Source organism: Pomacea canaliculata, linkage group LG10 (genome assembly GCF_003073045.1).
Source record: "Pomacea canaliculata isolate SZHN2017 linkage group LG10, ASM307304v1, whole genome shotgun sequence".
NCBI classification, from domain to species: domain Eukaryota; kingdom Metazoa; phylum Mollusca; class Gastropoda; order Architaenioglossa; family Ampullariidae; genus Pomacea; species Pomacea canaliculata.
The window spans coordinates 12,398,095-12,517,585 of NC_037599.1; the positions used below are offsets into that span (position 1 = coordinate 12,398,095).

General features: G+C 41.5%; 1 protein-coding gene across 1 annotated transcript; it reads left to right on the plus strand.

Annotated features, from left to right (window-relative positions):
• The first annotated feature begins 29,234 nt into the window (after positions 1–29,234).
• On the plus strand, positions 29,235–113,507 carry LOC112574215 (orexin receptor type 2-like). The gene is made up of 6 exons (XM_025255114.1): positions 29,235–30,476; positions 31,443–31,954; positions 72,255–72,642; positions 87,279–87,420; positions 103,226–103,347; positions 113,211–113,507. The coding sequence occupies exons 2-6, from the start codon at positions 31,544–31,546 to the stop codon at positions 113,366–113,368; spliced, it is 1,221 nt and encodes a 406-aa protein (XP_025110899.1). The 5' UTR covers positions 29,235–30,476; positions 31,443–31,543; the 3' UTR covers positions 113,369–113,507.
• Positions 113,508–119,491: the final 5,984 nt, after the last annotated feature.

A 119,491-nucleotide genomic window follows, 5' to 3' on the forward strand; every position in this document is an offset into this window, starting at 1 on the left:
TTAAGAAAAAAAAAAAAAAAAACCCCACGTAGCTCGTTGCGGCGTCAGGGGCACGGAAAGGCACGTTCTAGCAACGCTCTCGCCGCTCGAGGAGTTTTGATGCAAATATTGTGATTTGATGGCCGGCCGCGAAGCCCCGCACACTGACCTTTACAGCCGCAGGGCCCTCGGCATCGGCACAGGGGCCGCGTGGGATGGCACGCTCTAGCGACTAGTCCCTTTTTGAGGGCGCGCGAGATGCGCCGCACTCTTTCTGTCAGCGATAAAACGCTCCAGTATTCCTACTCCATCCTCTCCCCGACTTCTCTATTCGTCCTTTTGCGCAGAGCCATGGCTCACGCAGCTAATGGTTTAAATGGTTTGCGCATTGCCAAATGGTTTTGCGCAACTTCATGTAGCTAACGCGAACTCTGTCGCTGCGCAGTGATTCAAGTTTTGCGAGGTGTGATGTGGTTCGCATCCTTCATGACAGCGCAGTGCCGAGAGTTTTGCGCAGCTTTGCGCACTTCCGTGACTCAGTGAATGAACGCAGCGCCGCCGCCCATAAAATTTTGCGCAACACCATGGTTCATGCACGCACCATCCCGCCCTGCGGCACAAATAAATTTGCGCTCATATCTTAATTTTGAATCTGAATTGAGCTCCTCGCCGCTGCATATACAGACACAAAAACCTTTGCAGATCACGATACTCCCGTTGCTTATTATGCTTTCGTAATTATTGTATTATCTAGGAAAAGTAATTAATCTAATGCTGAAAGTTTGTGACGAGTTTCCACAAGCCTTATATTTTAACAGGTTAGCGCAAGCTTTTTATTTTTAAGTCACGAAGCGTGTCAACTTTCTTATTCAAGCATGCAGGAGAGAAAGTCATCCATGCGTGTCGCCAGGTTGACGTTCAGTGATGGGGTGTGATGTCTGCAGGTCTGGTGTTTGACTCTTTGTCCTGTCTAGGCAGTGTGCACGACACAGCAGGGAATGGGAAACATAAGACACTCGGACAATCACACTTACAGCCGACTGAGTGGAGATGCTGTGCACATGGACAGGTGGACAAGTCACAAAACCCTCCGATTGTTCAGGTGAGTCCACGGTCATCACTTTTGTCATACGACAACGCTGACAAACACAGTTGTGATGCGACATAAAATATACACGTCTTGAACCAAACAAACAGATTGTTTACAGAAAATAAAAAAGAGCTAAAATTTAGGTCGATTGATAAATTTATCAACACCTTGTTTTTAGTAAATAGAGCTTGTTCCAGACGGATTGTAAGTGCTTCTCTCCCATTATTGTCACCAGAACATTTGTCTCGCACTATCACACAAAACCAGATATTCTCAAAGCAATGAAGAAGGAATTAAGCAATTTTGTTGATGGAAATAGCAGATAGTTTGAAGACACAAGAAAATGCAGAGTATACATCAAAGAAAATATATTTTAAGACAGGCTGTCGCAAGGAGTCTAGACAGTGACGACAGCTTAGTGTCTTGTTTATATCAGATCAGGTTTCTGTTATTTTGGGCAGAATTTCTCCAGCGACTCTGCTTGACTATAGAAAAACATTTATATTAGCCTTCCGTAATCGCTATACACATCAGCAACCACATTATACATTTAACTCATTGCACAATGGCCGTATATCGTCTTTCATTATTGATCTCCCAATTTATATATATGTCGACCACATTATCTGAAAATTATTGCTTATCTTAACAATTATTGCACAGATAAAATACTACTAAAATACTATTTTTATACAAACAAATAAAATATACTGAAAGTTTATTTGTGCGTTACACGCAATATGTCATTGATTTTCATCATGTTCAGTCGGTCTTAGTGTCTCTCCGTGCCAGTTAAGATAATTATTAAATAATTATATTTCACTAAATTCTGCTATCGTTACCCATGAATGTGATCACATGTACGCAGAAATAAAGCTCGAAATCAAACACAAAACCTATTAATTTAGTTGTTCACCCCTTTTGTTGCTTGCTGGCAATTATTTTTAGCTTTTGTCTGAAAATCCTCGAAACATTAATAAACAGGTTTTGAAATGATGGGGAAAATGTTCAATTCTAAACGCTTGTTCCAGAAATAACTATCACTCTAAGAAAATGATTGAGGAACAGAGGCTGGTGTGGTCAAAATTGTTGATAAAACACAGAACATAGAAAGGTTTTGTTATCCCATCTCCTGTTATTCCCAGTTGGGCGAGCTGCTGACCCAGAATGCTGTGAGTGGAATGGCGGCTTAGTTCGCTGAACCAGAAACTCAGAAAATGAGCGACACCGCCGAGTCCGCAGCTCATTAGGCGTGCATCGCACAAATTGCAAGATCTCATTTCGCGCGGATGCCGGCCTTGCACACCTCCTAGTTGAATATTTCCATGGAAATCGCAGAAGAGGCGATTCTATCGATACGTCGGCACCCAGGGGGACCAAATCTCGGGACCTCTCGCGCAAACTCTCGTATCGCGGAATCTCGCGTATGTCATCTGTCGACGAAGAGTGAGCAGCGGCGTGTTAATAATGGCGGTCCCTCCGTTCTCATGACCTGCGTCTAAAGAGCCTTGCGATGGAGAGTATGAGTATGGGGGCGAGGTTAATAGGGGTCTTTGTCGTCCTCGTTGTTGAACGATGCACCACAAAAAGCATCGATGAGCTGTCGGATTAAGACATCAAAGGCAGAGAAATATTTGGGTTCCGAGACATCTTGGATTATGAAACCTCTGCTCGACCTCCTTTTTAAAGTCGATTGCTGCCACAGATGAAGAATATGAGCAACAGGTGCCGGGTGCTACACAGGCGATGGGTAGATGGTTAATGCGTAGCAACAAGTTAAAATGCTTATAAATTAGCCAACCAGCCTCCCTGAAAAACATACTGAAGCTGCATACCATGCTGCCGGCCCCAGTAGGGCAACACTTCAATCGCCCGAAGGTGAATTAAACGGCTCATATTTTATTTTTATTTCTGGACTGCTTCGCATTAACCACCTCTCTAGCGCCTGCATGATGAGCACCACCCGGCATCAGGATTTCAGCTGTCATCTCACTGTACCACATGACAGGGTAGGTGTGAGTTGTCACCGATCCCAAACACGAGCTTTCAGTCCACAGAGTGAACACTAGTCCACGCGAAATCTTTGTTGTTCTCAATGAGGGTCTGTGAGGTCACCGGATGTTTTTCTAGTCTTACATCTTTCCTTTGAAGCTGATAAATCCGGGAAAAAAGAAATCCGCGATAGGCGTTGTACAAAACAATGTTTATTTTTTTGCCAGCGGTGTATGCACTTTATTAATTCACATCCTTTTTATGAAACACATATTTCCATATTGACATCAACACTTATAGGATGTAGAGGCTTTCACGACAATCAGGAAATTGAAGACAGTCACAAAGTGGGAACATAACATCTTTGTTGTTTGCACGAGCTTACCTGTTAAAAGAAGACATAACAATGCAAAGATACTTTGAGCAATCAAGTGTGCACACAAATGTAGCAACATGGGATGGGGGAGATGGAAATGAAAAGGCAACAAGGGATGCTATCCCTGTTCATTGCCATGCAATGATCGTTCACTGAGGAGCGGGGAGCCGGGGTTCATCGCCAAACAGCAGAGGGAGGGTGTCCAGATAGAACGCAGAATCAAATAAAAACGTTGAGGAAAGAAAATGCTTTTAAGAGTCGATATGACGAGCAGCAGTCCAGAATCTAGAAAGTTGATTTTATTTTCTTTATGTGATGTTGAATGTCTTTCGAAAGCGGCGGCTCTAGAATGATGATCCCTGTCTTAGGCCACGTTACACGCCCGTAGATTATCTCCCATGGCTGGCTTCCTGTTCCCAGCACCATTACGTCTCTGGCTCATGCAACGTCGTCAAATGCTCCTCAACTGTCTTCATCGATTTTTGCGATAATTATTACTGGGAAGGGGTTGACTAATTTTCAAGAACAGAGATGTAGATTGAGGCAGGAGAGGGAAAGACACATATAAAGATATGACATGACATGTTTAATGCCAATAACTTATGGTCATCATGACATGGCGGAGATACAAACATATTTACAAGACAAAACAGTATATTCAACAGCAATCTGTAGACAAATGTACATTTTCGTATAATTTGACTCTGATATGGTCATCAGGCATGTACTTTTTCTAAAGAGGCATGACTAATTATATTTATATATAGGTATTTAATTAGAATTCAATCCATCTTTATCACATACATCTATAAGTAGTTGAAACATTATATATGGAATAGCTTTGTATGTACAGCTGCATCTAAATATACACAAACAAGCCAAGGGATAGGATTCCTATAATCTTCTGATCCAATAAATCGATATGCAAAATTTCAATTCTTAAACATTCATATACATGATCATCTGATCGTATATAAAAACTATCTTTACAACGTGTCGCCAAAACAAGAAAGTATGGCCGCCGGTTGTTTACCTGTAGTTCAGCAAAGCAGTGGAATGCCCTGTCCTGCCCTTTTATATTCATTACTTACCTATCATTGAGTCTCTTAAACGTGTACTAAAACATGCTCCTGTATGAACATTACATAAATTGTAAAAAAAAAAAAAATAAACACCATCATCATCATCATCATCATCATCATCATCATCATCACCACCACCACACAAGATAAGTGGACTCTAAGGAGGTTTCAGCACGGCGTAGTTTGGAAAAGGTCGTGATGTCATTATCCACCACGCACGCACACAAACGCACTCACACACATACACGCACACACATATGTACACACACGTGTACTCACACTGTTGTAACAAAACAAATTATCCAAACAGTACTTTCGCCAGGAAGAATTCAGCAACCGCTGCCCCCACATTCCGTGGACCGTTTCTTTCTCTATTTCCTTTGTGCGTGAACTCCGGTCGACTAACGGGGAATCTGAAGCTGAGTACATTAACAACTGTCAGATGAAAGAATGCATGGTCTGTTTCTTTTCCCAGACCGGGGTCAGCAGGTCATGTGTTGAAAGACCGCTCAGTCTGGAGGCGTAGGGAGAGGGTTACAGATCGATTCCTTTAGTAATATCCATGTTTACCGATCCAGCTAGCGTGGCACCGCGCGACTGTAATATTTTCAAGCGAGTTATTTCCCTCGTCTGTCAACCCTGCTATTGCCGGAATAATTTATCTCCGAGGATGAGAAAAAGCTTTTCTTCTGTCTTTTTCCCTCAGCTCATCTATTTCCTGAATTTTTTCTAAACATTGTATTTTTTTAAAAGTATCAATGCTTCACTTTTTTCATTTTTTCGTGTCATTAATTTTTTTTTTTTTTTTTTTTTTTTTTAAAAAAAATCATCTTAACAGATCGGATAGAAATAGGAAGAAACTGCATTTTACAAAGTACTCATAGAGCATCCCTAGTTTTAAGAGACCGATCCAGTCTCAAAGAAATCGTCAGGATCAAGGAACTGATCGATTTATTTCTTCAGTTTCATTTGTCCTGACTTTTAAAGGCATAACTTTCAGGAAAGACATTTGTTTCTTTCACTAGTAGATAGTGTCTTCGAGTTTATTCCCAGAGACAGTCTGTGACTCTAAGAGAGAGCACACATGTCTATTTTGTCATAACATCATTAATCGGAAGAGAACAGAATTACATCTTTCTTTTTTCCTCCTACTTTCTTCCTGTGGTATAACCTTAGTTGCTGTCACAGAAAAAAATAAACGTGAACAACCAGCCTCCCTCTTTTCATTTTACCTAAAAAAAATCTGAAAATCATTAAAAAAAGTTCTGACAGTTACAACGACAAATCTGTTATTTTTCTCGGTCATGAAGAAGGGTCATTGCGACAGACGATGAAAGATACTTTAATGAAGACTGATTTACATACTGCAGTGTAATCGGCCTTTTCCATTAGGATATATACGTAGATACAAACTTTTCATTAAACTTTCGACTTCCTATCCCTCGGGTAAGACTTAAGAGTTCAGATAAAAAGGCTCTGAAATCACGTGATTGATTTTACGTCTCGTGTGATTGACATCTCGCGAGATTGTGTCAGCCCTACTTTCCTGCGCCTTCGTCCGACAGGTGACGCTGCCGCTTTGACCCCGTAACCCTCCGCTAAACACTCTTGTCTGTCTGTTTGGGGGGCAACAGGAAAAGACAAGGCCAGCAGAAAATTTTGGGAGCTGGACACCGAAATATTTAAAAGTTTTGGCTAATTTTTTAAAATCTTGTTTTGAGCTCCTGAAAGTACACCGAGTGACCCAACACTCCCGGTTCCGGGGATTTAAAAACAAAAGTGGTTTTATTTTAACTTAATATGCATGAGTGTTTCATTTTGTATTATTGCCATCAGGTATTTACCACCTGTTCATCCGCTGGTGGTTTCAGCTGTCTATAATTTGATGTACGGGAACAAGCCCACTAATGGTTCCCTTCACCACTTCATTACTATTATTTTTGTTCATGAGCAGTCTCCTTTTTTCTGTGTACGGTGGATATGGGGTCAGGTCACTGGTGGGAAAATGTCTTTTTAGATGATTGACAAGGTTTTAAGCTGTGGACCAAAGTCTGCCTCAAGTCTCATTTTCTCTCTTTCTCTCTCTCTCTCCCCCTCCTCTCTCTGTGCGTGCCTGCATGTGTGTAGTCTATGTGGATATTCGCATGACTTTAAAAATATTAACCTTTAATGTGTCTGACGACAAGTCTCGCAAACAGATGTCCTCGCGAGATCGCGTGGCTTCACACACCAACGAGATTTCATACAGAGTTAACCATCCACAGTTTTATCTTAATTGTATTTATCCATTTTGCACGAAGAACACTGCCATCAGACAATAAACAGTCGTTTTATTTGAACAGCACACTCTGCCCTCACCACCTTAACAAATCAAATATACTGAACAATTTGAAATCATCCGCTATTCTTGAGCAGACGACCAGGGCTGTGAATGCGCGTGAACACCAGCAGTGAACGGCAGCGAGGGAAGAAATCCGAGCAATCTTACATTGACTCTTACTCCTGTAGCTTGCCATTCTGTGCACGTGGGCCAACGTCTGAAGCAGACATATGCAAATGTGAACATCAGCAAGCGAATCCACCTCATTATGAGCAGCCGAAACTGATTCTGGAAAATTCTCCGAGTAAACTAGTTACAAGTGCGGCAATAAGCGTGTCAGGAAACAGCCCTGCATGAGGTCTCCCGCCTTCTCATTGCAAAAAAACAAAAAACAAAAACAAAAACAAAAAACCCAAACCAAACCCCAAAAAAAAACCAACAAAAAACCAAAAACAAACAAAAAAACCCCACAAACAAACAAACAAACAAAAAAACCCCACAAAAAACCAAAAACAAACAAAAAACAAGGCACACACAAACCCAAAAAACCAACAACAACAAAAATCCCAACAAAAAAACAACAACAAACGATAAGATGGATCTGGGATAAGAGGGAAGCTGTGACACTGTTGTTTAACTCATAGTTTAACCATATTGTCACCGAGTTTGTCAAAAGGCTTGTCACATGCCTAACAGGCGAGGGCAGATGATATTTTCGTGTCGCGAACCTCCCCTTGTTTTTTTTTCTTTTGTTTTATACAATACTTCTTAACAATAACTGTTGTGGAATTACAAAAACCTCTCAAATGTAAAACGGTTTCATCAAGCACCTCCTGAGTTTAAAGTGTGAGACAACAACCCTCATTCAAGCGGAGAACAATGTGTCAGACTGATGTCTTATTGATTGCTGGTCAGGAAAATCGGACAAAGGGTGAAACGTGTCAATTTAAAAAAAAACAGGATCGAATGACTTTTTGAAAAAATATTTGAGCAAATAACTGCATCGGCCTTCTCTTGAAACTGGATCTCGTTAGTTTATTGCCAATGATGATGATGATAATGATGATGTTGATGATGACTTTGTTTTGTTAGACATAAACTGATACTCTTCTAAAATAACCCATCAGGCCTGAAAATACGACTTAAGCTCGACACAAAATGGACGATTAACGAGACGATTATCTAAAACTGTCTAATAAGAAAGAAAAAGTGCCTTTGATTGGGTACTCAGAGACCTGATGGTTGCGGAGATAAGTAAGCTTTATGACGAGCACCGGGCTGTTAAAAGTAGTGGATGTCGCTCGTAAAGAAACTTAAAGAGGAGATATAGACGACAGAGAAATTCAATGATTGTCGATTTGATAGGAAAGTGGTTTCAAATATCACACCATGGAGGTGTGAGGTCACGAAAAAGTTGGAGAGCCACCACTTCAGTCCACCCCTATCTGATGACCAAGCTCATTATTGACGAGGTTTAGCCAAACCATTTTTTTAACATCTATCCCTCGTCTTAAAGAGAAAATAGTTTTGCTTAAATCCTAGACGACTACGATAAGAAAAATGCCATAAAAGGGTGAACAGGATATTAGCAAGGGATCAGCAAGAGAAAAACAAAAAGAGAAAAAAGGAAGAAAAAGAGAGGGATGGAGACAGAACGTGACCCCAAGATGAGATTTGGACCTCTGATGGAGAGAGGGGGTGGACTAAACGTGAGTAGATGATATCGTTGATATGGTCTAACATATCGATTGCGGCTTTCTGCTCCAAATTGTAATGGCCACGTAAGTGTTTCTGTGCAGATGGCCAGGAGAGTCAATCAGACGAATCGATCTGAGAGGTTAAGTTCCCCGAGGTTTTCCGAGGCCATAACGCGTGCGTCGCCGAGTGTTCAGTGGCATCGCAGGTTGTGTGGACGTCCATGGCAGGTTCCTGGTGTGGTATGACTACCAAGGCTTCTTTGGGCTCCGTGGGGCAGATGGAACAACTTCTCTGAACCTGTGACGAGACAAGTTTGTGTGGGAGGTGTGCCTCAGACTCGGCACGCAGGAATTGTGGGTACATGTGTCAATGTGGCAATATATTTTAATCAGCAAATCCCTTGGAAACTCTGTAGATGATGATGATGATGATGATGATGATGATGATGATGATGATGATAATATAATAATAATAATAATAATAATAATAATAATAATAATAATAGAATTTATATAGCGCTTCTTCCTACTTAGCAGAATGGTCAAGTCAATACGCTTTACAGGAGAAAGGCTAATGTACAAAGTAAGATGCAAAATGCACATCACACACAATGGACAGTTCAATATTTGTCAGCAAACAAACGGAAAGAGGCACAGCAAAAGACACAAACAAGACAGATAACCCAGCACAAACAGCATGTCCGACAAACATGGGTTCTCTGTTGTGTATAATGATGTGAGGTTTCCTATCGCGGTATCCCGGCCAGGCTCTCCGCGTGTGACAAACACAAAAACACAAGACAGACAAGCTGTTTGCAGCTCTGTGTGAAGTTAATGGGAATGCCAGGTCGTTGTTCTGCCGGATGACATTCATAGTCCATGATGTCTTTCAGTAGATCAGAAAGTCATTGGACAATGATGATGATGATGTCGATTTGTGATGCGCAGGTATCCATTCAGAAGAATGCTCATTGACTAGAGGGCAATACATTAATAATCAGAAACAAAGATCAATGGCCAAGACAAGGTCCACATGATCACAAAGCAGAAATTGCAGTAAACTGTTGAAGCACGTGACTGATGTCGTCTATTGCAGAGACGACTTGGACCAATGAAGAAACTGTCACCTAGAGGAGACTAACGGCGATGATAGAGTTGATGTCAAGAGATGAAAGACTGGCACAGGCAAATAAACAGTCCAGCACAATGCCATTGACGACATCAAAAAGTGCAGGTCGGTACAATAGCTACTACAACCACAACAAATTCCAGCAGAAAAAAAGAGAGATGGCCCCCTCACACGAGGGGACAATATCCACTCAATGTTCAGTCGGATCTCTACCTGCATCCGTCTCACCAACGCTGAATGTCTCAACTCTCTGATGCTGACTCTCAAACTCTGTTACTACCACAGCGACTGTTGGCACCTGTCCTTACAAGTCCCTTGACTTACAGACACCGCCATTCCTTAAAACACCTTTCTGTTTTTACCAGTATCCAAAGTCTCATTGGTCTGTCGACACTACCAGCAACGCCAGGTCACGTGGTGTTTGCGAACTCTAATAACTCATTCCCCATCCATCCGTTAGTCGATGTACTGACTGACCCCGGGTGTACGAGGCAAAGCGCAGTGAACACTAATGTGACTCAGGAATGAGATAACACTGTACAGATCGCGGTTATTTTGTGATATCTGTCTGAAAACGCGGCTAGACAGTGCCTCGCTGGCTTTTCATTGACATCAAATGAGAAAATAAAATTTCTGCAGGATTTATATTATGCTGTTTTATTTCTTCTTTCCTTTCTCGGACTGCTTGTAGAGATAATTGGACAAAAAAATTGGTATTATCAAGGGTAACGTGGATTAAAAAAAATTTCTAGCATTATTATATATTGGGTCACTGAGGACAGGACTTAAGATTACGGGACTTCATAATATATTCTCTAGAATTATTGCTACGTGTGCGTACGTGGGTGGATGTGGGAGCTTGTAAGCTTTGGAGGGAGTGAGAGAGAGAAAGAGAGAAACCAAGTCATTCAATCGTTCACTAAAGTCATTCCCTTTACATTATACAAACAATAAAACACGAAAACATCATTATAGTACTAATTAAACGAAAGAAAAAGAAAAAAAATGAAGCGGAACCTTTTCTAATGTTCTCGAAGATTCAGCTTATGTTCGAGGACGAGAAAAAATGCGATTCACCTTAAGATCTGACAGTAATAAACGAGTTGCTGCTTGTGACCTCTCAGCACTAGGGATTAGAAGCATCTTGTCTGGCTCCAGGATCAGTACAAACACTGCTTGGCTTCATGGGGCTGGCCGCTGGATGAACTAGAAATAGAGAGAGAGAGAAGGAGGAGGCGACGACAGTACGGAGGAGAAAATATCCTGAATACTATTGAAGAGGTTAACGCAGGTAAAATTTCTAAAAATTCTCCCATAACAAGCGACCGTTCAATCAATTTTGTTTCTAACCTCCTTGTCTTGTAAAGATAATCTAAAAGAGTATAGCTCCTATGCAATGACATTTTCTTGTTTGTCAGATGTTTCTCGCATGTCCAGCTTTTAATATTGCGTGTTAGAAAGTTTAAAAAGTCGATGATTTATTTTTCTTTACGTCCTCTGCAGTAAAGGTTGATGATTCTGGAGATTTGCAGAACCTGACATCACTGGGTTATTGTCTTGAGAGGTCAGCATGTCCGCTGCCCTGTGCTCAGGCGACATTTATATGGCGGACGTCCAGCAAGTCTGTACCACGTCCTGGATGTCGTCCCTGGAGGTTAGTGCTCCTGAAGTTTGCGGAAAACAACGGCTTTGAAGGTCGCGAACCCAAGGCCGTTCTCCATCCAAACGATGAAAGGTTCTGTCTAGTATGTCCTCTTGGTGTCGCCTTTTGCACCTGCGCAAGTCTAAGGGTCTGTCTTACTCTAGACATTGCTATGGTAACCACGGAAGAGAGCCAGACAGTTGAGAGTTTGAAATAATAATTCTTTTTGCAAAATAGACATACGTGCTGATAATACTAATAATATAGGTGAACAATAAAAAGGAAACAGACAACGTAAGGACAAACTTTATATCAAAATCTGTTGAATGTGGATGTCCAGGGTGCTTGGCTCATCCCCAGCAGCGCACTACCTTCGTAATCACGTGATAAGAAAAGAAAGTTTGTTGACTGCAACTAGAAGAGACCAGTTGATCAGAAGTGGATTGGTAGCTTGAAGCGATACTTTATGGACGGCAAAGTCGTTATTAATCTAAAATTTAATGGATTGACCCTGAGGGAACAGCCGCCATATTGGTTCTCGTCAGACATTTTGAATATCCTGTCACTTCATTTTCATCTGTTTGCTAAAGGTCACAATAATTTCTGTTTCCTTGAAGGGTTTGTGTCTTATGTTTTCAAAACTGAGTTTGTAAACATCAGCCTCATCATATACCCTTCTTTCTGACTGATGTTACGAGTGGCAAGATGGCTGGATGGTGAATTCAATAAATTCCGTTACAGTCGGCCTGTAGGGTGTATCCAGCAGTTTTAGATCAGCGGCGAAAGTTAAACCTATGAAAAACAATGCTTCCTGTCATTATAATAAATACATGAAAAATTATTTCTATGGTTAGATATTTCTTTTCTTTCTGGATGATGTTAAGTAAGTTTCGTGTTTTTGCCTTCTTGTGTTTTTCAACACATCTCCGCTAGGCTATCTTTAAAACTTCGAAAAATAGTTTCTCTTTGGTTCCTTTAACTGCATGCTGACCCTACCACAGAGCAGCCGAAGGGAATTTTTGTCATTGTACGACAAGACAATACTTTTGCCCACGAGTCAAAGCAGAAATATTTCGTCTGAGCCCTTGACATTTATTGGCGATAGAGTTCTGGTAGAGTTCTCAACTTTTATATTTTTGTCGATCAAAGGTCAATGATTTCATAACCTCCTGGTGGTTGGGGCAGTAAATCGTAAGTGGTTCACTCTGTTTACGAGAAAACATGTGGAAGATAAATCTCAATGCTCTCCCTTCGTTGACTTAACGCCCTTTGACATACCCATCTGTCGGATCAGTCTTAACTCCAGACAAACTACAAACTCCGGGTACACTACATTCCAGCCTTTGCTGCCTTTATTTTATATGTTAAGTCATTTTATCCTTAGTTTTACTTTAAGTCATTTTTTCCAATAACTGAAATAATTATCCCCGGGTTGTTGCTTTAAGATATTTTCCCAAGTTTTACCTTAGTGCATTTTTCCATAAGTCTTACTTTACGATATTGTTTACCCACTTCCCCAAGTCGTGTTTCAAGCATTTGGGTGTCCTGGTGTCCCAACTAAGACAAGTTGTGTTTATTTCTGAGATCAGCAGCTGCCTGACATCGGCTTGTCGTCAGTAGAGAACATAGCTATGGCGTCTTGGGAATGGCATCGTCTTCATGGCTGTCTGGGAAATGACGAGCAGACAAGCAGATGGTATTCACTCTCAGGCGGGGGTGCCTGTGATGGGGGTCAGGGGGCTTACAATGAGTACCAAGCGAAACCTGATGCTATAAGGCCAGCACAGCATTATGTCTAACCTCGCTGCAGTCACTTGACAAATGTACAGTCACGTGTTAGTCACGTGGTCGATGACTCATGCGACTGCGAGTCTCATAATGTGTTTTTGTTTGGCAGTCTCTAAAAATGGTTCTACGTGGTTTGGAGATTAAAGTCTTTGTGCTTCTCATGAATGTTCTTGACATGATTTGAAAAGCCCTTCCATTGTGTGGAGGCCGCCAGCCATCGTGTTTTCATTAATGAGCAAGACACGAGGACATCTAAAGTTGGTTGCTCCCCCTACTTCCCCCAAAAAATATCATGGGCGTGATGTAGAGCTGTCTTACAACTGTCTTTTAAAGCGTGCATTAAAGTGAACAGAATCTAGACATTTATCCCACATAAAGATTGATAATTTCAGCTCCCGCCATACTTCCAGTCCACACTTCCATCTCTCACTTATCCATGTGCTAGACCTTCCTCCATTGTCCACGGATGTAGACAGTCCGAGGCTTACACTTTCTACGGTTTGGCAGAGAGTTGGGCTGCATGAACATTAGCATATTTTTTTCTATATAATATATAAATGTGACCATAAGGTCTAAAAAGTAAACCTTGAGAACTGATGAGCACTTTCTGCTTAAAAATTTGATACAAATGTCCACACATTCCTGACCAGGACCACAGATGTATGCAACCCTTCCTCTGGCCTTTAATTTTCTCTCCGATCATCTGTTTTCAATGTAATTATATCTGCACATTTTTTTAGGAAGATTTAATTCCATCTGAGCTCATTCTGCAGACCGTGGCAAAATCAGAGGGAGGGTGACTACTTTGGGAAGTGATTAAATCTCATTTGCTTGGGTCTCTCAAAGCCCCATGAAACCTGCTATTAGGCCAACATTCATGTGCCACCATGTTTGCAAAGGATGGAGAAAAACGTGGATTTTTGTGTGGAGATGTCAAAACACATTGGTGGGCAATAAGACTCGCTTGTAATTTGGGGTTCGTTCCTCTCAGGCCCAAGCTGTGAAAATGTTTTCCCATGTGATAATTTTTGGAATTAAAATGTCTTCGATTGATCTCTACCAGGCTGACATCAATATCATTTAAAAAACCTTCTTTTGTATACTTTGGCAAATTTCCGTTAATCAGGTCTACACCTGAGGTACAAATTAAAGAACGGGGCTGGAGGATGATTTCAATCCTTTATACCAATTCTTACAGACACTGGCGTTTCTGAAGAGAAATGAAAATGTGTTATTATCATCCTAAACTTTTTCTTTTCTTTTTTGCCGGTTTGTGCTTCCTCCCTTCTTCTGATATCTTCTATGTTTAGGGTGATTATGGGGGTGTACTTGCACAAGAGCACATGTTTATAAGTCTGTTTCAATTGTCTCTAATGAGTCCTGTAATGAGTCCTGCAACTCTATATTTTGTGGACTAGTTTTTCTTTGTTATTAGACACAAGACGATTTTTTCTTTCACAAAATAATACTTTGACGATTGTGAAGAAAGAAACCTAAGCTTGGGTAATGTATTTCTTCATCCGCTTTTTAACGAGTTCGTACTTATTAAGCTTGATTGGGCAGCTGCGAACAACATCATGTTAGCCTTCCATTTTATTTTTTGTTTTTATTTCAATTTCTGCATGGTTTCCTCCAGTTTCAAAATGGCGGCCTTTTAACGGCGTTGTACCAGTAGTCAAAAACTTCAAACACACAGAAATTGCGAAAGGTTTAGAAGGGATGTCGGGGAATGGGGACAGAATGGCACTAAAGCAGTGGGAGGTGTTCCCTCGAGCGCAAAGGATTGTTCACGCTGTCACGTGCTCTGTAGGAGGCAGCCGCTCGGAAGCCGTTGACATGATGTGTTTGCTTTTTATCTGTTTGTCGAAACGGGTGACAGAAGACTGCCATGATAAGGGCTCTCGATGGTAAGCAGATATCCGGATGTCGGCATCTCGTCTTCAATCACGGGTAGTGAGGCGGGACAGACAAATGGCGGAGAAGCCTACTGGTGAGATCAGGATGATGTGTAGGAGATTCAGTGACAAGACCAGCATGGAATCCTCAGTAGATACTCTTAGAGATAGAGTGGGTACACAAACGGAATATGTGACCATCACAGGTAGACTGAAAGAGCCCCAAACACTCCCCTCCAAAAAAATATACATAAACAAAAAACAAAAAAGGGAAGAACAGAAAAAAGACAACAAATATCATAGACACTGGACTTAAAACATAGAGCACTACCTGCCCCTGTAGTGTAGCCACTGGTGTGAATGGAGTCCTCTGCATGAAATTGTAGGTAAAAAGTTCTGCCTGAAAATGTAGGAAAGTTTGTATGAAATTTGTCTGGAAGCTCAAACCCCAATTCTCTGGTGTTGCGGCCCAGCCTTGCAGACAAACATCCTGACATCCACACAACTCCCGTTAGAGCAAACGGTCATTGCAAGATCAGACTCCCGGACAAGCACAATGTCTGTCATATCAGATCCGTCCCCAAAACCCACATCGCAACATCAAAACTGTCGGAACAATGGCAGGAACAGGAATCGGAGTCAGAAAACAACATCGCTGTCATGTGATAACTAGTATAGGGCTATAGTGTTGGTGTCTCACTTCTGTCCCCTCCATGAAACAGGCGGACGCGCTGGTAAGCAGACTGTCAGAAGGTCGAACGGGTAATTGTAGGGTGTGTTGCGGTGGGGTATGTCGAGACGAGTAGCCGGCCTTTGGCGGCACTGGACCGTCGGGTGGACAAAGGGCAAGACGTCTCCCATGGTTTATCTCCCCTGGGATCAGTAAGCCGTGACCGCGGACCGCTTACATCACGACGGACACAAAGTCAGATTGGAATGCGGGATGGTAGTGTCGGTGTAGGGGATCTCTCAGAGGAAGGGAGAGCATTGTCAGCCTACGCCCGTTAATAATAGAAGTCTGCGGTACACCTGAAGCAGGACAATAGCGGTACCTGTATTGTCACCCGCTGGACACAGGTGGTGAATAGGAAGCCAGACTGGACGGCGCCGTAGTCGTAGATTGCGTTGCTAGTGAGAGGGGGTAAAGAGGGGGTGTAGTTTGGGGCTGGAATAAGCCAGAGTGACCACCTGTCTATCATGTGTTAGCTACGTATGATTGGTTGTAGCTAGGTAACAGAATGGTTGAAGGTAAGACTGAGAGTATGTTGACCAATCACGAGAGAGGATGGTCCTCGCAGATGAGGATTTAGTAGGGTGATCGGTCAAGCCTCGTGGTCTTTCGCACCAGCACTCGAGGAGGAAGGTTGTAGCCGAGATCTGTTCAAGGCTGTTCAGATTCTCTGCTGTGAGTTTGTCTGGGAATCGTGACATCTCCAGCACAACCGACTCAGAGGTGTGGAAGACCCGCTCTGTTGCAGAGTGTACGACGCTTCATCTCCAGCATCTGTTTGGTCGCAAACAGTAGAGGGAGGCTGGTAGATAAGCGTCGGTCCTTGTTAGGCGCTGTTAAGCTTGAGACAGCAGTCCGGCCTAAGGACGTGAGACAGACACGTGGTGGCACGTGGTGGTGCCAGAGTCTCAGCGCTCGCGAGGGAGTCAGCTACGACCGACGGAGCATCATCAACGGATTCTCGGACGTCAGCATCGGAGGGGCCCCTCAAGTGACTAGAGACTTGTGTGTAAAGATAAGTGGCGTGTGGTGTGTGCAGTGTGTAGTTTGATTAAGATTAGTCGTGGCTCATTAGATATCTGGACTAGAAGAACGGGACACCTTAGATAACGACCGTATGATTATATTTGAAATTGTATCATTTGATGTAATTTGTGTAATCTCTCGATGATTAATAACTTTCTTTTATAAACTAAATTGCCTTGAGTTGTTCATTGGGGTTATGCGTGCTGGGGGCTCGAGCTGAGTAAAAGTGTTAATTGATAAGCAATTTAGTGTGAGAGCACGCGGTGAATGTCGACGTGATTTGGTAGAGGTATCGAGAGTGTGATAGACCGAGGGACGGAATCACGACCTCTACCATCTCCACGGGCTCTTCCCCAGGAGTTTCGCGACAATCGCTGACGCACAGAACTAACATCTAAGCTACGACAAGATGGCGCAGACGTGGCAGAAGAAATAAAAATATCCAGAAAAATAAGAAAATGTCTCAGACAAATAAATCCATCCTGGAACATAGAAAACAGATTTATGGATCGATATTATGGACAGAATGTGACGATCATTAAAAGAAAAGACGAAAAGGAACGGAGTGCTGTCCTTCTGTGGCCAGTTAGGCGAAAGGACAGCACTCGGCATATCATCTTTTTAATGTCCATCAATAGATGATGATGATGATGATGATGATTGATTGATTGATTGATTGATTGATTGAGGATGAGGATGAGGATTGATGATTATAACGATTTCTTTAATCCAAAATCCATATAGCCTTTGTCGCTGAGAAGGAATTTACGGATCACTCAGTAAACCCACCCGGCTTAACTCAATCCGTCAGTCAATCCAATCCAGCCTGACCCAATCCAATCCAGTTGAATCCATTTCAGTCCAGGCTAAGCGAACCTCAATAAAACAACCACTTAAAACTTGGAATCATAAAATCTTTTCCTTGCATCCCCAAATCCATATGCTACACTGTTGTCTGCTCCTGCCATCTAAAGTAACCTCCCTTACATTTCTGACAAAGTGAGAGGCTGTCGGCCCTGTTTTTGTCTTCCATCGAGTTCACATGCTGTCTGCTTACGAATCTGTGTTTCAGTTGTGTTTAAGGATGTCAGATCACGAATCGGCATTTCTGTCGGACTGAGGAGCTGTCGTGACACGATTTAGTATTTTTGGCGGATTCCACGGCAATGGAGTCGCGATGACCAGCGTCCGTTTTGTGCGTTTCCGAGTCACGGAAGAAAATGATGAACAATGTGCCCCATAAGTCAATACGTTGTGAATGGAAGTCTCCTGTATCCGGCTTGTATCTCCCCTGGCGCCAGGAAGGCGTCAAACACAAGCATGCATGCACAATGGAGTGATGAGGCTAATGCGGAGTGTTAGCCAGACACAGCCAGATGGAGGACGCGCGATGAGGCAGGATCAAACAACGAGTGGAGGGTCTGGTTCATTTTGTCTGTCTGTCTGCTTGCCTATCTGTCTCCTTCCTGTCTGCCTGTTTGCCTGCCTTTAAGCATGCTAATTCCTGCTTGCAAGGCTTCGGTTTGCTGAAATGAGGCAGACGGTAATTGATGATATTGTCACCTGTGACCGTGGACGTGATGGGTGGGACGAAAAGGACCTCCTCTCCAGAGCCAATCGTGACGACAGGATCCTGTTTGAGATAAAGGACATGCCACCTGTGTGAATGTCGACTGCTTGTCGCTAGACTTGACCAGGGTGATGACGTAAGAACAAAGAGACCGACAAGAAGTTTTGTGACACCTTTAGATGGAGAATACCTCGACCGTGTCTCGTTTCTAGTTGATTCTCTGTGTCTGCCATCTTGTACTTGCATTTGACATACGCATGTCCAAGATATATCTTCAGACAACAGATCTACAATTTTCTGGCTCAATAAATTTTGTTCATCTTGAAAATTTTATCAGCAGCTTCCTGCAAATACAAAGATTGCCAAAAAAAAAAAAAAAATAAAAAAAATGCGGGGATCGTTTCCCTATCAGTCGCTTTGTTGATCGGTTTTGTAAGCCTGTCTCGATTTCTTTGCAGGCTTCCCGTGTCTCTCAGCCTAATGTCCCCTATTATCCAGGCTCTGTTTGTCTGTGTGCTCAAAAGATGGTCCGACTCATCGAAAGATCCATGTTCGTTTGGTATCAGGATCTTGTCTGAAATGTTACCACCCAATTCTCTCAGCCTCATACTAAAGATTTCAGGAGACATCGTCAGAAAAGGCGTGATGCCGAGACTATTACCAGTGGGCGAGGTCTGTGGATGGAAGGAGGGGTAGACACTTGCCCCTCCTTGAGTTCGCAGTTTTAATAACCACGCAGGCACCATTGCGTCATTGGAGATTGTTCCTTGCTCAGTACCTCGGCAATCATTAGAGACTGAGGAGATTCACAGACGAGATGGCTATGGATTTCGATTAATTTTTTTTCTCGAAGTCAGGGTTTAGAGGAAAAAGGTGTTGAAGAACTTTATTAAGACGAATGAGTGAGTGAATACATCTCACCATCCCAATCTATGTCAAACACGTTAGTGAAGATAATGTGGAGTCTGGAGATGAGACGATTGAAACTCGCGAAATGAACCTCCTGGACACAAGGCACTGCCCTCAAACATGCAAACAGGAAATGCACGATGTATACGGAGGTTTATCGAGTTTATCACGTGAACACACAAAGCTATGTGTACGCGGTTATCACGTGCAAATCATGACATACAGAGAGGCTTCCAATACGTATACACAAGCTTAGCACGTGCAAACAAATGCTTACTGCTCGCCAAAACACGATTATCACATAGTGAGAGAAAAACTCCTCAAAATAAGCAGAGCTGTGTTCACTCTCCACACACAACAGCTGCCAGACTACCAGTTCACCCTGTAGTAATTAAGTACAGTAATACAGCACATGCAAGCATCCCCAGCAGTCGGTCCACAGACCAGATACAAAGCTGTGGGCAACCGGTCCTGTCCATTTTTGTTGCCGGAGTCCCTGCCGGCTGCGGCGGTGTCCAATGTACAAGAAATTGCGGCCAGAGGTGATCTAAGAAGGGGAAAGTAATTTGTCGAACGGATAGAAAGAAAGAAGGAAACAGAGAAAAAAGGGGGAGGGGGAAAGATAGCAGGCTGTGGACTGAGATGAATTATTTGACCAACATTTATGATAAAACAAAGGCAGCAATTCCTTCCCTTCATGTATTGCACACACACACTCACACACGTGTACTCTATCATCCTCTCTTCTTACTATACCAACCTTCCTGACGTCTGTTGCTACCAGGAAAATCAGTTTGTTTATTCATTATTTTTAACTGCATATCGTTTGACACAAAAGTAGAAGTGGCAGAATTAAAAGTTAATTAAAAATACTACCCACTGATGAGCAGGCGAACGTGCACACCTGCGACTGTGCCAGACTTACACCTACAGCTATTTCAACCTTGTGTGTTTTTCAAAGTGATTGATAATTTTTGCAGGTAAAAATATAAGGTGGCATCATTTGAGAACTTTGGCTCGTGCTGGCAAAGTAGGAAACCTGACACGTGACGACGAGAACATTCCGCCATATGCTTCCAGTGCTCGTCTGCACTAATGAAAATAAAAATATTTGTTCAATCGATGATGCGAAGATATTCGCCATCTGGTTCGCATTTTCATTTCTCAGATGCTGTCTTAAAATTAGGTTTTGGAAAGATCTCACCGCTTGATCATGGTTTCATATCAGAGCTGACAAACATTTCATGTATTTTTCTTTTCATAAAAGGTGTTTTCTACACAAAATGCAAATGGCAGAAATTTGAAATGCACAATGGTCACAGAGAGAAAGAGAGAAAGTATGATTGATTGATACCACTACGTTTCATTTGCCGTATTAAAGGTAAATGCTGAATGTTTATTATACACGCAGGAACATTCCATGTGATTAAATAAAATTCCGATTTTTTATTCACGCATCACTTCTTCACTTTCACTTTTCATTTCCTTCCCTGAAAATGATGTTGTTGCTTTGCCAAAGCGTCATTAGATGTGAGCTGAGCTCATTCTTCAGACACAACACTTTCTTTGCAAGTCAAATTCGTTTGAATATAAAAGACCCTGGAGCCAGCATATTTCAGCTTGGAATATAACCCGAAATAGCAGTTCAAATAATAAGGGAAGAAGGTTAGCTTGCTAACCTAATCTACCGGTTGTATGGGGGGCCAGAACATTTGCATATTGGTGGGCAGCAGACGACGGAGAGCCGTTAGTCCCAGCGTGGAAGATAAGACCAGAGTTTTCACGGCAATCGCTGCATTCATGGACCGTTGAAAAGTTGATCATTGACGTATGCAAATTCAGTGTTTCGGCAGTAAACTCGCTTGGCCGGCTTCGGTCCTTTGTAGTTTAATCAAGATGTTTGTGTGGAGAGGAAAGATGCATTTGTTTGTGTGCGTGCGCGCGTGCGTGCGAGATCGGTGTCAATCATTCGGTCCTGAAAATTTAGGACAGAAGGTGAAGGTGCTTGCAGCGGTCTCCTGGACTTGAACTCTGTCAGAAAGTTTCACTCCAAGTGTTGCAGGCCAGAGTCTGTAGGTATGTGATGCCCCCTACCCACGTCCATGCCGGTAACCAGAGTAGAAACCTCTTCATCGATACTTGCACTGGATGTAATCTGCTTATATGGTGCGTGTTGTGATAGGTGACATGTCACGTGACGGGTGCGATCTTGGCCACCATGCGTGCCTGGGGAGCAAGTCTGTCAGAGATAATCATGGCGTCACTGACACTGAGCACTGAGGTATTACAGTGCCACAGCCGGTATAATCTCCGCAAACGGTTTTGAGCATCCATGCATGATGAACCGATTGTGATGTGGCTGATTATTTTTTTGTGAGTATTTTATTTGAAGCCTGTGAATGAACGTCTACACATTGGATGTCTTCCCCCAAACACACCCTAGTCGATCTCACTTGGTTACTTCGATTTCATGATTAGACAAAAGGCTGTTACAAACGACAGAAGAATAAAAATATCTCTTGGTTATCCTCCGCAAGTTTACATGTACTTTTGTCATAATATCTGCCAGAAATCTTTCTTTACAAAGACAAGAAGTGTCATTTACCTGATTTTGAGAAAGGGTATCATATTTGAAAGTAATCTGAAATTCTATATATTGTTGTCCAATATAGCTCAGCTGTTTTGCATTTCATTATTATTTTCAATAGCCAAGGCTGTTTTTTACTTTGAAGTTAAAACAAATTTGCTTCCGGCTCAGGAAAACATTTCCTTGCTGACACTGGGACAGCGCGTGCACAGTCCGCCATGCTAAGCTTCATTAACAATTCCTTTGATGAGCATCGCTACGTGGGAAGTAAAATTTGCACTGATGTGTTGTGTTTTGTAGGATACATCAAAGGCCGGACATTTTCTTTTTTACTTTTGATATGCTTAAAAGTCCTGGATTTTTTTTAAATGAAACATTTTTAGGTTTAACACATGTGGGTATGCATGGTCTGCTGATGGTGCGTGATGATTTAAGCTACAAAGATGAGAAGAAATGTGACCCACCAGTCGCACACAGCAGTTTCGGAGTAGAAGCCCAGAAAGGTGATTAGGGTCAACTTTGTACCGTCGGACTTTCACACTTAAAACCTTTTTTTTAAAAAACTCATTCAGCTTAGGACAAAACAAAACAAAACAAAACAAAACAAAACAGAACTAAACAAAACAAACCAAACCAAACAAACAAACAAACAAACAAACAAACAAACAAACAAACAAACAAACAAACAAACAAACAAAACAACTTGAGTATCAAAAGAAAGGTAAAAATCTGTACATTTTAAAAATGAACAATTTGCAATAATCGCAAATTTCCGGCTTAAGACTCATTCTGTAGTGGCGAATCACAAATTATGTAATTTCAGAGGGGATGAAAACAAAAATTCGACAGATGTGGTAAAAGGAGAGGGACTGTCTCCCATGAATAAAGATGGCAGGTAAAAAAAAATGAAAGGAAAAGGGCGAACGTTAAAGACGAAAAATAGGAGGGTTGGAGGAAAGATCACAGACTTGTAAATAATTATCCTGTTATCAATGAAAGAAACTTCAAGATAATGATAAACAAGCGTAGCTCCTGTCTTTTTCTCCTTTTTTTGTGCAAAAGTGCTGTAAATAGTTCCGATAATTTAACAAGTAGAGAGTAACAACTGGAGTGGAATTTCTGAATAACCACCTTCATGGCATAATCAGTAATTAAAAAATTAAAGGCGGGATGGAAGTTTTACCGTTGGAATACAGATTACAGACTCAAAATTGATGGTTCTAATACTTATCATTGCTATTCTTTCATCATGAATGGAAGATTAAACGTTTTTATTATTTAAATAGTTTTTTCATTCTATCATCAAGAATATTTCCCAGTTTTTTTAAAAATAAGGGTCTTGGTGATTTAAAAAAAATTGCAGGCGGAAAATCGATGTAATTGTAACAAATAATAATAAGAAAGAGTTCAGACGCAGTTTTCAATCGCTCCCGTCCTCACACATTACTCTGTCTTATCATCTCTGCCATACACCGCCATAATGTCAAAATAATGCAAAGCTTTTCAGGAAGTCCTATCCGTCATCCTTAGGTCTGCCTCTGTAGCCAAAGAGCCCCTTGAACCTGACGGGGGCTAGACTTTGTGATTAATGAGTCTTTGCACTAATGTGAGCCGACATGCACACACTGGTGTCACGTGACGTGAGTAAGCTGTCTTGTTGACATGGCGATCGGCCAGGATAAAGCACATCTGTAACACGGAGCCAGGAACTAAGACATCATTCTTCTTTTTTTTTTTTCTTCGTTAGGGTTTTTTTTTTTTTTGTTTTTAGTTTTCTTGTTCAGAAATTGTTGTCTCTCTTGGAAACACTCAAGGTATTTTAGAAATCCATAAACTTATCAAAAATCACTTTCTGCTCATAAAAAAATGGTGGTGTGGGCATTTTATGGGATTTTGCTTGGCGTATTTTTTTTTTTTGATATAGCTAGAAAAAGTTTATCATTTTTAGAGAAATCAAACCCTTAAAACCTTTATAGGATAATGCCATGCCTGCTTACATTTAGTTTTATTAAAAGAACAATTGCTTTCTTTTCACTTCATAACAATTATTGTAAGAAGCAAATTATTGGTTAAACAAGAAATGTGTTCGTCGTGTTGATTTCTGTACTCACTGTTTATTTTTTTATATTATTTCTAATTGTGATCGAGAAAATTTTATGTATGGATCCAAATAAAACAGGAAAAAGCAATTGAAACTGTCTGCATTTAAAAAGTAATTTTATTCCCGTCTGACGAATGAACTTTGTGTCAAATTTGTGAAATTGTCCAACTCTGTTGATCCCCGATATTGACTTTTGGCAAGGTAATGCAGTTTGTTTTCTTTACAATGTTGATAAATACCTGCTCGTGACCCTGTCTGTCACAACTCCTTGCCTCGTGACCTGACTGAAGGCGAGGCTTTCACCCCCAACAGACTCGACATTATACGATAATATGTGCATGTCACAGTCTTGTATGACAAGCTCTGACATCTACCATTAGCTTTTCAGCTGGTATGGAAGTTCACATACCAAGATGTATCAATATGTATAAGCTTATATGTGTTGTAACCAAGGTAACTAGAATGCGTTATAATCAACTTGTAAATCATAAGATTATTTGGGTGTTAAAGATAGATCATGATCACTTTGTACAATTTTGTTTGCTATTTTCATCCGGATGATTTTAGAAAACAAAAAGTCTGTGAGGTTAAATTATTTTTGGAAGAGCCTATAAGATTGTTACCAGACTGTTATCAGCAGGACAGAAGCATCAGCAGCAAACATTGTACAATCGAAGCAATTTTACTCCCTCACCCCTCACTCCCAAGCAGGCAAGTAGTAAAAGGCATGTAAAAATGACAAAAACAAAGCTACCAGCTACCGAGGATATTCCAGGAGAAATGGGTCTCCAAGCCAGATTTGCAGGCGCGAGAGCTGGTACTTGTGCCAAGTAATGGTGTCAAAACATTCCAGACACTTGGGACGGAGACAGAGAAATGATGGGTGGCCGAACTTATCCCGTCTGATACGTGGTGCATACAGGAAGTCTGCATGAGCAGACCGCGCTGATAAGATGTTAATAACGCAGACAGCTCTCCTGGGGCGGCCATAGACACACAGCAGAGTGAAGTCCCCTTGTACAAATGCGGACGCCGACAGGAGGCAGCACTGCTCGCAGCCAGTGAAGCTCGTGCTCAGAAAAGCTTCATCTCGATTTGGTAATTGATGTGTTTACTTTTAGAACACCTTATGAGAATAGTTTTGAAGTGTCCTTTCCGCGCGTCGAACCCTAGCTCTTGCTCTGCTGTCACATCCTGTTAGGGGCTTCTAACACGATAAATGCATTTGATGAGAATAGGCGGAAGTGGCTAGCCGAGTGGTTAAATCACTGAGGTCCAAACCAAAAAGAGCGCCAGTTCGTCATATGAGTGGCCTACAAAGTTTCCCCAGGTGAACCAAAAGTTAAGGTATGACTGCCTGACTATAGAGAGGTAGGGAAGGTCAGAAAATGGAGATGAGAGCCACCCTCGCGAAAAGCTGGCCCCGGGAACAGTGTGGTCTCTAACATCTCTCTCCTCAACCATCTCAAGAGGTTAGATAACTACCTTTACCTTAAAGCTGTGAACAACGGAGAAATGTTCAGGTTGTTCATGTCTTCCAGTGTTAGCCCTTGACAGCTTTTGATGTAAACTCGATGGTGAGGATGATAGAATGTTGCTGTCTGTATTGTAGGGGCCTGACAGCTCTTGACCTAGTGACCTAGAAGTGTGTAGCTTGGCCAAGAGAAGGTGAGAATGTTGTTGTCTGTGTGACACGGATCGTGTCTACCAAGTGTAACGGGACGCTTGAATGACTTCTGTTTGTGAATTGTTTGTTGTTACCTGCGTTACCTTTGTTAGCCCTTTGACCACAGCAGACCTCCATTGCTCTGTCTGCAGTGTCACATCCCCTCTGCTGGTATCTGCAGGATGACCGAGTGTCTATAAAATACCGAGAAGAAAAACAGTCTAGAAATAAGACGGATATAATTTTTTTAGTGAAGTGAATTTTACAGGAAAGTCATTGATTATCTTGTTTACTTAAGGTTTCTTTCTTTTTCTCTCTTCTTGTCTTCCCTCAGTGCTCCTTACTTCATTTCTTTCTTTTTCCAGTCCTTACATAATGTTTTAATTAATAATAAATAAATAAGGTTTTATATATCCCTAATATGTTTCTAATGTAAGATCTTTTCCAGACACGTTCAGAGGCAGGTCCATGTCTCAGATATTCCCATACCAGCTCAGAAAAGTCTGATGCATGACAGGCTCAATTCAAGACCATTTCTGCTTGCGAGGAATTTCTCCACGTTTCAAGGATAATTTTTTTGGTTTTCTCGCATCGCATTGAAAGATATCCTTTGGAATATATACAAACAGGCTGCCTACTGTTAGAAAAGTCAAATTTAATATACGATTTCTTTTTAACGAACTCTTGTCCTTGTGAAAACACTAGCAGTTTATTAGTTTAGACTTTAAAGGGCAACAATTTGTATTAATTAGTTCCACCGAAAAACATAATTAGTTTCTTCTACTCTGAGTGCAGAAATGCCCTAGTACAAAGTAAGGCCATACCCCAAGCGTTGAAAGAAAACCCAGAATAAAAGAACTGGTGATACGAGAGAAGAACAAAAATGTAAGCCGATTTAGTTACATGTCCTGTTGGTGAGAAAATAGGTGAAGATGCGGAAGCTGCTGCTGTGAACGCCGAGGGCTTTTCCTCCCCAAGATTAAGCAGACCGCTGCATCTGCGTCCTTTTCCTGTTTTTCATCCGGATACATCGTGTTAAAAGAATGCTCTTTCATCCTCCCCCAGCACACCGTTTATCATTGTTTGTTGGAGGTATTAAGAACATAAGGTGTGTGACGAGAGAGGATGTGAGGTGTAAGGGGGACAGTGGGTGGAGGGGATGGATGAGAGAGAGGACGATCAGAGGCAGATTCGTGACAGGCAGCGAGTAAACGATAAATAAGAATGACAGAAGAGGAAAATCTGGAAGGAAAGAACAAGAAAATAAAGCTGGAAGATGTGTGTGTTGGCGCCGAGTGAGACTATCGTTCTATCCTCTGCATCAGCTCCAAGCGGTTGTCTATCACCACGTGTCTATCACACGGCTATCTGTATGTTTTGCATTGCCATGCCAACCACGGCTATCCCTGGTGACATTTATCTTTGTTGTGAACTCAATGGACAAACTAACTCCCGTTTCATGAGCCACTGACTACATTAATTTAAATAAATGAATAATTTAAGTAAGATAATTAAAACAAATCCCCAACCACTTAACCCCAAACGACGACGATGAGAAACATGTTTAACTATGTTTTACATACGCTGTCAAACAAATTACACCGGGCGCCTCAAATAAAACTCATGATTACATTTGAAGACTTGTCATTCAGCACTTCCCAGAGATTTGTCGATAAAAACATATTTCAACCATCTTGTCTAATTCAGCTTTCAAGCTGTCAAGAGAAATGCATCAGACTTTCGAAGTAACAATTGTGATTACATTTAAAAGACTTCAGAGTATCCCAGAGATTAGTGGATAAAAAACTTTGAAAATCTTATCCCATTTTAAGACAAAATATCAAAAAAGTTTCATCAACGTTTAAATAACAATCACGATTACATTAATTAAAAGACTTCAGAAACATCCTAGAGATGTGAAGATTAAAAAATATTTTAACTATCGTATATCAGTCTCACGTAAGATGTCAAGAAAATTGCATCAGACGTTTGAAATAACAATCATGATTACTTTAAAAACCTCGGTTAATTCATCCATTAATAGATGAGACTGCGCTGTCACAGACAAAGCCAGTTAAAGACTTACTTGACATCGTCCACCATTCGAGCCTCATCCAGATCGATGCCAACAGCGATGACCCTCAAGAGGCGCGCGGCAGCAGTGCTCGGGCTCCATGCTTGATGTCTCGACAGCGAGATTTGGCGAAACATTAATAGGCCCCTAGTGGGACCACAAAATGTCTGCTCTGGACGTGGGAGAAGGTTAGCAACAAAAACAAATCTCTAGGTAAAGGGATGAAGGAGAAGATGGAGGCAAACAAGAAAGAAGCACTAGAGCTGTTTGGAGGCTTCTGTGCGAAACAGTGTTAAGGGAAGGGTAACTGTCTTGAGACAAGGTTGACTACAGTCTATTGAGATTGCAACAGACAAACTGTGTGATTGGTGGATCGTGCAATGCCAAAACTACATCGAATACCAAGTGTGACCATATTGAATCACGAATTTCAGACTCTAGAAAAATAGTTTTTTTTTTTGTTTTTTTTTTAAAAGCAAAGAAACGAAATTCCTTTCAGATTAAATTATTTATTTCTGACACTATTTTTTAAAGAGAAAAAAATCGAATATAAATTCTAGTGTCATGTGTCAGATTAAAAAAAAAATCCTGAATTTGGTTGACATTCATAAAGTCGCTTTTGACTCACAAGAACTTTGGGCAAAAACTCAAACAGTACAGAGATGTTTTGGTTACATCTCCAGTTACCAAACACATATTACAAATAACAGGAAAACTAGTCGTCAAAGAAGCTCTTAGAAACTGAAGCCACTTCTGAGGCATGGTCAGTCCAGCAACTCTCAATTTGCGGTCAGGTTTGTTTGTGTTTGCTGAATGAAGAACGATCTAAAAATAGAATAACGGAGAAGCTTTCTGTGATCAAAGGACTGTCTTGTTTTTATTGTGTATCGGGGGAGCGAAGCAACTGGCATTTTGTTTTTCGGTGGGGGGAGGGGAGATGATGGGAGAGAGGGGGGATAACTGTGCGAGTCGGGATCAATACACTCTACACTCAAGTCAAGGGGCGGTAAACGAGAAGTGTCTTTGTCATAAAGCGATTTCATGGTTCATGTACAACCTTTAAATCATGTGAGAATTATTTAAAACAAGGAAAAAAGTTAGTTTTCTTTTTCTTTTTTTGTCATTTCAATTACTTGTGTTGCAGTCGCCTTTATTCATTCTCGTGATTTCATGTATTTGTATATGCGCACTCGCACGCGTGTGAGTCTGTGTGAGTGTGTGCGTGTGAGAGCGAACAGTGATATAGAAAAGTAGCTAATACTTTTTGTCTTTCATGAAAGCCCTGTAATAGGTTAATTAGAACTGCAAGGGTCTATGTACAGCTAGTCATTGAATAATTAGATGTTTTCTCTTTACCGAGGTTTGACACAAGCGTCACCTTGCAGCTGTTGACACTTGACCCCAACAGCTGCTTCTCACAACTGTCACTGTTAATTTGTTTACATTCCTTAGCTAGAGTCGTGTCACGAATCATTTGTGTTAACAGGCGGAAGTGCGATATCCAATTACTCCCCATTACGGAAGTCCGTATCTAGGACACCTGCTGACCTGCTTGCCTTCACGTGACGTCACGGGCCGGTGAGCTGGAACCGTCGGCTGTCGTAACGCAGGGGAGATAAGCCTCCACTAGAGCTAAGCACCGAGTGTCAGTTATCTGTCTTGAGCCTAGATTAGTCCTCATTTTACACTAAACCGGATTCTTTTCCATCAGCTCATTTGTCCTTCATTTGGTTCATCCGCCTGTCTCTGTCTGTCTGTCTGTCTGTCTGTCTGTCTGTCTGTCTGTCTGTCTGTCTGTCTGTTTGTCTGTCTGTCCTCAACCCCAACTTCCATCTTTCTGTCTGCTGCTTTGCCTTTGACCCCGGCCTATCTGTCTAGTTTTTTTGCAAATCTCTTTCGTCTGACTATTCTAGTTACCTATCAGAAATATATTTTAATCTGTTCGACTTCACTAGGCATAAAACGCAAACTAATTTCGGAGCAGAGACCAGAGAAATAGAATGCTTAATTAGTGGATAATGGGAACACGAAATACAAGCAATAATTGATTACAGGTATGAATAGTTTAAATATTAATGTATTTTAATTAAAACTAAGGAATCAGCAACGTTCCGGGGTTATTATCAACTCATTCAATTTTCTCTAATATCATTTTTTTTTTTTTTGTCTTTAACATACATACACACCGTACTCGGATATATACAGTCTTCATTCACCACTTCAACACCCAGGGAGATATGTGTGGGTGTGAGTGAGAGAGAGGGAGAGCTGGTTGTGCTGCCATCGGTCCGGTCGGCGTGCCAGCGTGCAGCACGCGCAAAACGCATCGCGCGCGCCTCCTGCGCAACTTTGTCCACGAGAGAAGCTGAGGTCCAACGCCGTCGGCCACACAGTGTCGGCTGCTGCTGCTGCTGGTGTGTGCGGGGGTGGACCATACAACCACCAGCCAGTGGATGCACACCATCTCTACAACCTGCCCTCACCTTCCTCTCCACAAAGCTCCGGCACCTGTTGCGACAGAAAGTCAAACTTCTGACTGCAGCAGTGGATGAAAAAGTAGCAAAGGAAACTTTTTCTTCAGCAATCAAGATTTGATCTTTGTTGTCGCAGTATTTATGATGTTTATATCATCAACAATGAATACAATTCAAGGAGTGGAAAACCTGTAGATAAACTCTGACAAAACTAAAGTTGTATTCAGGTGTAAGAGGATTTGATCCACACTTGATGGGTTCAGTTGCCTGGAGTTGACACTGTGTTGTTGCTGTTTATCTGATGTGGATGACAACAGACTGTTTATGGTGGAGTCAGCAGACGAGAAAGGTAAACATACTGTTTACGCTGGTCAAAGTACAATGATGAAAGAATCAGGAAATCTCTTGATCTTGGACAAACTGTTCTGGTACTTGAATCGAGAAGTAATATCAGAGCATCCTAACATATTTTGGGATAGTTTGCATTGCTACATTTTAACAAAGTTAAAAAAGTTATTAATTATGCATAGACAGCGAATCCTCTATAGCAGCTCTTCTGCACATTATTACTTATTCATGTTTTTCCAGTAAAATGTGCAAAGCGTGACTAGATAGCATTCTCTTTCTCCATCTTTTTGACCTGACAAACATGAAAGAATGTTTGAACAAAACTGCATAAACAGTCTTTATATTAGAGAGCAATTATGGGATTGCTTTTTTTTGTTGTTGTTTATGATGCCGCTTGAACGATATCAGGTGATGACAGAGCAGGAATTTATTTCACACGATTTACTTGTTTACTAGAGATTATTTTGATGTGAACGGCGATAACATTACGCTTAGAACTAATACACTTCGATTCCTAAATTTTTGTCGTCCCTTCAAGAAACTCTTTATTTAATTTCTTATATTCAACCATGTACTTTTTAAAAATGGGATGGTTGTTAGTCTAAGAAGCGAATTCTATTACAAGACTACCGTCCGCACAAATCATAGTTTTATTTGGTTAGCTGGGGAAGGAATCCCTCCGGCATCATTTTTCTATATTTGCCTCCATCCCCGTATCTCTCCGTTTATTCTTCCTTCTGTCACCATGTATTAGCTGCATTTAGCTTCAGAGAAGGAAGCACGTTTCCTTCGTGTAATTTCGCTAGTCCCATCCACCATCTTTCAGACCCGAAGAAGGTAGGATACAATTTTGGCTCGAGGACAACCAAGGATATCAAGAAAAAGTTTCACGACTACAAACTGGTTTAGTTCCAGCTTTTGTATCACATTTTCCAGTTTATTTTGTTTATTTTTATTTTCTTTCCAGCAAAACTCTGATCACGCAGTGGCCATTACTGTTGATCTGACGTCATGATGGTGCCTCTGTGACGTGTAAAGGGAGGTAATAACGTGGTGACACAAATCCAGATGTCGCTGCCGACCAGCTGTACCGATGTGACGAACTGTTCTGAGGTGGAGGGCGACGTGTACGTGGACAACAACTCGCTGATATGCTGGGAGTTCTGTAATGTCAACGCCTGCACCCTGCAGGAGCTGAGCGAGTGCGTCTACGACTTCATCCGTCCCACGTGTCTGGAGTGGTTCTTTATCAGCCTGCACCTCGTCGTCTTTGTCGTCGGCGTGGTCGGCAACTTCCTCGTCTGCTTTGTGGTCCTGCGCAGCAGCCACATGCAGACCGTCACCAACCTCTTCATCGTCAACCTGGCGGTCGCTGACTTCGTCGTCCTCATCTTCGCGTCTCCCACGTCCGTGCTGCAGGCCGTGACGGAGACCTGGTTCCTCGGCGAGACCATGTGCAAGATCACCTATTTCATTCAGGTGAGAACCATCAACATCACCCATTATGTTTAGGTGCGAACAGGTGCAAGAGTCCCCGTTACTGTAATCAGGTGAGAACAGATTGCGTAGTATTACCTTGATTACCTGTGTACCAGCGCGTGCCTACGCTCGTAATTAATGTCATTGCCCATCACCAGACCAGGCTGCTGTCCTCGAGGTTATCTCATTATATCACGCGATGTGATCCATAACCAAACAGCACTCGGTTCTAGCCTTATTATCCGCTTCACAAATCTTTCATTTAGCGGTTGTTTACATCTATCACCTTATTAGTCTTTTGTTTATCGGCTTCATTATCGTCTGTCTGGAGGCAACCGCGCTGTGTACCAGCAAGGTGTCTGTTCTGATGGAAAGGTCTTCTTAGGATTTTTAAAAATAAAATTACAATTACGCTCTAATATAAGTAAATGGATGGCAATATTTCCTAGTCGTCTCCCACTGTGTTGCTAGACAATGTATTTATCTTTCCTCCATTTGTGTCTTGAATGTTTTTAGTTCATTTTGCAAATAGCTCTTAGACTGAGTGTCAACCAACTAACCTTAGGATTACACCTATGCATCGTGTGTGTGTATGTGTGACAAACAAAGAGTAATAAGAATATTGCTGTTGGTGACAGTATGCACACCACATTAATGCACGGTTTCCTCCCTCTTCTATTATTCCACTCAGTGCGAAATAACTAGATGGCAGTTCTAGCCGGCCGACCGACCGATCCACCCACAAATAAAGATTTGTGCACAGAATTGTGCGCACGTTTGAGGTTTAGTGTAAGTGTGGACAGATGTAGGTAAGCTGATTTTTAAGACACATGGGCTCAACTTACCCGTCATATAGTCGTGCGAATGTTCATATTTACGTATGGCCAAAGTTTATGTAGGTATGTCACTCATTGTTCTGGTTTGCAAGTGTCGACAACATACATTTTTTTTATCTTATGAGAAAAATTCATGTGTGTATTTCGCTGCTAGGAATTTATAAGAAAAAAACCGCGAACAATGAAAATAAAAAGAGTTATCAGGTTGATTGATCTCATAAACTATTTAACACTGACATGCTCACAAAAATCAATGTAAATTGTTGCCCTCACTTACCCTTTAAAAACCCGTGTACACCAGAATAGTCTGTCTGTCCTGTCTGTCTGTCCTGTCTGTCTGTCTCACTCTCACACACACACACACGCACACAGGCTGTCTAGTCAAGTCGTTCTCAGCAGAACTATAGACAATGGGATGAAGCTTCACTTTACTCCGCCAGTTGACAATCAGAGATGACTTGTTGTCAATAACGGTTACTAGGTACTTATATTCCAACGTTCAACTGTCATGTCTGGATATGTCAAGGTTTCATCATAAAATCAGTAATCGTGTCTTTATTTTTTCCCCAATTTTTATGCATTAGTAATTAAGTTTTCAGCAGTGACAAAGCCTCTGGACCTCTTGAAAGAGTTTTAAACACCCCTAAGATCAGTGTCGGAGTGTTGATTACTGTAACGTATTATGTAATACGTAACATTGGTGTGTATGTGCAGACACGTAACTGTGACGTTTAGGGGTTGACACAAGGTGGGATTGTGAGAATACTCAAGCGGTTTGTTTGTGTGTGATCTGGAATCGGCGAATATAAAGATAAGGAAAAGAAAGCGATGAAAGACAGCGAGATTTACTTTGAATTTTCTGCTGCAGCGCTGTCGTGAAAGCCCGGGTGTAATCACATAGAAAGCTTAGGCAGAACATTCTCAAGGGTTTTCTCCCCTCCCATCGGAGGAAAGCCGATTACACACCAGCTGTGTGTCATTTTCCCGGAAGGACAAACACGAAGACAAACAGAATCTCTCTAACTCATCAGGTCTGGCAGAGCTCATCATTCCGCATTAATTTAATTTCCGTTCATATGTAATCACTCTTTAACCTGGATTAAAATACAGAGAGTTGTTCCCCTTTACAAAAAGCCACGCCCACGCGTGCCAGTGAGCAGACTCAAATATTCACATACGCTTTGATGGTTGGGTTCTTTTCTTAAAGAAACTACAGCATTGGTCCTAAAAATACAATAGTTCAATCACGAAGATTGTAGTGAGCTCTCCTCAGCGTAGACATAGTTTGGGCGGGACAAAGTCTTCAAGAAGTTTTGGTGACACAGACACGTAGACAATGTCACACGACATGACACACACACGTGATCACAGCTACTCACTCTGTAGACAACTCACACAAGGTATTTAAGTGTAAATTCAATTCCCCAGTCTGGTCACGAAAACACTTACCCCGCGTTACTATATTGGAAAAACAATTTTCGCTTGAATTTTCTTGTTTGGTGGAGAGAGGTCTAGTTGATAAACACGCTGGTACCAGCGGCAGGAGGCTGTGATTGATTGTATATTAAAGGGCTACTGCTCTATAGAAGCGGCGCAAACGACAATGGTAATCCGATGTTGCATTCAGTAGTACGCAGACATGAAAAGTATCAATACAAGTCCTGTCTTTAAATACAATTGTAGAGTACATGGATTATTCTTATACTGTAGGCTTTATACGCTGACAGATTCAATGACAGATTTTTTTTACAATCGCTTTACTTAATGAATCCAATAAAAAACTCATTTTAAAAGTATTTGGATGAATATATGAAGTTTGTATTGATTAAATATAATAAATCACCAATGTATAAATTTAACAGCAGGGTTATGACAAGAAGAAAAGACTGCTCAAGTAAAGTCCTCCAAAAATGTTCCTACAAACAACTAAAATCAAAGGACATTGCAAAAGACAAGAATTCATTGTCATCGAGTATACAGTTTCCTAAAAAATAAACAAAACAAACAAACAAGTTTGTCTGAAGACGTGTTATATGACAGACAACCGCACAACAAATACTCCATTACAATGAAATTGTAATTAATCCAGCAAATTAAAGTGGAGCAAAGAAAAAAAAACAGTGACAACACCGGCAGGAACCCAACACATCGCCCAACACAACACACTAGCTGGATTAAAAAAATCAGTTTAATTAATTAATATTATAAAAAGTTTAGCTGACTGCTTTGAATAAACGATGAAACTATCCACAGCAACTGTATTCACGCCTGACTGGTAACGATAGGGTCAAGGGTCGGAAGTACACGCGTGTAAGCATTTTTTTTGCTATAAAATTCTAGCCTTTAATTTCCTGTCTGTTCTGTAGTAAGCTACTTGCTTACTCACTGATAAGATTATAAGAAAAGGGAGAGAGAGAAAAAAAAACAGTGGCCGAATCTGAACTGAAAGGCTAACTAAAAAAAAAAAAAAAGTTAATTAATCAGTCCAAGTACGGGTAAAGTATTCCACAGAAAAATAATGACTTCATACAGAGTTAGAAACACTATCCTTAGACAGTTCGGACTGTCCAAGCAGCAGCAGCAGCAAGAAAAAAAATGCTAACAGATAACTAGATTAATGTCAGCATCATCTGAGGTCTCTCAGTTAAACAAAAACTAACAGCTTAAGAACTCGCGATTCTGCACCCGCTCACACAATTATGTCTTTTTACAATCAGATGCTTTTCTTTCCCATGCAAACATTTCATTAGAGAACTAAGTCTGATTTGAAAGTAGCCAGGGATTTTTCCAGAGTAAGGAGCATGATTGCCAGGCAAACAGTTGTGTTAGCCCTCTGTCGGCGTCCATCCGCCTTTTGGGTAAGATTAAACCTAATTTCAAGGGACTTCAAATTATGTATGTTCTTGTGGCACCTAGCAATTTCAGGGGCTTCAAAAAACGTGTTTAATTTGAGCTATTTAAACTTTTAGCAGGGAACGTTCGAGAAATTTGGAATGGAGCTTTGTCACGAGCTGCCTATTTACTGTGACCAGTTTGGTTCTGTTCTTGACAGGATTATGACTCCTATCCGGCTTGAAAAACTAATCAAAAGCCGACACAGGAAAGAAATCAGGCCTTTTAATGATGAAGTGATTTTGGAACTTTTTTTTGGTTTTATAAGTAATGGAACAAAATGAGAGGTGTTCAGCTGAAGTTGAAAACTTTAGAGTACGATAGCAAGTCCTGTTCTGAAGCAAACTACTTTGGACCGAAACTGTAAGGATGAGGATGAATCGAAAGTGAGTATTTTCACGAAAGGGTCCTTTCTTTTGTTTGTTCACTATTAGCTGTGGGTCAAGGGTAAACTGATTCACTCTGAACAGCTAAAAGGTTGTGCAGTCCGTGGAGAGGGTTGGACGGTGTGAACCACTCACTCACCACGCGCGAATCTCTGCTGGCACGGCTACTCTTGTTAGCTGCTCTTCCAATTTTTTCTGTTTCGTTGCTGATGTTCTACTGATGCTGTTTCACTAGATCAGCTCTGCATTCTAAGCGCTCAGAAATATGCACCGACCTCACCTTAGATGCTCAGGCTCAGCTAAGAAATAAAAAAGATGACACTGCTATAACTCTAGAAAGAAAGAAGCAAAGAAACAAAGAAAGAAGCAAACAAACAAACAAAAAATCACAAAAAATTAAAAAATAAAATAAATAAAAAAGAAACAAAACTAAAAGAAAAAATAAAAAAAAATTTACCCCTCTCCAAACAAAACTCCACACAAAGAAAATGAAATATAAAAAAATGAACTAAAATTAAAAAAAAAATCTGACCAAATCAACAAGCCAGCAGCAAAATAAACACAAAAAACCCACAAAACTAACGGCTGGTACTATTTAGAAACTAACAAGGTTCCCACGCTGCGCGCACAACGTCCCGCTGATAGTGACGTCACTTGAAGGTAACGTCCCGCTGATCGTGACGTCATGTTGGCACACTGTGGCTCTCGGCACCCAGGCAACCGCGCTGGGTGTGTCCTCCGAGAAAAAAAGAATTCCCCACGAGCAGCAGCTGAGGTGATATTGAGAGACGGACCCTTGCAGATGCAGAGATCCGTACAACAAAAAAATTCCTACTTGCTGAGGTCACGTGGTGTTTTTTTCATAGTTTGTGTCAGGGGTCTGTTTAGAGCAAGATACTTGGGCTTCCTAGCACAGAATCACGAGAAATGGAAATACTTAGGGGAGGTTTTTGTAAGCATTATTTTGATTAAAGGAATTTTCTGCATGGGTCGCTAATGGCAAGTGACAAATTAGACACAATCTTGATGCCCCAGTTGGATAATTCCCTTTTGGAGAGGAAAAGCTGGGATACATCGGGTCATGCTCTAGGGAAAAATGTCCTCCACTTCGTATCTTTTGACATCAAACTGACTTATTTGCTAAAATAAAGGCGATTTTTTTGGTTGACAGAAGATAGTAAAGGATTATGCGATTAGAATCTTCTTCATACCTGGGAAAAAAACCATTAAAGTCCCTATTTTTATGTATTAATTAAAATTTGCTGAACTTTTTTCCTACGTCAGTGTTACGACCTGGACACGTCACCACTGTACCTCGTCTTTTTCAACCAGAGGAAAACTATCTCCCCCTACCTCCCACACCTCTCTGTCTGCATCAAGGGAGTGAAGCGAACGGTTTTGGGGGAACACAACCGGGTAGACAGAACACTGCTTCTCCATCCCAAGTTATTTCGTCTAGACGCCGCGAAGGATAGTCCTCCCCTCAGGATTGCAAGTCTGCTCGCAGCTCCCCCGCCGCCGTCTGGGACACGTGGCACTGCTTGTTACGACCATTACACCTACTTTAGTCGTAATTTTATATCACCGTTTCTCTGAAGCATTGGTGCCGGTTCCGTAACTGAACCTTTCTACTAGCATTTAAAATGGATGAACTTAAACAGGTCTTTATGTGATCCCATTTTGCATTCGAGAAACGGTCAGGCAATCGCTCTTTTATAACAGTGGAGTTCATGGCATGGTGAAGGCTTGAGTCCCATGTACTAGTTATAACAGCCTTAGGGTCACAGATAGTAATAGGCTGCATGTTGTATGCTTTCAGGGTTCAGTTCTTGGGTCCTTATTGTTTACTGCCTCTGTCCAGCCACTTGGCCATGCGATCTGCCACTTTGGCTTGCATGCCGATGATACTCTGTTCCCGGGATCTGGCCCAGCTTACCAACTCCACAGTCTGTTCACTTCACCAGGACTCAACAAACCATCGACTCTGTCAAACACTGGATGTTGGCGAACAAATTAAAGCTTAATGGGGAAAAAATTGTAGTCACCCAGATTAAAACATTTGCCTTCGTCTCCATCACTAACTTTCTCAGGATCCATCATCATTTTCTTACATTCTGTCAGAACTCTCGGAGTTCTCTTGGACACATCATTGTCCTTCGAGAACTGTGTCAACTCAGTTTGCAAATCCATCTTTCTCCAACTGCGCAGGATCAGCCTCATGAAGCATCTCTCTGTTGTCTGCACCAAGCTGCTTATGTCAACCTCATCAGAATCTCTCTGTTGCCTGCACCAAGCAGCTTATGTCGACATTTCTGTTGTCCAGGCTCGGCTACAGTAACTCTATGTTCATGGATCTTCCTAACCACCTGCATGACAAGCTCCAGAGGGCTCTGAACAGTTTTGCCTGCATTCTAATGTCCTACACTCTGGTTGTTCGTTTACTCTCGTAGGTCTTCCGGCTCCAGTCGCTCATTCTCCGAGGTGCGTGGTGTAAGACAAACCTACCCCGTGTGGGAGCTTGTCCCACAGGACTGTCCTCGTATTAACACCAGTTGCCCAGGGCGATGTTTCTCTGTACCTGTTCGATACGTTAAAGGGTATCTGTCATTTCTGGCATCCCAAGCAATAGTCCTCTGGGAGTTCTTGAGACAAGAAGTAATTTATTTTCGTAAGGAAAGTAATTTCCAGGACTGCTGGCGGGGTCTCGGTGCCATCGCTGACCAACCTAGGCATGTATGGAATTATATTTACCATAGCCCTATCATCAGGTTTCATCATGAAGTATTCAGTGTCATTTATAGAAAAGTATCAGACACAAAACCATTATCTGGCACTGCAGAATTGTAAAGAAAATTTTAACAAGGAAACTAAACCAATATATATATACACAATCATTTCAGACGGGACAGAGTATCATGCTGTCATGAAAAATAAACTTTCCGAACTAACTTGTTACAAACATTCTTCAGGTTTGTCTACAATACCTTCATGCTGTAGAAGACTAGTAAGACAGACTACCACCAAAGATAAAGAATTAATCACAATGATGTCACATTTATTCGTAGCTCATCAGCTAGGTTTTAGCGAGAGCTGGCTATAATCACATTAATTATTAACCCACTCTCACCTTGCAGTCCATTCTGTAACCTATCCTCGCCCTACCCAAGCATTTGTTTACACGAAATTAATAATCAGACGGTTCATTTCCGCGATTTTAAATGCAGATTGAAATATATATCTGTCTGCCGTGTGGATGCCCAGCTGGTAGCTACACCCAGCAAATGAATTGCTTATGAGAAAGAAGATGTGTACAGTATTTAATTACGAAGATCTGTGTCAACAATAGGGAACATGAAGACATGGAGACAATCATGAATGTATGACACGATACCTTCTGTTCACGAAATCCGTGACATCTTAGAAGAGATGACTAAATAATAAAAGTGAGCATCCTATCTACGAGAAAAATAAACGAAAATGTATTCCCGTGTTAATCAGCAAGCACTGATTACTTGCTTCATTCCATCATTCATTTGTCTTCGTCGTGGTTCGTATGAACAGTGAAAATTTCATGTCAGCCGCCTAGGCAGGTGAGTGGTGTAACGAAACTCTCTGACATCTCTTCTCCCGTCTTCCCCAATATGTATTAATCTTCTTAGTGTCGCTGGATGCTTTCAAGATGCAGAGCTGAAAATAAATTCTGCTTAAGTTTGAGTCGCCTCTGTGTGAAATGTGGGTGAGCCTTTATGCATCCTATCCAATGATAGAATCAGATAAAACTAAATGGGTTTGGGCAATACCCATATGCCAAGATTTAGTCTTGGATTCTTCTGTAGTAAAAGGTTATTGCATTGGCCGGAATCTCTCTCTCTCGAGCTTGGGCTTTGAGAAAAAGAAAGAAGGAACGACAGAAAAGACAAAGCGATGGATTCTGTGTGTGTGTTATTAATATTCATAATATTTTCTGTTTCTCGGCCTGATACTCACATTCCCGTGGGTTCGCACTAAAGAGCGATCGTAAAACATTTTTTTTCTGGCAGTGATTTGTCTTGCGCATGTCTTTACTTCAGGGCTGAGTGAGACTTGAACCCTTGCCTCTCATTTTTCCCTCACACAACAACCCCGATACATTTCCGAGGATCGACATTCCTTTGAGGAATTTGACAAATAATGTACAAGGACCCTAAGATGCGAAAACATTTTTTCCGACCGCCGGCGTCTGGGTTTGTTTTGCACCTCGAGGCCCAAGCCTCGTTCCTGTTTCATTGCTACCTTCCAGTAATTTCTCTTCGGTTGTGGAGTGAAGAACTAGCAGCATTTCCCGTTCCATTCGATGTTTTGATGCACGTGCATGAGGTAATGGTATTCATAAGCAGTTGTGTTTGCATTCAGCAGCGTCAGATGTGCGTGGAGAGCGGCGTCAGGTCAGATTAACACAGCGCCATGCTGACGCCCTTCATCATGCTGCGATGGCAAGACCAGGGTCCTCATGGCAGGTCTCCTCGCAGTGGGGATCAGGAAGTAAGTAGGGGAGGAGATGAGGGAGAACAAGTTGGAGGAGTCTGAACTTGTTTGCTGAGGAAGACGATGAGTAGTGTTCCGGGGCTCATGGAGATTGGTGATGACTGAGTGGAAACAGTGAAAGCTAAATGCGATTATTTTGGTAGCACAAGTGCTTACATCACTTTTAAAGACATGGTGAGTAGAAGAGAGTGAAAGAGAAAAGCAGTTCGAATGAAATGACAGTCCCAGCTGGATGTGTCTCGTCTCACCAGACCAGTCAGACTGGGTTTGGCGCAGCTTTTGTCAAATATCAAAACTAAGTAGTTTAAAGACTGTTCTGGGACCTGACGTGTTGAGAGAAAGACAAACATATTTCCCAACGGAAGATAAACATTCTTCCCCGACGATGGCGAGTCTCTCGCTCTCTCATGCGGCCTCTGTCATGTGAACTTCGACTTATTAATGAACAGTCATCGGCGTGACCCTGATGCCTCGGGGTCCTGTTAATCATGCTGAAAGCAAATACTTGAGCTGCTTGACTGTTTGAGTAGGTTTTTGTGGCGACTAAGGTTGTCTGGAATGAGTCTTAAGGTATTTAATTTTTACGACTGTTGGATGTTCACGGTTCTGATATGGACAGAGCGTCGGCGTGAAAATCCTAGAGGTCCCTCCCATTCTGCCCGACTGTATTCCGCATGCGATCGTATGTTAACTAAAAGCTTTTCTGTATTTATCCTGTCTCCATTCTGTCTGTACACATTTGAAGTCAGTAAACCTTAGAATTATGTGCTCCAGCTCATTTTCTTTTCTGTTATGTCTGTAGCATCCCACGCGCTTAATGGTTAGCTAGTTCAGTCATAAGCAGATTCTATTCAATAATAAAGTTCTCTAACTGAATAATTTCGAGGTTGATCTTGTATAAAGTACTGGACTGAACATTAGTAATGAGGACGAAAAATGTTCTCACAAAAATCAACACTTCGCATTAGAGGAGGTACACTACTCATCACTTTATGTACACTTTACATGGAATGGACAGGAAATGGATCCACCAAGACGCACTCAGATGTTCACCTTACGTTTGGTAGATAGGAAAACGATTCCATGAAGAACACTAAAAAGACACACAATGCTGTAACTTCTTCCAAATGCACGAGGATTTGTGGGATTAATTCTAATCTCAGCGGATCCAAGGTCCACCTCCCTTGGAGCTTCCTCAAGCACAGGCAAAGCCAAGCAGTGCGAAAGATCCATCTTAGAGACAGCGATGCTTCTGTGGTTCCAAGTCCAGTTATATCACTGTTACAAATGGACGGCAAGCACCACAGAAAAGGGAGATAGTTGAATTCATGGACTAAGAACCCAGCGGAACTGCTTCGAACTAAACGTGCCCCGATGGCCAGCTTTTCATGGTCGAAAGAAACCGGAAATAAAACTATCTACACTGACGTCTGGGACAAATCTTTCAAATTCATCACATTCGCTACAACATCTCGGCTTGTCAAGACAAGACAGCTTTTTAGTATTTATCGCTGACCTCACTTCACTGGTTCATAACAGCTGAGGTTGAGAAGTCCAACTTGGCCACCAAGAGTTAGGACAGTATGGCGGAACATGCTTGTAGACCTCTCAACAAGAATGAAAAAGATATTTCTTGAAAGAATCGAACGCTTTCTCAAAGTCAGCAGTAAGCAATAATCCAAAGATATTGTTAGCATGTGCAAAGTAAAGTACATCATAAGTCAATCTAATATTGTCCCCCACATATCTACCTTTCATAAATTTTCTCTGACATTCATCAACCACCAGCGGTAACACATGTAGTTATTCAGAATTCATTTTAAGGCAGTCTTAAAGGGTACACTCAACAGAGCGAATGGCTTCCAATTTTAAATAAACTATTTTGGTTTCTGGTCTTTAAGCACGCAAATAATTCTGCCTTGCCTTTGTGAGAAGGATAAAGGACATTTTTTTCAAAACCTTCATTACTTGATCGAACAAGAAAAGTTCCAATATTCCGAAAGAAGAATTAAAAAAAAACCAATGAAACCTTCTGGGCTACAGCTTTTATATTTTTCATATTCATTAGTGCTAAACCAGCGTCCTTCAGTGTGATAAGGTCGTCCAAAGATTCTGTGGTGAACACGGAACATCTCGAAGCAGGCTACTTAGTTTCACATTTTCTAAATTCATACAGTTTGTCATAAAAATGTTGATCTCTCTTAAAATTCTCCTTGTCCAAGTAACTCATGGATTTATTTACAAAATTTCTATTCTCCAAATTGCAGAAGTACTTGGTAGTTTTTTTTATTTCTAGAATCCATTTTACTGTAGATCACACAACCATTTTTTTATTTCTTTATTCTTGAATCTCTGTTCTTAAATTTTCAATTTCAGTTAAATTAAACTCCGAGGCATTATTTTCACATCTATTATTTAGCAGTTGTTGTTATCTTTTCATTTCTTCCTAAATGATGCATGTGAGAGTTTTTTGCCCCTAAACTCCATTAGTAGTGTCCCAAAGAAAAGCTGGTCAGAAATAATAAACTCAATTTCTTCCACAGATATTTCTCTTTTTTTCTCAAATTGTACACAGGGAGGGCACACTGTCTTTTTACCTCTGATATTACCTTTTTAATTAATTCAATAAATTTATTATCTTTTAAAAAAAGAGTAATGGAAATTTCCGTAAGGCTTATGCCGTTTGAAGTGTTTTTACAATGTAAATGTAACTAAGAAGTGATCTGTTCTATATCCTGGTTTTATGAACTTCCATTTGCCATGTTATAGAATTCGGCTGAATTAAGAAATAGCCTGGAAGACCTCGTTTCCAATGATTGAATTTTCCCCAAGCATTGTCAGCTTATCAGGATATATATTTTTTTCCATATATCTACAAGATCAAACTTTACCTTGGTCTCTACAATTGTCCCACGTGTATGATGCTGACTGTTAATGTTGGTATCGTTCGGAACATCTAGCTGTCTATTTATTGGGCAGTTGAAAGAGAGTTGAATTACTCAAGGTTTTATATAATCTTCAACAACAGAATATTGCACTAACTCGATGTGATATCGTTCCAATCTTCTGTCATCACTGTCAGTTCACTATCCTTTGGTCTCAGAAATTATCATTCCGCCGTTTGGAAAGAAGGCGAGGTTGCATTAATCACGAATAATATAAGGAGTTTCATTAGATAATCTGTTTGTTTGAGACATGAGAGATCGGAATTTTACTTTAACAAGAAATGTTCTTGCTTTAGTATAATATTTTGGGGAAAAAATGAAAAAATTATTTCTGGATAATGTGTTTCTGACAATTGTGTCGATCAAAACTAACAAGAGTGCATATTATTCCTTTAAAGATTTCCTCCTATTTTTGAACATTTCAATGTTCAAACTAAAAAAAAAGTATTCTTCGCACTTTAGGGGTTAATGTTAAAAAATATTAAACATCCATTAGTCTGTTAAGAAAGCTGCATCATGTCTTTGAAGGTGTCATGTCCACGTAAATCAGATTCAGAGATTCTCGCACCAATCAGTGTTGCCTCACGAACGGGTCCGTGAAGGTTTCCCCAGGGTACAGCTAATACCCTGCTGACGACATTGGCAGCAGCGGATTGGTCTCCAGGGTCAGATCCCGCTGCCCGCACTGCAGCTCTCGATTGTTTGGCGCTCCTTGTCCAACACAGTCACGTTGGCGATGGCAGATAAAAACATCTTCACAGGTTTTAACCGCTTCTGTGAGCTGTAGGCAAACAACGGCCTCAAAGCTGCTTCCCTCGGCGAGGCTGAAGTGAGGACGTGTCTTACTCCCACCATGCTTTGCGCTTGGCTTTTGGGAGCATTTGGGGCGAGAGGCTTTACCTTCTTTCTTAACCTTCTTTTAGCACTGAGAAACAATTCTTTGTCCTAAGGGATCTTTGGGGAATCTCAAATTCCAGATTGCTTTCGCGAAAAGATTTGAAAACTTGTGAAAAAGTGGGCAAAAAGTAGAAGATTTATTCAAACATTTGAAAGGAAGTATCTCGGGGTTTCCTGACTGGAATAGTTTTACTGTTTGGGGAAAAGCATCTGAGCTGTACTTGTTTATTTGTCTTTGTTGTGCAACGGTAATACAGTCTACAGCAATTTTCTTCGTTAATAAACTTAAATTAGGCAAAGTTTCGTTTATTTTAATTGTCATCATTAAATTTTATTTACAACCTTCGGAACATTTTGAGTTCCCTTAAATTATTGGTATCATCGAGTAAAAAAAAAAAAAAAAATAGAGACCAAGGAAACAAACATTAATTTTGGTATTTTTAGACAGACTGCTTTACTAATGACGACTATTGCCGACCACTCACTCCATACTTCCGAGTTCATTTCGCTCAGGGTACCGGTCCTGGAATAGATGTATACGAAGCAGGAGTTAATGGCGTGAAACTAGGGGAGAAGTTTTACCTAAGTGGATTTACAACCTAAGTGGCCTGATGGGATATATATTTTCACGGAGGTAGCTATTACATTTTCTGGGAGCTTACCTAACTTCTGTCTCGAAACGAAGGAAGGTGTAGGAGAAACAGAATGGATAGTAAGAGGGATGGAAATGGAAACGGCATCGAATTAAAGGACTAAACACTTTTTTTTTTATTTTAGTAGCAAATACACGTGGAAGTGGAAGACGAGATTTAGAAGAAAGGGAGCTACACAAAAATTTGTTTTGTTGATATTTTCTATCTTTGACGAGTTCCGACATCGGTAAAACGATCACAAATTTCCTTGTTATCATTTCATTGGCCGCTCTCAAATTGAAAGTCTTTGGTTGATGCCACAGGGATTAGGGCTTGATCAAACCCGGGGATTGTTCTGCCATTCAGAGCAGCGCATTTGTAGGAGTGGGTGAAGTAAACAACGCACAAAAATAACCTAGCCCCAACCCTCCCCCCAACACACATTTACACACACAGAGAAAATACATGAACAACACACACACACACACACACACACACATACATATGCAAAAGATTAATATTCTTCCTGGATAAAGTTTTCCGCAGTCTGCGGAGGAGATGGTGACAGGCACTGCGTGTCCCCAGGCGTTTCGGCCATGAAATCGGAGGAGCTGCGATATCTTTGATGTCCGAATGGCTGCCGACACTGATGTTCCCCACAGACGCCATCGTCAGCTCTCGTGTTGAGGCAAGAGACAGGGAGCGGCTGGCATCTAAGGTCAGCTTGTTCACATCAAGTTGATGTCTGCCCTGGAGACATGTTGTTGATGACGTCGTCACTGACTGAGGCAAATTATTGGCCTGTTTGTCCTCTATCTGAACACGTGACAAGACACTGCGTGGTTGTCTTTATCTGGACACGTCACAAGACACTGTGTGGTTGTACTTATGTATCTGGACACGTCACAAGACCCCTTAAACATCAGTGACCTACAGTCGTGGGGGAGGTTCAAGCATAATATTTACAATGTACAGCAGCACGCAAAACCAACCAACCAACCAACCAACTAACCAACCCCAACCCCAACCCCAAACCCAAACCCAACCAACCAACCAACCAACCAACCAACCCCAAACCCAAACCCAAACCAACCAACCAACCAACCAACCAACCAACCAACCAACCAACCAACCAACCAACCAACCAACCAACCAACCACAACAACAAACAACACAAACATATAGCTGGACAAATACACTGATATTTGTAAATATACTCACAGAACCATAAAGAATTGATAGAGGCGTACTGGGTGGTTTATACTGGCCATACTGGATGGATTCTGTGGTCAATGATGATTGGATACTTTGGTTAGTACTGATTACTGTGGTTAATATTGAGTGGATAATTGAGCTAGTACTGGTCATACTGGATAAACATTACGACAGATCAAGCCTTCAACAAAATGCTCGAATAAATAGAACATCATACATAATTGAACACAGGCCCATTTGGCTGGATTAATAAATTATTTACTTCCTTAAATTCCAGTTGAGTAATGGAACATGACACTCTCCACATCGGACAAAATAATTACATTGGAGAATTCAAAAATAATGACAAAGCGAAGAACATTAGCAATCTGGCAGTTTAGGGTGCAAACGGGGTTACCATGGTGAATTAAGTACACGAGGATGATTTGCATAAGCCAGCGTTAAGAGGTCATTTCTTGTGATGTTCTGTCCACTTCATCCTGGGCAGTACGGTGACTCAACGGTTAGCCCCTGTCACAGTGAGAGTTGGGTGTCCTGGGTTCAGCTCTCGTCTCAGGCACGCTGTTCTTTCTCTTCATGTCGCATCTGTTTACAGGGCCGTGATGTAGCCTTAGTTGCTGGCTCGACTTAAACACCAATTCCATCCGTACCCCACTTCACCCTCTTCCTATCCTATGAGGCCCTATGCTCTACTGGGGGTGAACAGGAAGAAGAAGAGAAGTATTGGCCATAATATCCACTCAACAATTACACCAATATCCATTAATGCTCTTTCACACACAGAGAAAAATCAAGTGGAAGTTTCTTATTTTCCAGATTTATAGGGGTGTCTCGACTGTTACTCTACCCCTTGGGCCTTAGTTACAAAGTTATTTCCACTTTAGTGAATCATTATTATCAAAAATATTTAGGTTTTAGCGGCGTCTCTATTAACCACAATGCCTCATAATTGTTGCAACCGACTTCCAGAGCAAGCAGTGACCTCTGGATGTACTGGATGCCATGATGTTCAAACATGATACACATTCGGTGAATGTCGTTTAGGACTGTTTTTGTTGCTGTTTACTTGCAAGAGATATTAATAAACCAATGCATTTATTAGGCATCAAGGAGTATAACCGTAATCTGAAACCTTTTATCGCAACTAGATAACAGAAGAGTGCACGCACTTCCTTCAAACCGGCAGATGCTTCGTTGTATGAGGGAGAAAAAAATCGGATATTATAGGGTTTTCAGACATAACATCATCACATCAACGTTTGTAGTCTCCCGACCTCCTTGTAACTCAAGGTAATGTTAAGAGTTTTGTTTAGGTTTCAATTTCTCTCGAAATGTAGAGACACCGGGGGTCTGTACCCCGATCACCCGGAATATGTACGATCCTGGTTGTTATTGGAAAAGGCAGACGACCACTTCCGAAGGGTGACACGGTGCTTGTCCTGGAGCTGCATGCTGAATTCAGGATCCACGATGACAAATTCTTTCTTTCTTTCCTTCATTTATTATTTTTTTTCTGTTTTTGGTTTTTGTTTTTCGTTCTTTCTTTCTTTCTTTCTTGGTTTATTTTCTTCTGCTCTAATTTCTCATCCTCCAACTACTCTTCAAAAATGTGTGTTGCTCTTATCGACACGTTTGCACGTGCGAGTCAGGACTAGCGGGGATTACGAGAAAGTGAAAGGAAATGAGTGGTAATGAACGAGAAAGGACTGGGTCGGGGCACTCGGTGAGAAACCTGCATTTCGGAGGAACGTATTAAGTTAACAGCCTTGAACCGTTCCGCCACGACGAGGCCAGGGTACATCACCCCTACCATCCTGACCCCCCGTCACCCAGGTCTGACAGTACGCGCATGCGCAAAGAGCACGGGTTTGTTTCTCATGGAGGGTGAGCTGTAACTCACTGGGTATCAACCTTACTTTCCAAGAAAAGTGGTATTCAGACCACATACCTCATTTGAAAAGCTGCTGAGTACACTGACCTACCTCTCCTGGCACCCTGACATTCACACGACATACCCCTAATAAAGTTCTTGCACCCGAACCAAACAGGAAAGGAAACCACATGATCAAATTTAAAGCCAAGAAGACCGGGTAGTCAGATCCCATTCTTCAGGCACAACAGCTCACCACCCGAATCATTCTGCACCGAATGGCACATCGAACCCCGATATCCACCGAACTCATCTTTTATTTGTGTTGAAAAAAAAAAGAGGACAGACCGTCTAAGTGTGTTTGCCAAAAAATTAATCCCCGGAAATCTGAAGGAGAAAACCCTGGAGACCATGGGGTGATGGAGGCAAGAAGATGCATTGCCATGGTTAATGGAAGGCACAGGTGGCTCCACCTTGACAGAGTATCGCATTCAATATTTCACGACGTTCAACAGTATGACAGGAAGGAGACAGGACTGCTGGACGGACCGGTATGCTTGAAGTCCGCTTCATTTTTTTTCGAACAGTTGACGGTGGTTTGCAGGGCTCGACTGGCGATTTCATTGGGATTCGAAGCCTTTTTCCACATCCGGAGTTGGAAAGGAGCGTTCATCCCGAGTAATTTTTCTGCTATTTTTACAGGTGGAAGGAAGATATTGGTTCTAGTATAACGAGGGCAAGTGGGAAAATCGTGAGGATGAGAAAGATTATTTCTGTATCCGTTAAGTCCCGGTTCTGTCAAAAGGTGGCACTGACTAGATTCCCCATGACGTGCGTCTGCAACCCTGTGCTGCCCTCAACCGCTCTCTAGTTCTCATTTGTCGCAGTCAGGCCGCAACACGTTGCAATTACCGAGCAACGCCTGGCCTTGACGCCCGACAGGCAACTGGAGGTCTCCAACGACATCCATCATCTGGCTGGGTGAGCTCCCTTCGCAGCTGCTGGGCGATGACATCCGGATGTGTCGTTGCAAGCGAACTGAGCAGTCTGTCACTAAAGCTTTGCACACGGATCTACGTGTGTGGATGGCTGTCCTCCCATTCCTGTTTCTCGCCCTCTCAAAGATGTAATCAGAAGTCTCGAGCAGATTAATTGCTTGTCGCGAGCGGACGGGCACGACCGTTTGGGGTATGCGCATGTACAATAGCCAATCTGCCAGACGCAAATCGAATTTTAAGATTCAACAGACATGTTGCTTTCAACAGAAATTTATTTTAAAAACTATTTCCTGGAATATTTCCTGTGTTCATTTACAGTTATAATTCGATGAACGTTGGGAAGAGCATCCATAGCGCACGTGTAAACCAAGACGGACGTGCTCTGTCTCTCGGGTCAGCGATGCTGCTTCGTCGATCACGTGACAGGAGTCAGCAGTCCATTAACAACAAACATTAACATTTTTCACTCTTTCTGCTCTAAAAAAATGTTGATGCATGCGCGTCCATTCCTAAGAAGTTATGAGCATGAAATCGGTGGGGTGCAAGTGTTCTAACTTCTAAAAGTTTTATTTATTTATTGACTTGATTTTTTTAAAACTTTTTCTTTGCATTTAAAATTTATCGCATTAGTGTCAGTAATTTGTTTTATTTTATTTAGGAAACGTGTAACTTTTAAAAACAAATCAGTTGAGCGCTGTTATGTATTCTAAAACAATTTTACTGCTCAGGGGCCGTAATCATATATTCTAAAACAAATCAGTTGATCAGGGGCCGTAATTATGTATTCTAAAGGAGATAAACTAATCATGGGCTGTGGAATGAAGCAGAGGTACAGTTAACTCAGGGTTAGCTGTAGGCTGAAGACATCGTTGTCAAGGATGTAGACTGCAGACAAAGGTTTGAGAGGTTTGCCAATAGTTGAAAGGTCGTGTGTTTGACACATCTGTAGACACATCTGTAGATACACAGAGCTTACAAGGCCTGCAAAAATTGAACAGAAGCGAAGAATATGCTACAACTATGAGCCTTACTCCAAGAATACGAATTTCTTAAGACAGAATACTTTTTTACTCAGCATTTTTGTATCAAGCATCTCACAAAAGATGGCAAAACACGATATTGTTGCTAAAGCACAATCTCTAATGTATATCTGACAGAAAAATGGCGAAGACAGGACCAGCAGTGCAGTTTTAAAGACATTCCATGTAGAATTTGATATTTTGTATGTTTCCAACATTCGAGGGATATTTTCTCTCTGTCCAGTTGAAGATCCAATAGCGAGGGCCTTTTTGTAAGGTTGTTGTTTCTGCTATTTTGCTATATCGCCCATAAATTGTGTAACTTTGGATTGTCTTGAATGAAGGGTATTAGAAAGTCTGATTTATCTTTAGCGATCTGGAAGTAGCTGCACAACCTTTCTAAATATAAAAACAGTTTTCAAGAAAGTTTTTACAATCACTTCCATGCCTTTTAGATGTGGTGCACAAGCGCAAACAAAAAATTATGCCGACGGAAACCCATTTCTCGTTAAATCAGTTTAAAAAAAAACTTTATTATAAATGCTGTTGCACACTGTTTCTATAAATTTATTGTCTAAATGGATTTACGGCTTAAACGTGTTTACAATTAGAAATGAGTTGTGCAGCTAGCCCCTGACCTCGCGTTACGTTACTAGCGTATTTCAACGAGATTTCAGATTTTTTCTTGGCTTTGTCTTTTTTCTCGAAAACTCATTTCAGAAATTAACTTAAGACTGAGATTTTCTGAAGGACAACCGCAGAATCTTGTTTTCTTCTGTAGATTTTATAGAATCTTCTTGTGATCCTGTTTAGCTCTTTATGTCGGATTTTTACAATTGTCTCCCTGACGTTTTATTGGAGTATATTTGCGATATTCGAAAATGTCTTCGATTAAGAGTTTTGTAGATAGTAGAAAGTCGATCTTTCATGCCAAACTCTGCAATAAAATTAATTTTAAGGGTATTGGTGTTTTTATTTATAGCTAATCATGACTTCAATGTTCAAATGATGGAGAGTTAGTAAGGTATGGTTCAAAGGTCAAAGTCCGATAGTCCTTACATCTCGTTGAAGTCTCGACACATGTGAGCTGTATGTCCACTGTGTTGTGTAGGATAGAAAGATTTCAAAAATAGAGCTATCGGAACGGACTGGTAATGAAAGCTCAGTGATACAAACTTATTAAAAATGTCAGGACACGTTGTTTTCTAATAAAAGAAACGCGGAAGCAGACAAATAAAAGACGAAACATCCTACAGAAGGCACCAGCAAAGGTTTGCTGTACAACAAGAGTCAAAGGGAATTGATGCCAATACTAAAGTCTTCATGTGGGAAAGAAACGAAAGCAATCGACAGGGACGAGGGGGTCCACATTCTAAAGGCACGATGGCAGGCACAGCAAACTCACCCCCAGCAACAAATGCAGACACGACAACAATACTACACAGCGCATCCCCTTCCAATCAATTAGGCGAAGGGACAAACCTTTTTATCCACTGGCATCAAATACCACGGAATAAAATTGAAGAATTATTCCAAAATATTTAATAATAACAAAGTATAACAGAACCATGAATGGGATTCGTAACAGTCATCTTTTCTGCGGCCTTCTTTGTAAAGGTCAAGATTTCGAGAAAAATATTGTCTTTCTGCAGATGAAAGTCTTAACAAGTTGCACTCACCCACGCACCACGAGAGTGCGATCCACCTTGGTCGTGATGCTGTGCACTGTTCCCCTTATTACTATTATTATTATTATCATCCTCCTCCAGAGAGGGAGGGCAATGGGCGAGAAATTGCTAAGGGAGGCAAGAGCAACAACTGAAAGTTTCTGTCGGGATTCAGAAGCGGAGGAGGGCTGAAGAAGTTCGATAGTCTGCCCGCTGCTGACAGCTTGAAAACCTCGGCACGTCTCTCATTGCTCGTGGGCAGGCAATGGCACAGTGAGAAGCAGACTATGCCCCTCACTGCAGGTCCTCGCAGCTGCTGACCACAAAAACACGCAGGAGTCACTGCCACCAGCTCCTAATACACTTTGTGCCACCACTTTGGGAAACATTTCCCTCCGAAATACAAAGATAGCGCTTCACATTCAAAGCAGAAGTATTTTGCTTCTGAGGAGAATCGGATTTGAAAAAAAAAAAAATTGAAACGAATGACTAGACTGGAACAAGCACAGAAATAGAAGAAAGTTAAATGAATTTTCTGTGAACTCGTCCAATTTTTTTTTCTGTTGCGCTTGTTACAAATTTAGCTCTATAGCTGTTTATGTTTAAAGTTGTATTTAAAATCATTACTGGAAACATTTAGGCGATGGTATAGGTTTCACAACAGCCGGAAGTGACCAAATGACTCGGAAGTAATGGTGCCACGTGACTCAGAGAGCAGGGTAGCGGGAAAAGTTTTAATGAGTTTTTAAGTAACTGCAATTAGAGCGAGAGTTGAAACTACGAAACTACGATAAACTTCAGAGAGACATCATATATTTATATACATCCGTGATATATATATATATCATAGATACACATCGATATTAAATACAGGAGAGGGGAGACAACTGTTCATCATTTATTCGTTGTACCCCTCCTTAGTGGCTGGAGTGTGCGATGGGAGGCACAGCGGCATCTGGATGCATGTTCCCTCTCCATCACCTAATCTATCTTTTATTCCGTAGATAATAATATTATTACTACCTGCTAGCAAATATTATTACTGCATTACTCTTCCGCTCGCTGCATGGGACTTATCTTATCTCCTTGGTGCAAACCCCATGAGGTCTTCTCTTGATAAAGAACATCTGTTACTGAATTTATTTCTTCCTTCATCAACTTTCTGTACATGAGGTATATCTGTTTGTGCACGCAAAAGTGTGTGTATATATACGTGAGGACGTATATACGTGTTGACGCATATTGACACCGAAGAAAAGAATGTTTTTGGTAGCGAGGCTGATGATGGGTTTCTTCTGCGCACGCGCCTGGTTAATGTAAAGACTGTTGAGTGTTTCCTCTTCTGTTAAAAATATTCCCTTATCGATCTGTTTTCTACAACTTTCCTTGTTTACGTCTATTGTGAGATTCAACAGGGAATAACAACCACACACCTCGCGAAAACACTCTCTCTCTCACACACACACACTTGTCAAAGATGCAAGTCCGCGCACCCACACTACATGGATGATGAGGACATTGCATGCGAAAACAGAGAATATTTGTCACCACACCTAAGCTTTATTTTTAGACTCGATGGCTGCATCCCAAAGTTTCAGAAAAGCAGTCGGCTCTCAGCATTCACGGGTTTCACTTTTGGAATTTTGATTATTAAAGGGTTCGCCATAATAATTAAATAAAAATAGATTTTTAGGGCCTCGAGGAAAAAAATAAAAAACACAGGCGACACGAGTAGACTAAAAAAGGCCAAAAAAATTAATAAAAAAAATTAGTAAATCTTAAATCCATAAAATATTTTGTCATATACTAACCATAAATGTATACGCAACTCAAGACTATACTTTCCGGGGCACTATGCTCTATTTCTCTTTATAAAACATACTGATACATAGAATAATTTACATAATGCATTGTTTTCTTTTTTTATGTCTTACATATTGTCAACAATATTTAAAGTCAAGATTTAGGATTTCCTAGAGGTATTCACGGATGTTTCCGGTTCCCGGAGTTGCAGCGTCCCGAGCCTCTGCGAGTGTCGAAGGACGAGGTACAGTAATAGATGATGCTAACTGAAACGTCTTCCTTATTCAAGAAGTATTTCCTTATCGTGAATGTTTAATAGAATCCAAGACAGTTCATTCATCTGAGAAGTCCGTGCAAACAACGCGAGGGAGAGACCTTCATTTACTGGCGACAAGCAGGCCGCCAGAGGTTTGGGTCCGGCTTTCCCCGAGTCTGAGAACTTTGAAAGTAATTGGACGCGATTCACCATCTGTTCTCAGCATGGATCTTCTTTCACTTTTATTCCGACCTGACAAATACAAAGTAAAAAAGCAACAAGTTTAAAATGCAAGAAAATCCATTTCCAGGGTTTACTTACTTGGATAAAGTAAGCAGATCTCAGCAATGGGACACGACAAAGGTTCTCCAATTCCCCATCATTTTTTTTTTTTCATCTGACATCGATGTTAACTATTCGTTTATCAGACATATGTGTAGTTGCATTACACGCTCGGATCAGACGAGAAGGCTACCAGAAAATTATTTCTTCCCATGGGCAAGCCGAACCCCCAGGGACCGGTAAATAAAGTAATTTTCACTGTCTCTAATGTCTGTGACCTGAGGATACCGACTTCATGACTGTCTCTGTCAGATTCTGGACCAACAGCTGGGTTAAGATGTCCTGCTTTGCGTTGATTAGTTCTGGACAACCAGGCACGATTTTCCATGAATACCATGGAAGAGTACAATAGTAATCAACATGTACATCTCGATTTCAACACAGCCCAGGTTGCCTGATGGTGGAACAGGACCTGTTGGCGCTCGATGGTACAATAAACGTAGAACGTGAGGCATATTCATCGAGATAGACGACCACAGACAAATCCCACTTTTCAACATTTCTCCCTTTGAAAACTGTGCTCGACATGGTCTCGAGCTATACGACATGAAAGAAACTTTCACTTCACGAGCCTCACTTTGACATCGCCAGCTGGGATGAGGACAATTTGCGAGACTTTATAATCGTGTTGTCGGTGACAAATTCGTTTCATTGCCTCTCTTGCCCCGGCGCGCGCGTCTCGGTTATGCTCTGAATGTCGCAGCCTCGGCTGTAGTTTCGTCTTAGAGTTCCAGCTAATAGAGTTGTGTGCTGCCTTCCACAAAAAGTAGTTGAATCCACGGCCAGACCGAGGCAGCTCTTAGCGAATTCTCGTGGCGAGGACTTGGTTGTGTGTTAGACAACACGTGGATGTAAGGAAAGTCCATGGCCATGAATTAGGCCAGTAGCAATACATTAAGCTCGAGACTATACGCATGCGTCGAAGTTTAGGGGCCTGATGCATGAAACAGGTCATTAGTTTAAGTCAGTGAGTCCGAGGACGATAAGAGTCGCCAAGGGGTCTGATGCATGAAGTAGGGTTGAATAGCAAGTCATTAAGCTCGAGACTAGACACATCATCGAAGTGCGAGAACGAGTAAAGTTAGTGGCCGGATGCATGAAGCTTAAGTCTGAGAATAGTCACAAAAATGTGAGTGAGAGAGGTTGAGGATGATAAAGAAAGCCCAGGGGCCTGATACATGAAGCCAGCCACTCGCCTACTAAAAGTCCAGGGTCTATTATGGAGAAAAGAATGCTCTGGGGCTAAGTACAATCTTTTTCAAAGCCTCAAACCTTGATTATATCAATTCCTACATCATTCCATTACTTTTACCTGATAGAATGACTCAAAAGGTTTTATTTGGAATCTTTAAGATGTAAGAACTTGTTTGTACCCAGCCTGAGAAAAGCAAAAGTTTTATGAGAAAACTGAAAAACAAATTCAACTTTTTCTGCAAGAAAAGACAGACCGATAAAAACATATAGCAAAGCATAAAACACGAACGTTGAATGTAATAAAAGTGTCACATTTCCGAGAAATGGATTTTAAGTTCACCCTGCTTATAATTTTCACTACTTTCTTGTTATATCAGAAATGTGTAACCACAATAAAAATTATGAAATTATACTTTAGGACTAAGTGTTACTTGCATTTTAAAAACGTCTTCAGATTTCAAGTATCCTTATGTAAAACTCAATCTTTTCATGCTAATATGAGAACAAAAAGTGTGATTTCACGAGGAAACCTCTACTAGAGACTGCCAGACTTTCTAAAGAGCAGCATCTGGTGTTCACACTACCTGTCAAGTGTGGTTACTGCTGCTTCACTGGTGTGGTTCTGGCGACACCCTCTGTAACTCTGTAATGAGTGTTAATCAACTCACTCATTCCCCTGGGTAGAGAAATGTCGACTATGGTTGTCAACGTGGCATTATCCAACATTGCTGGAAACTTCTTTTTAAATGGGTCTGACTACTTCACAAACTAGGGTCAGTCTGATTTTCTCTCGAGCACGAGTATGCGAAATTGGATTCCTTCATAAACCGTCCAGGAGATGTGTTTTAGAAACCCGACACTTTAAGCAGAAATAATTCAGAAAGTTAGTATCTATGCTATTTTGGTGAAATGTTTATATTAATAATGTCACAGTATACCACAAAGTAGAAACTCAGCTTAACAAGACTGATCAGATGATACATTAAAAACATCTGGAAGGGGAAAAGTGAACTTGGACATTTAGGGTCTGAGGTATGAAAGCTACTCAGCTTACTTCAGTAGTATACAGGATACAGACATCTCAGAAGAAAGATTGTCTCCGACGATCAGGTTGTAAATATGATCTAGTCTTTCACTAAGCTGAGAAGACCTTCTCCATAAATGCCAGGTTGGACACGTGGCATAAAGACGACGATCCGCCTATTGTCTGGTCAGGAAAGTACGAATAGGCACAAAGTAACCTGGGATCTTTTGCTAGAAAGCTTTTTTCTCTCAAAGAAACGTGCAGCTGCGTATTGTCCTGAATCCTCTTTCTCCAACACAGGAAACACGTTTCTTAGTGTTACGGACATGCGCTCTCGCTGCTTCGGAAGCTTCAGAGTCCACTTACTTGCTCTTTGCGTCACGAGATGAACTTTCCCCTCTGCTCCTCGTCTATCCATTTCCTCACGCGCTTTTCTGCAAAATTCTGCAACTATCTGACATACGACCATACAGGATGTTGGGAGGAGGAAAGGCATGTGATGCTGTGATGCTGTGATGCTGTGATGCTGGGATATAGCATCTGACCAGACAGACCATGATTGATTTAATTTTCTCAGAATTTTATAAAGTGTTACCTCCAGAAACATAATTAATGAGAGTGGCTTTTTATGTTACTGCGAGTGGGCGGGGTATGTAGAACGAAAGAATAGAACACGAAAAAAAGAAATAAAAGAAGGAAAAAAAAGAGAGGAGGACACGGAGGATGGCATGGTTCACAAATCGATCGTCTGCTACCCAAACGTCTGGTCTCAACCTAATCTCGCGGCTGATCCAGGTTTTGTGGCAGCAAGGAGACAGCTCAAGATGGCAACGGGACGGTGCGCGCGATATGGCGAGTACACAGCCAGTATTAAATCCTCTAACAAGACACTAAAACAAGCGCTCGTCCGTGCTCACAACCTCTAATTCCACCGCCGTTGACAGACAAGTGATCGCCAGCTGAAAGGCGAAGTACTGGATATTTTGCGTTTCACTTTTCCCCCCAAGAAATGGATGGGCCTGTGTAATTCCCCAGTTTTACTTGTGGAAAAAGAAGAAACAAATAAGACTTGTCACTTGACTCTTGCCATGTTCATTGCTCTGAAAGACGAGATACTTGATATTTTTGCGTTTTCCTTTTTTTTCCAGAGATGGTTCCAAAATGGTCTTGTGATTCCACCGTTTTTTAATTGTGAAAGGACAAATGAATTTGCATGCTGTAAAAGGAAAACTGTAAAGCCTGCTACTTGTAGTCATGTTATACGAACTTTTCTGTTGTCTTGTTATCTTTCCGAGGGATAAAGATACCAACAGTCGCAGAAAAAGTGTCCGTTGTAAACAAAGAAATTCATTGAACTTTATTGAACTCCAGCGTGAGCCCACGAACTAGTTATTGATGAGCGAAACTTGTTGACGGTCAATTGTTTTTTTTTTTTTTTTTGTCCTGGAGATGACCACATCAAAGAAATAAGAGACATTAAACTAATAAACTAATGAACAACAGAATGAATAAAACAGTAGGACACCAGCAAACTCAGAGCTGGCAGAAAGTTCGGTGTGAAGAATCAGTCTCGAGCCCTCATGCTCAGTAGTGCTCGCTGTAGTGATGTTTTTTTTTTGATAGTTGTTTTGTCTGCGTGAGAAACTCAAGCATCAAACAACCCTAGAATATAAAACTTTAAAGCCCACTTTAAAGTCCATCAACTTTGCTTCGACTGCATTAACTTTGCTGGACCGTTGGTGCAGACTTGATCCCTTTATACTTTTATTACTCTTCTAGCCTCCAGGTTTTTTTGAAAAAAAGATCTTCTTTTCACTATCCTCTTTTATTCTTCTGGCCTTTATATTCATGTATCAACTGTACCACACTTCTCATTCCCTGTAACCGAACCCCCTTCAAATTGCAGTTATTAGATTCATTGAGCGAGGCGCTGTCAGTCTTCCAGAAGCTTCTCTGGACAGCGAATGAGATGAGGGACAAGCAGGACCCGCTACTCGCCACCTCCTCCTCCTCCATCCTCTTTCTTCGCGTAACGGTTTTTCTCCTCCTTTTACCGTTGCCTTTAATACTCTGGAGCACTCGTGGTCTTTTTTTTTTTTCGTGAGTTATTTTACGACAGCTCCCGATAATGTTAGTAGGTTTATACTCCATCATCACTGCTCGCAGCAGGGAAAGTTCATGGATGATTTATTGTCAAGAGGAAAACCGTTATTTAAGTTTTTCTGATATGAAATCATTGCTTTCTGTCATGTCTCTCTTTTTTAACGCCTAAAAATTCTTTTCAACTTGTAAATGAGATGAAATAACTCAGCGTTGTAAACGCCAGTTGCACACTACGTTTGTCCAGACCTGCAAGTCGGATGGCAGATGGAGGTCGTGAAGAGCTCCTACATTTCTTTGCTCTAAAGGTTCGTTGGGGTAGACCGTATATTGCAGCGAAATGGATCCCTGAGATGTAGTGTATATTGCGTACACCAGAATGGTTTTGCCTGTGAAGTTTTGGACATAAAAGTGTGGAGGAACGAACTTTCCACCAGGAAGGAGGGAATCAGACCAGTGTCCTAATCCTCCCATTTGAAATTCTAATGGATGTACGCTACACTTCAGTTTTACTAAGAAATAGTTGACATGATTGATGTTGCGAAAAACGGTCGGTAAAAAAAAAGGTTTCCCTAAAGGTTCAGAGAGACAAAACATAATGAAATATCCTTCCAAATCTCTCTCTCTCTTACGAACGCGTACACACACACACAGGAGCATGTACTGAGACTAATATGTTTATCGTGAATCAAGCAATCCATTTCACTGCAGCGGTATAGCCCTGATGTTACGTGTCTCAATGTGGAATGAGTGTGGTTGACTACTTATCATTTTTTAAAATTGTAGAATACTTAAACTGGGGCTTAGTTATCTCTGAGTCGTTTTTTTCAAAACTATTTTCATTACTTTAAATTTCCTGTTTAAAAAATGAAAAAGGATAAAAAAGAAAAAAAATTCACAGTGTAAAGGTTCAAATAAGCCGACAACATCCACAAATGATGGCTGTATATTTCCGTCGGAAAGACTAGGAAAAAGCGCATTTGTCAGTCCTTACATGTCTGGCCCGAAGAGTGAGAGAAATAGCCGCTCTCAATAAAAATAGACATTCATTGGGATCCACGTCTTCGATAAAGGCATGGTCCTTAAAGACTACAAAGGAGCTAAAGGTCTGTTGGCTGAGGTCCCAGCTACGTCATTAGAGTGCTGTCAACAGCGACTTTTGTTTCCACGGGGCGGGAAGTTGTGAAAGAAGTTCTGCAATCGATGTTAAGGACGGTCTTAGGCAAGCCTGGGCAACGGCATCTCAAGCTGCAGGACTACTCCAGACCTTGCCGAGACATCTTCTCCTCCATGTTTTACTACAGAAATACGCACACGCACGCCGGACACATGCACTACACAAAAGAATTAAAGAGAAAAAAAGGGGAAAAAGCGTGAGAGAAGGGACAGAACTCGATTCAAGATGTTGGCGGTGGATCTTGTTCTTTACGGGGCTGTTGCGGGAGAGAACCAATGGCCCATTGTGTCCAAAACAACAATAGCTAGCGGTTTGAGCTTGACAACGAGGAGTCCTGTCACAATACACTCAACATTTTACGACATGGAGAGAAAGAATTGCTTGCCGACAAGAGCCTGCGTGGTATTTTATTTTATAGATTCTTGAGCTGTTAAAAGTAATGCACTATGTTTCTCCCATGCTTTCTATTTGACACCTGAACAAAGTCTAGTGCTTTTGAAGAACGGTTTTATTGGAAACTGGTTTTTTGTTAATCTGTACACCAATCTGAATGCCATTATCTAGCTTGTAATGTCTAAACTTGTAGTCGTATCTGTTTCATTGTCTTTCTGCCTTATCCTCTCTCTTTTTACTTTCATGCTTTCTGTCTTTACTTTTTAAACATTTCTTTCTGTTTGCCCATCTCTGTTTCCCTGCTACTTCCGTTTTTCTCTCTGCCTGCACGGCATGCAACAAAAAGACTTCATATCAGCATGTGGGTCCTGTTTCCTCTTCGCGATCACCTGAAGCCCAGTCCACGAAGAGTTTTATCTGAAACCCATTACACCAAGAGTTTTTATGTTAAGAAACTACCCTTCTTCTTCTATCCATTCGTCGAATTTGCCTGAAAGGAACGAGTCTGAGCTGCTGTTTCCTTTAGCAAGTCCATAAAAGTAATTTAAAGCTGGACTGCCGGTAGGAAGGTAACATAAACTGGAAACTAAAATTCTTTATCTTTCATCCTCTGGGAAGCCGAGATCACACACAGAAACACGATAAATGTACAGAAATGGATCGAGGATTAAGACGGATAGGAAGAATCTAAATCCAGTTGAAGGATTCTTTCTTCTTTTACTACAATGTTTCTGAAAATAGAGGTCGGTAAAAAATAAGGAGGCCGAGATTGTTGTTATTCATGCAAAAAAGAAAGTGTGGGATTGGCGATTGTTGAGAAGGTGGTGACCATCATCATGACACGTTCATCGTGCAATGTCCCTTGGCCAATGAATTCGTATCTTAACTTTGGTTGATTATTATATTATAGCCAGCTTGTTCTCTCCAATAAAAAGCTCTGCAACGTCTACCAGGGTTATTTACCATGTAGCCTTGTAATGTAGTGCTACCTAGAATAGTTTTTCACAAAGCTAGCCACTGACTCACTGTCAAAACAAGGGGCCACATTAACTATGGCGATGGTTCACAGTTAACTAGTTCAGCCCTGCAGACAGATTACACATCGCACGTTTGCTGGAAGGAAGCTTTGAAGCCAGGAATTAAGATACACGACCCTACTGACCTGTGCCAGGTCGCCATGCTGCAATGGCCCAGCTGACTATTAATTACAGATGATTGAGAATTGATGACTGATGGATGCTGATGCTGATTATGATAACGGCAATAGCGGAGTCAGACAAAATTAGATGTATCAGGAGGTTACAGGAACAACTCCTCCTTCGCATATTAAGTAGACTGAAAATCCAGCCTCCACCCTCCTCCCTCCTCCTCCTCCTCCAACCGCCCACCCGACTCAAGTCGGAGTCGTAAGACCAGGCATCAAGCAGACGTTAACTTTAACCACTCCTGACCTCTAAGATCGTCTCCCCCTGGCGGAGCATATTGCTGACGACCGTTGTGTGGACATCAGACGCCGCGGGAGGCGCTGGCGGTCTGGCAAGAAGGTCAGCGGAAGGAGGAAATTACTGCGCTTGGCGCCAGTTGCAGTGAAATACTTTCTTGTTACCTGCAGGGAGAAGGTGGGTTGGGGCGACACGAACAGAGAGCATTGTTTGTCTGACTTCTTCCTTCCTGTTTATTTTTCTCATTATAAATAAATTTGCCTGGGAGCTCGACCATCTAACTAGAAACTCTCGCCATATCTCTGCTATTCTCGGGTTTACTACAGAGAAGGCCAGTCTGAGTCTTCTGTTGATGTTCTTGGAATATTTTTTTGGTCTGTAACTGCGACATTCCAGTTCATTCCCCCTCCGGTTTGTTTTTCCCATGCTGCATATAGTTCCCTCTAACATGCGTTTGCGCATTGTCAGGTTTTGGTTATGCCTAGTTCATTGCTTCACATTATTTAGTTGTAGTGTTTGTACAATAGAGAAATGTACAGAACTTGATTACATCAAGTGGGGTTTGACAATGATATAAATTCTACCACAAAATATTTTCAACAGTTTCAACAAATTGTTATTACAAATGCACAGGAAGGACCTGATGTACAATCAACTATGAAGACAGGACAATCACCGGTAATGATGGTAGACTAATTGTAGGACAAGAACTTGTCGACCTCATTGAACGCCCTCACAAATCATTAGCGCTATACAGAATGGAGATATATCGAGAAGGACTAAACAGATGACCTTTACGACCAGGGTCATTAGCATACCATATACATCAAGATGAAGAGCGAGGAGTTACCGACAGTCTGAATCGTCAAATGCAGTTTTCTCCATAATTATTCAGACAAGGGCAACGTTCGTCGAACCAAAACCTATTTATGATAACGAGGACGATCCAAAATCTAGCTTGTGTTACCTTGCGATTGGCACGCAGAATATTGCAACTCAAGGAATGCAACTCTTGCAACACATGAAACGCAACTCCTTCAACATAAGCACAAAGGACATCGTTGCTTACTTTTGCAGCTTTGTCGAAAAAAAGACAATAATGTGCTTCTCAGTGCCTTTCTTTCCGTCGTTTCAACCACCTCTTTCTAGATTTTTTCTTATGACTAAAAAAACCAAAATTGCTTCGGCATTTTAAGAGGGCCATCAGACGAAAGATTGTTTTTTGATGGACTTCTTTAACGGAGAGCTAATTGAGGCCCGAGAGAGGAAATTAGCGATAAGCAGACTGATGCACACCGGCTGTTCACGCTCAAATACAGTTTTATCTCGCGTGCCTGTAGACTTGCTATAAAATAGTTTTTTTTCACTGAGACTTGCAGTTTTTTTCTTTAAACTTTGCGTGCATGAATATACAGTTGGCTTTCCTTCATCCGGGACACGTAGGACACCTAAGACGAAAGTGAATTTTTTGAAAAACTTTTTTTGTTGTAATGACAGGAATTTGCTGTCCATGATAAGGTTAAAGACATTTTCATTAATATCAGTAAAGTTTTTGTAATAAAAATACAGCTGTGGTGCAGAACTAAAAGTCTTGTGAGATAGCTAACATAGATACATGATAACATGAGATAGCTAAATGCTGGCAAACCATCAGCTCGACATTGAGACAGCCATTAAAAGACACAGGATCGCATATCATAGGAGGAATGGGAACACAGCAACTACGTGTGTACTGTCTGTTAAATAAAACTTTACGAGAAGAGGAGGCACATTTTAGAGCTTTTTTTTTATATTTTTGTTATCGAATCGTTAGAAACTTCAACGTTTCTCGGGATTAGCTTTATGCGAGGGCCGTGCCTATCTCTTTCTCAAAAAGTGAGATCTCACTCACAAAGGACCTGAATAAGGTCAGAGGACTCAGATAAAATCGATTCAAATAAAATTAAAAAGAAACCAAAGGACCCAAAAGGACCAGGTACCTACAACGTAACATTACGTACAAACGACGTAAAAGAGCCGTAGAAGATTTATAGACACAGGTTGAAACACTGTTTACTCAAAAAAGCGCTCAGAGCAAATGTAACAAAATACAAACCCGACTATATAAATTTTACCTTTTCTTCGTACCTCATTCTGGAGCCAGGTAGAGCTATGACTCAGGAATATGTTGCAGACAAGACGACAGGAAAAAAAAAATCAAAAACAAAGAAGGCAGCAGCTTGAGACAAAGGCGAAGAGGCCATTAGTCGGGGGAGTACGGGTCGTAAGGGTGGGTGGGTGGTTGTGGGGATTGCGAGCTCAGGCAGTGACCTTTACTCCACCCACCATCAGACTTTTGCCCCTGCGGCGACGGTAGCCTCGATTTAGAGTCGGTGCGGTGGTCCTCAGCCCCCCGCCGGCTCTGTGACCCCCAGAAAAAAAGAATAAAAGAGAAACTACCTTGATGGCTTCCGTTAATTTCCTCTTCTCGCAGCCGCCATAGTCAAAAGGTGATAAGAGAAATGCCGAGATAATCAGCCCGAGGTTAGGTAGTTCAGGTCACGTGGTTGATTACCAAGTATACGTGGCGATGCCAGTGTCCCTGCTAAGATCTCATCAAATACTTTCTGAGATGCTTTGTGTGAAATATCACCAGAGGCACTTTGTTGTCCAGCACCTTCTCACCTTCCACCATTACAATATTCAGGTAGACTTTATGTTAAAAATTATGAATAGTCAAAAATTTTGTCTGATTAAATCCATATTACAGGGAGTGAATAGTGTTCATCACCCGGGTAATGTCAAATAAGGGTTTACAAAAGGCTTTGTAAAACGAGGTTAGCTAGTTCTGAAAACCTAGTTTTGATTCTATAATGTCAAATGTAGATACAATAACACAGAAAGATCAAAGAAAATACACCAACAATACATACACGAAAAAATAGTTTCAAAGCAGACACACTTTATACCTTAGTAAAAATATAATACCGGGGATAGAAACCGAGGAGAACTTTAAAGAAAAAAAGGAAATAGAAAGTAAGTTAAGTAAAAGGACATCGATAGGGATGAGAGAAAAAAAAGGAAAATTAGAAAAAGATGGGGAGGTTGAAGACTGTTGGTGTCAAGACTGTCTCCAGAGAGACCTCCTCTCGTCTTGAAGCTATTAACTACCGACAGACAGGACAGACCGCTGGGAAACGTAAGTCACTTGGTAAAAAAAAATAATAAAAAAAAATGAAAAAAAAATTAAAAACAAGTTCTCCAGCTCAAACATTGCAAGTCTTTTTATGTACTTGCGTGACAGGCTATTAAGGTCTATCATCTAGAATTATCGAAAGCGCCTTGAAAGCTTTGTCAGTGGCACAAATCCTGCCTGGTGTGACATGTCATGTCCTGCGCACTATCCGCGGTTAAGTTGCAGCTCAGGAGGTGGTAGCCGTTGACACGAAAGTGGGTGAATGTCTTTTCTTTCTGTATTTCCAGTGACACGCCAGTTCATTTCCTTTTCTTTGGAGGTTACAGCTGCTAGACTTGTCCTCCGAGTTGTTAAATAAACTCGTTTCCTTACAATAAACTCATTCTCATTAAAGGAAAACTAAAAAAAAAAAATCCCAACATATATTTCAACAAGTTGCCTGAACACATACGACATAAGTTGTTATGTGATATGACTCTACTTTGTCTTCGTATTTTTGGCTCCAAATGGTCCTCTAGCTAAATAAGGAAAATTAAATTGAAAAAAATGAATTAAAAAAAAGGAAGTGAGATTCCACTGTTTCATGCGGGGGTGGGATGGGTTCCACCTCGAGGCTGTTGTCAAGTTGACCAGGTTGCTCAATGCCGACACTGAGGGATGTCTGGAGGTATCATCTCAATGTTGAGAACTACAGACCGAGTAGCGGCATTCACGGAGATCGGAGGAGGGAAGAAGATGGGTTGCTTCCCACAACTGCAGACTACAAATGATGCTAATTCACCATGCGCATGTCCGATCAGGCAGCCTGACATATTAGTCGACCCACTGGTTCAGGTTCGGTGTCGTCAGTCATCGCAGATTGTCTACTTTTTTGAGACTGCTGGAGACTCGCCAGCTCATGTCTTTTGTTCTGGAACACAGGGAAGGGACAGGAGGGCCATGCAGAGAGCAGTGTTCAGTGTTCACTGTTCATCCTTGGAGTCACGAGAGCTTGTAGCTATCATCCGCAGCAAAGTGCAAAAGGAATAGGAGAAAAAAATTATTCGGATCGTCAAAATGTAATAGGATATTAAATGGGGTCATTTGTGATTGCATTTTTATATTTCATTTCTTGAAATTCTGAAACCCAATTACTGTCCATAGTCGCAATCCCCTTTTGTCGACTGAGAGGGTTTTATATATATGCCATGGAAAAGAGAAAACATTGGACTCTACATTTCAATATCGTTAGATCACTTTCAATGATTAATTATAGAACATGCACAAGCCTTAAAAAAGAAAATTCAAACAACAGTATACCATTTCGATGTTTAACTCTTTATGGCCAGCAACTAACCGTAGCTTTAAGAAATGGAATATCAGGATGAGATGAAGGAAAGATGGACGGCGCTGGTTCTCAAAGACCGCTGTAACCATCAGCAAAGAAGCGCACCGTTGTTTTCGTCCCGATGAAGAAAATATTTTTTGTTTTACTGCTACTCTCTCATATTGTGACAGACATTGTGTTGAGAAGCATCACTCCCTCACATAGATGTCTGTGCAGACCCTCTTCAGTGCCTCCTGATGTTTACTGTGCTGACATGGGGGGAAATAGAAGACATTTGAGAGGAAACTGGGAAAAGCCGAACATCAAAAAAGAGTATGGAAACTTCCAGACAGTTGAATACAAAAATAATTTATTCAGGACTTAATATCAACGACCATAAACATCGACCACTGACATCACTTTTTCCAGGTGTCAATGACGCTGGGAAGAGTGGACCACTCACAGCTTCAACACTTTCAACAATCAAAAACCGTGATTATATCCACGGCGGTAATGCAGTATGAACTCACACAAGGGAAAAAATGTAATTCTTTTTTGTTAGTGCACATTTAAAGACCCAGACATTGCAAGAAATATCAAAAGTAAAGCTCTAAAAAGAACGATGTTGTTCGGTAAAATTATTTCAGAAAAAAGGCCACAGACAGAAAAACTATTTTTTATTGAATCAAATAATCTTCCACGTGTTCAAACAATGATGTGAGACAAGAAAATTAAATGTTCTATTGCATTAAACATACAAATGAAAATTGTATTCGGCAACATTTCAAAGACATCCTCCTGGTCACGTGTGCGCCGCGTGCTGTCGTCAGCTTTCTACATCTGACTCTCGTTTTTGCATGGAGGCACTTAGCTGATGTCTGTGCAGACAGAAGAAAACATAAAGACATTAGATGCAGGTCAGTCTGACCTTACACTGGCCATCTCAGAGCCTCAGTAATAAGTTCTCCAAAAATATGGACAGTAATTTCTAAGTAAGTGTAAACAGGACTTGCAGACGTCAGCGGGTTCATTATTGTGGGATTGTGTGAAAGCCGTTTTGCGGGGGAATCCATTCGTTTTGAGTCGGAACTGAAGGCCTGTGGATGGCGGGGAAACTTTCCTTCTAGATTGAGAGGATTTTCTTCTTAATATATGCTTTGTACACTGACTTGGGTAATGGTTTCCTGGCAGGACGGTTTGGAATTTGTCTCCGACGTCTGCACTTTCTCGGGTCAAAGAAACCTGTCTGAGTTTGTACAACAAACTCTGGGCAAAGAAAAAGTACTGAAAGGGTAGGGGATAGAAAAGACCCACACACAAACACGTGCACAAAGATATAATAGATGGAAAGAGACTAAATAAAGAAAGGAGAGAGGCTGAGAGAGAAAGCAGAAAGAGTAATCAGAAAGAACGAAAGAAAAAGTGAGTTTATAGAGTAAAATAGTTTGTATGTGAGAATGCAAGTGAGATGTTTGTGAATGCTTGTTACAGAGAAAATGTTAGACAGCAATAGTGAGAAAAAATTATGTGGGTGTAGAAGTGTGAGAGATAGTGAGGGAGTGTGTGAGAGTGTGAGTATATGAGAGAAAGAGAAAAAGTGTGAGACAGTGGTAGATTGTGTGTGTAAGAGGAAAAAAGAGGACAACCTTTTGTATCGTTGTTTTTTTCTCTGTTCATAGAAATGTAAGCTGAAATATTTTTCAGTGCATTAATATCTTATAATCTTGTCCTCAGGATAAGAAAAACATCAGTGTAATTTATCACAGAGCTAATTTTGAGAAAAAAAGTTTAAAACTAGGTCCTGCAAGTGGGCTTCTGAGATCAAATTCCAAGTGTGCAGTGGTGTAAGAGCTCACACTTAGGTACACGCACACACACACACACACACACAAACACACACTTACACACACTTACACACACACACTCATATACACACACACACGCCCGCGCCATCCGTTGGCCCATGCTGAGAGTGGAGGAGGCCTCTACCCATGTAGACATGGGGTATGCAGATGAGGCGTTTCACGCCAGCGCTTCATTACCTGGCAGCTTGTAGATATACATCTTTGATCGATGACCAGGCTTAACTGATTTAACGCTTCCGGTCTAGACAGCGACCACAACACAGGCACGAACCATATTGCTCCATCTTGCCATCCTCACATCTTCCCACGAGCTCCAGGTCCACGTCCCATCGACTGGAAAAATGGTGGAACACAAAGATGACAGGTCCCTCCCTGGCCAGCGAGATACGGCCTGGATCTGTCATGCTCGGCAAAATAATCCAAACTAGTCACTCATACTGGACAATATAATACAGTACAATACTATATCATACAAGGGATCCAGTCATATTTCACATTGTATTGCAGCATGGATCCGTCCTGCCACATTTTGTCGGCAATGTCATACAATGTTGATGTCCAGACTGACCAGTGAATGTGTATTACAATACATGTGTCTAACCACTCTACAGTTCAGTGTCTAACCACTCTACAGTTCACTATAACATTCTAACATTATCTGATCATGTTTACCTTTACGAATTCAAGATTAAAATGCATTCGCCTGTTCAGTCCGTTCGTGCATTAAAATATTTATTTGACCGAAGTGTATTCATGATTCCAGCAATTCAATATCGTATGTGAAATCTTTCTCTTGTAAGTATGTGTTTATCACTAATGATTTCAGGCACTGCAACATATTTGCCTGAACATAACAAGTTCATCGCAGTACATTTTCTGAATAATTCCTTTGATCGCAATTTGTGCCTACTGTGGTCCCAACCTATCTCTTGCTACAAACCTCGTTTCCATTGTCCTCCAAACATCTAAAAGTTTCTGCTAATGTAGACATTAGCCAAGCCAGACTCTATTTACCTCTGCGCTGCTTGCTATTCCCAAGCTGATGTCCTGAAACCAGGAGATGGGGAAGGAGGAAGTTGGAGGACCTTGCTGTGAACGGCTAAAATAGCATCATCAGCAGCTGCTGACGACCTTTGTGTCGTGGTCGGTGCTTCCTCACCCGTCAGTGTCGTCTCACAACAATCGTGTGTTTAGTCTCGCCCATCGTGGTGCCTGCAAAATGATGATTGACTACAGTCGTGTCAACAGTTCGGTGTTGTGCCTGCGGACGATGGTCTGCCGTCTGACCCTTGTCTGGACGTCTGTTGGGCAACGAGAACCCAGAACATCGAGACTTGTAACAGATCTTCAATGGACCACCATGGCATGCACCGAACCTGAGATGACCTCTTTGTGGCTAGTACTCCTTGAGCCAAAGTAGTATTTTTTAATAGAGCAATAATAAAGAAAACTTTTCTATTAACTGTCAGGGCTTCTTGAAAGCTGTGAAAGGTCGTGAGTTTATGACTTTTTTCATCTTTGTTGTTAACGATAAAAATATTGCTTCTGTCATCTTGACATATTAAACTTTTTTAACCAGTTGCAACCAATAAAACATGTTTTATTGTAACCAGAAAAATTTCGCTAAACGCAATGATTTCTAAAACGATGTACTCTTTTGTTGACTAAGCCCAGCTACAGGTCGAATTTCTTTTTTTCTACCTCTATATTCAACACAAATACTGCAAACACAGAGTGGAGGAGAAATATTTGCTAAGTCCTTTTGCGTGCTTATTGCATTTGATAAGAGAGAAGAAGAATGAATGTTGAGGCAGAGGATAAAGAAGAATAATGGAAATGGGAAGAAGAAGAATCAACAACAGAGAAGGAAGAAAAAAAAGGAAGGATAAAGAATGACGAAAATGAGAAGAAACAGGAGAAAAGAGAAGGAAGAAAAAAAAGAGAAGGAAAATAAAGAAAGCAGGGCAGACTAACAACCAGACCTTCAGACGAAAGACATTCCGATTAACCCTTAGTCCAAAAGAACTCCCTCTTTACGTCAGTTATGCTTACTCGAGCTCATCATGCTTATCACCTGTTTCCTTGGACACAAACAGAAGCTTGACAGCAGAAAGTGTCTGAGTGAAGAACCTTCACACACCCAGAATATTCTGTCAGGAAACTACCCGCAAAAGTTTCTGAATGTCTATACAGTAGAAAAACAGTTTGTGTCGTATGACAAGCTTTGTTCTGCATTTTTTTTTCTTGTCGTTCACTCAAGTGGACACGAATGCTGGAGCACCAGATCGTGAAGAGTGTCCATGAGGAGATAGGCAACAGCCACTGATGGACAAAGAAAAATTCAGGTTACAACTTTTTACACTAATTTAAAGTTTCCCTTGGATTCGACACTCTGAAGTACTTTGTCAACAACAGGTGTACAATAACCAGTACAGATGGGAGGGAACAAAAGGACTAAGGTTTATTTTGCGAGCAAACCTCTGGCTATAAGCCCAGGAAGTACTTCCCTGCCAATGTTGTATAATCATGGCGGAGCAGACAAGACCTATCAGCCGTGTCTTCAGGGAGCTTAACGACTACATCTTGTCTCCAAGGTGACGACATTTATTGACAGTCTGCCTGACCTCGCTGTTTATGTTCGAGATAAGATCCTGCTTGCCATCAGACTTCACGTGAACAGTATATCTCCCTCCGTCAATCTTCATGCCTTTTCAGAAATGAATTTAATCTGCAGAGTTTCTGCGAATATTTGTTCTGAGATATTGTTCTTGGTAAGAAAATTACGGCTGCAAAGCTCGAGACTAATATCAGTTTTTAAAGTAAGAACACCTAGAATAATTGTGGGACTTTTTCAGGGAGAAAACTTTGTTGTAATAAATTTTTTAAGGGGTTACTGTCAGATGTTTGCATTACAAGTCGCGTGCCAATGCCAGACGGTTGTGTCTGTGAAGGTGAGAGAGAGAGAGAGAGAAAAAGAAAGAAACATTTCAGCATTATTTTACATTTCAATATTATTTATCAAGCCTTATGATTTATTAATGATTCTATGGTTGACAATAGACTTAAACCAATTAACTGTTGGAGTATAAATACTTGTTGGCTACTGAGCTCACACGTATCCACACACAAGTAGTGTTCAGTAGAGTTCCAGAAAAAAACCCTGAAGTGACAATCGTGGACAACATTTTCTTAATTGTCACCACTCAGCATGGCACCGCTCTCTTCGAGATATTTCCGCACCATGTCACGTGACAAACATGTCAGCTTAAGGACTATTTTGGGAGGGAAATCGAAAAATAACAGCAGCTCTCCTCCGTGTTGGCAGGTCGACACAAAACTGCGAGCATGTTATCCCGCGTATAATGTCTCCAGCATTTCATCGATAGATGGCGCTCACGTCTGTGACAGGCTGGAGATGGGTTGCTGCTGCTGGAAGGTTCTCTGCTGCCTCTCGGCTAACAGACAGGTCAGGTCATGGGTGGAAACTGGAGACGATGGATAAAAGAATTGGTTGGACAAATTGCCAGACGCGCGGACAATGATTTCCGAACCAGTGCCAGAATGATACTTTGTACACTGGGATTGGAAAAGTCTTTTAATTGTCGAGTATCAATGTCTAGGTGCAACTTGTTCTGTGCCGTTTTCCCGAAATAATTCAAGAGAAATTACACAATTTACCATCCAACCAGTGAATTTGATTTAGCTGGAAAATTGCTATTTTGTTGATGCCTATGAATTTGTAATTCCTACATCGTGTATCATAAACAAAGACAATCAAACGTCGTAACAATCGATTTTAAATACTTCGATAGTGACTGTGACTTCTTTAACTAAGATTGGAAGTTCGAAACTTGTCTTCCTTTGTTTCTGTTCCTACTTTTTGTCATTTAGTTTTCAAATTTTGCTTTATTATCAGTAGCTTGTCACATGATCATACGCCTAAAAAATTACTCAAAAAGTCGAGCGATCTCTATAAGTATCCGAAAGACGATATTGTAAAGAGTCCTTTCTACCATTGATTGTAGAGCTCAGTGAATGTAAGTGGTTCACTGTATCAAAGGAAGACTAATTAAAATCTCCTTTTTTGCTGAGGTTACCTCCCCTGATACAACAAGTAATTACGAATAATCACAAAACTTCTACAGCAGCTTGCCAATCAAACTCATGTTCACATCGCGTTAAGGCAACCTCTCTATATTTTAACAAACTAAAAAAAATGTTCACATGAGCCATTTTATAGATTTCCCAACACATAATGTTGCAGATGTGTATAACATGGAAATAAATAGTTAATAATGTGTCCAGGTTGTGCCAGGCAGCTCATGTCCTCCATTTGTTGCAGATCCAGTCGTTTGCCGTGTCCGTGCAGACGTTGTGCGCCATCGCCGTGGAGCGGTACTTCGCCATCTGCAAGCCCTTGAAGACGAGGATCACAAACAGAAAGGTCAGCCTGACCATCCTCATCATCTGGCTCATCGCCACCATCATCGCTCTGCCCGCCGCCATCTTCATCGTCATGGAGCGCACTTTCCGAAGCCTCGAGCTCGCCAACTACCTGACGCACTGCAAGTTCATGGTGGATGACCTCTTCCATCAGATCTACCACCTGACGCTGGTGGTGACGCTGTACGTGGTGCCCATGCTGACGATGGGCGTCTTCTACACCATCATCTCCCACCACCTGTGGCACGTCAAGGTACCCGGGGTGTCCGTCCGCAGCAAGATGCGCAGTAAGTAAACTTGTTCTTGAAATTTTTGCACTTAATTTGAATTTATTCTGAGAAAACTGACAAAAGATTGGTTTTGTAAAATCTGCATGAGTATAAGACCTTCTACAACTCGATACACAGAGCAAAGACTTCTTTAAAATATCAATACTCACAAAAAGAGGTCAAACTCGTGACGTCACGTTTGTACACAGTATGCATGTAAGCGTGAAGTTTCAATTATTCTGTTTGTCGAAGCCTTCCCAATGTAAACGTATCCATGTGTGCTCCTAACATCCATCATGCTCACCATAGACACGGACAGTGCGTGCTTTAGCCTGATTCTTGGGAATAAAAGAACTCGTTTACCCGGATTTCGGGAACTAGTAACATGCTCGGAGCTTTACCGAGTCGTAGAAAGAAAAATGCAGTTCATTAAACCTGTCAATCACTTTCAATCCTCCAGTGATTAATATTGTTTTTTTGTTTTGTTTCACCTACACCAGCTGTCTTTCAGATTTTTTTCTTAGAGTTTCATTGTTATTATTGTTGTTGTTTCACACTCCTAATTAGTTTTCAGGCATAAGAAGTTCCTCTGAAACTGTGGCAGAACCTATCCACCTGACAGTCTAACTCCGTCCGAGCGCAAACGCTTTGCTGCAAACTCAAAACTGCTTTTAAAGCAAAGCTTCTCGATAACATTGAACACATCGATGTGACCGTCAGACCATGAAATTAACGACATTTAAAGTAGACGCTGATGATGCACAAACCACATCGTGAGACATCCTCAGCAACAAAGGCCCACCATTGCCACCTCATCTCAGCGCTCAATCACCGTTTTTGTCCAGCCTCGTAAAAAGCTCGAGAGAGCATTTAGCCTAACATGATCTAAAACTGTGTCAATACCCCAAAACAGGAAGTTCAGCAAATTGGAAAAGGACTCCGCCTTTCATGAGCACGTTCGCACACAGAAATCGAAAACATTGAAAGGGAGGCTATTCTCGCTCACTTCCTGCAGAACACAACATTTTCACCATGAGCACCTTTCACTGGGAATCGCTATCCTTCAGATGAATCGAACGCACGAGAGATTAATTCTCCATCGAGAGGTCCAATCCCTTGCAAAAGGATTTTTGCTTGGACAAGATATCTGAGAATGCGTTTTATTTTATACTGATGTGGTACAAACCTCTCGCTAAACTCTCGCGATGAGTAAACGATTTTGAAGAGTAAACGAGGAAAAGAAATAGCTTACACGAGAACAAAGTCAGGGACGAAATCCATCGTCCAGAAGGAATGACCATGACGACATGACACTGTTGACTAAAGACAAACTTTCTTTGTCACCATAACGCCTTTCTTTCCCATAAGTCTGTCCTTCCTGCTAGTTCTGTCCTTTCAACCGTTCTCCACGTGTCTGGGGACCAGGACACCACCAGACTCGAAATTTCTTTCCATCTTTTTTATTGTCCATCATGAAGGACATGATTTATTTATAGACCCTTTGAGCCCCTTGTTTTCTGAGCCACCGTGACATTTGTTTGACTCTCTGAAACATTTCCATTTAAAACATTGTTTCATTAAACAAAGGAAAAATGTGGAGAAAAAAGATTTCAAGGAAAAGAAAGAAAAAAAAGAGACAAGTAACAAAGGATTTTAAAGCCGGTTTATCATTTTGTTTGAAAGGTCACAGCGGTTTATTTTTCTTGGTCGAAACAGCATTGTTGGTTGCGATGTGTTCGAGGACTTTGAAGGAGTTGATGCACGTGATGGTCCAGCAGTCTACTTGTACAGATGACTGGACTTTGACCCCCATGAATGCTTACAATTTCTATCTAGATTACCAAGGGTAATCTCTCAGTTAGGTGACAGTTGTAGATAAAGTTTACTCTACTTCATGGCTGCGTGCAGGATGTTCAATCCCGTGAGAGAAATAAATGACAAAATATTTTTAAATCATAGGAAAACTCGTATATCAGCACTCAAAAACAGGAGATGATTGCCAGAAAGTCGTCAGTGGGGCAGAACGCGCAGGAAGCAAAATACAAATCGTTCATTTTAAACCCTGAAATAAAATGAAACAGAAGGAAACACGGATCCCTTGTCGTCAGCGGGATTTTCTGTAATAAAACATCCGGATAAAATTAATGGACATTTGAAGCTGCGGCAAACGAGGGTCTTCATGCTGACAGGCGTGTTCTTTCGAGATCTTTCTTCCCATCATCCTGCATGTGCCGTGTGCACGAAGTTTTCTGAAGATGTCTGCGCGCAGTAATTGAAGTGCCGTGTGCAGAATGTAAGTGATGTGCGCAGAATGTAAGTGCCGTGCGCAGAATGTAGGTGATGTGCGCAGAATATAAGTGCCGTGTGCAGAATGTAAGTGCCGTGTGCAGAATGTAAGTGATGTGAGCAGAATGTAAGTGCCGTGTGCAAAGCGTGAGTTGGGCACCACTCGTGCCTGCATGTCGTGTGCACAGACTGGACAGGGCGTGTCGTGTGCAAAGATTAGAAGGACTACAGGCACATAAGGCGATCATGTTCGTTGGGTTGTGAACCGAGGTTCTATGACACGAGCTCCCGCAGGGCAGTAGAGAGAAAGGTGACACGGCGGACTTTGAACTTAGAGATGTAGAAACTCGTATCAAATCGAAAAGCATATCATGCTTCATTACTTTAATGCAGGGCTGGCACAGAGGTCACACATGTCTGGACAGTCGTAGTCGGATTTCCTGGCTCGTCGCAGGTGAGATTTTCACAGTTGGCATCCATGTTAATGGCTGTATTCCACGTGCCTGACTTAGGAAGGAAAAGGCAGTGTGTCGTTGTATGCCGACTCTAACATCTATCAACCTGTTTATTTACCTGTGTCTAATTCTGTCTGTCTGCTGCTTGAATAGTTCTTGCTGTCTGAGACCATGAAGTATGTTGCAATCGTCACAGCAAGACATGAGACAACATCTTGATCTGCTCATTTATTTTATGATGAAATTACCGCCATACACTCAGATACTTGAGGATTTCTAACGACTTCAGGCATCGGAAATTTAACGATACACACATATCATGCTTTGGAGAACGGACCTGCCGGATGATGTCTGATGATACGAAACCCACTCTTACGAATTTTGTCTGATATCAGGTCAAGTTTATAATAACTGGTTGATGTCAGGCTCTTCAATCTCACTGTCTTTTTTAATTGAAATTCATAGAAATAATATTATTATGATTTCATTTTAGTTAGGTTTTTAGAGAATTGAAATCTGGTTAAAGAATTGTCTTTTTTAGTATTGTCTCCCCCAAATTATTTGCAGAGTTCGCCTGACATAGCATGCGTGTCTGTATGTGTGTATGTGAGAGAGAGAGAGAAGGCAGCCATCCAGAAATCAGCGACACAGAAGAGACGGACAGGCTGACAAACAGGCTGATAGGAGGAAAGCAGCAGGAATGGCTTTCTTAAAGTCTTAATTGCCCTTTTTGAACTGGAGTCTCCAGAGGACACACCGCCCTTCCTCCTCGGCACATGCTTCTATTCCTCATTCCGGTCTAAGGTGACACCAGAAAGCTTTTGCCCCGCGAAAAGCATTTTTTTAATAATCCAATTATCGCTTTGGAGATAACACTTGCCACGTGAAGAATTCGATTTTCTGTTTTTGGGGCAAAGATACCTACAGATGCTTGTCTCACAACACAGTGCAACAGGATGTAAACACAGTTGTTGTTCAGTCACGTGCGTTGAGATCGAATGTATTCATGATGCATGATGGGTACTTAGCGTACGTTTAGTTAGCGTTTCTTGTAAACTAATTAGCGTGAGTTAGAGTTCTTCCTGGACACTGATACATTAGTGTTGAACATTAGTGTCTTTCTTTCAGACAACTTTAGTACGGGTGGTTGCTAATGTACTCAGCCACAATCCTGAGATTTTTCTTGACCATCTTGGCTCTCATATCTCTCATCTTCCCGTTCCTTCACACTCTTGGTGTCATGAAGTGTGTGTGTGTGTGTTTGTATATCTGCTTACATCCATTTCTCTCCTGCTGCTTTGCTTTTTATTTCCCAGGAAGCGCGTGAAGCTGTCTGTGTGCGCGATATGAATCCCCTTATTGTTATAAGAATCAAGAGGCTTGTGGACTTGTTAGTGATGATAATTATAATGGGGTGCAGATGGCACACAAGGCTCTTACCTCCCAGGACCACACAGCCGCTAGGACTGGTCAGCAGGAGAGGAAATGAGTGGCACGCATGCCAAAAGCAATATCCGGAACATGCATATAAAAACACGTGGCTCGCTAGTTTTTAACCCTTTCACATCGGGAGAGACAGAGATGTACTCAGAGGAGTGTTGAGGGGTAAGCTGTAGGGAGGATGCCAGATTCTTAAAGTAAGATATTCAGATTGTACTTTTCAGATTCAGTACTTTCATGTACTTTGATTACCCGCGAGAGCTAAAGGTTACCCAGCCAATATCGTCAAGACAGACAGACAGACAGACAGACAAACAGATGACATTCTCTGTTTTGTGGAATCCACGTTGGTAATGTTGGAGTGTTTATTAGGAAAGTTCTGAAAGCGCAGAATAGAAGACGAAACACTTCCATCACACACACAAACTGTTACCACCTCATAAACTCAAAAGTAATAAAACAGTTTTTCCTTTATCTTGAGTTTAGGAAAAATCCATTCGAATGAAGTTTCCTGAAAAGAGGACCCGATACTCGAGCAGTGAGTGTGCTGTCGTCCGAGAGATGGGCACCGCTCTCACAAAAATACTTGCCCCCTGGTCTCCAACATCTCTCAGAGGACCACAGCAAGGTTTGCGAAACGATCTTCAATTACTTTCCTCAAGAGGGGAAGTAGAACCGCAAGCACCAGAAATCTCTATAAAATATAAAATCGCTGAGAAATTTTTTTTAGAGTAATCGACTCTCAACACGTCTCCCTGACATGACTTACGAGTTCGATAAGGTTATCAATCCCCTGTAGACTACAAGCTATTGATTCGCGCCGACTACTTGGTAATGGCGATCTGGCCACGCAGCTGACACGTCACCCATGCGCGACTATCAGCGCGAGAGGAGGTCATGACCTCTCTTCCTACAGTCAGCCGCACACGTGAATCATGGGATAGAGCGGACTTTGTACAACGGGTACGTACTCCGACAACTGACAGCACGATTTACCATTATATCAATTGCATGTACATTGTTTTCAAATGACTTATTGTCAAAATAAATGGTTCTTGAACTAGATAACCCTTTGTAGATAATTCAAGATGGCAAGGTGTGTGAATGAGAGAGAGATAGAGGGAGAACACATAATGTTATGTTGTTATGCAGAAAATCTTTGGAATTTCTAGTGCACCAATACGTCCTCTGGAATTCTCAGACGATGTAAAGTCTGGTATGATGGCTTCTGGGTAATCTTCCAGCGCGCGCTAATTAGTGCAAGCAGATAAAGGGACGACAACCTTTTGGTTTATGGTCGCACAGTATCATTAATAAAGGATGTCATAGTTTTGTTTTGACTGACTGTGGACAAGCTCCCATCATGTACAGAGGATTTTAACAGCCTTGCCCTGAAGTTTCTTGGCATGCAGAAAGACATTTCTGACAGCACGTAAAAGATAAGATATGGAACAGAAAGAGAGAGAGAGAAAAAAAAATAAGTTGAGTACATCAGGCTACCGACCAGTCATCCAACAGACACCTGTAAGCACAAACACACACACACACACGCTCGAACCAACTGATGTCTAGATAAAATAAAGTAGAGAAAGTTTTGGTCTTTAAGGATTTTGGTCTTTAACGAACCTCACAGGACATGACATCACTACACACTACATTGATTGCCAGGTAATCATTAATAATGATGCCGTCAGCTTTCTTGGTGTTTTTTCTTTCGTTCTGTCTCTCGAGAAAGGGAAAAAGAAAGTAATGAACATAATTTTTGTTGTAAGATTTTTAAAATATATTTTTCCCCAGTAAACTTATTATAAGCTCAAAGAATTGTGCAGTTTAAAGTTTTTAATGCCCCTTTGTATGCCCATGGAGCGGTTATCTTGTCCTATGGAACTTAAAACCGTCTGAGCTGCTGGTTGTAAGTAGCTTATCTCTCGTCTTTAATTGTAATTAACCTTGTCTTGCTTGTAATAAACAATGGCCACCCCAACATTGTCTCGAATGTACCATGGAAAGTTTACAAAGCCTGGAACTCTCTAGTAAGGTCCATGCAGACAACACAATAGTCTCACGAGCATTCCTGATTATATTTCCAAGAGTCTCCTGGCTTTAACTCTGTCCGAACAATACTTTTGCATAAAAGAGGAAATAGACTTTCTTCTCAAGGAGTTTATAATAGAGACTGGAGAAGTCGCCTGCTTCTTCTCTCCTGATAGCTGTCAACCTCCCAAATGTCTTGTCCAGCACAAAGACCTGGGTACTCTAATTAATGACAGCAAGTCAGACTGCTCAAGAGGTCTCGTCAAAGATGTCTGCCCCTCATCATGGACATGAAGTGGTCGGTCTTTCTGGTGGATGACATACTCGTCGGGAGAGCTGCTTGCCTATAATGCAACAGTCTAGTCAAGTGGTGTATACAGGGGGTAAAATTCCTATGCCAGAATCTGTCGGGTTCGGCGAGGTCATGTCTCATAAACACAGCTACAGCGCTCCCCAAGCTGCTATAAAGACAGGATGAATGGGAGGCTTTCCCAGGCCGGTATCGCACCCCAGTTCTGGCACCAGCAAACCTTCGATCGGTACAACTGTCCAGGAAATTCAACCGGAACTTCCAGACGGGATGAGGTGAAGCAGTGGCACGAAAGCAAAGGCTGATGTAAAAGGCGTCAAGCGACTTCTCATCTACAAGCAACTCGAGTCCAGACCTTCCAGCCTCATTCGTGGATGGTCCACGCACCACTAGTTGGATTGCGACAACACCCGAGACATTGAGTCACCCACAGCAGCTTGTCCAGACTTTTGTGATTCTTTGCTCTCTCAAGTCGGTTAATAAAATTAAGGCTGTTTGGTGTAAGAAGAGAGAGTTTGAGGTAGAGAGGTGTGTAGAACTAAAAGTTTGTGTGCCAGAAACACATTGGACAACCAGTTCACCTTCGAGTTTTTCCGAGAAACCGTTCTTCTGGGAGAGGCGGGAATAGCAGATATATACATGTATATAAGAGTATATTAAGTTTATCATATTAAAAAAGTAAATTGTAGCATTGAAACATATTATTTTTTAGGAAATACATGCCAGGATGCTAGCTTCCAGTATGAATTGCAGTAGTCACACGTACATGAAACTGTAGTTGTCACTAATATTGTACATATCTCAAATTTTAGAAGTCAATAACTTGGTAATAACCTAATATAAATTGTTGCCATTAAATAAAAATAGATTAAAGAAAAGCAAAAATCCTACCAACTTCAAAAAGAAACAAGTTCCTAAGATGCTGAGGCAATCTCAAAGTTATTCATCCTTCTTAAATTGTTTCCCTTTGTCCACGTCTTCTCAGCTCACTTATCATTATAAAAGAAAGCCGAGCTCTGACTCAGTTGGAGTGAATAGAAAGCAAATAGCACATTCCCCAAATTGGGAAGATTAACAGCGTTCATTAAATGCAGTTTGCAAAACAAAGTGAAAATCCTTCGTCCAGAAAAGAACAAAAATCCTTTCTTAATTATATTAAATAAGGAAAAAAAGGGAATTGAAGGGAAATACAAAATGAATTCAGAAAACGGTAATCAGATTAGGGGCCAGAGCTTGGATGTCTAGGAACGCCAGTTCGAATGTTTTGTTTCAAAAATTAACAAAATCACTTTTTTTTTTTACATTCCTGTTAAAAAATATTTTTTTTTCAGAACAGTTTAGGTCGAAATCCCACTCAACCTTCTTTTTACAAGTATTTTCAGACCATTGAAAAGAAGAAAGATCATGGTGTCTGAGCAAGAGTACAGTCTCTACAGTCACGATGATGTCCTAGGAATATCTGAAGAAGCAAAGTTTTTGTGATAGGAAATAATAACTGCTCAATGTCTTTCAGCCAGACAGGTTAGGTGATACAGTGACCTCGAAGAATGAGTGTCAGGCTCGGCGCATGGACTTGGAGAAAATTCGTGTATCCCGAGAAAGAACTTGCTGATTGCTTTTCACGTGCTATTTTCCACCTGGAAAACGACTGCAGTCTAATAATTCAGAAAAGGTGTGGAGAGTAATACAAACCGTTAAAGGTCCAGCGTTGCGAACTGACCCTGTTTAGACCCTCATGAAGAAGAGTGTGGTAGCCGCCTAATGGATATATCAGTAGACGTACACTCCTCCTTGTGACGTCAGGCTCATCCATCACAGTGAGCCACTCACGAATGAGAGGTTTACTGACTCGGGTCACTGCCCTCGACCCTCCCTCACCTGAAAGCTACAGTCTAACCCCCTGACCCCTGGTCCTCGGACGAGACTACTTGATAGTTACAAAGCACTTGATCCTGATAGTTCTCTTCTCACAAACCTCATTTATTCCTTCTCTGGTTTTAGTTAAGTGTTTTCCTTCTTTGCTTCACGAATTACTATTCACATTTGTTTGTCTTCCGAATCTTTGTCAACTATTAGTCGTAACACCGACCACCGATAATGAATCGGACTAACTTTCGTGGTTGTCCTCTCTTTGTTGTCGTTTTAGGGTAAAATCTGGTTCATGCTCCTTTCGCATTAAAATATTTGTCTGCTGGAGTGACTCACTGCTCATTCCATTAGTGAGCAATGGTAGGCTCTTCAGACTCGTGCAATCAGACATTAACGATGTTAGTGCAGTGGTGCAGCTGGACCACTTTAAAAGGGATGGACTGACCGAGGAGAAGGTAGGAAGAATAAATATAATTAAAGAATTTTGCTACACTGCCAGCAATTTCGTGTTTGAAAGAGGACACGAGGAAGGTATGTACGTTTCACAGACCTTACCCGCCGCTCGTGTTGCTGTCATCAGGGTGGTGGCAAGGATCCTCCTTAGCAAATGTTGACTGATGATTGAACAACATTTTGCTGAGGGCAAGGGCTGTCGGTACACCATACACTTAAAATAGGAGACGATGTTGAGGTTCTGTTACTTTGCCATCTTGTAGGGCCAGCCTTGTACACATGTAACTCCTCCATAAACACAAACCCTCTTCGGCAATCGAAAAGCATCTCTACCACACCCATCGCCTGCTTTTCTAATTTGTCTACCGGATAACAAGATGGAGATTTCTGTTGACCACCTGCATCTTCTCAGGATGACAGAGTTCCAGTGTTTCCGGAGGATTTGACTATCTCCGGTACCCTGAGGCACTCGCAGGGGAATTCACCTCCATTCCATCCGTTAGACATCAGCGGCGGCGAGAAGAGACAGTCGAGAGAAGGAGAAAAAAACAAAACAAACAAAATTCTGTGACATTCAGATGCTCTCAGTATCGTGTGACGAGAATCTGCACTTAAACGACTGGCGATGATTTCCAACTCGCCGAAAGTGAGGAAAGAAAAAATCAGGAAGAAGGTATGAGGCGAGACTTGATCCTGTTCATCTGCAAAAGAAAATTTCTTTTTTTTTTAAATAAAAAAATCAGCTCTTCCACAAATTGGAATATCTTTCATCCATTACTCGACCCACACATCCAGAGCTGTTCTTAATTTCTTTCTTCTTTCCATCTGGTGCTCGATATTGAGGGTGAGTCTTCCTGCGGTTCAACGCCGACACAGGACCTCAAGTTTTCCCCCGAGTGTAAAACTGCTGATCATCACGCAACATCCGCAACATCCATCGACATTCTGACCCCTGACCTCTGGCAAACAGGTGACGTATTTGACAGTTGCACCAAAGAGGATATCCTCTTTGTTTCACCTTTTAGGACACAACTAGCCTTGACATGCTTGCCCGCGGTCAAAGACCTGGTTTCCATCCCCACCACCAGCTCCATCTAATTAAAGCGAGAGGCAATAGCTGTCGACATTTCGGAAAAAAACTTTTTTTCTTTTAGGGTTTTGTTTGTGAACATTTTTAGAGAATTTTTCAAACAAAAAAATTGCTTTTAAGAGAAGACCTTTTCAAATATACTCGCCTTGCAGGAGAGTGACAGTGTCGTTTTTCTATTTTTCGCATTTAGTAACACATTTCCAGTACCGTAAGTTTAACCTTGTTAATTAATGTGTTCTTCGTTCTGTCTTTTTGTGGTCTGTATTTTTGTTACATTTTTTTTGTCACGTGTTTGCAATGTTTTGTGCACATCGCTGTATTTTACACGAGAAGACCAATGGTAACATGCCATCACGGAAGTTTCGTGAGAAGATTTTGTTTCCTAGAAGCAGGTGTTTGTTTTTACATTCTTTGATTCAAAAACATCTTTTCCTTTCATACGAGAATCTTGAATGCTCGCCCATAGAGCCCCAGTTTCAAAGCTTTGAAATTAAGTATATCAGAAAAATAAAACAGAAAAGTCTTAAGAGGAAACGAGGATTTTATGTGGAGGCGAATCACAACAGAGCTCAAGGGAGCAGAGACATTAGTGTATCCAGTGGCTTGTGTGCGCGCACACGCCAACAAACACACAAACAAGCAAATAAACACACGTATAGGAGTACATGCATGTAGGCGTGAACCTGTTGATGACTCATGGCCATTATGACATTGAGGAGATACAAGCATATTTACAATACAAAACAGCATATTCAACAGCAATCTGCAGGCAAATGTACATTTTTATATATTTGACCCCACGTATATTGTCATCAGGTATATTTTTTTTCTAAAGGAGAATTAATTACATATATATGTATAATTATACCTCCATCCATCTATAAATACACACATCTATAAGTAGCTGAAACATTGTAAAGAGGGAGAGAGAGAAGAAAAGGCAGAGAGAAGACTGATATAATCGACTCTGGCGATCAAACACTAGGTCTCGGGCTCGCTAAGGCTTGTGGTTAATCACCGCCCCGAGGACGCCCCAGGAGGAGATCGTCTTTTGCAGTCTCGTCCAATCTCATGGGATCCTGAACCACCCTCCTTTCTTCCAGGTCGATGTTGCTCTCCCTATCTTTCATCGTGATCTCTCACTGCCATTGTCATTGAAAACCTGCACAAAACTCGAGATTTGCACTTTGTAAGCGAATCTCTTCTCTCCACGGTAACCACCATTTTTCTCCGTTTCCTCAGTCCCTCTTGTCCGACTGTCCAGCCAGGATTCTCAGCAGGAAACAAGCGAATGATCTGAACTCACGCCAGTCTATTTTCTACAACATTTATCGTCAGCTTCTCGGTTATCCGACAATGTGGACTGACTGGCTCTGGTACTCGTGTGTTGCTATCATGTTGCTTTGGTTTCTGAGGATTATCGTGAGATTTACCAAGTATTTCAGAGTTTATTTTAGTAGTTTATGCTTTCACAGAAGAACAAAATCGAGCAAGGCCAGTCAGAAAGTAAAGATACTGTCTTAGAAGGCCGACATGTACAAACAAAATGCTCTTGGCAGAAGAAATGGGACATTCACGGAGTCTTGAATCCCTTGCGCCTCTTGTCCACAGCTATGTTCATTCATATCTTAGAATGATTTCAATATTTTATTTACTAATCCCTGAATCCTCGGTTTACAACAAGGTTTAAGGACTCAGCGATAAGGCAAAAGCTCTCTCCGTCTGTAAGGCAATAGCAACAATAGTTAAAATACAGATGTGGTCAGTGGTTTTGTATGTTTTGCTGTAAATGTGCAAGTACACCACCACATCATGCACCCTGTTTTCCGTGGTGGTAAGAGTATCCTCAGTACGTTTTTTTTTTATATTTGTTTAAAATTTTGTCCCTCTCAACTTCAACCATCTTAGAAGATGTCCTAAAGGACTGTCTCAGAGTGATGTACCAGACCACATGGCCAAACCAGACAACCTTACATCGGTTTTCTATGACCAGGAGCCGTAGTTAAGAAGCAAGGGTCAGTTGTTGCCCATGGCAACGTGAAGAATTCAAAAACAGATGTCTTGTTTCCTAAGTTATAAGCGGTGTCCACATTTCTCAGATGGTGTTTATCCCTGGAGCCGTAATTAAAAGGCGGTGCCATAGGTTCCCTGGGGCAAACAAACATGAAGCAGTGTCCGCGGGGTGTCGCCACTGCTTTATAACTTGGGGAACAACACGCTTTTCCTTGAGTTCTCCATCCTGCCCTGGGGAAACGACTAACTCTCGCTTCATAAACTACGGCCCTATAAGGCGTTCTTGCTCGCTTTGGTCTTTAGTCTTCTATTTCATCTAGGAAATTAGAAGCTATCACCACGAGCACTCGAATGCATTGATTCTTTTATCTTTATGAGTATGTTTCTCATAATTACAGTAGGATAGAAACTATGAAAGACTTGCTCAGTCTTTACGTGGTAGCAGACTTGATGGTATTGTTTCACAAGATCCTGGTCGTCTTGACCATTATTGAAATTGCTGTAACAGACCTGATGGATTTGTCGTGCAAATGTTATTTCTAAAAAACACCCTCCGAGTTGGTCTTCCCCTTGTATGAGTTCTCACTGTTACTACTGTCTGGTTGTCAAATGTCGTCTGCAAAGTGCAAATTCCATGAAGGCATCGAACAGATGGAAAAGGAAATGTCGGGATCACGTAAGGTTCTTAAATTGCTGAACAGGACAGACGATAGGGGGAAACCTTCAACAACACCCGTCGTTCAATGAAAGAATAATTATTTGTGGAGTTACCCTGCACTCAGCGAGGATTTGTACAAAACCTTCCAGAATGTTCGCATGACCTGCTACAATTCTTCGTGTCAAGCTGAAGTCAATGAACTTTTGGAGCAGATCCTTCTAATGTTCTACTTGCGTTTCTATCAGGTGCAAATTTATTGGACACCCGATTGTCATGGTGACAGGCGCTTTAGTCACTGCGCCACCAACCTCTTTCTTTGCGGGGTCATGTTTATAGACATGCGTCATAAGAATAGAAAAAGGAATTTCAATCGGATTTGGAGAGATAAAATCTTCCACCATGCTTTACCCCTTCATTAGTGAAAAATACACACGTACTGTACTATTCTTTGTAACAAACCAGCTCTGGAAATAGTTCCTCGGCTGTGTTGGATGTTTTCTGACATCTCTCTGAGTGGTTAATTAAACTAATGGATCACTGTCTAGTGTCACAGAGCTTTCTATCGAAGTAGTATGATGAGTGATTACATCTAATATTTAGGCTATTCTTTGGGTTTCACTAGATATTCTGGCACAGAGTAATAAGGCCTTTTCTTGTTTTGTTCCAAACCGAGCAAGGGTCAATTTGACTTTTCCTGCACTTTTCTGAAATTAAAAGAAAAGACACCGATGCTTTAGAGAGCTCTACCCGGGAACACAAAGCAGCAAGATAGGACTGCTTGGAAAACCTAAGGACTTATTCTGACTGTGAAAAAAAAGCCGTTCTCAACAAACGATACTAGAACCCTGATACTATAAACAAACAATAAATTCCGGTCTACATTTCTGGAGAAAATAGCTGCCAAAATGATTTCACGAAATGAATTTCGTGGACAAGATTGCAGGATATTAGAATCCAAATTAGAAAGGAACCTATGGCCGGATGGGAAGATCTTTTAAGAAGTTTTAGAGAGCGGAAGTCAGCCATTTTGCCCGCGCTAAAAGCCGTTAGAAGGCGTAGTCCCGTTACACTTGCCTTTTTGTTCCCACAAGTCAACCTGCACTACACTGAGGTGTCAGAAAATATGAATAAGTACAGAATCCATGAGAGAGGACAACTAATCAGCTGTAAAAAGCTTTGCACGTTGGTCATTGGGATCGTGCCTTGCATTTAGGTCAGTGTCTGGGGTCATCGTCCTCTGCGACTTACATTCGTAAATTGCAACCGCTGCTGTCTTCAACGTATGAGGATGGATTACTTTATTCACACCGTTTCCAGATACAAAAACTACAACACTTTTTAAAATTCCTTTACAGTTCCAATGGTATCTCTCCTCCCTTGTTATCATCTAAACTATTTATAATCAAGTTTTGACTTTTGACCTACATCTGTAAAAACTTGTCTATTGTACTTCAACTTGATCCTGCAAATAGTTAAGACGTGTAAAACACCGACCGTAAACTTTCTAGACTGATTTATAGTTGCAGTAGGTGGCTTACAAAGTTTGAAAACTAGTGCTTCTGTTGATGTCAAAGAAGACATATTTGTCTCGATTACTAATGAAGTTTCTGAGGACGGTGTGGACATCGAAAGGTTTCAGCAAACCGTGTTCTTGCTTTCGCTCCTTTGTGTACATTATCTATATAGTCTGTCTAGCTTCGCATTCATCCATTGTTCCATCAATCGACATTCATCCATCCGTGCATCTGTTCTTTTGTTGGAGAGCCCTTTCATCTCCTTCATCCGTTGTCCATCCCTACTATCCATCCTACATCCTTAATCCGCAATTTTTCATTATCCATACTTCCACTAACAATCCAGCATTATCCATTATTCACTTTTCTTTATGCAACCCTTATTATCTATTATGTAGTAACAATCCTTAACCATTAATCACCTTGTATTATGCATCCTATATCATCCCTCATACAGTGTCCATCGTTTTGATTCATCACTAGTGCTGTTGTACCCACATCTGTGATGTGTTGTTGCTGTCGTCTGCTGCAGGTGCCGACGACTCGTGCCCCGAGTACCGCAGCAACAGCGACGCGCACCTGGCGTCTAGGAAGAAGGTGGCCAAGATGTTGATCGCCATTGTCCTTCTGTTTGCTGCGTTCTACCTGCCCCAGAATCTTATCTTCGCCCTCAGGTAAGTGTCGTCTGCATGACACCACACTACATTCCTCTTTTCCCAGGATCTCCACCCCTTACACCCAATTCCCAGTCTCATTTTCAATATCTATTTTTTTCCAAGCTTAAAAGCTTTTGACATAAAATACTTTGTAAGATATCGCACCACTTACACCGCTGCATTTCGAGAACAGTGGTTGATCATGGGATGCCCCCGGAATGTGGAAATGAAGGCGAGGTATTGACCCCGTGGACGCCCTTTGTCCAGCTGACGACAATAATTTCTTTAAGTTGTCTTGAGGGACGCGCCACAGACGCAAGCCCCGGAAGATTCGGAAGTGAGCCAGGGAGGACTTTACGCTCCAAGGGAGCGTAGCTAGTGGTTGGGCCGATAACTCTTGGCAGGTACAGGGCAGGAGAAGCCAGGGACGTAATTTTACTAGACAGGGGGCAGCAACTCAAGACTGCCATGGCAAATAGAGACAGCGGCGTCTCGAAAAGCAATTATACATCACTGCTTCCTACTGGCCAGGATATTGTGTGTTGTGGAACCTCGTCTTTGTGATGATAACGGGAAAGTGGTTTCAGTTTTGGAGACAACCATTTCGCTCAGCCTCGCAACTCTTTGAAAGAAGTTAGAAGGTTTGATGTACACATCGCATGAACTAATAAACTAGGGGCTTAATGGCCGATTCATTCAAAACTCGAGAGCATATAAATTCGCCGGCAGGGTTTGAGAAAGATGATCCACAGACAGCTACAGTGGAATGATTCCAGCTCAGCCTTCCGAAAAACAGCGGCAATCATGCAATGGAATCGGGTCAGAGGTTAGCCTCAAGGGTTCAGACATTAGTCACAAGGTAATCGGGTCAGACGCTAGCCGCAAGGTAATCGGGTCAGAGGTTAGCCACAAGGTAATCAGGTCAGACGTTAGCCACAAGGTGATCGGGTCAGAGATTAGTCACAAGGTAAGACATCCAGTTAGCCGACTACTCACACATGGTTGATGCTTATATCTAGAATGCTTAGAAAGGGAAAAGCCTCAGCGCACTCATATAGCTACAAAGGACAAACAGCCAATCGCTGATGGAGACCATTTCCATAGAAACAAGGCGTTTTTACGTTACACCGTTAAAGTGGAGTGGGGAGGCTAGTAAAGGAGGTTGATGGTGTTAGGTCAGCATTCTTGGAGTAGTAGGACAATCATACTAGGTCTACTAGGGACAATCATAATTGGTCCGGTCTAGATAATCGTGCTTGGTCCAGTAGAGCAATCATGCCATCTTCTGACCAAGTCCAGTCGGACAATCATGTTTGGTCCTGTAGACAATCATTGTAGCTCCAGCTGGTTGTTCAAGCTTTATCAAGCAAGACAGTCCTGCTTGGTTTTGTACATTAATTTTTCTTGGTCATTCACTTTTGTAACTAGAAGGAAACTAAGAGCAAACTTAACGAAATAGGGGTGGCCTTATATTCAAACTTTTAGCTTTCAAATAGGTCTCACAATGTGAACTGGATTTGCAGGAACGACAGTTAAAGGAAAATAGTATAAAATGTCCAAAACAGGTCACATGAGAGGAAATGTTAAAAGGTGAATTCTTTCCATTCTTTCTCTCCTTCAATACCTTTTTTGTATTTCTGTGTGTGTGTGTGTGTGTGAGAGAGAGAGAAGGGAAGAGAGAGAGAATGATTATCCTTATCTCTCCTACCGTGCCTACGTAAAAAAAAAAAAACTAAAGAAGAATTACAAAGGGGATTTTGAACTTAAATGATGAATATTGGCTGATTTTAAACTTATTATAGAGCACTTCGTGGTTGATTGGTGATGGCGGTTGTTGAGCCAATCATTGTATGTTGTCCTTCATCTAAATTTTTGCAGTCCTCTTCTGATTAGCGTTGACTGACTACAAATGTCATCTGACAAATTTCACTGCAGCTTCCGCTTGAAAAAATTGCGATTAACCTCAAATTTAAAAAAAAAACTAAAAGGATTGGAGGTTGTATGCATGGTTTGTGTCCTTAATTCTAATTTTGCATCGTTTCACCATTTCTTTTAGGCAAATCCATCCACTTTAATTCTCCTGAGAGAGCCAGCCATCGAGCCGCTCTTGACAATGGCCATTATGTGAATTTATTGTAACAATATTTCTACATTACAAGACCGGTTCGCTGGCAGTGACTCGTGGTATCTCTCGTGGAAATCGCCGGTGTTTTTATCGTCCCATCTCAGAAAATGTAACAGTCCGTGCGCCAGAAAATAGAGAGATCCAGAAAGGATAGTATGAAAAACAAATGAAAGGTAACTTGACGAAAGTGTTATGTCTGTGTCTGTGTCGTGTGATAACGAAATGATGATAATTGATAACCTTTATTTCTCTCGCTTGTGTGTATGTGTGTGTGTTTGCATGCGCGGATGTATGAGGGAGGAGGAAAGAGAGAGAGAAATAGAGAAAGAGAGCACGTGACTAAAAGCTCAGCACACGTTTAAGAGCAAACACACTTCTATACAATGCAAAATATGCATAAAAATTCTCACAGACACACATTCAAACACAGAAATAAGTCCCAAGCCCATGAAGACCATCACAGGAGCTGGTATCTGTGGAAGCCAGTCCTGGGCTCACCGCCAGACAGACAAACAATTCATCCCTCATGCCATCCACACGGGTCGCACTTTGTTTCTCGTTGCATTCCTCATCATTGTTTTTCTCTTATCTCATATACTCACGGGGCACCAGCGCCATCTTGAATGGCGCCGTCCTACTTCCCAGCGTGCAAACCTCGTTACACTTCCGGTCTGTTGACAGGAGGACACAGAAAATATTCTTTCTCAAGGATTTGAGTGAGGTCATGTGTGTGCGTGGGCTGTACGATTGTCATCTTGAATACGTGTAACATTATCTTAGAGATAACACCAATTTATTAACGGGATCTCAAGCCATTTGCGATACCGGAAGGAGTAATCAAACACTCATAAGACAAAATCTGTAAAAGCAAATTTTGTTTAGAACACATTGAAAACATTTTTTTTTCCGCCTGAAGTGCTTTGTTTTCTCCAAACATGAAATACGAGTGGCAATAAAAATATCTCTTGAATTAATTTTATTCAAGTTAAGGCCTACAAAAGTGCAGATATTATAATAATAAATATTACACCGTAGTTTGCGTGTAGACACTAAAAAAGCATATAGATATATATATATCTGTAAAGAGTGTTCTAAAGGAGTCGCATAGTCTGTAGACAGATGTTGACTTCACAGTCTTCCGAGGTCGTCAACAACATGATTGTATCAGTGCCTCAGGTCAGACATCAGAAGAGTCAAACTGTAATCTCAGAAAGGTTACCACAGACTTTTCGCATCCGGCTCGAGGCAAGGTCTGTTAGGAAGATGGTGATAAGGCTGAGCGAATCTATTAAGCTTGAAAACTATCTTCAGCGGTAACATCTGTATTTAAAGACGAAAACATTGATGAGATGTAATGTCTGTATTTAAAACAGAAAGCCTCTATTAGATGCAATGTCCATATTTAACGAGGAAAAGCTTCATCCGCCTCAACAAAATGAGACAAGAGGACAGTCTTCATGGCCTCGCTTCACGACTTCATTAAGAAAAATTTGAAAAGATTAACTTTTAACTTGTCAGCGTTGTACGAACTGAAGGGTTCAAGGGTTGGGTGACCAGGTGTGTAGGATGGAAGAAAACATGTTTTGCTCAGTGAGTTCCGGCAATGCATCAAAACCCACACAGGAATGTGTACCACATTCACTGACTAGCAAACGAAGACAGGGCATTAACGAGATCCGCTCGGACATTATCAGCTTATTCTGGAGGGTCTGTCTTGTGTGAGTCCAACCATCTGGGACAGGTAAATGGCCGAAGCCCCGCAACCACGAGACCCGCTCCGTCTGTCTATCGACGCAAAACTATTTTGGGGGGCCGCCTGCACGCAGTGCCAGACACACAACACAAATAAATAAATAAATCAGGATCTGCCTGGCCGCTTCTCTTGTTATCTTCAATCTCACTCCGCATCACTCAAGAAGGACCAAGGGCCCTTGCCGAAGATCAAGCCTGTTATCACTGCAAATTGCGTAAAGCTGTCCACTCGTCTTCATTAGGCCATCATGTTTCTGTGTGCCCCGAGGTTCATGATGATGAAGAAAAGAGTCCAGCCTCGGCAGAGAAAAAAAACCGAGCATAAATCGGATGAGAGGATGAAGAAGAACAAAAAAAAAAAAAATGAATGAAACAGGAAAACAAATTCATACACTGTCAACCAGTGTTTCATTTCCGAAAAGATTTTTGTGACCAGAAGGACACAATCTGACATGGCTGAAGTGTTTTAAATGAAAAAACATATCTACAACAATATACTCAAATTTGGCCATATGTATTTTTATTTGGACATATTACCAAATAATTGTTACTGGAATGTGAAAGGTATTCATGATGGTAATAGAAAACAGTGTAAAGGATATCTTGACAAAAAGGTGTTCTTGACAGTAATGATTGTTATCAATCACCATGGTGATTAAAAGTGAATAGAGACCGAGGCTAATGTTCTATACAATGTGTGGATTAAGACCCCAGGCACTCAATAACCCCGCAGTGAACTCCCAGTCCCCGTGTGATGTCTTGGAAAACAGAATGGATGTGATTAGAGACATGCATCAGCTAACAAGACCACCCCAGACGAGTAGGCAAACAAAGGAAGTGACGCAGAAGGTTATGGAAGGGGCGGAAGTTTGAGAAGACAGGAGAAGGAGAAGGTAGAAATGGTTCTTTGTTTGACTGAGTTAATGAATGCGTGAGTGCGTTTGTGAGTGTGTGCGAGTGTCGACAGTGGGTCTGTGGGAAGTGAAGTAGTCGGTGTTCAAGGACCACTCATTGTGAGCATGAAGCATATTGATCAACGCTTGAGTAAATCCATCTAGCTCAACAGTATTTTTACCTCCCTGTAGGGGCTGCTGATGAGGTTCTCATACCTGAAGTTGATGATGCGAGAGTTCTCGAGGGTCTTCACTTGTCTTCATTGAAAACAGGAACAGGGAAGAGAAAATAATGTTGTTAGAGCTTGTGATGAGTGAAACCTTCCTGTTAATGAGTGGGATGTTCCTGTTTCAAACAAACCGGTTGAGAGGGTTAGGGGAACCATATCAACAAGTAGTTACTATCCTGGCTTCGCTCATACGACTGACTTCCGGTGAAGATAAATGCCGCAGATGTTCAAGCTGGATGGAGTAGAGTTGTCTCATCAAATCCCGTGACAGGAAATCTCCCTTTGTACACATAGAAAAAGTGTACCTGATTTATCATGTCATGTAAAAGTTACCTTATTTAATCATGTCATGAAAAGGTAAAAGTATGTATCTTAGGTACTATGAACCACTCACACCATACTTCCTCACTGTAAAGCTTCATAAGGCTGCCTATAGGACCGGAATATTCCGCTGTATACGTTCACTGCATCCTCGTTATTATTATTATTATTATTATTATTATTTCCGTGAGAATCAACTCAATTCTACATTTTATTAAAGCAAAGAAGGCAGGAAGTAAATAAGGAAAGAAAGAAACCCAACAAACAAACGCAGACAGACAAAGGAGGACAAAGAAAAGCCGAAAGACCGAAGAAAGAAACAAAATTGAAAATCGACCCTATACCGGAAATTTGATTTTTGACACGAATGCGCTGCTGTGCAACGCCACTGGAATAAGAGCAATCGATTAGGAAAACAGAAGCGATCATAAATAACAACATTTCGTTCAGACAGCATGCATTTTGGCACTTTAACTTGATGGATGGTCATGAGAATGTCCTTGTAGCTGTTTTCTACCGTTAACAGCATTTGATCTGCTAACTGATCACCAGTAAACCACGTGCAATATGGAAGTCTGCAACCTCTGTGATCGTGTAAACATGTATCGGGCATTGCCACTAGGTCAACCATCTTGTAAAATTGCAGTAATGATCTGAAATTAAATCTCTTCTTTCATCGGAAATAGTGTTCTGTTAAATTTTAGGTGGTTTTCCTGCAGATGCCTGTCATCAACTGAGTTTCGACTCTCGTGTCCTCAAGATCTTTACAGTTTACAAATAAACCTTTCTAAGTCATCTGCAAATAGGGGTGGAGGGATGTTAATGTGCATAACAAGTCAGGTATAACCAAATTGTTGATGTCAAGCTGTCAGCTAAAATGAGCACGAAGACCCCTATCAAACAATTGTGTAAATTGTGAATATATTTGGCGAGTTATTTTGTTAATTAATATTAATTATTGTAGATATGACCAACATGTCAGAACTTGCCAAAGTCACATACGTGGCAGAATGGCAGAACTACATGACCTGCATTAACCTTCCACCTGCTGCCAGCCAACGGCCTGTGTACCTGGCGCAATACGCTCAAGATCCGTTGTGTCTGGATCCCATCAGACTGGACCAGCGCCATGAAGGATGAGCACCTGTTATCACTTGTGATGTCAGGCTGCTGATGTCGGGTTCAGCAGCACATGGGCACGCCAGGGAAGCTTCAGTCTTCAGAGGAACAGGCTGCTTGAAGGTTGTACAGCGAGTACACCATTAGCAAGGACTTCTTTGCTTCCACCTCGTATCGCGTTGATGATTGATGTTATTGATTGTCCAGGCTTGTTCGAGGGTGGGGTTTGACTACCCGGATGAAATGTCATTTTTGAACCCCGTTGGTTTCTTGCTGTGTGGCGCTGACTTGGGTCCAATGATGTCTAGTACCTGTCTAGTAATAATAGAAAATAATATTATACCTTGTCTAGGCGAGGTTACTCCAAAGAGTATTAAGCGTCAGTGGATTCTACCCTGCTATGATGCTATCAATCTCAGAGAGGTGACTGAATTTTCTTCACAGTTCCAGCCAAAACTTTACGAGCGAGGCTGAAAAATGTAACCACTTGGAGTTAACCCTTTCAGTCCTACCCCGCTTAACCATTCTCAAAATCATTCTCCCTATGTATCCAATGTAGATGTCATGAAGGAGTTAAAATGTCAAGAAAAACACTGACTGGTCCGTGACACCTTACATTAGCAGCTAAAAGCCCAAAGGTGCCAGGAAACCCTCAGACATAGCACTTCCAGAGCATATGCTAGTCGAAGATCTGTAGAAATCTTTTTTTTACAGCTATACTGCAATCTTTATAAGGAGATATACAAAGTATATGTTGCGGGATTTAGTTCAAAAACTATGAAAAGAAAAGAGGAGAGGAACGGACAGCAAATTATACCAATTCCATTGAAACCTTTGCTTTAAATTAGTCACCACTAAAATACTTTGCTGCTACCGCAAAAATAGAATAATTGAATGGATGCCAAAAAAGTAGTAGCCCGAGAGAGGGTGAGCGTCGAGAGAACGAAGGCGAGTCGCACGTGCATGTTTGCGACGTCAATCAGGTCAGGAGGAGCGAGTTGAAGACATGGCTAATGATGTCCTCCATCCACTCAGACGGTCGCTCTGACTAAGACCTACTAACACGTGGAAGAGTTCCGATCAAAAGCCTTCTTTAGTTCCATTATTCTCGCCAGCCTAGCATTGGCAACTCATTAACAAGGCATTGCTGCCTAACGCCAGGGAAAGCACCAGAACTTTTTCTCACGCTCTTCTTTCTTCCAGCTTCTGTCACGCGCTGGTCACGCAAAACTGTCATGTAAGCACTCTTTGCAAGGGTTTTACATTTGTGCAAATGCTCTTAGGAAATGTTCGTCGGGGAGACTGTGTGGGAGCTGTACTCTGTCTGCTAGGTTCACGGTCTCCACTTGCTTTTCATCATGCAAATAGACTATAATTATTTTTAACAAATAACTTATATAGTACATCGATGGTTCCACTAAAAAGCAAACCATCCCAGCCCAGAAAAATTATAATGCCAAATTGCCTTGTTTAAATCAGGGGCTGCTGTATTTCCGTTTATGGTGGCGGCTAAAAGCTTTTTTCACAAGTACTCTGCGTTTATTTCATTAATATTTTAATGCAATTTTGAAAAGAGTAATTTGATTTTCAAACACAGTCCTTGAAAAGTGAAAATATATATTTGGTCTCAAAGTGCTCAGCTTTAAGGGTTTGTTTCAGAAGGACCAGATCTGGTTGTGTTCTTCATCTGAGCATTTTGTAACAGTCAAACGTTCGCAAGGACCATGCTCCACATGCACACCACGAACTGACTGACTAACTGGATGGTCGATGGCTGCACAGGATATTGCAGCATGTCTGGCACTTTTTGCTTGATGGGAAAACGCTACAAAAGAGATCCGGATTGGTCTCTTGCTATTTTTGCGCTAATAGTAATCTCACATTATGAGAAAAGGTTCATGCACCGAGCACAATGTCTGCTGTCATGTCTGCCACAATACTTTGTCTTCGCTTAGAGGGCTGCCCGCAATGGACGGTGGTCTGGACATGAAATCGTGCGACAGTGGGCAAGAGAATGATGCCTTGGATACAGAAAAACACTTTAATAATAAGGGTGTCCTCTTGTGGCGCAGGTAGTGGGGTAAAACTAGTCTGGAATAAAATAAAACACAAAGAAAATCATGTGGAGAAGCCACGCTTGACTGCCTACTCCAGGGTCTAAAAACTAAGTTACTGTTCACTGAGCTGTAGACACTCCAGATGCGATCAGGAGCGGGAGTAAATGAAGTCATCTGCGGATGCTTCTCAACACAGTTTATTTCAGCCTCCAGCACGACTTCCACTCTCTCCCTAGACTCACCCACTTCCTGAGGAACCGCACGGGTGTTCAGATAGTCTACTGCCGTACATAGTGGACTAGTCTACTCTCAAAGACCGCACAGGAAGGTTACACAGATTTTTTCATCCATAGTTAAGAAAGGACAGAGGGAGAGAGAGAGAACGAAAGACGTGAGAAAGAAGAGTTAGAGGGGAAAAAGACCTCTGAAAAGTTAGATAGAGAGAAGAGTGAGAGAAGGAGAATGTGACCGTGCCCGTGTGATGGATGGATGTATAAACGTATCTTCGGCATGCAGCACGCGCTTGCTACTTTTTATTTCTCCTCCCTTTTATACTTCAGGGCTTACGATGATGTCTTTCTAACGCTGTTTTTGAAAGTAAAAGAACAAAGAAGGTCACTCGGAAATCAGATTTGTTGATGGCATCCTTTTCTCCCATTGTTTTAAGGATTCAAAAATAAAATTTTGACTTTTTTTTGTTTCTGCCCCGACGACAGCTGTCAAATATCGTCCATCGTTGTTAGTTTAATGAGTCTTCAGGAGACTGTGTTCGCCGAGTGTCTGTCCGCACCACCTCCCATCTGTCTGTCTGCGTAACTGGGACGCAAAACAGACCAATCAGCTTCAGCCTCTCTATGACGTCATCTGCGTAGTTGACACGTTGCGCAGCTGTCCCTTCAGCAATTTTGTCGACCTGCTGCACGACAGGCGTTCATAGACTTGAGAGAGGAGGTCCTTTCACGCCTACATGTTCCTTTTCTTGGCATTTCCAGCAAAATACGGCCATCATCGTCAGGCGCTGGCATCTTTTACATCTCCCGTGCATGAAGAGTTACAACACTCGCTCACGCATGCGCGTTGCAATGTATGTCCAGATATTTTTCTTTCTTCGCCTTTCTTTCCAACAACCCTCCTGCTGCCTATTTCTGGCACTAAAAAGTCCACTCAATGCACACGAAGGCACACAGAAAGACCACATTTCTTTCTTAAAGAGTGGTTTTCAAAAGGAAGTAGACCATTTATTTCTTTTTTTCTTTCCTTGCGTGATATTAGAAGTGGTTAAATGCTACCAGACCTCTCATGTTCCGGCAGCTAAAACGTAAGTGAACGACAATATTTATTGTACCTGAGTTATCAGCGTTTTGTTTTCAATATCATTAAGTTGAAGAAGGCTTACCGACTTTCAGGAAATTACGGCTTCATCTTACTCACGCCCAAAGCATTTTCTTTTTTTTTTTTCTTCTTTTTTTTCTTTTTTTAAGAGACACTGGAACTTGGAAGTTTGGCCTTCAAGATGCAAGGTCGGAAAGGAGACCTTCTGTTTTCCTAAGTCATTATAGTTGTGTCTGCAGGAGGATGAATGTTTTTCCACACATTCACGAAGGGGAGATTACGCGTGTAGTAACTGTTGATTTAAAGGGTAATTTCACACCAAAGCGGATCCTGAACCCAGACCGGCTCGACGATGCACGGTGCTAAATAGAAATGAACACCGAAAAAGCGATTTGCTGAAATCTTACTCAGCACATTCTCCCCATAAAAAAAGAAAATAAAGTAATGGCAAACAAAAACAAAAATACAAAACAAACATATCAAATAAATCACAGCAAAACAAACCAATGAAGAAAAAGAAATATGCTGAGCTAAGCCCCTGTGTAAATATCAAAACATTGTCATGCTTCAGTGAAATTATTTGTTTTGTTGTTGTGCAGTTGTTTTGAGGACTGGCTTTACTTCTAGGTGTGAGCAGTGGTTGTAAAATCCGTTTCTTTCAATATTTTCTACATTTGTTGCTTGTCTGCTGATGAGGCAGACTGGAAGCCATTGCGGACTGAGTGATGTCCACAAAGTGCAAATTCAAAGACAGGAAATGTATTCAGGAGAATCGCATTACAACTGTTGGCGTTGTTTTGAAAACAAAACCAGGAACTGGAAATGAGAACCGTTTCCTGCACATTCACAGTTACACTAGAACTTTATCATCAAGCTTTTGTTGGTTGGATTTGGGCCCTGCCTCCCCCTTAACACATCTATTCATTGATGAGAACATGATGCTTCGTTCTTGTATGATTATTATTCTACTGGTCAACATTATTCAACCTGCACATTTTATTCCTCTCAAACTAAGTAAAACAATATGTTTATCTCAATCTCTCGCTTAAGTAGTACATAAAACACACACACACACACACACCCGCACACACACACACACACACAAAACAAAATGAAAAAATCCAGTGAACAAAATGCACTTAAAAAAATAGAAGTTCACCATGGCCAGAAAATATTTCAGACGAGTTTTTGTGGTGTGTGAGATGGGAAAAGCTTGTGCTCCGAGAGCATCTGCTCTTTATTTCAATAAAAGTATATGTCCCTCGCGTGTTACACAGATTTGACTTTTTCGAAGAATCTAGTTCTCCAAATGTTATTTATACTTTTGCTTTGTCAATAGGATTTTTTTTTTATTTTCACGCAATCACTCTCGACTTTCCGCTTCTGAATGCCATGCAACTCAGGGCTATTATTCAGAAATTGAGTGCCTAGTCTATTTTTTTTTTTGTTTAAACTTAAGTTGTGTTTTACGACTTACACACACGCAATCACAGACTAACAAACATATGCAGTTGTAGACAGACGGACAGACAGTCAAATTCATGAAGTCTGTATCCTTAAAAACATTCTTTATCAATCCTGAAACTGAAAAATTATCATCTGAATTGAAGTAGACGAATATTTGGTTTAAAAAAAAAAAAAAGAAAAATTGATAAATCAGAGGCGAGACTTTGCTGATGGAAGCCGTGATGTCTGCGTGAAGCCCCATCACTCCCGATTCTTCCTCACCCAAAAGAAAAAAATATATAGATATTAGTTCACGTGGCATTGGGCAGCTGATTCCGAGCAACACTCCAAAGCCATGCAGTGTGTGAAGTTCAAATGAAAAAAGAAAAGTATATGTCAGTCTGACATCTGACACACCTCTAATGTCCGATAATTATTTTACTCAAACATGCATGCTTATGTGCATTTTAAAAAAAAACTCCTGCAATTTCCTATTTTAGTAGCAGAAAAAGTAGAAAAGATTATTTTCATTTTCGTCAAGCTTGACCATCCCGAAGCAAACTGTCGAGCATAGAAGCTGGAACAAATAATTAATTCAGCAGAACTAAAATGTTAAAAAAAAAATTCCAACCTCTTGACCTCTGCGTCTTCTTCGAAGTTTACAGTTCAGTTGCGATGTCGGAGCCGCGGAGCAGGATCCTGCAGGGTGTTAGTTATTGCCCTAACTAAGTTTTGCAGTTGCCTGCACCACCCCAAAGTATGTTACATCCTCCTGTAATGATGTTCACGCCCATCGCACAAATGCATCTCACCAAGTTCCACCTATCTTCCCATTCTGTGCTTCACAGACCCATCCTTACAGCCACATTACTCGCAACGTTGTCCTGTCGGTGCATCCGGGCATCTAGGGATGTCTGAGGACAGGAAGATGTAGTGATACCACTGGTCACTGACAGCTCCAGATGCGCCTCCATCATTCTCACCAGGATTTCTCATTTCACACAAGGTCCTGATGGCCTAATGGTTTAGTGATGTGCAATTGTTTGCAAGAAGGGAGGAAGGTGTATATCCAGATTTGAGAAAATATTATTTTGCACTGAGCTGTTGCCAGTCATCAAGGAAGAAATGCATCCTACTGGATTTTATTACTCCTCTTGTTTGAAGTCTGTGCCTTCTTGTATCCCATAATGAGATTTTTAGTTTTAGTATTGAATTAAGCTGGTATGTTACCCTCTCTTGTCCTTCATTAGGACACTCTATTTTTTGGTGGTTTTTTTTTTATTAGTATGCAACATCTTAAAATAGTTTCTTCTACTATTATTACTCTTTTCATTCCTTAGCAAAAGTCTTCGAGGAAAGTAAGAGATTCACGACTGCTAGCCACACCGTTTCAGTTGAATGATTCTCAAAAATAGTTCAAAAACTGAACTTGTGCAACTTTTCAAGTATTCAAATTTCCAGAAAGGTAATAACCAAGAAAATTGAATGACCGGGCACAGGGCCCAGTGCAGACCATCTGCATACTTGACAACAGAGATAGGAAACAGGAATTCTCATGGCTATTTGCAGATGTTGGATGTTAGTGTGTGTATAGTCCTGCCTAGTCTACATTCTTTGAGAACATGACCTTTGACCCCGCACCTGCTGAAGGCATTGGCCCTGGCAGTGGACGTGCATGTGTGTGTGCGCGCGCGCGTCTGTGTGTGTGTGGTGAGTGAAGCTGTCTAGATTATCGGGTGGACAAGACCCCGAGTGTCCGCACACCCGGCAGACACACATCACAAGTACACTTGGGTAAGCCAGAGTCGCCTGCAGAGCTCCCGAGTAAGAGCTGATTGAGTCGAGAAGTCTTCCTCTGGTGTGTGCACTTCTCTCGTGCTGACATCTTAAACTTATGGTTGTCTTCCCTCTTATCACGACTACAGGCATGCCTGGCAGTGCTCTCCTCTTCTTTCTCTCACCTCAACACTTTTCACAACCAATCTGTCTGGTCCTACGATAGTCTCAGCAAGTAAGACCTCATACATTCCTTCCAGAAGACCCTCTCCTACTGCTGTCAGCCTCGACACTGAATAGTTTCTGTATACATACATTTTATGTCTGCAAATTTGCTGGTATTTTCTCATAGAATATATCGAAAGAAAGTTTAGCTCAAAAGAGACTACGACAACATCTCTTCAACTTTTAAGGCTCTGACAAACCGGCAATGACAAAGAAATTTCCAATAACCAAACTATTTGCTTCATTATCCTTTGAAAACCATTTCCGTAATACTCTTCGCAATGTTGACATCGTAGCCAAAGGCCTCAAACATTTAGTAAAACTGGAGATTTTAGGTGAATTCAAAGCTCCCCTAAACGATCCCCCGTTTCCTCCCGCCAACGGCATTATTCGCTGCCGCCGTGGGTAAACCTCCCGTACATACATGCAGTGTTTGAGCAGGTCACGTGATGCGTCTGTCTACAAGGATCATTGGAAATGCATCCTCCCTCCTCCATCCTGCTGTCGTGTGGGGTAGTGGTTATCCCCCCGTGGTCGATTAGGCATGCCTCTGAGGTTCCAGCAGCAAAGGAGGACCTGCGATTGGAAATATCGAGCCGACTGCTGGAGCAACCCCGTGGCACATGGCGCTTCCGGCGTGAAGGACGTTAGGGAAGTCTTGAGTGATAATAGAAGAAAATGTCTTTATGGATGAGAGGACTTTTATATTTTTGGTCTGTTTACTATCTCTGGTTTGTCTTCAACACAAATATACGCATAGACACAATCATACGCACGCACTAAAACTGATGTTAAGACAAGAAAGCAAGCATGCAGGCACACAGCCGTAGTGAAGATGATTGACAAGATTGTTGGCGATACCAGCGATGGGCACATGACCAACGACCTGTTGTAGGCGGTGCAAGCACTAAGCGAGGTAGTAATGGTTTAAAGCTTGTTTTTGGATAATGCAAGGGATGTATTTGTCGAGAATGTGATAAGAACATTTGTCCAATAACTGAAAAGTGTTTTTAAAGTGATCGCTGTTAAATCTTGGACACCGTCCTCCTCGCGAGCCTTGCGACATCACTGAAGGTTCTGTGGCTCGTCTCCAGTGTGTGTCACATCGTTCACGGGAACACCTGCCCTCTCGCGCATGCGCTGACGTCTACATGCTCTTTTCACTCCACAAAATAAAAGACAGCTCTCCTGTGTACACTCTGAGTTCCGTTTCAAGCAGATGTGACTCCCCAGCTTTCGGCGTCCAGAAACATTGCATCAACAGAACACACAATACCCTGTCCACAGTACAATTCCCAGCAAAAAAACCAAAAAAAAAAAAAAAAAAAAACCAAACACAAAAAAACACAAAAAACAAAAACAAACAAACAAACAAAAAACAGAAACAAACACAAAAAACCGCTTCTGTCTGCGTCTGTTACTAGAGGTTGGTTTTGTGCCAAAGGTTCCTTCTCCAACTGAGCGCTGACCTTTCGCTCTCCCTCCAAAAACTGTGCCTCCATTTTTTTTAAATGAGCATAATAAGAAATGTAACATCTAGTACATTCGAGTTACGGCTTTAAAACGAAGTTTTCAAAGACTAGACTCCATTTTTTAGAAACTTAACAAAATTGTAGCCCAGTCGCCACTCCCTACGGCGTCTGCGGGTTTCCTCGGGAAGTAAACGACTGGCCACCCTTTACAAATATCTAGAACTTTTTCATCCTTTCAACTAACTTTCAAGTAACTTCCAATCACTCACAGAGCCATCCGCTCATTCTTTGTTCACTTGTCACAGGATTGAGACAGCGAACTTTTAATCAAATCATTGCCTTGAGAGTGTGACATCAGCACTGATACCAGTGTCCGTGACTGCACTGTGTCATCCAGGGACTTAACTACAGGGGCTAGTGCCTTGACCGAGTTATCTTACCCATCAGAAAAAATTCGCCTTTGACTGTATAGTTAACAAAAGAAGGGAAAATACAGTACCAAATAGAAAAGTCACACAGATGTATCAGTATTTCCCAGAACTATGATCATTAGCCCACAGAGATCATTACGTCCCGTGGAGAGAGATTAATCTCGTCGGTCTCGCGCAAGCGTGTCTTTCAGCCCCAGACTTCCGGTTTCGAGGTTATTGCTTTGAACTCTGCTTGACATTTAGAGATTAAAAGAATTGCTTTACTTTGTTATTCTGACTTTTAGTCTGATGTTAATGGTGTCGCGGTACAGGCCCTGGGGTCTGCCACTGACTAGTGGACATCGAACTCTTGCAGGAATTAGGCTTACTGGTCAATGGTAACTTACTGTATATGCTGTTGTTATCATTATTATTATTGATGTTGTTAATGATATATTTATTACAATGATTATTTTTTTACAGCTACTCTTGCTATTAGTAGCCTTCGTAATCATCTGGTATATCGTTGCTTGTCGTGTGACAAAGATCTGGTGGGGTCAAAGGTCAAAATTTGTAGGGAAAGACTAGGTGAACATAAAATGGGGATTAAAGCCTTTAACTGTTTCCATGAACTTTCATATCAGTCACGTGACACCATGTTGCAGGTACACACGCATCATGAACATTATGAACAACTGGGAGGGAGTGCCCATCCTGTTCGTCGCTGCCAACTGGCTTGTCTACCTGAACTCCTCTCTCAACCCGGTCATCTACAACTTCATGAGTGGTGAGCAGCAACGTAACATAAATCACGTAAATGAGACAGCAACGTTGATGACGTGAATGGAGTAAGCGACGTAAAAAACGTACACAACGTAAATAAGACAGTGACGTAAATAACTTTAGCGAAATGAAGGATGTAAAAACAAAAGTGACGTAAACAATGGAAATGACACAAATTACGAAAGCGACATAAAGTACGCAAACAACGTCAATTAGTGACGCAAAGGACGGCAATGACGCAAAATTACAAAAGTGACGTAAATGACAAAGAGACATGCACACAACGTAAGCCTGACAAAGTAGATTTTTAATGATTTTCAAAATGAACATTTGAAAATGTTAAGTTTGTAACTGTTGTATACCAGTGGATTCTGGGTAACACCATCGGAAGCTACACAACCGTTGATATCGAACGTAGTGAGACAAGAAATAGTCGCTAGGGTGGAATACTGAACACATACACGTCAAGAGCGCACGAAAGATTTATTTCTGTTGTGACCCCAGGGTCGACAGACTCGGGTAGACTGCATACTGTATGTAGCATCGCAAGCGATGACAATCACATTATTATAGTATACAGCAATTATTATCGTCTAGGGAGTGAGTGATGAACGTCAAACTATTTTTAGAATTACGAGCATCACACCATGTGTGGCGGTGTCGTGAACTACAGCAACAAGTTGTCATACAATATGTTCACTGTTATGACTCCATGGATGTCTTCCTTCAGGGAGGATGATGCCGGAGATGTCAAAAGCCGAGATTTTTCACGTTGTCATGTCTGGTGTTTATGTACTTGATGGCCTAACGGACCTCTGTTCATGCATATTCATGGCGGTCTGTCTGAAGCCCCAATCGCGTTAAAACCAGCCTTTCATTACACGTCGTCGATGTTCACCACAATCTAGCACCGCGACCTGACAGTCGACAACAACCGACCATCGCGAGTCTGCAATCTCCAGTGGGCAAGCGACAAGAAACTAGTCGTACATACGACACCAGCGCCACCTGGCAAAGCTGCCACACGACAACTTGCCATTTGTTTTCTTCTCGAACGACAGACGGCAGCTGTGACGGTTTAAAACGGTTGCCGGGAGACCGGCACGTCCCTTGCAACACCAGCTGTCGGTGTACACTCATGACGTAACACAACGTCGAACACTCGGTGTGAATCCCGTTGTCAACCCTGTCGTCCTCCCGCCCCTGTCAACTCGATCAAGTATCGAAGGAAACATCCGGGTAGCTCGCTTCTCTACCCTTCCATCTGACTGCATTTTCGTCTTCTTTTCATGCCTTGATGATTCATTCCTTCGTACTTGTTTGCGAGACATTGTCCCGTAAAAATAAGTAAAGCATCCTTTAATATAGTCTGCAATTTTAGAAGACACATGCTCATTGAATAATCAGATTTATCATTGTCAATTAATATCTAATCATTGTTTGAAAATTCTCTTCGAAATATAAAAACTGTTGAATTCTTCCATCTTCTGGGACTTTTCAAAATGTCATCGACACTGAAGGGATTTTAGGAAAAAGACAAAAAAAGGGACTAGAAACTACTTAAATAAGTAATTAAAATGAAAATTTTTTTTCGGCATCTGAGTCTTGTAGGCTGAGACGAAACAAATCGTTATAGAAGCAGTTCTCTGGAGCGGCTGATGGTGAGAACTCAAGCAATTCCGCTTGATGGAGGGAAGGGAGAGTCTGGAGATGAAGAATGCTTTGTGATCTAGGTGGAGCTGTGCGTCATGTTAAGAAGACAGACAAATAGACAAAGGATGCCACGAAGAAGGGGGAGAGCCCTACCTTTAATCCTCCAGAAAGGGTGACAGCTTTGGTCACAAACCCTAGCGGCCTGCTAGTGCCTCCCAGATTTATGAGCCAGCAGGTCCCCCGCAGCAAGCTGCTGGTCAGAGGCAAATGCTTTTGAAGCTTCTGCTTGCCATTGAGATTAGTTGCCCCTGACTTCTGTTAAACCTCTAAGGGCCATTGATCTGTCTCCTCCCGTATGACACTCCCTAGTTTGACCTTCGACCTTTTCCCAGACGGACTGCCGATCTTAATATACAGCTCCTTCGTTTGCCTTTCTGCTGTTGCTTCAAGAAGAAAGAGAACGCAAAAGAAAGAAAGAAGAAAAACCAGCTCAGATCCCAGTATGTAGTCTATCAAGAAGCAAATAAATGAACGGAACTACAACGTCGTTAATGCTTTTTAGTTTCTTTCTTAGAAACTCTCCTTAATTTGTGTAAGCTTGGTTATGGTTCCCCAGGACAAAATTTACCTGAGCTGTCTGCTTAGGTTCCTGTGAGGACAACGTGTTTAATTTATCCCTTGAACAGGACAGATAAAGACATCCGGGCTATATTTCATATATACCTTCCGGTGACTTACTGTCTCTAGCCAGCCACCCTGGAAGTCTACCTGCCATGGCGAGCCACAATGTTCAAGTAACGACCTCAAGAACATATAAAACTTAGACATGAATCTCCTCCACAATAAAATGCGGATTGACGGCACCACAAATAAACTAAAGCATATTTCACGGAATTTATTTTAACTCGTTGATTATCAAAATCGTGGTTTTATTTTTATTAAATTTTTGTTTTGAATTGAAAGATACGGATGGTAGAGAAAGACCTTAGTTCTTAGAACCAGTTCTGGTGTTCGGAAATAGACTACACAACTTGGTTGCTATGGTAAGAGATGTCTTGCATGGAATTGTCTAGATAAAACATTTAAAAACTGATGAGATCTTTGCAACCGTTCTTCCAGATGACGAACTATACACAATACAAACATGGACAAATCATTAATGGAACTCATTGTAAACCACAATTATATTAGTTTTACTTGAATGTTTCGTTAACCTTTGATTGTCTCACTGGAAGTCCAAGTCTCGCCATGGGCTGACACCGGAACATTCGTTTCCCACACCCAGCCCCGTAAATGATTCAGGGTTTCAAAGGCACATTTTATGCGATTTTTACGCCTTGTGGCCATTCTATGGAAAACTCGGACAACCAGTAAAAAAAAAGCATGGTCACGCAATGGCGCCCTCTGCAGCGTGTGATTGCTCTTTACAACTTGATGAGTGAGGCTGAAGGGGTTAACAGGCCAGGGTTGGCCACTCACACGTTCTGTCCGTCTGGTGGTGGCACTGCTGCCAATCTGTCCTGGACTCCAATGTTTTGCTAAGTAACGGGAAATTCACAGAAATACCACAGGACATACTGGGTGTGTCTTGAGGCCAGAGTTTTCATGAATTATTATATCTCTCACCCATAATTCTTCCCGGAATTTTCTTCCTTCTGGACAGGATGATTCTCCGGGTCCTCTAATATTTCTGAAATCAGTAGGTATAAAAAAATTATTTTAAACTTTTCTGTGGAATTTGTAATCGAGAGGAGTGGAATAAGCAAGCCTGATCACACTCCAAGATTATTCTTCTGCCTGTCGCCGTCAATAAAAACCAAACTCAACTTACAAGAATAAATTGCAGAAAAGCCGGAGGAGTGTTAACTTGAATGTCGCTGGTGTTCTCGCTTTGTCTTCATTTACAGTAATGTGTTTTCTTTTCTCCTACCTTCAGTATAATTATAATATCGTGAGAAGATGGTGAGTAAGCAAACCATATTCATTCAACTAAAGTAATTCATTTTATTTTTATTTTTTCTGTTTTTATTTTAATTTATTTCTCGCCTTTCTTTAACTCAAAGCCATGTGTCTGACACTGCCTGAATTTGTTTTCTTCACAAACTTCTCATATCTTCATTTCTACTTTCCTTTGGCGTGTCATTGCTTCTGGTTAGGCTTAGAAATATCTAGAAATATAGTCAGGTACTTCCATCTGTTAGTGTAATCCCTGTCTGTCGTGCAGCAGCCCTGTGGTTAGCATTCTAAAGCCAGAGCTAACGGTCGCTACATCCATGATTCTGTGATTTTTGCGAAATGACAGAATGTTCTGTGTGGGAAGAGGTCACATAATCGTGTTAAGGATGATGGAAAGGGAAGATAAACCACTTGGTAACTTTTATTTGTTTGCGACAAAACGCGATGTGCAGCTCAAAGAAAATAAAATAGAAGCTGACACAGACACAGTGGTTATGCAGCCTCGTATAACAAGATGCAAACAGGTTTGTGCTAAACAAAGCTTTCTAGCCATCCCATGAGGCCTTCTGTCAGTAATAACAGATCACGTGATGTCTGTGGGGCACCGCCGTGTACATCCCGATGTGTGTGTGTGTGTGTATGTGTGTGTTGCGTATGTGTGTTTGTGTGTGTCTGTGTTTGTGTGTGTGTGTGTGTGTGTGTGTGTGTGTGTGTGTGTGTGTGTGTGTGTGTGTGTGTGTGTGTGTGTGTGTGTGTGTGTGTGGGTGTGTTTGTTTGTGTGTGTCCGAGCTTTGGAAGTTACTATTCTAAACAGTTCTTGACCTCTTTCCAATGCTCAGAATTGAGAATTGTGAATTTTGTATTTCCCCAACGAAGCAGAGTTTTTTGCTTTTCTGGGATCTTGGAAATTAGAAGTGAGGCCCATATACTTAAAAATAATTTCATCTTTAAGTTCTTTTTGATTAATCTCAGATAGAAGACGCAAACGAGATTGAAGTGACTTGAGTAGAAATTGCTATCAGTTTGATGTTATCAACTTTTTTTGGGACAGATTGTTATCCGCATTCCTCACATTCTTTAAAGCTGTTAAGAACGCAGATTTTAAAAAAAAATAATGGACATAAATTTAGTAGTTGACATTAAAGCTGATTGAAAAGAGACTGTCGAAGTGAAAGGCCATCCTGTATTATTTTTTTTCTGGTGTGATCCCAAACTGCTAAGGTCAGTGACTGAATAAGTTTCACAAGCATCGCTGACTTCAGGTGAGTCCAGGCATCAGACACGCAGTCTGGAAGCCGCTCCCATTAGGGTCCCATTAGCGGGAATCCTCGGTCTGGTCCCTTTGTAATGACAGCGATGACGACAATCCGTTAGGTACAAAGAGTTTGAATGGCTTTCAAAATAGACTTTTCTCACTCCACCTTCATCTTCTGTTTCTCTCTCTCTCTTCGGCAACTACATTAATGCTTCTATAGTCTCTTTCTCCTCCTCTTCCTCCTCCTCCTTCTCCTCCTCCTCCTCCTCCTCCTCCTCATCATCATCATCATCATCATCATCATGTCTACTGGTCATTAGAGACGTAGAAATGTGGTTTTAATGATAGAGATCACATTCCAAACAATTCATTAGCAGCAACATCAGCTCTCCCACGAGGCGACTGTCTTTGTTTTTGTTTTTTTTTTTTTTTTTTCTTATTACCATCCGATAAAGGCTGCACTGGTCATCGATCTCAAAGGCTGAAAAATACCGAAGAGCCGTGAATTTCGCAGCACTTCAGGCGCTTGCGTTGCTCACAGCACCTCCCTGACACCTCCCTCACACCTCCCTGATACCTCCCTTACACCTCGCAAGCGAGCGGCGGAGGAGACAGCTCAGGGAAGTGAGGAATCACGTTAAAATAATTTTCTCATCCACAGCGGCAATCGAACACCACCCCTGCATTTTCTCACCGGAGCCACAGATTAGGTTTCCGTGTTAATGGCGTTGTGGTGAGGGGACAACTGCAGCGATGTGCCTTGCACTGAAGCGATTGTGGGTCGTAATTTTTCAGCGATGATGAGCAAAAAAACTATCGTCGTACAAGAAGAACCTTTCAGATCTCCAGTGCAGTTCTTCGTAATGTTTATTCGATATCGCAAAAAGTAATAACCTCCGCGCATCATCATCATCATCTCTCACACACACACGTTAATCACCCACTAAACCACACACAGGTGCACTGCTCACTGTATGTATCCCATCATCTGACCTATCTTGATCCACGTCTTCATAAAAGGTCAAAGTTCCATAGAGCTAATGGTCACAGAGGCCGTTAAATGAAAACTTAAATAATCTCTCGACCCTAACAAGGATGAATGGAGGACTAGCCCAAGGTGGAGGTTTGATCCCCCACTTTTTCCCTTGGTATTTTGTAACTATACGACTCAGAAGCCTTTCTACACACACCGTTGCTCTATTAATGTAATTGAGGCTGTGGTGAGGTACTCTTGGAGGCTGTCAAGGGGGGATGGGGCATAATCAGATACAGTGAGGAATGTAAGGCCAAGCGTAATAGTCCAGTGACCTATCGCACGGTATATGAAAAGGAACCATCCTTTTCTTTCCTCGCCGATGACCTCTCTGAAAAGCCAGATAGAAGTGGGCCAACTTGAAAAAGTAGAGTACGTCAGACCGGTATCGAACCGCCTGGTGTTCGCGCCTGCATGACGTGATGCTCTATCCACTGTCCGCTGCCCCGGAAGCCAGAAAAGCAGAGCGAGATGATAAGGGAGGCGATAAGGGAGACAATAAGGGAAACGATAAGGGAGACAATAAGGTAGATAATAAGGGAGATAATAAGGGGGACGATAAGGGAGACGATAAGGGAGAAGTCGTTTATGACACGTTGGAACTGGAAGGCAGGGTCACGTGGTGTGATGGAAAGGCGCCACTGGGCTTTGTGTGATAAATGGGAGAATCTCCTGATATCTACGGCCCCTGTCGTGGTCGCACTTTTTAGCCTGAACGCTGCTCCATCTCTGTCCTCGGCCCACGCTTATTAAATCACCAGATCAAGAATCGCCCTCGGCAACTGGCTTTGCGCACTTATCGGCCTCGTGAAAGAAGTTAGTCGTCCGGCAATATTTTTCTGTCTTCTGGGTTCGCCATTATTGCTGTTTGGTATCACTAAGAAGATAGAATTCTGGTTATCAGTAGTTGTGATTCTTCTGTTTCTTTTTCAGGCTAAACCTACGATTTTTTTTTTTTTTTTTTTTTGTTTTGTACTTGGTTTTAAGGAGATGGCTTGTTTAAAGTGCTGCTGCACTTCAATTCGGCATTTTTTTTTTATTAAGCTGATTTTATGATTTCTGATCACTTCTTGACTTTAGGGAGATATATCTCTCTGCATCTCACTCTGTATCTCTCTCTCTCCTCTCACCCTCGGCTCACGAAACATTTTTTTTTCAGGAATAGCTGCTGCTATTAATATCGTTGCTGCCGTTTCTGATGTTACTGTAGATCATTGCGTGGCTTCCTTCTACATTCTTCTTTATTGTTTAAAAATACAAACATTAAAAGGATTAAAATGCTAGGACATGGCTTTGTATGGCTTTGGCTAATCTTTTTAGAAAAATGTTTCTTAAACAATTTAACAGGATTAGCTTAAGACATTTCTCCCGACATTTCAAATAAGTGAATATTAACCTTGTCTTATTCCGTTCCTAAAACATTTTTTCTTCGGTCGTAATCATTTATGTGTCTTTTGAGCTAAAAGATAAGTGAAAATGTGTCTAAATCTACAAAAAACTTTATATTAATTTATATTTGATTTATCTAAACAGCCTATCTCAAAAAAGTTTTAGGAAAGATATCTCGACGGAAATTTAAACAAAATCTTATATATTATAATTAATACTCTTCCCCATCCCTTTCATTCGAGCATGGAGAAACATACATTCTTTCTGTTATTCGTTTTTGGTTTTTTTAATTGAAATTTTCTTTCTTGGTTTATTTTTTCTTATTCCTCTTCTGACTTCTTCTTTCTCACCTATTGCGACAACATCTTCTACTTTTTATTCTTTTTGTTCTGTATTTGCTGTAATCGACTTATCTGGCAGCCATATCACATTTACTTTATCGTTGTCATCAACATCATGGTGTCCATAGACTGTTTGTAGGCGATAATGGTCCTCTCATCGATTGTGAAGCGATCGTTGTGTTCCGCGCTTTATAGAATAATCGTGAAGTGGTGGTGGTGGTGGTAGTTGTGGCTGTGGCGGTGGTTGTGGCTGTGGCTGTGGTTGTGGCTGTGGTTGCCGTTGTGGCTGTGGCTGTGGCTGTGGCTGTGGCAGTATACCCCAACTCTACCCCTGTGTATACAGGGTGCTGACCCTTGGGATAAGCTTACTTTGATTCTGGCGTCCGAGTGTGTGGCCGGAGTGGTGCTAATGTTCCAACATCATACGAGCACCGCGATCACTTGTCAACCAGTGCCGTTAGTATTCTCACCAGGCACCACACTCTCACTCCTGTGTCGGGGGAAGCATCAAAGAGAGCCAAACAAAGGGCTAGTGTGCTCGCTACAGACAGCTTACACATAACAGTGTGTGATGAAAAATACCACACTAGCTGATGTTATGATGTCGTCTGCGACTTGCAATTAATCATAAGAAAACGATAATTCTACACTAAGATGACTTCAGAGACGACTATTAAGGACCCGGATGTTCTTGTTTATTGTTCACCTCCGAGACAGCTCTTGGTCTGGATGGTGGCTTGGTCAATTTTGTGGCCCGTTTGGTCCATTTCTCTGTCCCCAGTGTCTACAATACTTTGACACAATTTTTGTACAGTGACCGCCTTAAAAGCATTCATCCCTTAACCCACTCTTTCGTGAATACCTCAGGAAGCTCGTGTCCTCCTCCGTTTCTGACCTCTCTTCGCCCCATCCTCCCCACTCCGTGTTTTTATTCGAACTTTCGTTATTGTATTGACTGGTCGTGTTGTTGTTAAGCCCGTCAGCTCTCTTCAAGAGGGAAAATGGGATGAAAGTTACTTTATTTGAAGTTCTAAAATAGACCTACGACAAACCTTCGGCTAATTATACTTTAAACAAACCGATTAGCCTTAAACTGGAGCGGGTTTATTGGTCGTTACGCGAGCCATTGTGGATGTGGACTGGAAGAAGCCCGTGGCACACGGCACGACTAACAAAATTAAAAAAAGGAGGTCAGTAAAAAGCGAAATTGGGTCTGATGTAGATTGAAAAAAATCAACGAAAGAGGATATTCTCACACACACTACAGGAAATGAAATACCGCGAACATGTTTTTACAACGACTAAAAAAAAAACAAACAAACCTGTGCGCCTGAATAAAATATCAGATCCGATTTCATCGGCACTGTGTTATTATTTTTTGTTGTTGTTTTACCATGTCATTCAACATTGTCAAACCGTCGGAGTGTGGCTTTCTGTTTACATGCTTCCCCCGTCGTGAAACAATCCTCTCTAAACAGCCCGCCTGCTGGTGTCAATAATCTTTGCAATCACTCATAACCATCCCAGCAGGACACAGCAGCTTATTGTTTTGTCTTTGTCCACACCCGATGTTATCTGCGTGTCAAACATGTAAAATGCACGCAGTGTCCTTCAGATCACAGGAAACCACGAAACTAATCTCGAATATTTTAAACTGACGAAGGACCACCAGCTGGTGTCCACCAGTATTGTCTCGCTACGTGAGTGCGCAATAGAATGAGTTTCTCTTCAACCAGCACGGCCATAAGTGAACAGGTCCTTACAAAATATTCAGTTGTAAGGAAGGAATGGAAGTCGAACTGTGTCAGTTATCAAGCAAAGAGCAGTCCAGGAATGAGTTCCTGACATCCCGTATCAAGCGGCAGTAGCGAGTTGGCCCTCTCGTTTGACTTTTGCGACTGATTTGTCTGACTCTGGTCCCTGCACTTGTTCCTTGCCTTCTTTTGTTCTGTGACATTCGTACTTTTTCGCATTTTTCTTCTAATACTGAAGATAAATATTATATGCAACATATATTTTCTACGTATACAGCAGATGTTGTATAGGTAACAGTTTGGATAATATGTTTTGGATGATGCAGACCTGACTTTTATTTGTCTGTGTTACATGTGGCAATATCACTTATTTACAGGTGTGGTACCTCTAACCACACTAGGTCAGTTCGTATTGTTCTCACCTGTCGCTGACTGTGTCACCTGTAAAGTCCAGACGTGTGACTAACATTTACTTTTTTCTTGCAGCAAAGTTCAAGAAAGAGTTCCGGCGGGTGTTCCGGTCCTCGCGTCCAGAGAGAAGCAACCTGCTGCACGAGAGTACCTACGAGCTGGGAAAGATGCGACTGCACCAGCGGACCCCCCTCACCCAGTCCTCCGACCTGCATAACGGCACTCACGTATGACTGGCCGCCCTCACTTCCGGTTGCACCTGGGGCGGTCCCTTCGCAGCCCTTTGAAGGGCAGCGAGAGCCGACGACTCTGCGGGCTAAGGCCAGCGCTGCTGTGGTGTCAGAGGTCGTGGCCAACAGAGTGTGATCTGAGAGCGTGCTACATGGAATCATAGTCCTGGGATGCTGCTTACCTTTGCTGACGAGCCATGAGAGACCGGTGACATCTCATTGGCCGCCTCGTGCTGTGGACGTGTGATCTCGCGAGATCAGGCGAGGAAGTCGTGGTGGTAATGTCGCCTGCTTCAGCTGAGTTGATTGGTGCCGAGCCCATAGCTTGCTGACGTTCTTCGTGTCGCTGTTACCCTGGAGAAAACACACATTCTTGTCACATTATACTCTATTGCGATGTTGTGTGCTATGGTCCAAGTGTCCCACCATCAAAAACTCCATTGTTCTTCTCCATAGTGGAATACGACTTTATTAGTTGTTGTCGTCTTATTTGGTATATTATTACCTCTACAGCTACAAAGTACGCGCTGGCTGGACTTCTGTTGTGATATAGATGTGGTTTTAATCATTAATGTATTCCTGTGTTATTTTCTGTGTTAGTGACCTGTACCTTCGTCGACACAAGAAGATCGCTCCATCATTCTTCGACTACACTGGCTGGAGTGCTCTTCACTTCACTCCTATCTCCTTCCCCTGCCCACTCTTTAGCCCCTAATTTTCCTTCCATTCCCTGTTTTCCCTTCAATGGCTGACTGAGACCCAACTCACTACCCCACTTCAACTTGCAAGTGGGTCTATTTTCAGAATAGAAATGGCAGAGAAGTATAAATAGAAAACATTAAAAAATATTTTGTAAAAATCATTATTTTCTTGTTAGATGTAAGAACATCCTCGACATCTGTGTCAATGGCTACGAACCAGAGAAATACCATTACCTCCGGGTTGGCTTGATCCCCAGCTCAGAACCTACAATCCATAACAAGGTCTTCAGCCAGAGCTGTGGAGGGTACTCAAGGCAGACCTCCACATAATCACAATCTTCTATGTTTCAAATTACAAGACTTGAGACTATCGGGTCCATAACTAACGCCTGAAATTCTCTCTACTTCAAGACTATGTCTTCTAATAAAGCATCTTTCTGGTGACAAAATCATAAAACACGATGCTTCACATATCAAGGTTCGACCTCCTGTGAACTTTGATTATTTTCTAGAAAGTGGTTCTGCAAGTCTTGATGGTCTCTGCAGGAAAGAGATTTCCAATCTCGCCGATAAAGTAGAAAAGTACCCCAGTGAGTGTTATTACATTAATTTACACAGAAGCAGCTGTTACTAAATTTAGCTGCAGGGTCTCGAGTGAGGAAATTGCATGGGCCGAGATAAAAAGGGGAGAATTATACAATTTCTATAGTAGGTAATGAGACAAAAAGAAAGTTAATTATTATTATTATTATTGGTCTCCATTTATATGCCACACTGGAATGGCCAATATTAAAGCGAAAAATACCTTGGAAAAGAAAAGGCAAGAAATGAATTAAAAGAAACAGAAAAACTAACCAAAGAAAAAAAGAGAGAAATGAAAAAATAGGAAAAGGTAGGATAGAAAGGATAAAATAAAATAAATGAAGCGAAAGAGAAACCCATTAACCTCAACCAGAGACATACTAACACGAAAACTGCGATAAAAAAGATGGAGATAAGGCTTGCTGGCTAAGATCACCAAGATCAAACAAATTTTCATGGTTTATTTTTACAGTGTTGCATTTGACGCCCCAAACTCTATTGCTCGTGTTTGCCTTGATGTGAAAGTTGGTTTTTTAGTTTTACTTGAACGACTGACCTGTCCAAACAGCTCTTCGCTAAAACAGAAAACCAGCATTTTGTCTTCCATCGTAATCGCGATGCACCATAGCAAAAGTCAATGGCTGGAGGGATATTGGATGTAAAACGTTTTTCCCTAAAATGATAAAAAAAATTTTTTTACAAGGGTTTTCGACTGACAAATTAACGATGACAACTTTTGCTGGAGCTTTAGTGTTTAAGCTGCTGTGCAGTTTGACGAAAGTTCAAGAGACCTCAATGTTCTTGAGGCTTTTTTTTCCCAGAGCTAAAAGACTTAGTGAAATACGAATCAAAAAAGTCCTCCGAGGTTTAAGAAAAAGACTGAAGACGTGTCGACCTCAGAGAACTCTGGCCTGGGGACGTCGTACCGAATGATTGCCCGGAGAGTTATCCCCCCTTACGTAAGCTTCATACGTTTACAGGCAAGGTATGTCCATTGGACAAACCTACAACCAGCATCCTTCAAATGATCATCAGTTAGCCAGAGGAAGACTACACCTCACACCGCCTTCAAGTGACGAGGTGAAGGTACAAAGACTAAGTCTCTCATCGTGTCATGATGGTAGGTTCCAGTGGCCAGGTGTGACAAGCCCTCCAATGTTTCCCTCTGTTCAGACGACTGCCCCAGCTGGGCTCCCTCTTGACACTTAATGCCATCTACCTTACATGTGCCCTGTACAAGTCTGTACCTAATGCCCCTAAGGGTCATCTGACTGTGGACGTGTTCATTGATAGTCTAGACGTTTCATGTCATTAAAGATAACATCTGACACCATCGATGGTCTAGACTTTTCATGGCATTTAAAGATAACACCTGACACAATGGATAGTCTAGACTTTTCATATGGCATTTAAAGATAACACTTGACACCATCTGTCAGTAACACTAGTATGTGAAGAATCAAGAAAAATCCAATTTAAAGTGTCGATTTTTAAATTTTCAGGATAGAAGATTTTATGTTTATTCTCAAACTAATCAAAATATGATACTTGGTCATAATAATTTCTTGTCAGAGTTCATTATCACTTAAATATACTCGCACTTCCTATAAGATCATCGCCATACAGCCGGGACCTGGCAATGAACCACCTTAGTGGCACAGATTTCACTTTCTGGAGTTCATTCTGTCGAACAAGAGAAAGGAGTTCAGCACTGAGGAGACTCTTAATACTGTTCTTAACTGGACAAAGTGTCAAACCTCTGATGTGCGTGAGTTGATGTATTGACAAACAAGTCTACACTTTGCTCACCACGTTGACCAGCTAATGTTCCAATGCGTACCGAAAGGTTTGTCCCAAACCATCAGTTTCCTGTGACTTTTATACACAACTGTCCAAACTTTGTCAACAACAGTTGCCTGGCGAACAGTCTTCACACTTTAGGTCTGGATGGCTGATATCTACTGCAGATTGACTACCGAAAACCTGACACTGGAAACAGGATAATTTAACTAAACTTGATGAACTTGTAATTATTCAGGAGCATGGTGACTGTGGCATAGGGACAAGAACTCATATTTGATTTCAGTTCATAAAACTGTCCACGTGACCATTCATACTGAATTTTTCCTACAATATTTCGGCACTCGTCTACATAGTCTTTTAGTTTATCTTTTTATCAAAATGTTGTACTTCAAAAGATTAACTGGCGACCATTTTTGACTGAAGCTGCTAATACTGGGTAAGACAAGTGGTTTTGAACAGGAAAGTTGCAGATTCTACTTTTTTATTTCTTTGTTATTAACGTTTTAAATTTTACCTTTACTTATGAATTTTGTGTGTGTTGCGTGTGTGTTTATATTTTAACATGTAAACAGAACAAATGTGCATAAGAGACACTGGTTAGGCTCCGGGGTAGGGTTTAGGTGTAGGTGTTTGTTTGGCAGAATACCTCAGCAGGATAAACACTCGGATTGAGGTCAAATGATTTTCGGTTACCACGTTGGGATGTTCGCTTATTCTAGAACAGGTCAGGACAAGAAAAATAGTTGGAAAAATATAGTCGGTTCCCCATCACCCTTTCAAAACAACTAGGCGTTGGTAAGTTTGGACTGCAGATAAGTCCATGCCACTGAGACTAACAGTATGTTTGTGGTATTGTCCACTAATTTATTATTTTCTTTATCTGTCCGTTAATTAACCCATGTTATGATCCGTTTACTTTTGTTTCTACATATTTTAAACGTGTTTAAAACTAATGAAAGGTCTGCTGTGTATTTTGCTATTTCAATCACGACATGATGTGTGGTGTATATTTTCAGACATTATGCTGTTTTTATGTGATGATCTGAATGTCTGGTCACATGTTTTTTTGTTGGATCAGACAGATGTGTGGGGGTTGACTGTGTGAGCAGTGAGCACTACTGTGCAAACAAGGGCAAATCCTTTTATATCTTTTTACCTTCTTCAATCTTCCACACCTGTAAGTTTCAACTCTCTCTTCAAGAACTTCCGCTCCTCTTTGTTCGTAATTCATATCTTCTTCTGTTTGTCTCCCCCTCTCTTTCTACCTTGCTCCATTTATTTCTGTTCTATCTCTCTGTCTGCTTTGCTCTTTTATTTTATTATTCTCTTCCCCTGTCAAGGAGCATCTAATGAAAAAACTCAAAATGAAAGAAACTTTTTTCGGCGTAAATATTTTATTGTTTCAGGACATAGTTCCTACGGCGGAAGCACATACACAGTATTACCAAGAGTGTTTAAGAAGTTTTTTTTCTGAACAGTGGCTTTGGAAGGGGAGCTGCCTTTCATGTCCTCCCTGTGCAGGTGGTCCACAGTTCATCCTCATCTCGTGGTCCTGCTGTGTCAAACATTGAGTTTAGGGGCTGCACGTGGCCTTTTTGTACTCATGATCCCTGCATCTGGAGTTTGTCTGCGGCAACTCGTTTGCGAATTTGCTGGCAGTTCTCTCTGCTCATTACAGGGGAAAACTCATTTATTTTGTTTATAATGACGAGTTTACAAGTTCACTGTGCTAACATTTTTCTAAGTTCTGCACTATCGTAAATTGAGACAGAATATCAGATGTCTTAGTGCTTTTCTTTCCATAGAACGAGGGAAATAATGAACGAATGAAACTATATTTTTATTTGAACTTAACTGAATACAAGTTTTATGCCGCACTCTTTAAAAAATAGACTTTAAGTGATGTTTGTGTGGTTGCGAAAGTTAAGAAATGCCAAAGTGTTGCGAAACTATCAAGTCTGCTTTCTCAAAACTTCCAATCATCATTAAAGAACTAATGGGGTGCAAAATGTTTCTTTTAATGACTAGGGAAGGTTTAGTTCAAGACATTCTTTCACCAAATTTGGGTGAACAATCCTTTTTCCGTTCTCAAGATACACACAGACATCAATGACAGAGACCTCAGGATTGTACATGGAAAGGTTTCGGTCATGAAGCACTCGGCATTTTGAGCTAAATTATATTTCCACAATATTATATCGTCTTCTTTCTTTGAAAGCTGAAAATTCAGCAAAATTTCGTTTCCAAGTAGACGTGGGGAATGCCAGGAGTAACCTGCCAGCACGAAGGACCGCCAGAGATAGAAGGATAAATGGCGAGAAGAGGATGGCACAGCCAGCCTGTCCAATAAGCTGACGACTGAGGCCGATGGCTGCAGACGATAAGATCAGGAATGGGGAGAGAAAATAGATTGCAAAGTAAAGCTTCACAAAAGCAGCTCCATTTGTCACTGTAATCTTGGCGACTAGTCACCAGACTTCAGCGTGCAGACAGAAGGCCGAGTGCAAACAATATCCTTTCCGCCAGAAGGTTGTCCAGCTGATGTTCCTCCTTCAGATTTGTTTTCAATCGTTCTTTTTTTTTTCCCTCAGTTTGTCTCTCAAGTAAATTGTCTTTTTCTCCCACCATCACACTGTCTGTGAACCAAGTGCTACATCAACCTGTCCATTGTAGGACTCGATTTCGGGAAATGGTTTGGGTACACAAAGGTGCAGTGGGGAAAGTATTACTTTTTCACCTTTCTTTCTTCTTGACGACCTTTTAAATTTTTGTTTACAGAGGTCACTACAATTCGCCACCCCCTCTCAACAAAAGTTACAAAACAGGAAAGGGTTTTACTGGCTAGGGTTTCTAGCCAGGGTTCTCTTCTTTTCTCTTGGGAGCGGTAATGAAGGAGTTAGGACTGAGAAGTAGTCCTAGCAAAATCGTTTTACCAGAGGGTATTTTGTCGGCGGTGAACCCCTGAGATAACCACGTTCTTCTAACTAGGCAAAAGATCGAGATAAATATAGTTCAACAGAACCAACACAGAATTGTTCTA

Bases quoted from the DNA above. Each gene is read 5' to 3' on its own strand.
- LOC112574215 (XM_025255114.1), top strand. From the start codon at position 31,544: ATGTCGCTGCCGACCAGCTGTACCGATGTGACGAACTGTTCTGAGGTG. The intron at 72,643-87,278 runs GTAAGTAAACTT...CGTCTGCTGCAG, and splicing joins CGTCCGCAGCAAGATGCGCA to GTGCCGACGACTCGTGCCCC. The intron at 103,348-113,210 runs GTGAGCAGCAAC...TTTTTCTTGCAG, and splicing joins CATCTACAACTTCATGAGTG to CAAAGTTCAAGAAAGAGTTC.